Raw genomic sequence first — 114,133 nt, forward strand, 5'->3', positions numbered from 1 at the left:
CAATAACCTCGAATATTTTTCATTTTAGCTTCACTTTTAAAGCTTTGCCAGGGCTTTCCTTACGAAGCTATCGTTTTCAGACTTTTTGACAAAAAGTTAAAAGTTGGCCTCATCGTAACGAAACTTACTGTGAGTATTCTCACTCTAAACACCATTTGAAAATTAGATTAAAACCCCTGTATATATTAATAATACTATTTACATACAACTCTCTTGTTTTTGTTAAACATATTATGTTATAAACTTGAAAGACAAGTCTTTTGAACTCTTCAGGGCAAAAAATATATCTGATATAACTCTTGGTAGTAAAGTTGTGGTATTGTGTTACGTTCGTTAATGCCTTTTTTCTCTAAATTGCCGAGTGTTAACCCCGTTCAAGTCGAACATACAAAAACATTCAATTGCCACATGTGACGGGTGAAATTAAGACTAAAACGACTAAACGGGTAAAAGTAGCTCTACTAGTGGAACATTTAAGATCAAATTATCACCATTTGTCGGATTCTTGTTGATGTTTTCACAGTCAGGAACGTAACAAGTTGGAAGTCGTCGTGGGGATGAAAAAACAATTAATTCGAAATTAGTTTTAAATCCATTTAAGTCTGCATTTTTACTTTTAATTTGTAATTTTATGGCATTTTAATTAACTTTAATATTTACCGTTAGGATTTGTAAACTGAAAAGTTTTTTTTTCTACAGCAAATCTTCTCAAATATCGGTCTAAAATTTTGGCCCTTTAGAGTGTTAAAAACAATTATTATCCATAATGTATATATATATATATATATATATATATATATATATATATATATATATATATATAGTTTTATGAGTTTTTTGAAAAAAAATTACAAATATATTCGCTTAATATTTTATAGGAAATTTAACAAGACAATTTCAATTTAACAGAATTGTACACTACTTTACAGTTCAACAGGTATTCGTTGAAATTATTCAGAGAAGTCTTGATCTATGATCAGAAGATTCAACAAATGTATAAATCAATGGCAAGATCAATAGAGGGTACTAATGTTATATCAGAAGATTTTACAGAGTGGTGGCGGTAAAAAAGGCGGATTGTTAATGTTAACAAAACCACAAGCATGTAATTCTACTATAGTTAGATCAAAATCAAGTTACCAGTTTTCTATAAAAGTAAATTCTGGTTCATTCTACAACTTCCACTAAACTTTTGGGTTTGTATCTTGTTAGTAACTTGAGCTGGGAATATCAAATTAATCATGTTTACAAAAGAATAAATAGTAGTTATTACACAATATTGCAATTAAAAAGTTTTCTTAAAATGGAACAGTTATTGTGAATGTTTATTATGCAATTGTTTATTCTCACTTGGCCTTCAATATAAATCTCTGCTACAAGAGTATTTATCTCTCGGAAAAGAATAATTCGGTTAATTTTTAATTTACCATACAGGCATTCATACCAGGCAATATTTTAAAAAATACAACATTTTATCAGTATATAATTGTATATTCAGATCGAGAGTACTTCAGCCCGTATTTCAGTACGGCCATCGGAACTTATACCAAACCAAACCAAACCAGAACTGAGCCTGCTCGATAGGGTATTCTGTCGGCAATAATATATCGAGCAAATCATTCTCATTGTTTGCTCCAGACTCTTTAGCGACTGCCTGGTGACCTCAAGCAAAACCTGGACTAATCCGAGGACAAAACATTACTCCAATCTGTGTAATTTGAAATTTCGCCTTTCCTTGCAAAGCAAGTCGAGCACTGCGGAATTCCATGGATAGCTGTGGACATAGAGCTGGTCTTCTGGATAATAAATTCGCTTCATAAAGTCATTGACGACCACCTACTTAAAGGAATTAAAAATTGATCATCTCGTGCAGATGTTGCTCCCCTAAGGTTTGATCCTGACTTTCTAGTGTAGTTGCCGTTTTGATTGAACCGTTCAATGGCTCTTTAAACAGTACAACCACTTACACCTAACACCTGGGTGGTATATTATTAACTACGACCATCTTGCACTAAAGCCACGGCTCTTGCACCATCCTTTGGTGTTAATGTCATATTAATACAATTCTAAACTCAAAACGGTTTAATATCAAACTGGTCTGGTTGTTAAAATCAGTACGATAACAAATTAATTTCTTGCCGCTGATCGAACTTAAATTTTTGAGAAAAACATAAATTCCTATTGTTTATAATAAACTAATAAATTTGCCCGTCGCATACGACGGGGGGATCCAATCAATTGTCATCTACAGTCAGTCATTATATTTTTAAAATAATAAACTTTTTGTATATAATCCATGTAAATATAAAGTATGATTTGGTGCACTTCTGACCTGACATCACGTTTTTTACTATACTCTGTATATATATATATATATATATATATATATATATATATGTACATTATATGAACTATCCGTCTCACATCGTTTGAGTTGATGTGTCATATGCTAGGATTAGGATAATTTATTATTTTGTAATGAGTTAGAGGCCCTCTTCAGGTCATTAAAGCAAATTTACCTTATGCTTTATATATAAAGCAAAGATGTCTATTATCATCCATAGTGTCATGTAATATATCGTATGTCGCTATACGTTCATTAATAATGAAGACGATGTGTAGTGCCCTTTTGGTAGCATGTTAGGGTTCGATCAGTTGTTTATTTTGTATTCAGCCTGAGGACTTCTGTAAGTCAATAAATCAAAATTTGTCTTATGGTAAATCTATTTTTATCCATAGTGGCCTATGATATCTCGTATGTTAGTATACGTTCATTAATAGTCAGAAAAGATACTGTGTATCTTTACTTTATTTTAAAAGGTTTACTTAGTTAAAGGTTACTTATTTTAAAACGTTCAGACAGTTCCCCCTGAATTCGTACTCTACATTCAACTTTTTCAAGAGTTAGTTTTGTTAAATTTACCAGCTGATTTGGTATTCCTAGCTCTTTCATTGTTTTGAATATTTCTCTTCTATTCACAGCGTCGTAAGCTGCTTGTAGTCTTTAAATATGTGATAAGTATCAATGCCATATTCCAGTGTTTTTTCCAAAATTTGTTTCAGGGTTGCAATCTGATGAATTGTCGATTTACCACCTCTGAAACCAGCCTGGTATTTTCCTACTATCCGTTTTGCATATGGTATCATACGGTGACATAGTACTGTGGAAAATATTTTATACGCTGCATTTAGAAGCGTAATTCCTCTGTGGTTAGAGCATTCAAAGATATCTCATTTTTTGTGTATGATGCAAAATATTCCAATATTCCAATCATTGGGAGGGATTTCTGTGTCCATATTTCTTTTATAAGCTGCTGTAATGCCATTGTGGTATCATGGCCACCTTCTATATATAGTTCAGCTGAGAGATTATATATTTCGGGTGATTTATCTCTGGCTAGCTTTTTAACTGCATCTTTAACTTCAAGAATCGTTGGTGGTTCCTCTTCCCTCTCGTCTGTTCCCCTTACCTTTTCGTCTTTCAGGTTTTCTTCTTCTTCCTCTATATTAAGTGCCTGGTTAAAGTATTCTACCCATCTACATATTCAATACTTCTTTCCTTGTTGTTACTAGGTCGCCATTCTGACTTCTGCATTGTCTTGTGGTTGCCTTGGATTCTTTTTTGTTGATGTTAACTTTCTTATAAAATGCTCTGAAATCTTTCTCTTTGTTGAGGTTTTCTATATATTTAAATTCCTTATTTAGGTGGTTTCGTTTTTTCTTTTGTGTATCCTCTTTTCTTCTCTTCTCTTTGTCTGGTAATTCTCTACAGTTCTTCTAGTTCGTCGGGTAAGCATCTTTCTGCAGCCTTCATTTTTTTCTTTCTTTTGTTGCATTCTTGCATTCATCTTCAGAATGCATCTTAGCATCTTCCTATAGGATTTTACATGGTAAATGAAGCAGAAACGGTATAGCAGCGTTTTTACAGGTATAGTTTTTACTTAATTTTATTTAATTTTACTTAATTTTATTTAATTTTACTTAATTTTATTTAATTTTACTTAATTTTATTTATTAGTTAGTTAATTCTACATAATTCTGTTTAACTTGATTTAATTGTATTTAATTCTATTAACCTTTATTTAATTTTATTTAATCTTATTTAGTTTTAATTTTATTTTATTTTGGTAAAGCGTTGACGTTTCTTAAACGTCATTTTATTTTTATAGTAAGTGTATTTATATCTTACCCTTCTTGTTCTTTACGTGCCATCTGCGCGACGGAGGTTGGCAATCATCTTGGCTATTTTGATCTTAGATGCTGCCGCTCTGAATAGTTCGATTTATGTGCATCCGTCCTATGTACCTACCATTCCCTCAAGTTACGCAACCATGAGATTCTTCTCCTTGCTACACTTCTCTTGCCCTGGATTTTCCCTTGTGTAATTAATTGAAATATGTTGTATCTTTCATTACGCATAACATGCCCCAGGTATTGCAGCTTTCGTGTCTTGATGGATTCCAATATTTCCATTCTTTTGTTAACTCTTCTCATGACTTCGTTGTTTGTTACATGCTCGGTCCATGATATCTTTAGGATTCTTCTATACACCCACAGTTTAAATGCTTCCAACTTTTTAGTAGTCGATGCATTAAGTGTCTATGCTTCTATCCCGTAAAGCAGAGTCGAGAAAATATAACACCTTGCCAGCCTAACTCTCAAGTCTAATTTCAGTTCTCTTTCACAAACTAACTTTCTCATTTTATTGAAGTTTGTTTGTGCTTTATCTATTCGAAAATTCGAACTTTGATTTCTTTGGAGTAATCGGTTGTGTGATTAATTATTGTGCCAAAGTAATTGTAATTTTCAACTTGTTCTAAAGTTTTACCGTTAATTGCCAGGCTTTCATCATTATTTTGGGTTTTTGATATCCTCATAAATTTAGTTAGATATGATAATATGAAGATATCCTCCTGAGTTTAATTTATGAGATGATATCCTCATAAGTTTAGTTTATTGATAATCCATATTCTTCTCCATACTCAACTATCTCGTTCATTAGCTTTTGGAGGTCTTGGAGGTGATAGTATCGTCCGCATATCTAATGTTGTTAATTGGTGTTCCATTGACCTTTATTCCTGCTGTTTCTCCCTCAAGAGCTCTTTTCGCAATTTCTTCAGAGTATGGATTGAATAGTAGTGGTGACAATACACACCCCTGTCGTACTCCTCTTTTAATTTCGAACTCTTCTGATGTGTGTTCACGTGACGTGTGAGCACGTCCATTAGCCCTTCGTGGCGGACTTTATCGAAAGCCTTGTTGTAATCTATGAAACAGACGTACATATCTTATTTCACAAGTTCACATCCAAGCATCTCTGGATTAGTACGTTGAATGCAAAGAGCGCTTCACGGGTACCTACGCCTATACGGAATCCAAATTGGGTTTCTTCAATATCCATGTCAAGTATTTGGTAAATGCGTTTATGGATGATCTTTAAAAACATTTTAAGTGTGTGAGACATCAGGCTTATGGTGCGGTAGTCGGTGCAGTCTCTAGAATTTTTCTTTTTTGGGAGACAAATAAATGTTGAGGTTAACCATTCAATGGGTATGACTGATAAATTTCATTAAAGAACTTTAATATATATTATACGTCATTGATTTTACCTTACAATTACAGGAACCTATATTTTTAGCAATTTTCAAAAACATTAATTACTTTGAAGTAGTAAATAAAATTTCTGATTAACAATATTTTAATTATCAATTTGTAGAATGAATTATCAGTAAATCGTTTCAAGAATAAAATATGATTGAAATGTCATATGTTGGTAGTTTAGATTTCTTTCCTAGGTGGTGTCGGTCTTACTGGACAAACGGTGTGACCATATATATATATATATATATATATATATATATATATATATATATATATATATATATATATATATATATATATATATATATATATATATATATATATATATATATATATATATATGGTTAATATCCCGGTTAAGATTGCTATCAATAATGCTAAGACTGCCAGCAACTTGTTTTCTAAAATTAAAACACCTCTTTCCTTTTTGGAACAAGTGAATGTAGTCTATTACATACCCTGTTCTGAATGTGATGCATGTTATATTGGTCAGACTTAAAGATTGGTTCCCTTAAAGGACGCCTTACTTCACATCGTAGTTACATTAAACTTTCTAAACATACCTGTGCCCTTGCACAACATGCAATCAACACCAAACATACTGTGAATTTTGATGATGTTAGAATTCTCTGTAGAGAACGTAACCTTAATAAGACACAGTTTATGGAGATGTGTCATATTTTGAAACAACCTAATGCATTAAATAAGAGAACTGATATCAGCAACTTAAGCCAAATTTACCATGCACTAATACTACAAAATTTATTCTTCCGTATTCTAATTTTAATTATTGGTTTCTTCTTCAGTTTCTTTTATTATATCATAACCTTTATGTTGATATCTACAAAACTTTTCCTTCAATCTCACCAGCTGATTGTCAGTTCTGAGATTCGAGCTTTCAAATACTTCATTTTGCATGATATGGTCATAACAGTCAAGAACCCTAGCCGTGCCGTTGTTAATATAACATTTTAAAATTGACAATTACATTTTTTGATAGATTTTATAATGAATCAATGTTGTCAAAAGTTAAATTAAAAAAATTAATATAAAATTACGTAAATTGGGAATCTTCCGGTGTTCTGTGTTTCTGTATTTTTTTTGCTGATGTATTTATTAGATTAATTTTTGATGTTTGCCTTTTTGATGTTTCTTCACATAAATGCCATTTTAACGCTACAGATCTTTTAAAGGTAAGATCATTTACTTAACTGTTTCTCATATTAGATGTATAGCTAATAACACTCTTTTAGATGAACTGATGATGCTCATTAAACAGTGGGCGAAACGTTTTCATTAAATAGATAAAGTAGCACAACTCTTGTCTTTTTTATCTTCAAATTGACCGAAAACATCCCATTCACTTACGAGTGCACTTTTTTTATATTAAATTAAATGGTCATATTCCTTAAAGATATATATATATATATATATATATATATATATATATATATATATATATATGCCATATAACAAGTCCTAAGTTTTAAAACTGGCAATACATGGGAAATAAGTCATGGATCGATTTTTTTGCACCTGAGCTTAGAAACCACAAAATATTTAAAATCAACAGACAAGAAATACGTTGTTTAATCTTATAAACTAAATAAAAAACTCATAATATCGCAAATAATACACGTACATCTCAGTATGCATGTATAGCATGCATGCAACTGGTAAAGAATGTGTACGTCTTCTAATGTTAACCAGATGTTGAAAACCTCAAGATCTTAGAATTATTTTACAGCATTAATTGTCAGAACATATTTATATACACAACAAGAGGTCTAAAAAATTTAAAATAAATAACATGACCTTGTTCTACTTTGAAGGTGGTTTTTATATAGAAAATTCAATTGAAAATAAATATTAATTTTGCAAAATTAAAAGTGCTATTCAAGAAATATTCTTTAGGCTATCAGTTATGATTTTTTTACTTTTCATATAAACTTTTTTGAAACTATTCACAATTTTCAATTGAATTCTCAAAATATTTTCATTTTGATTATTGAAATAATATAAATTAATATTGTAACAATAAAACACTGAAAACTTTGTTTTCAAAACTTCCACAAAATTTATTTTAAATTCTTATCACTACAGCTGTTTCGGCTGATTGCCTTTCTCAAGTGATCTGTTTTTGGCATGGGTTTACACTTTATAGTCTCTAATGAAATAGGTTGAGGAGGGGAAAACTGTTTGTCTCAAGCTAGTCATTCAGAATTATATCTGTGTTTTTTAATTTGTTGATTTCCATAGATTCTAACAAAGATAGCTTAAGGCCTTTATCTATGGAAATCAACAAATTAAAAAACACAGATATAATTCTGAATGACCAGCTTGAGACAAACAGTTCTCCCCTCCTCAACCTATTTCATTAGAGACTATAAAGTGTAAACCCATGCCAAAAACGGATCACTTGAGAAAGGCAATCAGCCGAAACAGCTGTAGTGATAAGAATTTAAAATAAATTTTGTGGAAGTTTTGAAAACAAAGTTTTCAGTGTTTTATTGTTACATAAAATGAATTTCCATCAAGTAACGGTCGAATCCATCAATTATTTAAATTAATATTACTTGTGAATAAATCCCTGCTACATTTAAAATAGTATAAAAAATAATTATTGGTTATTTGCGAATATTTCTTGAACAATATTGTAACTAGCACAAAGTTTGTCTACACATCAACACCACATTTGGTACGGTTATATTCTGAGACAGTTACTGGTTTACATTTTTTACCTATATCGTTTCATCTACTTTCATCTATATCGTTTTGGTCGTGTATACTAGAAACCAAGAGTGTGGTGTATATTGAGTGAAAAGAGATAATAATGTAAAATGTGACTTACGTTTCGTCGGCTGTATGTAAGAGTGGCACAACACCGGTAATTTTTCAAAACAGGGGTTTAATGTTTGTGTGCCAATAATTTTGTCTTATTTGTTTTACTACATGGATTGGGATTTTTGAAAAGAAATAAAGTTTGGTTTATTTGGGAGATCGTTAGGTAGTTTTTAATGAATTGTAACACAGACTTTTAATTTCAACCCTTAATATGAATTGTGCCACTATTGCACATCAACAGTTTGTCTTTCAAGTCTAATTAAAGCAAAGACAAGACTGGCATTTTTTTGTTATTCCTATCAACTGAAATAAAAGTCCAATAAAGAATACTACAAGTTACTTCAATGAGAAAATGTGTTTACTAACAACTATAAGAAGAACGAAATAAAGATATTAATAGTAATTAATAGAATATTAATAATAATAGGAAAAGTTATGACTAACACTGCTGTAAATGTCATTAGAAATCAGCTGAATTGGTGGAACACTCTTTTCTTCAGAAAGGCTAGTATGGTCTTTTTTCTTCTTTTCATTTCATGACAGGCTGTCAGTGTAAACCTTTTCTAGTTCTATAATATCCATGCTTTCTAAACCTTTTCTTGGTAGTATCAACTGATCTGTCCTTCTCTCGTGCAAATGAAGTTTTAAAATAGTAGTGAGTACCAGAGCTTTTTTTACATGAATTTCACAAATATCGTTGAAATGAAAAGTATTTCCTTGGAAATATTCATTGAAAATTATTGCTGTTTTAGTATTTAACTTTTAGGTCAAAAAAATCATTATGACATAATTCGTGTACTTCGAATAGTTGTTTGCAATGAGCAGTTCGGATTAGTATAGCGTAATGAGTTGGTAGATAAATAGGCCCTCCTTTTAAAGCTTTAGTGATATTTCTTTCTATTAAAGAGTGGTAGCTATCACCCTCATTTTGAGTATAGCCGACAACTAAATAGTGATGAGTTATAGAAGAAATTTTGAAATAGTTTTCAGCGTACTGATACATTGAAATTAGGTACTTGTTTTTTCCTTGGCCACCACAATCGTCTGAGTAAAATATGAATTTCAAATCGTCAAAATCGGTTTTTATAGATGTTTGTTCCAAATACATCAGCAGGCACAAACCAATTTTTATGGCACCTTTACTGCCTTCTCCTTCATGCCAAACATAGCTGTGCATATTTCCCAGACCCTTTTTCTAAAGTTCACATATAGGGGATTGATATGTTGATAGATCAGCTTGTAGGTCAAAACAAGAACTTTTTGTAAGTTAGTTACCTTCTATTTCTTAAGTGTTTTTAGCTCCCGGCCTAAGTTTTTCTCCTTATGATGGTTATTATAAGTATCTTCTAGGGCTATTTTTTCTCCACTGCTCGAAGTTTTGTATTTTTCACAATACTGACATTGACCTTTTTGGGAGAAAATAATGTATAGTTAAATATATAATTAAAAAGTTTGCGATATAAACCAATTTTTACAAATTTATCATTGTCTCTGTGGCAATTAGCTTTATAATCTTTGTACAGATCTGTCAATGTTTTGCCTCCTTCTATATATTTTTTTGAGGTACAACTTCGACAATAGTGGCTCTCCATTGTCGGAATTGAAAAAAAGTGTTTACGAACCATGTTCATAGTTTCGTTACACAATGTTTTATACACGCTATGTTTAGGCTTATAAAGCCACTTCCTGTCTTCCCAATAACAGTTCGAATACATCTATTAGTAACTCTAATGGTGGGTATTAAAAATCTTTTACACATTTTTTTTTCTTATCACGGTTTTCGAAATAAAATGCATGATTATAACCACAGCTTGATGTGTTACCTTTATCTGCATATCGATTTATTGGTTTAATTATAGACATGGATCTCAGAATATAACTTCGTTGTTAATTTATATTTTCCATTAACCAATATTTTTCAAAGATCAGTGTTTTTTCTTCTAATGTGAATTTTTCATCACATTTCAATCTACATGGATTGCAAGATAGACCTAAACTGCGAGCCTGTACAAGATTACCGTTAACATTGGTGTATTTTTGGTCTGAATTTCTAAGAAAGTTTCTGAAATTTATTTTCCATTGGTCCGGACAAGCCTTCCTTTTCCTACTTTTAGGTTTATTAATAGTCACGTCTTCTGGTACTTTAGTCTCCACATTTTCATCAGAGACCTCTGTAAATGTACGCGATACATCATCATCACCATTCACGTAGTGAGGGTCCGCATCAGAACTAAAATGAATTTATTTTTTGTTTAAACCGTAGATGTAATCAGTTCTAAAATCGTCTAAAGTTCTCTACAATATCGATTATTTGGAATTATACATTAAAATATTATTGATAATATTACTTACGTTACTCGTGCTCGAGATAGGAATTCCCTTCTTTTATGGAAACCCTTTGGATCTCCAAAATTCTCACTGATACAGTTTGAAAATATCTATAATTGTCTGCTATAGTGGCACAACTCAAAATGCCGGTATTGCATAGTAACTTGATATCGACAGGGATCGACTTCAACTGCACAACTAATAAGAGCCAGAACTGCAAAAAACAATTTATTTCAACCGATAAAATGTTATACCGACACTAGTGACGTCCAGTTTTGCATATCATAAATAAGGCTTTTTTAAGCACTCTGATGATGTTACTTCAATTTTGTCAATTTTTGAGTTAAGCCACTATTGCATACAGCCGGCGATTTGAGGAAAAGCTTTCCTCAGGTAAAAAAGCGTTTTAAAAAAATTGAAAAAAAAACCAGAAATACTTTTATTTCATAAAATTTTACAGTTAAGTCACATTATAAAACTTTATTCAATAATACTTACTATCATAGAGCCAAAACAAAAGAAAATATTTAATCACAGATTATCAAAAATACAGAAAATAATACTTAAAGATTGGTATTGTGGAATCATCTATATAGTTGCTTTAATGACGGTCCTTATCCCTGCGTTGTTTTATTAATTAAATTAATTACTACCGTCGGGGTCGTTGTTTTCTTTACCCCTGTAAATAAAATCATAACATACAACCTGTTGTTGAAAGTGCTGATGTTCTAGACGTGTGCTGCTACTAATGCATCATATGAAATATAAATAAACAGAAAAAATTACCGCTTTGTAAATAAACGTCGTGTAAAACAAATTTTTTATTGTAATTGCGAAGAGGAATATAGTAAGCAGGATCATTAGGGTTGCCCAGCAGCTGCTAAACGTTGACGGATATCTTTTCAACCCTTTTGAAAATTAATGTGAAGATTAGTACAAATAAAGTATACATACAAAGATCATTCACACCATGTTTGGATAATAGTTACTATAAATATACACGGGTCTATAAATATGTACTTGTCCGAAATGTTTTACTACTGGTTAATATCTATGGAATTAGCACATATTGAAAAAATATTATGGTATCACTTATTTGTGATTTTGTTGTTTAAATTATTATTCATCAGTTAAGTTTATATTTCAACTCGTTAGTACATCAATTTTAAAAATTTCTTCATGGCAATCTGTATTTTGCAAACTGCGGCTCTAAAAAGATTTGTGGTTGTTGTGTTAAATCACTTACGTAGATTTTTCAGCTAGGAAATTCTACTCCTTCCTGGTCTTCGTTTTCCTTCTACTTTTCCTTGAAGAATTAATTGCAGCAACCCATATCTTTCGCTGTTCCTCATGATGTGACCGAGGTATTAAATTGTGGCTGTTTTTATTGTGGTTAACAACTTTTCTTAAAGGTATCGTCTGTGAGAGTCCACGACTCAACTCCGTACAAGAGTATAGGAAAGATACAACATCGTAGCAACCTGATTTTTATGGGTACTGAAAAATCGTGGCATTTGAATAGCTTAGCCGTTTTTTGAAATGCAGATCTTTCTTTCTCTATCCTAGATTTTATTTTTAGGGAATGGTCCCAATTTTCATTGACGTTCGTATCAAGGTAGGTGTATGTTTTTACTCTTTCTATTGGTTGACAATTCACACTGATTCTTTCAATTTGCTGTTCCTTCTTAGAGGTCATCATACATTTTGTTTTTTCAATGTTCAGTGAAAGTCTATATTCGTTAGCTCCTGGACGGATTCACCATTTAAACAGCTAAATACTTCTTTGAATACCTTTATTGATATTATTATCCCTTTCGTTACTGTAGAACTACATGTCTCACGAAATTTAAAAAAATTCTATTGGTGCCTATTTGTCTCCTGAATTCGCTTTAATCGAATATAAACATATTACTAAATATTACGTTATGTTCATCGTCATCGTTATCATCATCCAGTCTTTATTTATCACGTCCATTGCTGGGCATAGGTCTCCCTTAAACTTCTCCATTCTTTACGATTTTGTGCTCTTTGTTGCCAATTTTTGGTGATACGCCTGATGTCATCAGCCCAATGTGTAGGTGGTCTTCTCTACTACGTTTGTCTCATCTTAGCCTCGAATTTGTAATGTTGTTCATCCATCGTAAGTCGTGTATTCTCGCTACGTGGCCTTTCCAGTTCCATTTCAGTTCCGGTATGCGTTTCACAACATCAGCAATACTCGTCCTTCTTCGCAGATGTTCGTTTCTTCTTCGATCCCGCAACGTCACTCCCAGCATAGACCGTTCCATTCGTCTCTGTGCCACTCGTAATTTCGAAGCAGTAGTCTTAGCAGTAGTTTAGAGTCATAGTTGTCGCCCCATAGGTCATGACCAGTAATACGCATTGGTCAAATACTTTTCTTTTGAGACTAATTGGTATGTTGGCCCTAAGTGTGTCTCGCAGTTTTCCAAAGGCTGCCCACGCTAAAGTAATTCGTCTTTGGATTTGGCATGTTTGGTTATCCCTGCTGATTTATTTTTCATGGCCCAAATATGTATATTTCTCCAATAGTTCTACCACTTTGCCTTGAATAGTTAAATGGTTATTGGGGACCATATTTGTCATAAACTTAGTGTTGGTCAAGTTCATTCTGAAACCCATTTTCTAACATGCAAAGTAAAATTCATTTAACATATCTGTGGCTTCTCCTAAATTAATCTGTGATAAGGACAATGCCATCTGAATATATGAATAATTTCGGTGACATGTATCTCCTTGCCTTATCCCACGTTTTATTTTTATTGGCCGGGTTTAAGCGTGTATTTTAACAGTCAAAGTGGCATTTTTGTAAATATTTTAAATAAGTTTACTAAAATCGTTTGATGTAGAAAGTAATTAAAATTTCTAGAAAAAAACAACGGCGGAAAATACATTTTAGGTGTGATTATCTACTGATTATATATATATATATATATATATATATATATATATATATATATATATATATATATATATGTATTTATTTTTATATATATATATATATATATATATATATCAGTATATATATATATATATATATATATATATATATATATATATATATATATATAAGGTTCTTGAACTCCTAAGAGGAGCATAGAGCTTCAGTGAAAATGCGCCATCGGGTTCTATTTTGCGCTAAGGCCTTCACCTCATTCCAAGACTTTCCTTGACCTCTTATCTCGTCCATGATGGATCTTCTCTGGCCGACTCCTTTTCTTCTTTCTTGGGGATTCCACTATAGGGCAATTTTTGCCATACTGGAACTATTTTTTCTGAGTGTGTGACGAATCCAACCCCACTTTCTGGACTTTATTTGATGTTGTAACCTTTTTTGTTCGTTCAGGTGTAGTAAATCTTCGTTTCTGATGATGTTAGACCAGAACATATGAACAATTCGTCATAGACATTTATTTATAAAGACCTGCAGTTTATCTGTAAGGGTTTTTGTCACTTTCCAGGTTTCACATCCGTAGAGTAGAACAGACATGACATTTGAGTGGAATATGAGGACCTTTGTCCTTGTAGTATACTCGCCAGATCTCCAAACAGGGTTGAGCATGCTGAATGCTTGTTTCATCTCAAAATTCAATCTTGTTTGTTAATCTTTTAAGTTTGATGGTCTTGAAGATTTTATTTATTGCGGTAAGCAAGGTTATTCCTCTCCAATTTTTGCACAGTGTGAGGTTGCCCTTTTTTGGAAGCTTAAAAATGTTACTCCTTTTTCAGCCCGCTGAATACCATCAGCAATGATATCGATTCCCAGAGACTTGTTATTTCTCAGAGATTTGATAGCTATTATTATCTCCGTTTTAGTACGGGTCTCGCAAGACTACATTCTGCGGATTTTCGACAATTTCATTTGCGTTTTCTCTAGGCGTGCCTAGCATCTCCTGAAAATGCTCTTTCCATCTCTCTACTTGGTTAGTAGTAAGTAATTCTGTTGTAGTAATACTGTTGTAGTAAGTAATTCGCCTGTCTTGGATCTTACAATGTTTGAACAGTTGGGCCCATTTTTTGTTAGCCGTCCAGAAATTTAATATAGCTCTCTAGTTCTGTTGTGTTGTACAGCTGTCCCAGCTTGTTTTGCCAGTTCTTTTGCCCCACCTTCTTTTTTCCCTTCTTAAATTTCTTTTAACTGCTTTATTTATTGTTACATATTCTCGTTGTCGGTTCGCTCTTTCTTCTACAGTTCTTGCTTGCAAAATATCTTTTTTTTTTCTTGGTTTTTTTCCTCGATAAGTTTCATCTGACATCCATTCTTTTCTATGTTTCTCTTTTTTACCCAGTTTATCTTCAGCTATTTCTGTCAAAACATCTGCCAAATCTTCCCAGCTATTTACTTCACGTTCTCTTGTTTTGAGTTGGAGTTCCTCCCTAAACATGTGTCGTCCTGGAGCTGTTTTTAATTGATCTAGATTGTATGTTGGTCTGCTGGTGTTTCGCGTGATTTTGTTTTTTGCCATCTTGATTTTAATGGTATCATTAATGATCCAAAGAACAACGTCCACAAATCTTCCGATTCCGAGCAAAGTGGCCAGGTTTATTATGTGTTCCTCATCACAGCTCATCGTTTTGTGTGTTACAAGCCACAGGGTTTTTCTTCTGGTAAAAGGTTTTACTCAAGAAATGTGATAAATTTTTTGATATTCTGGATCCCATTTTGCAATCAAGGTACTTAACGAATGTGCAATCCAAACATATCAATTTGCTTTCATTAAAAGGCAAGAGACAGGTTGGTGTAATTACTACTGGTGAAAGAAGTTCTTTAGTGACGATAGTGACTTGCATAAATGCTACTGGTGAGTTCGTGCCACCGATGTTGGTGTTCTCTAGAAAGACTATGAAACCAAAGCTACTTGATGGTGTGCCACATAGGTAAGAAGTTATAAGCTTAAGAGGGATACTTAATCCCTCTTAGGGATTAAGTAGGAGCTTAATCCCTCTTAGGGAGGGAAGGAGCTTAAGAGCACCTTTTTTATAGATAGGTAGTACTGTTGAGTATTTTAGTACTTCCGGAAATATTCCAGTTGATAGAATTAAATTTTTAAAATGAGCGAAAGGTGATAAGACAAATGGAAGTATTAAGAGACTTTATCATTTGAGAGATCTCTTTTTTAACAACGGAACAAAAAAGGACTTGCTCGGAGAATCATAATTTCTGCAACCGTAAAAGACATCGATATTATTAGTGGAAATGGATTTAATTATATTCTCTGCAATTGTAATAAAAAAATTGATTTATTATGTCTGGAAATAGATCAGATTATACCAAACTGGTGATCTTCTATTGTTTCTTTCGAAATTTACTATTTTCCAGCAGTCTCGAGGTTTACTATTGGAATTGGTAATAAAATCACAGTAAGCTGACTTTTTAGCATTTTGTAATTACCGATTATATTCAAATTTTTGGTGTTTATATACTTTGAACATATCAGGATCCTTAGTGGCATCTGCAATGTGTTTAATAAGAGAAAGATTAGATCTACAATAACTTAATTCGTTATTAAACCATTGCACGAGTGTTTTTTCAACAGTTTGTCGTGCTTTTTTTTAGTGGAAAATGCGTTAATATTAAGTTGTTATAAGTTTCGGTTAGAAAGAACGTCGAAAAATCATTATTAGTATCATAGAAAAAATCAATCTTTGTAGGTACTAGCTAGTGCACGTTTAAGCTTCTGTAAACCAGAAGAAGTAATAAACCGTTGAAATGTTTGATTAGTGTCAACAACTTTATGCTCAGAGTCAATATATATATAAATATATATATATATATATATATATATATATATATATATATAAAAATTGAGCTCGATGGTAAGAAAAACAAGGTTCAAATACGCCCACTCTGTAGATATTTTCAGAAAAATTGTCAGAATATTGTCGATGCAACTATTGGACTGAGATGTGATTCTAGTATATTCGTTTATAGTTACGTTTAGACCAAGAGACGTTAATAGATTTTGAATATCAAAAGAAGAGTAAACTGTGTAAAAACCGGAATCAAATGCACTTTATCAAAAATTTTGATAATTATAAGTTAAAGAAATTGCACACCCACAAAATTTTACATCTAATTTCATTTATTGTCATACTGTTCTCTTATTTTAAAAACATTCAATAAATTAACACACATTTTTAAAATATATCTCTTGAATAAATATAAATAACTTTTAATAATTTAAATAATATAAAACATCACTTTTATTTAACAGACAATCGCATATTATACCTTATTCCTATTTCATTTGTTAACATCTCTCCCCTCAAGAAACTTCCTCGCTAACTGTCAGACAGTTACAATATTAACCGAAGATCACCCATCATCAGTAATACAGAATAGTTTGAACTATGTTTCCCGAATCATTAACTAATAATTCTTGTACAGGCATGTAAGTAGTATTTTGTTTTTTACTAATTTATTACAATTCAATAGATTTTCTCTTACCAATTTGTGGGTTTTTACTTTGTCTGCTTAATCAATTTTATGCATATTAATAAACACAGACATGTAATATTGGCATAATTACTGTAATTTTTTTTTGATCTTTATCTTTATAAGACAACACCCTAATATAGGCTTTTTATAATTTCAGCATTTAATTTATTTTGTACCGTTTGACCTGCAGATGCTTTGCAAAGTGTAGAAAGCGAAACCGGTCTTTTTTGGTAGTAAAATTAAATTGATTGTGAGTAAGTCTTATTTTATTTCTTTTACCGATTTATGTTAAGTTTGGTTTTGCATTTCAGCATAAATAGACTTGACGCCTGAACAACGCTTCCAAATTGTACAAATTTATTTTGAAAATTGTAGTTCTGCTCGAAATACGTAGCGCGCACTGTGTCCAGTTTATGGTCAACATAATAGTCCATTAGAGCAAATAATTCGATTAACCATTGAACGTTTTTGAACCACGTTTACTCTAAAGCTGGATATATAATTTGACGGACTGTAAACGTAGACGCACTGGAAAAAGATCAACATAGAATTTTGTGTACTCTCATTTATAAATTAACATAAACACATGACGGAACGTAAGTGAGATGGACTGGAACGGAAGAGTTGGCCAACTTTCTTCTCTTACAGTGCGTTACTTGCGTCTGGCTAATCATAAGGAAGAATTTTGTGCTGTCAACCAAAATGGCCCGCCCTCCATTTTGTCAAGTTGTTTATCAACATATTCGAATTTTGTTAATTATTTGTTACAATGGACGGTAAGTAATTAATTTATAAAATATTAATAATAAATAATAAAAGGATATCATAGTATCATGGTCACCAACTCTAGCCACTGTTTCTACTCATGCGCAAAAATTCCACTCCGTCGATTTATAAACTGAGATAATATTTATAGATAGTTTTTTACGTCTCCAGTGCGTCTACGTCTACAGTCCGTCAAACTATAAATCCAGCTTAACTGATAATATGCATCGACAGACACGTCTTGACACGTACAGTGCGTTGTTTTTACTTCAATAGAGTGCACTGTATGAAATGGTTAACTTTTATTGATTACACATTACTTCACAATGTTAAATTTGAATACATAAAAATATAAACTGATTGTTCTTTTCACATTCGATGCTGAAATTGAAATGACTTCTTGTTCTTGTCTTTTTGTTGTCTTCACTGGTGTCTTGTGACGTCGACGTTGCCGTACTGCTTTAAATTCTTAAGATCTTAACATGCGTACAGAAGAAGTTGTTGCTGCTGTAGAACGTATCGTACAGGAAGACACGAATCAGTCTATCTGCCATCATACACAGTAGTTGGACACATGTTCATCCACTTTATGAAAGATTTTGCGGAAAGAACTTGCTTTTTGTGTTTATAAAATCCAACTCATGCAAGAATTGAAGCTACATCATTACCTAGCAAGGTACAGATTGGTAGATTCGGTGAGAATTTTTTTAACGATCAAGCTCACTTTTGGTTAAATGGCTACGTCAACAAACAAAACTGACCTATTTCTCTTTTCTTCTTAAAGTGTCTATCCGTTCCGGATTTTGGCGATCATCACGGCTATCTTTACTTTATTTATTGCAGCGCGGAACAGTTCAGTGGTAGTCGTGTTATACCACTTTCGTAAATTTTGGAGCCAGGAAATGCGTCTTCTTCCCGGTCCTCTCTTACCATTTACTTTCCCTTGGAGAATCAGCTGGAGAAGGCCGTAACGTTCTGGATTTCTCATTACATGTCCTAGATATTCCAACTTTTTAGTTTTTACGGTCATGAGAATTTCACATTCTTTTCCCATTCTACGCAGGACCTCCACATTAGTAACTCTGTCAACCCAGGATATACGTAAGATGCGCCTATAACACCACATTTCGAAACCTATTTCTAGTTAAGATAATCTTCAAATGTTCAAACGTCAAATGTATGTTGAGAAACCATTACATTCAGAAAAACTGACTGTTTGGTGTGCTTTAGGGTCTGGTGGAATCATTGGTCCATACTTCTTCAAAAACTATGCTGGCCAGAACATTATAGTCAATGGTGACCGCTATAAAGCCATAATTACTTACTGCCTTTTTCATTCCCCAATTGAACAACCAAGATGTGCAGGAGCTGTCGTTTCAATAAGACGGCGCAACATGTTACAAAGCTCGTCCCACAATTGATTTATTGAAGGAAACGTTTGTTAACCGCATAGTTTCACGTTTCGGACCGTGAATTGGCCTTCAAGATCGTGAGATTTAGCACTGCTATACTATTTTATGTGGGGATATGTGAAGGTGCTAGTCTACCTCGATAAGCATGAATTGATTGACCACTTAAAGGACAATACTTACTTAAAGGATATCATCATCATCATCAAGCCATCATTTATCACGTCCACTGCTGGACATAGGCCTCCCTTAAACTCCTCCATTCTTCGCGATTTTGTGCTCTTTGTTGCCAATTTTTCGTGATACGCCTGATGTCGTCAGCCCAACGTGTAGGTGGTCTTCCTTTACTACGTTTGTCTGCTCTTGGCCTCCAATGTGTAATTTTACTCGTCCATCGTGAGTTATGCATTCTCGCTACATGGCCTGCCCAATTCCATTTAAGTTCCGCTATGCGTTCCACAACATCAGCAATACTCGTCCTTCTTCTTCTTAAAGGATATACGGCGACAAATATTGGAAAAAGTGATCGAAAATTGGACCTCTAAATTAGACTACGTCAGAGCCAGCCATGACGGTTGTATACCAGAAATCATATTAAATTATAATGCCAAAAGATTATCTTTCGGATAAAGTGAGTTTCATGTCAGTAGATAAAAATCATCTTTGTTCTTTCAAAGTTCTATACCTCTAATCAATTAATTCCCGCCTTTTTAGCTTTTAAACGTTAAAGCTGTTAAAACTGCGACTTTACTATCAGTTGCCATCTTGTACTGTGTGGTTGAAGATTCAAGAACAAAGACTGAAATGGTTTGGTCACGAGTTTGGTCACGGCAAGGGTGGGACGAAGGATATAGCTGTTAGAAGTTGACAGAAAGAGAGGCAGAGGAAGAAAAATTACAACAAATTAGCAAAACTTCTTTAATTTGTGTAATAAATAAATTTGAAGGATGATTATATTAACAATTTTATAAAAAATTGAACACTACAACTGGTATAGATAAATTACACATAAAAAAACACATTTTTAAACTTTCATATATTTATTTTGTTAGATGTATGGGCATAAATATGATTTATACAAATTTCAATACCGTGACGTAAAAAACATAACGTAAATAACTATACATAACTTATCTATATAGTCTTATATGTAACTTAAAATTAACTCACTGCCTGAGGGTTACTTCACGCTTTATTTGGAAGTCTCTTCTGAAACAAAAATTAAAAGTTTAAGAAAATAAAATCAACACATTTTTTTATAATTTCTCTTAGGGATAAAGTAACACAATGAACCCGCATAATAATCGTACAGTAGTATCTAACAACTATGTCACTGAAAATGGTGTATCCCAAGGTTCTACATTGAGTTCTACTCTCTTTCTACTAGCCATCAATGATATCTGCTCTCATACAAAATCTCCCGTTAAATTTGCCCTATACGCAGACGACCTTATTGTATACTGCCAAGGAAAATTCACAGCTGCAACCTCATCTTTATTACAAAATTCTGTGGAGTCCCTTACTATATGGTCCGAGAAAACTGGCTTCAGGTTCTCTTCCAATAAATCCAAAATAATTAAATTCACCAGGAGATACAACAGCATAGAAATACCCAAAATAACACTAACTGTCGATAACAAGCTCACCTGGCATCGTCATATCGATGAAATAAAAGGCTACTATTTAAGCAGAATGAATTTATTAAACACATTGTCCCACCATCAATGGGGTGCCGATGAAAGTGTACCACTCAAAATATATCGAGCTATAATCCGATCCAAATTAGACTATGGTTGTATAGTTTACTTGTCCGCATCCAATAATTCATTACAATCGTTAAACTCTATTCACTCTAAACACTGCTCTCCTCTATTCACAACAATTTGCTTAGAAGCATTTCGATCCAGTCCCGCTAAAAGTCTCTACTATGAATCTCATGAACTCCCCTTTACCTTCGGAGGCAGCAACTACTCCTATTTTATGCTAGCAGAATTTCGTCGAATTCGACTAACCCTGTATTTAATCTTTCGACTTCGGCAAAAACCGGACTCGTAAACTCAGCCCAGATGTATACTTTTAATCTCACAAATCCTGCAACCCTTGTGCCAAGACACAAAATTATCTCAAACACTTGCATCCATAAAATCAGAATCCCCGCCATGGTCTAGAACAGCTCCTTTTATAAACATTTCTCTCTGTAAATTTAATAAGCAACAAACAAATAATATTATTATTCGACAAGCTTTCAAGGATATTGTATATACATCCCACTATGATAAGGTGCTTTATACCGATGCATCTCGAAACACAGATGAAGATCTCCAAGAAGATATAAAATCGAAATTCAAAAGGAATATCCAAGGCAAGTGGCAGGAAGTTTGGATGACCAAAGACACCAAGCTCAGAGACATACAACCTAATGTTAACAGCTATTTATCCCTAGAATCTCTAAACAGAAAAGAGAAGATAGCAATACGAAGATTGAGGATAGGACACACACGTTTGGCACACGGTCATCTTATGTCCTCTACAGACCAACAGGTTATGCTTCCACTGCAACGATATTCCTATTACCATCAAGCACATCCTCACAGAATGTCAACACTACCAGGCTTGCATTGCCAACAATATAACTCACAGTTTAAAAGAACTTGTTCAAGCCGACTCAAGTGCCTAATAGACTTCTTAAAAACTACACAATTGTTCCAAACATGGAAGACGATAAGTTTCTTCTAAAACCAATGTTCCGATTACCCGAAAATGTAGAAAATTCACCGGTTTGTCACAATATAAATGAAGTAATTTTTACGGTATTGGTAGTAAAATTATTCTATATTTTTATTGTCATTTGTTATTAGGAATCTCAGGTATTTGTACTATCTTAAACATTTGCGACTGGAAATCCTAAACCAAAGCGTTTTTATATGACAAGGCATTATTCCCGATATGTGCTTTCAAGTTGTAGCGTTATGAATATTAAACTTTGGTCTCATTTTTGAATTTACCATTTTTTTCATAATTATCTTTTAATTTGTTCCACTTACACGTTATTGTAACATGTAGAATGGGGCGTGGCTTACAATGCTCTGGAGATTTTTCCAGTACCAAGTACCTCTGCAACTATACCATTCAGGCTCTAGGGTAATTTCATACTGATGAATGTAAATTACAGGATTTATATATTTACATGTAATCTAGTTTATAATTTTAAAATCCACACCTAAAATTCAGATCACTTCAATCAGAATAGAAACGTTCTTGTGGCCATTGATTGTCGCAGCTATTTATTCAGCTCCCAGATAAAATATCCTAGTTGAAGAATATGACAGCTTCTTCCAAACCCTTGGCTCACACTTCCTTATAGCAGGCGATTGGAATGCCAAAAATACTCTATGGGGATCACGACTAACTTCAACGAAAGGTAGAAATCTACATCGATCATTACAGAAAAACAATTGATTTTTTTTATTCACAGGACAACCAACATACTGCACAGCAGATAACCACAAACTTCCGGATCTTCTAGATTTTGCAATATTTAAAGGTTTACCTAACACGCATTTAAAAATAGAGCCTAGTTTTCTTCCAAAAGTTCGGACCACAGTGCATAATAATAATATTAAGCACAACTATAATATACAATAAACAGCCATTAAGATTATCTAACAAAAAACAAACTGAGAACAATTTGAAAACACTATTAACCAGAATATATGTAATGTTAGATCACCGAATAAAAGAATCTGATAAGCTGGAATTTGCAGTACAAAAGCTAATGACTCTAATACAAAACGCTCGATAAGATACTGCTAAATAGACTAACACACCAGCTAACGTCAGCGCTAAATAAAGCTCGTAATGACACCTTTAATTTTTATACCAACAATCTCTCTCCAGATGGCCACTCTATATGGAGAACAACTAAAAAATTCAAGAAACTGACACTACGAATTCCTCCAATAAGAAAACCTGATAGAAGTTGGGCGTAGACTGACAATGAAAAAGCTAATGTATTTGCAGAATATTTAAAAAATATATTTACTCCAAATTTAGGTCAAAACATAAATGATGATGTAGTTAGCGAATATCTAGATGCACCCTGCCAATTATCACCACCAATAAAAGCATTTTCCCCATTCGAAGTTCGCAGAATAAGAATGAGTACCAACTCTCACATAGCCGCAGGATACGATTTAATCGATGGGAGAGTCCTAAAACATCTACCCAAAAAAGCAGTTGTGTTGCTTACTATTATCTACAATAGAATGCTGCAGTTAAGCCATTTTCCAATCCAGTGGAAATATGTTCATATTATAATGATTGAAATGCCAGGTAAATTGCCTACAGAACCGTTTTCCTTGATGTCCAAAATATTTGAAAGACTCCTGCTAACCACTCGAGAACATAATACCCGACCATCAGTTTGGTTTCCTTCAAAAATATTCAACAATCCAACAGTGTTTAAGAAGAGTAAATAAAATCAAGAAAAGTTTGAAAGAAAGGACTCTGTTTGCCTCAGTATTTCTCGATATTCGGCTTTTGATAAAGTCTGGCACAACGGTTTGCTATATAAATTAAAATCTTTACTGCCTAGCGATCTGTACCTTATCCTGAAGTCCTACATTAACGAACGTTCGTTTCAAATAAAAATCAATAATGATTTCTCAACCTATCACTCAATCCAATCCGAAGTTTCTTAGGACAGTGTCCTCAGTCCCTTCCTGTACCTAATCTTTACTGCTGACATACCTACTACAGATGACGTCACAGTAGCGACTTTTGCCGATGATACAGCCGTTTTAGTTTCAAACAAAGATCCAGACATAGCATCTGAAAAGCTGCAAAATTACTTGCACACATTAGAGAATTGCTTGACAAAATGGAGAATTAAAGTCAATAACAAAAAATCAGCCCAAATCAAATTTGCAACAAGAAGGCTTACTTGTCCACAAGTTAGTCTAAACAATGCATTCCTGCTAGAGAATTTGTGAAATATCTTGGGTTGCATTTGGACCGAAAGCTGACCTGAAAGCAATACATTAACGCCAAAAAAACTCAGCTCAATATAAAATTAAAAAAAAATGAATTGGTTACTTGGCAGAAAGTCACAACTGTCAATAGAAAATAGAATACTGCTTTACAAAGTCATACTAAAACCAATATGGACTTACGGCGTGGAACTCTGGGGCTGTAGCAAGCCTTCAAACACAAAATTTTTGCAAACCTTCTAATCAAAAACACTACGTATGATAGCTAAAGCCCTTTGGTATGTGAGCAATTCAACCATCCACAATAACTAGGAGTACCGTAAACCGTAAAAGATGTCATATCACTTCAAGCCAACAAGGCCAAAATTCGTAATTCAACGCACCACAACCAAATTATCAATGAATTATATCAGCCACCAATGAAGGAACGAAGACTGAATAGGATTTGGTCAGAAGACCTGGTTACATAGGTAAAAATGGAGAACTGTCGCTGGACGGTACCCAAATCAAGTCAATATTGTCATCACATTTACTAATTACTCAATGTACTGTTTCTGAATAGATGGTAAATATACATTTAAAAATAAAAAAAAAATAATTTTAAAAATGAACAAATTATTTGTACTGAATACTTACTGGTGCTGATTTTTCTTTGGAATAGGATTCCCTGCATACATTTTTACCTCCGTAAGGCGATGAAGGTCTGCATTCGCAGTCCAAACCTTGCTCGAGGTTGATGGCTTCTTTAATGATGTTATGGGCAGCGGTATGAAGGAATTGTTTTTTACCATCTGGTTTTGCATCGAGGAAATTGTCTGTTACGAAGACATTTCCGCGGTTCTGAAATTAGATTAATGCATAAATATATTGTTTTTATATACTTTTTATATTAAGAATATACTATGTGACGTATAACGATAAAATTAGTTATATTGTAGCTTAAATTACTTACCTTAACTGTAAAGTCTACGCAGTAGTCGTCATATTGTAATTCTTTATATAATTCAGCGGTACCTTCGGGCTTCTTGGATTGTGAGAATGTAAAGACGTGTTCATCATTAAATCCAATCACGTCCTTAGTTTTCTTGGCATCTTTAACTTGTAGACCTTCGAATGGAGTTATCAGTTGAAGGGCAAATTGGTTATTTTTGTAGAAAAGAGTTCTCAATTTCTGCAACTAAAAATATGTTTGATTAACGACAAATTAAAAATGGCGAACGCGTTCTTTCGACTTAAATATATTCATAAATACATACAGTATTCAGGGGTGCAGATTATTCTGCATTTAAATAAACGAAAATAATTAGAAATATCAACTTACTGGATATAGCTTGCCTACTTCGCATGGTTTACTAGTAACAGCCAACATAATTTTAACGGCATGGGCGCGGTATGGATATTCGTATCCTTCTGTGTAGGTTTGAGCTTGAAGATCTTGACCAAAGGCCAGCTTGATATCTCTAAGAATACTACGGAAAGCCTCTACAGATTTTGATAATTCTCCAACAACTTTGGTTTCCTTGGGATTTTCGGAAAATTTAAGTTCGGGAGCTTTTCCTTTGAATACGAGCTTTCCACCAACGGTGACGTGGCTTGGCCATTGGTTTTCACCTCCGTAAGTAATAAGGTGGGTTTCAACATCTCTGTAAAATATAAATGTGATTAGAAATATAGTAGTAGTAGATACAGTTTTCAGGAAATGATAATCAAGAAATAAAAGAATATACTTTAAAAATATAAATTCAATAGTTTTTAAATATCCCTCTTCCCTTTTCCGTACCCACTATCTCTTTCCAGTTCTTCTTTATCCCATTTTTTTCCTTTCTCTCTTCTCCTCACTTTATCTGTCACTCTCACCACACTTTTACTATCTTGACTTTATTGTTTGTATAGCTTTTTTGTCTAACAAAATGCTACAGCTAGCGTGAGACTATCTGAACAAGAAACAAATAAATTTTGTATACAGCGAGAAGTACGGCAAGGAGACACCATCCCTCCAAATCAAGTCACGATGCTTTTCGAACATACTTGTAAGAAGGCAAATCTGAACGAGCATGGTATCAACATAAATGGAGAGAAGCTCAGTAATTTGAGATTTGCAGCCGATCGTATGGACGATGCAATAATAATCACGCTTCACGTTTGAAAAATCACGCTTCCTTGAAGGTCAAACTAAAGATTAATATGAACAAGATGCAAATAATGACTAATCTGGTGCTAAATCGAAATATTGCTGTTGATGGAAGGGATATTGTGCAGACTACATCGTATAAGTACTTAGGACATGAAATTAGGTTGGACAGAGATAACCAGACATGTGAGCTCTCACGTCGCATAGGATTAGCCTGGGCAGCGTTTGGTAAATTGAACTATGTATTTAAATTGGTTCTACCCATATACCTCAAAAGGAAAATCTTTGACCAAAGTGTGTTACCTGTACTCACTTATGGAGCGGAAACATTAACACTCACAAAAAAGGTAGTGAATAAGATTCGCATAACTCAGAGGGCTATGGAGCGCCAGATGTTGGGTGTCTCTCTGAGAGACCGAATCCCAAACGAAGAAATACGTCGTAGAACAAAAACAATAGACGCCATCGAAAAAATCGCGTCGCTAAAATGGAATTGGGCAGGACACGTCGTAAGATTATCAGTGGACAAAACATATTGTCGAGTGGAGACCAAGACAAGAAGCAATACTGAGCAGAGCAATACCCACCAACTAGATGGACTGACGACCCGAAGCGTGTTAGCAATAACTGGATACAAGCCGCACAAGACAGAGGCAGATGGAAAGAACCGAGGGAGACCTATGTCCAGCAGTGGACGCATACAGGTTGATGATGATGACAGCTTTTTTATTTTTCACTGCTATATTGATTTCTTTCGTTTGAGTTAGAAGTCTGTTCCTCCTCATCTTTTGTTTTATTTTTTCTTCAAAAATGTTCTGTGTACGATTTTTCTAATCTTGTTCAAATTTTAAAAATTAAAAGTAAAGTTATACTTACGTTAATCCTTTGGCAGCTAATCCCTTGGTAAGCTCTTGAATAAGAGGTTTTACTAATTCATTGTAAACTGGCTCATTAGCTTTGACAGTGTCGACCATAACAACAATATCAGCTGCATTCTTTGGTACTTTTACGCTAAATTGGTCTCCAACATTGTGAGCTTCAGGTCCGTTGAGGCACTGAGCTGTGTAAAAGAAAATGTAAATTGTATTTTTCACTATTTATTTAGGACATATTTAAAAAAATATAAATGTATAAACAGACATTATATTAAATGAAAACAATAATTTTAGTGAGGAAATAAGTCAAACTAATTGAATAAAACTGCTGAAAGGAAAAAAGGACTTATACTACAGTCGTCAGAGACGAAAATGCCACTAAACCTCTAAAAATCATACGAACATGCTGAATTTTGCCGAGCATATTAATTTTGGGACCACAAAAAAGATGCAAAAATGTTTACCGCTTTTACCAACAGGCTTCTCCCTAAAACCCCCCTCGTAGGGGGTAAAAACGCAAAAAAATCGATTTATCAAGAATCTGTACACTATAGAAAAAAATGTATAAAAAATGTAGCTGAGATAATTTTAAACAAAAATGTTTATAAGTATTTTTTGTGTAGAATGCGAATTCAATAAAATTTGTATCAGCACGACGGTAAAAATTCGATAACTTTTGATTTAAGTGACTTATCGACAAAAATCAAGATGCATTTTAAAGGTACAAAGTTCAGCTTTAGTATACAGTATTTGTATTTTGGCGCAACTAAACTCAGATTTTATACAGGTGTTAAATAAATAAATGTGGTGCGATTTTTGTCATTTTTTATGATTCTCACGAGATCAATACAATTTATCCCTTTCATTGACTGAGCACTATAAAGTTTCGATGACTACAGCCTAACCTTTAAGACCTATAGCATAAAATTTTAATTTTGGCAACAAATGTAAGGCATTTGAAATATGCTTAAAAAACTCTGGATTTAAACTTTCACACAACAAACAATCTAAAACATTTAAAACTATTTTTTTAATTACACTAGTACGTTTTTTAAAAGAACAAAACTTCTGCAATTAACTACACCCAAAATCGTCTCCTTAAATGCATTTCCCGTGACGTGTGATCGTTTGTAACGTTAAACATTAAATTCATGTCATAGGTTTTAAAGATTGATCTCTTGATCTCTTGATTTTTGTCGATAGGACATTTGAATCAAAAGATATCGAATTTTTACCGTCGAGCTGATTTTGCGCGCGTAACTGACATGCAAAATCGACGGTGGCTTCAATCGTTCCTTCTAAGAGTTCTTAACATTCATTCTACACAAAAAATGCTTATAAACATTTTTGTTTAAAATTATCCAAGTTACATTTTTTTAATATATATTTTTCTACGGTGTACAGATTCTTGGCAAATCAATTTTTTTGCGTTTTTACCCCCTTGCGAGATATTAATCCAGCCTAATGAAAAATATTAAAAATATTCCAAAACAAAGGCAAGCAAAAAGTTATGACAACCTCTGGCTGGCTAAACAAGGATATTCTTAGAAATTCAGAAATCTTTTCCTTCAGATATCCTCTCTATACAATTGTAAAATTCTGCGGAAATGTAGTGGAAAACGCTCAACACACTATCTATTTTGAGCATGATATCTATTTTGAGCATTTAAAACAGATGTTTTTAAAACCTAATTAGGTAATAAACGTAGCTCCGATAGGCTTTTATAGAAACCTAGAATTACTTATGATTATAGATTTGAAGGCATACATAAAAGATCTTCAATTATTTTTCAATAGAGATAATAATGTTACTGTTAAGTATGATTATAAAATCATTATCCACAAAACTTGTTTACCCGATTTTTTCAATTCAGAAAAGATTACCCAAGTGTCTTAACAAACAGTAACTAAAACGATAACTGAATACTGTATTTTATGAACAATAAATTTTAACTAAGTTTAAATCGTGTTTTTATGCACATTTTCCGTTTTTATCACAGTTATTAGTCTCTTAAAAGATAAAAAGATAGATATAAAAAATTTAATAATCAATATAAAACAAAAAATAGCTTACTTAATCGAGATGGAACACTAACTGGAATGTTGTGTTCGAGGCAACGTCCTACATAAGCGGAGGCAGCAGACATTTCAGTATCTTTTACATTGTTTGCAAATCCAAAGTTGCAGGCTTTCTTGAAAATATCGGTGTCAACAAATGGATAGCACAGTCTGAGCGAAGATTCCCACCCGAAGAGCTTTTCACAAGCTGGATTAGATGGTGCAGAAGGAGGTACAACAGCTGGTTGGCAGTTACCGATTTTGTAGGAGTTGACGAACTCGACATCTGATGTAACAATTTTACCATTGGCAACAGTGAGATCATCGAAAGGTTCGTTGTTGCCTCTACCCAGAAGACCTTTAACTTGGCCGTGGTAGAAACCTGAAACGTAAACTCCACATCCTTGTAATGTTGGTGTGCAAATAATATGAACTCCGGCACTTGATTTTAGATGGACGTTTTCGTAGGTTCTGTAAGCTGCAAGTCCTCCTTTGCGAACAGGGAACTCAGCGTGACCTAAAATTATAAAAATGTATTAACCACTGTATAACTTACTTAGCAAGATATTAAATACCAATATATTGGTTTCATATTTACCAATACAATAGTTTTAACAAAGTTGATTAAACGTGTTTTGATTCTTATAAAATACTTTCTAGGGGTTTCTGTTCTCGTCATAAAGATCTCGATCGAAATAAATATAGATAGAATATATTTAACTTTGATTACATTAGGCTAGAATATGCGTTAAAATTACTAAAGGAAGAAAACCAGCCCGCAGAATGATAAAGATAAAATAAGATAGATTTCCAGCTGTTATTTTATGGATAAAGCTTACAAAAAGCCGGAAAATAACAGAAACAATTAAAATTTACTGAAATTACATAAATCTGAAATTTAAATAAATTGCAAATTGCATAATAAAACCTTACGAACTAATAATTTGAAGTTGCTGCATATGATACCCAATAATAGATAAAAATACTTTAGTTACTTGTACATAAAAGTACCTACTGTAATTTCTTACAGTAGGTAAAATAGTCTTTCAGATAGATAGACTTTTGTCATTTTGAGGAACTTGGAGAAAGATGTTGCAGATTTAAGTTGTAAAAGGAGATGGTTGTATAGTTTTTTTGTCGAATATAATATAGATTTCTTTACTAACCCAGTGGAATGAATTTCTGGTGGAGTAGTTATGATTAGATTTTGCTGTAAAAACATGTAGGTGTTTACAAATTAAGCAAACAGTTTCTAAACTGAAATTGAGATTTTTGAAGTAACTTCTGCAATGTGTTATTCTTCTGAGGCTGAACAGATATCGTAATGTTCTTTTTTGTAATTTAACAATATCATCAGATTGGGCAGCTGTACTAGAACTCCAAAAAGGAAGATCATATCGAAGGTGATACTCGAACAAAGAAAAATATGTTATTTTGGAAGATGCTTAGTTGATTTCTTTCAAACAGATATACATAGCAGGCTGAGGCTAGTTTCTTACTTAATAAATCGATATGAAGGGACCATTTAAGATTGCTGTCTATAAAAATACCAAGAAATTTTACAGAATCAACGATACTGATCTGGCTGTTATTAAGAAGCAAGAGTTGAAGAGCTCCTTTATAGGATAATGCTACTGTCTTATCCACGTTAAAAGAGAGTAAATTAGAGATGGACCAGATTTTTATTTTGAATATATCAGAAGTTATAGTTGCATGAAGAGTTGCAATATTAGAGTTTTTAGAGCCAAAATATCAAGAACTACAAAGCAAAATTAAAGTAGAGATAAGAAAGGCAAAGAAAAAGTGGTTAGCAGATCAATGCATAGAAATAGAAGAGTATGACAGAAAGTACGACAGCTTTAATATGCATAAAAAAGTAAAAGAACTAACAAATACCAAAAAGCGAGCACACTATGGGACTTCAAACCAGTGCTCTGTAACCGCAACTATCAGGGGAAATCATAATTTCTCGAGACAAAAAAATAATTTTCCGTTTTATATCTTGTAATAAAATATTAAAATATTAATTAACATGAAACAAGACCAGAGAAAATAATTATACAATAAAAGCCAACCGTTGGTCTATTACCGATTTTTATTTCCAAAAGGCAAAAAGTATCAATCTATATATATTTCTGAAGTTACTGACAGATGAAACAAAATTTCTAATTAAATTGAAAACTTTACTTACCTCCGTTAAGGATAACTTGTCCGTGTTCATTAACAGTAATAATATCTTCTTTGTCGCCCAAAGAAATGGTGCTAAGACGTCCGTTTGCGGTGTTTCCAATGACAGTAAAGTTACCGTTGACAGCGTCTCTTGCCAAAAGATATTTGCAGGTTCCTTGGAAGTTAAGGTATTTTCCATCGAATGTATAGACGTGCTGAGCCTGGAGAATCATTCCGAGTACTACAAATAAAGAAATATTTATCAAATTAGGGACGAAAAATAGTATAGAGTTTGTTATTTTTAGTTTATTAAAGTAAATTAAACTTTTCGATTCATAATTGAAAGGGTCAGTGCAAACAGTAACTAAGTCCATATTTTTCTAGAATTAAGTTAAGTAGCGACATCTATATAAAATTATGTGTACTATAACCTGGCTGTCAGATTTCTAATAAAAAGTGTCTTACTGGGTAAAATCCCATATCATAAAATTTTAATCAATCAGAATTTCATTGCAAGAAGTTGCTAAGTGTCAAAAAGACTTGACTACTTGTTGCTACTGACACGGGGATTCCTAACCTACAAGTTTGTTGATGAAATAGATTCACGTGTAAGTAACTTTGATCTGAGAATTTTTTGGAATCAAAAGAAAGTAACGTAGAGAAAAATGTCTGATTTTAGTAAGAATATTTTCCATATTATTTATGATATTATATTAAAAATAAATAAGAAGTTTAAATGCATGAGAAATACGATATTGAACAATAAGCATAGCTTAGTAAAAATAATGATTTTAAGGTTATATGTTTAGTAAAGTACATTTTTTATTTTAGAATCAAGTAGTTACAGTGAAAATGTAACTACTCGGGAAGGGAGTATGATCCTCACGAAGGCACTTCTCGTAAAAGTATACCTGCGATGGTTAGTGATTCACGTAGCAGCAAGAATGAAGAAGACGTTGTAGAGTAGAACCAGAAAATGTAACCTATAACTTTGTTCCTGTTGGAGGGGATTCCAAAAATTTGGATTCTGTTTCAAAAGGAAAGAAACTGCTTAAAACCCAGAAAAATGGAAAAGAACTTTAAAACAGAAAAATCGTTTTACAGAAAAGAATAAACGTCGTGAAATCGGCGTTTGTAGGTGTAAGTGTGCAACTAAGCTAAGTGATTTACAGCAAGCAAGTATTTTTGAAAAGTAGTGTAGTCTATCTACCCATTCAGAACAAACAATTTATTTACAAGGTTGTGTTAAGAAAGTTATGAAAAACCGATCACGTGTACGTAATAAAGAGTAATCAGGAAGTCGTACAGTCTTCTCATATGAAGTTAATAATAATTCCGAGAATGGAAAAGTGTCTTTATGTCAAAAACCATTTTTAGCTATACACGGGGTTTTTTAATCTAGGTTACACAAAAAGGTTAGAACTGCAGCGCATCCAGCAGACAATAGAGGCCGTCATGCCACTAGGTCTAACAGAACGCCGCCAGAATCTCTTGAAAAGGTCAGAAAATTTATTGTTGTATTACCAGCTCTAGAATCGCACTATATAAGATCTGATAGCCGTAATAGAAAATACCTGGACCATAATCTATCAATCACTAAACTACATGAAAATTTCAACACATTCTGATAACAAAGTCTCAAATGGGATTTTTGCGAGGGTATTTAAGGAAGAATTTAACATTTTATTTGGATATCCAAGAAAAGATATATGCAACACCTGTACAAAATTCCTAGTTAGTATAAGGCAAGCTGAACTGGAATCTAATTATAGGAAACCTTAAAAACACTTCAAAGAGATAAGGAGATTCATCTTAGAAAAGCAGATGTATTTAAAACATAACTAGCTGAAGCTCAAAAATCAACTGATTCTTCTGAAATGATTATATGTTTTGATTATGAAAAGAACCTGCCTTTGCGTGTAACTAACGCACAAGATGAATATTATATTAGTCAGTTATGGCTATACGTTTTTGGAATTCACAATCTAAAAACACATAAAATAACAATGTATACTTACACGAAAAATTTTGCCCAGAAAGGGCCGAAAGAGGTTATGACCTGCTTGAATGAATATATTGAAAAACACAAAGATTCGCTGCACACAAAGTTAAAAAGTTTTTGTGACAACGCATTTATCCAAAACAAAAATCGAATTCTTTTTACTTACCTAGATCAGTTATGCAAAAGAAATATTTTTAAAAATATTGAAATATGGTATACAATTCCACAACATTCTATAGTGCCAGTGGATAGAGACTTTGGTGCCATTGAGAAGAAAAGACTGAAATTGGAAGTGATTGACAATCCTGAGACTTACGTTGAGCTGATTAAGAGATGTACAAAAAAATTCCTTTGATGTTGTATTCGTTCAACACAGTCTGAGATCAAGCGGAGATCTAGCTCCAAGTGACAGAGTACTTAAAGTAAGAGATTATAAACAATGGGTGATGCCATATGTCAAAACTTCCGTAAGGGGTATTTTCAAAACCAGCGAGTCTATGACAGGAATATGTAGCAACATGACTCTTTATAAACTAGGTATGAATAGAAAAATTTCCAGCAGTCCTTCATTGGAATATGGCAACATATACTTAAAAATAAAACCATAAAAGTATGAAGCTGTTACAAAACTTGTCAAACTAGTTATTTCAGGCAATATTGAATTCTATACGAGATACGAGGACTCTTTTTGATGTCGAAAATGCAACTACCCCTAGCCGTCATGACACTGGAAATAAAGAGGAACATATCGAAAGTGATGTTGATATATGAGTAAAATTTGATGTAAACTTAAGATTTTCAGAAATATATTTTTGTCATAATTCCAGTTTTTAATTTTAAGATGTTTTTTTGTTACAAAAACTAGTTAAGTCCACATTTAAAATAATATTTTTTTCATAAATAAATAAATTTATAATTATGTTGTCTTATTACATTAGTTTAAAGCATTGGTGTTACATTGATTTAAAGCAAATATAAGTTTTGATTGCTTCTGTTGGGTGTAAGAGCTTGTTTTTTTTGCTTCAGTCCGGTACCTAAGACGCGATGTTTTAATTTTGCACCAAGTTGTTGTCTTTCTTCCCGGAAACTGTGACATAATTCTTGCAGTTTTCGCATCTTTAAAAGGATTTTCTTCTAATCTCTCCAAAAGAGTACGATTTTCATGAGTGGTAGATATTTTTGGTCTTCCAGAACCTTGCTTTCTTTCGAAAGTTTCTTGTTCTCTCCAAATTTAATTAATATTAAAAACTCTTACTCTGCTTACGTTAAAATGGTTCGATACGGCAGATAGTGACCAACTATCTTCTAATTTCGTTACGATTCTTGCTTTTAGTTCTTTGCTAGCATGTGGAGCCATTTTTTGAGGTTGAACAAAATAAGTTATCTGACAAATTTTAAGATTTGGCAGTGGCAGTGACAATATGTAAATGATAAGTATTTATCGTTCAAAATACACTGCTTAATTTTCTACAAAATGCGCCTTAAGAGTCGTATCAGTTTTTTTAGGAACCAGCTGTAGCTACTTTTTTTCATTGACTTGTCAATAAAAATGTTTGCTATCAGCATTTCTGCATCACTAGCTATTAACATCTTTTGTGCGTTATCTTGTTGTATTTTTGTGTAATATGTATGTTAACGCTTTGTTACTGAGTAAAGTCATTCTTCTTATCTTTACAAATTGCCATTAATTATATCGTAATAACTATGACATTTCGAATCAGTACTGATCCAGCGAATAAGAAAATTTGATTTATATTTGATTTGAGTAAAAATTTTGTGCACAGCCAAACTCGAACATGCGTCTCATGGAACTTTACTTTAACTATTGCAACATGTAACACATTACTTGATAAAAATTACTTATACTATATTTTAAGTGTTTAGTATTATCTACGATTTGTAGTACTTACGTTTGAATGGAGCGAACCATTCTTTTGGTTTCGTGAATAATGACAAGCCTAGATCCATGAGCTCCTTCGAAGGATCTTCAAGTAGGATGTAATTGATTGGTGACAATTTAACAGCAACCAATTTCGGCAGTTTCTTGAAGAAATCGAGAGAAATTGACACTTGGGGTTGTTGAATATCAGCAGTTGAAGATGTTATCAAGGTCAAGATCTTTTGAACAAGATTGGCGCTAACTGTGAAAAGTTTGTTTAAAACTGCAATATCGTCTACGGGTTGTTGTTTGATTTTCTACAAAAAAAATAATCATTCAAATATATTCTTATAAGATTTTTTCCCACATGTAAATAAAAATATGTGGGTATGTACAACAGCATATTTTCTGAATAAAAACTGGTGGAAAAGCCCACCATACAAACGGAAATATTTTTTATATACTTGATAAATTTATTTCAAAATTGCATATCTGTATAATCCAAGTGTAACATTAAATAAAAAATAAACTATAATTAAAAATATAAACTGTTCAAACATTCTACACATATGACTCAATATTATCTACAGGATTCTCATTTCCATCAACTTATTACAAACATATCTTTTGAGGTTAAATCTTTCCAAATATACAAACGTTTGCAATAAAATAACAACATCCATCTAATAACTACAAACTGGTTTACTAAATTTGTTTGGTCTGGAAGATAAGTTTTAACACCAGTGCACATATATCACACAAAAAATCTGAGAAAAGTCAAAAATATTTGAGAACAAAATAATTGCCTACTGGAATTTTACAATCCTCTTATTATAAAAATAATCTTTGAAGAAAACGCTACCTCAAAAAACAATAACAAAATTTCCACCAATACTTATAAGACTTACACATATATTATTGCCATACATTAATGGATTTTCTGAACAAATACCATGTCAAGATGTAGTGTAAGGTATAAATAATAAAGAGTTCATTGAAAGTGGCAATTCGCCGAAACATTTGAACAACATTAAAGGGTAATTGAAAATTTATAGCAAATTAGGTGAACCACAAATCCAAGCTTGCTGGAACCTATTGGACTATGTTAGGAATGTAAAGTGTAATACTTCCCTGAACCCTTTTTGTGATGTTCTGTGTCATTGAGTAAATCAGAATGACAGATGATTAGAAGTACAGGTTAAGAAGAATAGGTTATGGTGCCGAAGCACATGGTAGAAATGTACAATGTCTAAGTAGTATGTATTAATATTGAGTATAAAATATATCTAAGGAACAAAGAGTTTGATATTGAACCGCAAATCCAAGCTTACTGGAAGCTATTAGACGATGTTAGGAATAGCCTTTTATTCCGAAAATACATCTACAGTTTACCCTTGAAAAACACTATTCTTTGCACTCTTTACATAGAAAAAAAAGTGTTTATATATCATCAATATACTAACATGACAAATAATGATATATTGTAGGTACTGTTACATTAAAATATTGTTAGTATAATAACTTACACATTTCCTTACTCACCTTTTCCAAATAATCAGTAAGAATATCAACGAACTCAAAGACTTCTTTAGAAATAAAGAGATCAGCGGGAACCAAATCTTTAATGGTAGCAGCTACTTCCTTTAATCCACCTACGATTCCATCAGCGTTTGGTAATCCGTTCTTGACAAACTAAAATAAAAAGAATATTAAAATAGTTAAAGTATTATGCTGGGACATAAGGGCCTTTATGGGAACTTGTTTCGAAAAATAGTTGGAAAAAAGATCCGGGCGAGAATCTCGGCCAAAACCATTCGTCACGGACATATATAACGGACTTAATCAATATAAGGAAGACGTGCTAAATACTGGCTGAAGGACAAAAACTTATCCTGAAATACAAAACTGAAAATAAATATAGTTGCAATCAGACCAGCAGTTACATACGCCACAGAGACAAAGTACCTCACAGATCAAGATGAAAAAAAATTAAGAATATTCGAAAGAAAAATCCTCAGAGGAGTTATGGCGCCGATAAGAATGGAAAAGGGTGAAATGAGTAGAAAAATGAACCATGAACTTAGAAACATAATGAAGGGAGAAGATATAGTTAGATTTATTTAAGCGCACAGACTGAGTTGGCTCGGATACATAAAGAGAAGGAAAAACGACATACTGATTAAAAAGATCACCAGATGGAAGCCAGAAACTGAAAGACCAAGGGGAAGACCTAACGAGCTCTAAGTAAAAGAGACAAACTTTTTATCAGGAATAGAATATTTGGTCATAATTTTGAAAATGGTATTGATATGATTTCTATGAAGGCAGTAGACATCTGAAACCCTGTAGTTAAGTATCTCACGTCCTTATTAAAATACAAGAAATTCAGGAGAGTCACCGATTTCCCGCTACAGAAAGAAATAAAACAGGAAATCCGTCTATAACTTTTTGCCAAGACAATAAATAGATAATATCAATGAAACAGGAAACAGGTATTTTTATTTCACATTTTAGAAATACAAAATTTTTTAGCATACTTACGTCCTCCCATTGTGCGCGTATTTCCTCAAATACTGGAAGAGCTCTAAGTTCTTCAACAAGTCTTCTGTACAAGCTAATGAAAATTCGTCTAACTTGTTCGTAGGACTTCTGAATAAATCTAGCAACATCTTGTCCCAATTCACCGAATGTAGCAGTTAATTGTTTAATTTCTGGTTGGTATTTCTCGATGATTTCGCTGACTGTGGCCAAATAACTTGAAGTAATTTCCACCAAGGTATTAAGGATATCACCGGCAATACCGGAGAGTTTCTCGACGAGATCCTTGAGAGCTGGTACGATATGCTTCTCGAATGATTCAACGAAGGCTACTACAACACTTTGGACAGCATGAGTTACAGCTTCTAGTACTTCAAATACTCTAACAAAGATTGTTTCTGTAATAAATAATAGTATTAAAAGATACTTCTAGTTAAAATTAAAAAGACAGTCAAGATTTCATTTCACGTACAAATCGTCTATGTATCTGTTGATAATAAAGCTCATCAGAACAGTTATTCATAGGCGTTCTCAACGTGAAAATTAATCTTTTCTGTCTTTGGGAAGCAACGATAAAATGGCTTCGAAACGGACGCAATAGCGACATCTGATATTAAATCCGTAAAATAGTTTCGAACCACAGAGGGCTCCAGATTAAGGCAGTTATCTAAATTGTGTTTCGAAACTATTTTACGGATACTTCTAGTTGTTTATAGATTATATTTGTTGAACTTACCGACAAGTTCACTAACAGTGAAGAATGTTGTTTTTAAGAGTTCTCCAAATTCTTGTAAAGATTTATCCTTCAAAATTTCGTTCTTAATTTTTTGCAGTTCGGTGGAATAGTATTGTTTTACTGCTTGAAGATTAGGAGCTGATTTCTTTGCCAATTCCGAGAGTTGACTAGCTTCTTTGCGGATGTCCTTCTCGATTTCGTCTTCGATTCTCTCGAGACCGTTAACGAAACGAGAAATTCCTTCTTTGCCTTGGTTAAAAACTTTTTCAATTCCCTTTGCATTTACGCTGTAGTCTGGTTTAAGGAAGTTGGCTTCGTCGAGTTTTAGGGTGGCGTGGAATAGATTCAAAGTTCCTCCACCTGTAAGGTAGTCAGCACGAAGATCAGCGATTTGACCAGGAATAAAACCGCTGTTGATTTGGAGTTTTTGTTTTGGTGTATCTAAAAAAATATTATTTTAAATTAAATGTTTGTTTTACTTCAGTTCGAATAGAATAAATAGAAAAAACAATAGTAATAATAATAAAAGAGAACCTGTGGAAGTTTTTTGAATTGTGCGAGTTGTTTGTCCTGTTGCGAGTTGTATTCTTAGAACCGATTAGACTCATTGTCACACCCATGACAATGGAGTCTAATCGCTTATGTTTGGGGTCGCTTCCTGGGGATCGCCATGGCATATCTGGAGCCGTTTATCAGGCGGATCTCTGTCATAAAATAAGCTACAGCCCAACAACAACAACCGCAAGCGAGCCAAACAAGTGCTGCGCTGGAACATCAGCCGACGCTCACTCACGAACTTGACTATGTTCATGAGAAAAAATATTTTGCACTTTTAGTATAAGGTGACAAACAGCTGTACGCCGAATTTTGCAGGAAGTACCCAGAAATCCAAGTATCTGAACGAGTAGCAGACTAGTACCGGGTAATTATAAGAAACAATCTTATTTCAGAGACTAGACGCAATAGCATCAGAAGCGAAGTCGAACGGGAGATTCATAACCAAGAGCTAATTCTAGATCAAGTCCCTAATGAAATCCCTAATGAGCAGGTGCCTGAGTTTCTCATACAAGAAACACAACCTGTTAATACGCAGCAGAACAACAGCGAGTTGTACGATAGCCTGGTGAGTGAAATGGTATGTGCAGTACAAAAGTTTAATGGAAAAAAACCACTTAGCAGACCACCGCTACCAAAAATAAACTCTTTTAAAAAAATAGGTGCGCTGTTACAAATTGTGAACAACAAAGTTCTACCCAATTATAGCGTGGCAGCCCATACATTGAAATATTTGCATATGCTGATTTATTGTGCAGCAATAGCAATTACTAATGTTACGGGCATTAAGATCAGAACATGACGGGGTATGAGTCCTGGACAAGACGGAGTGCAAAACTTCTGGATAAAGAAGTTTTGGAGTGGTCATGATTTGTTAATGTTGATTAATCAAGAGATCAGTCACGAATATGTCGAGAACTATTGGTTGACATCAAGAAAGATGTTTTCTGAGACAGAGGGTTTCTTACCTGCCATTCAGTAACTAAAAATTAATTGAAATATATGATCAAAGACCCTCAGGTACAAAACGACAAATGCCGACATGGATATCAAGTCTAAGAAACCATCCAACATCTTACCGGGGGCTGCAAATAGTTTGCCGGTAGTTATTATAAAGAACGTCATGATTCAGTAGAAAATATTATTATTCACCAGGAACTCTCTAACAAACTCTAACTAGCAAAACGGCTGTCCTGTTTACAATACACGACCAGTTTAATATTTGGAAACCATTTTTGGAAATAAATTAATTTCTTTTCATTGTACGATCAAGTGAACTCCCAGATCACCAGACTTATCTTCAAATAATTTTTTTTCTTTTGGGGGTATTTGAAAGCAATGGTTTATCGACATGGTTTTAAAAGCGCCCGAAATTTACTGGAATTGAGGGAGAAAATAATTCATCTATTATAATTAATTACTGGCAGCATTAGACCAGAACTGCTCAGGGTTATGAGAGTATCTCCGTAAAACAGATTCGATTTTTGCTCTGAAGAAAGAGGTAAAACATTTGAATCTCTATTAAGTTAAGTTTCTGTTTTTGAATATTATTATTATTTTTTTTTGGTAATTCCTTTTACTTTTATTTTTAAAAAACTACTTTTTTTAAGCCATTTTGACAATAACACATTACAATTTTTTTAGTTAAACAATATTTTTAATTCCATATCTACGTAAAATGTACGTTTTTGGCGAATTGACATGCACTATACCTGTGTTCCGTTTTTACACTGGCGGCATCGTGGCATGCCATGCGACACGATGATCATTTGCGAAGATGCGGTAGAATATCGACTGGAGCTCCAGTCGAATAAATAAATTAATTATAAAGCATCGCGACGTTGTATTGAAATTTACACTGGTTAATTGCAAAGCAGGAATACTAATTAACAAAAATATTGATATATACTTACTTTTGTGACCAACGGTAAACAAGACAGTTTTGAATTTCTTAACTTCCAAGTGACTAACCAGAGGTTTGTTATCGTAAGAGGTCAGTTCAGAGTCAACGATTATATCATCGTTAGAAAGTTGATATTTGTTTTCAATTTTTAGTAAGTCAATATTTAATAATTTAAGGATAACTTCCGATCGTTGTTTGTCGCCTTTAATGGATATCAGATTGTCGTAGTTTGAGTTTCCAACCACGTATTTTAGTCTTGAGTAGTAGTCTCCAGAAATTGTTTTTCTGTTTAGTCTTACTTCTTCAGTAGCTTCGATATTGATACCTAGACCGACGCTCTTTAGCAATAATTCATTGTAAACCACAGCGTTGGAATTGTCGTTGGCGACTTGTGGCGTGAATCTGTAATCGATTACTATCTTCTGACTTGGTTGGTCGAAAACATCAATGACGGTGGAGGTAGTAAGTTCGGGAAGAGGAGATTGATCTCCGCGCACAGATTTAAATGTAACAGATAATGGCTGCAATAAAAAAAGTATATTAATTTTGTTACAATAGGCCAATAAGCCGTATTTATCGCTTAGAATTTACCTTTCAAGATTTATGTTGCAAAGACTTTAAACCGCTGGAAAAACTAAGTAATGTAAGATAATTGGAAGAATACCTGTAGTAATTAGTGATAATTGTAATAGAAGTGGAATTGGGGGATACCTGAAGGATTATTCTGAATCACTTTTCGATCACAAGTTGTTAACTGTTATACTGGGTATTCAAAAAGTTATAACCAATATTGCAAGTATATGAACAATGATCTATTGCAATCATAGTTTTTTAATAATAGTCAAAAATTATAAAAAACATTAATTTTCATAATAATCATTAAATCGAATACAGGGTAACTCAAAACAAAGTACATTATTTTTTTGAATTTTAAATGAATCACCCTGTATTTCATATAGTACTATATAAAAGTACTATTACCATACTTCAATTTTTATAAAACATTCTCTATGCGTAAAGTTATAATAGTCCATTGAAATGTAACATTTTTTTAGGCAAAAAGGCTTCCTGAACGGAGGAAGCCAAACTGCCAAACGCGAGAGCTTTTGAAAAATCAATGGATCGTTTTGTTTGCACTCGGTCAGTTGTATGTGAGAAAAATGAGAGAACCAAAACTGTTCAAAAATGAAAGAACCAAAAAGGAAACGAAACATGTAAAATACAACAAAAAATCAATCACTGAAGAATAATTTGCAAGAAACCTCGTATAAAACCAGAAAAATTTAACAAAAGTATGTTGTTTATTAAAAAAAATGTACTTACTCTTTGAAGTCCAGGATGTGACAATGAAGCTTCCGCGTTAACTACGGCGCCTTTGCCTTTGGCGTCAACGTTTATCCAACCACTTAGACTAGCCTTCTGATTGGGTTGATTTTTTTTGTCTAGGTAGAACGCTACTTCAGCAGTAATTTTACCTCCAGCTAGTTTAACATTTCTGGGTCCTTTGATTTGACTTTCTAAAGATACTATTCTGTTTGGAGTGGTCAAAGAGACTCCAGCTTCGTCAGGGTGGAGGTAAACGCTGTATTGATACTTGCTGTTTTGTGGGCTTTGGAAATGAATATCGACTGTGTGGTCAAGAACGTAACCTTTCCTTGTGGTGACTGCTTTAAGACCAAATTCATTTGGAAGGCCAAGTTTTTTGAGGTCAACGGTTATTTCCAAGACGTGGTTAAATCTATCGACATCTAAAATAGTATATATTGGTTTAATAGTGAAAAAGTTTAATCCAACCAAGAAATTTTAAAATATAATAAAATTTTATATAAACAATTATTAGAAATAAAAAAGTTAATTACCATTTTCGTTGACTTTAGAATCGAGCTCAAAGTGTGCACATTCCTTGTTTTTCTCACAGTAAGAGTCAAGAATTCTGAATTGCTTGTTTGTGATTTTTAATTCGGAATCAAAATTTTTGATGCCCACTCCAGCAACAAATGAAATTTGGAATCCTTGTTCTCCATTCTTCTCCTGTGTCAATTCTTGAGAAATAAATTTGAAGTTGGCAGCCTTATTTTCTTCTTTAATTTTTAGTGATCCTGAGCCTTCGATAATGTATTTTCCGTGTTCTTCTCTGGCCTGATAGGTTGTACTTCCACTAACGAGGTTTTTGTCTGCAGATTTTATGTGAATTTGAATTTTTTTGGCTGCTTTACTACCTTTGTTGGTTGCCTCGAAAGTGATTTTATTTAATTCCAGTTTTGGAGAATTGATACTACCTACAACGCAAAATTATATGTTAGAATTAAAAAAAAGAACATATTTGAATTAACGTGTATATATTTATACATATATATATATATATATATATATATATATATATATATATATATATATATATATATATATATCTATATATATATATATATATATATATATATATATCTATATATATATATATATATATATATATATATATATATATATATATATATATATATATATATATATATTTTAAATGGGACCTTATGGCAATTGATACCTTGTTTGAAAGGTATTGAAAATACCTATTCAGTCATAATAATTTTGTTTGAGTTTAAGCTCATTTTGATGAATAAATTAAATAAATCCTAAAATTGTTGCTTCTCATTTAATTAATAAATATTTAACAACCAGTTCTTATAGATAGTGTGCAAAATATGCTCCATCTAGTTCCTGACAGTAATGCATCCTATTTCTAAACTCTTGCCGTACTCGTTCAAATGTGTCGGGGGAAATTTCCCTACATTCTTCAACAATTCGTTGTTTCAAAATGTCAATATTGTCGGATGCTGTAGCGTAAACTTTAGAAATTCGGGTCTCCCCACAGAAAAAAAAATCTAATGGTGTGAGGTCCGGTGACCTAGCTGGCCATTCTATCGTACCTCGTCGTCCAATCCGTGTACCACGATATTCTTCATCTAGATAACGTCTTACTGCACCATATTCTTGTGCAGGAGCACCATCTTGTTAAAACGTTATTTCCAAGTTGCCGAATTCATCTAGATTATCCTCCAGAATTTCAAGTATTAACATTTTGTTACACAATTGCATTTTGAAACATCTCCAGATACACTTCACCAATTAAGTTAATATTGAGAGAAACATGCCCAACTATGTGGTTTCCCAAAATACCTGCCCAAACATTTATTTTTTTTTGGAAATTGAGTATGTGTTTCACGAAAGACGTGAGGATTTGTGTCACTCGAACACCTTACATATTGTGACTCCAACACCTCACATTACCATTGAGAGAAAAAGTACTTCCATCACTAAAACAAATTGTTTTTATGTAATCGGGCTGTTGGCTAATTTTATTGGATATATTTTCACAGAATTCTAGACTTCGGTCGGGGTTATCATCTGAAAGTTTGTGCACAATTTTTAATTTTTATGGATGAAATTTGTTTTTAGCCAACAGTCGGTGTACTATCTTTTGACTGATTCCATAGATAGATGCAACTTGGGCTGTAGAAGAAGTAGGGTTCACTGCCATTTCTGAAATTATGTCAATTGTTTTGTCATCACTAATTATTGTTGGTCGACCAGATCGTTTGACATCTTGAACACTACCTGTTTGTTTAAATTTCCGATGAAGCTTCCTCAAATAAGCTCTCGATGTAGGAAGACCTCTCATTAAAAAGACGTTCAGCTGCATGGAAATTATTTCCACATTGTAAAAATTTAAACGTCTCGTTAAACAATAATTTAACTAAATATTAACTAACAAGTAACTAAAAACAACTTGACTAAACTTGAATTGACGGAAACTACTACTAAGCAGAAACAGAAACTAAATATTCAGGTATAAACGCGTTTGCAAACTAAAAATAACTAGAGAATTGACTAAATAAGCAGAAACAGAAACTAAATATTGAGCTATGAATGCTTTTGCAAACTAAAAACAACTAGAGAATTGACAAACGTCAACTTTTTTGACAAATACCCAAAGGCAGACGTTAGAATTATTATTAATTAAATTCCAAACTAGAATTTTAGTATTTATTTAATTTATTCGTCAAAATCATCTTAAATCCAAACAAAATTAGTAGGATTGAATAGGTATATTCAAATATATGTAGTTTCGCATTTAATTAATAAATATTCTAACGTTCGCTTCTGGTTAATTGTCAAAGAAGTTGACGTTGACGTAAAAACAATTAGAGAATAGAAAAACGTCAACTTTTTGACAAGTAAGCAAAGGCGGAGGTTTTAATATTTATTAATTAAATGCGAAACTACAATTTAAGTATTTATTTAATTTATTCATCAAAATGAGCTTAAACTTATATAAACTTTGTATGGTTGAATAGGTATTTTTAATACCTTTCAAACGAGGTATAACTTGTCCTATTTAAAATTATGTGTCATAGTGGTGCTGTAACGTCATCTGTCACTATTACGTCACTTGTTGTGACTAGTTAAAAAGCCTACGTCTGTTTATTACCTCCCTCCAAGTTTCACTATTATAATAATAACCCTTCAAAAGATACGAGAGGGGGGGGAACGGACTTTTGACACTAGCACTGTATATATATGAAATCCACCGCAAATATAAAAACATGATTAAGTCTAATATTTAATGTACGTATAGAAAAACATCATAGTTACCTTTAACATAGAAGTTGTCAACATCTGCTACATTAGCATCCAATTTTCCTTCGAGTAAAAAGTCTTTCTTTTGACATAACAATTTGTATTCAACACCAAGTTCCTTATCGCTAACTTTATTTCCTTTTAACAATACTTCAGTAAGCTTTCCTTCGGGAGATCTTAACTTCAAATGAATCAACGGTGAGATTTCTGATGATTTTAAGTCACTATCGAGTTGCCATTTCTTGCCGTCGTTGGTCAATACTACTTTACATGTGACTTGCTGATAGTCATCAGAACCCCTAGTTTCGACTAGTAAATGATTCTTTTTTAGGCTTTCGAATGGAGTATCAAGCTCTGCATCCAATTTGTATTGATGTTTGGCGAGTTTTGAAAGAGTTCCACCTAATTTCAAGTTTTTGCCTCTACTGTACTGTAAAGCTACATTACCAGTTAATTGATGTTTTTCTTGTCCTTGATCTTTATAGCTATATCCAGCAACTACAGAAATGGGGTCAAGTTTGTTTGTTTTAAGATTTGCCTGAAAGATAAAAAAATATTTATAATATATGTTACAACCCAAACATATTTCTTTCTTAATACTACTCTGTATATATGATTCTTTATTACATACGCCTCTGTACTAAATTTTACCTTCCCATAAAAAATTTAGTATTCGTTAAATGTCTAAATGTAAATTTTATTACCCCATAAATCTCTCAAATTTTGCCATGAGAAGGATAGATTTAAGCTTAGCACGCACTGAGTCAGGACGGCAAGGTCGGATCGTACGAAAGAAAATTTTCAAAAAACATTAGCATTTATTTTCATTGTGGTGCGCTTACTTGGACGTCACGGTCGGGACAGAAAAATCCGCACTCTTCGCCGTCCAAGAAAAGTTAGAGAGAAAGATTTTCAGGACATCTCGACATGTTGTACCGATGACTTATCAGCTATTCTGACAGAGCGCGCACTGATCGGTACGGACATTTCGCCGTTTCAGTTGAGTTATTGGGCATCATCATCATTCTGGCTTTACAACACTGCGTGGGTCCTAGCCTCCTCAAAAATTTCTCTCCAGTCGTCCCTATCAATCGCCTTTTTCCGCCAAGCACTTATTCCCATATTTCTCATGTCTTCATCGATGTTATCAAGGAACCTTGTTCTAAGTCTTTCACTTCTTCTCCGATCAATGGATCTATCAATGAGCGTTTTTCTAGATGGGTCATTTTGTTCCATCCGCATTACATGCCCTATCCACCTCAGACGTCATATCTTAATATGTTTTACAATATAAGGTTCCTGGTTTATACTATAAGGTTCGAAGTTGTATCGTCTTATCCACACTCCACTGTCATTTATTGCTCCATAAATTCGCCTTAGTACTTTTCTTTCGAAATATCCTAACATGTTTTTATTATTTTTTGTTAGAGTCCAGGTCTCTGAACCATATGTTAGGACTGGGCGTATTATTGGTTTGTAGAGTTTTATTTTTGTATTTTTTGATATATTTGAGGATTTAAGGAGGAGATTGAGCCCAAAATAGCATCTGTTGGCCGTGCAAATTCTATGGTTTATCTCTCCGGTAGTATTATTTTTAGTGTTAAGGAGCGCTCCCAGGTATACAAATTCGTTCACTGCTTCGATGACGTCGTTTTCTATAACAAGTGGTCGTAGTATTTGTGGTTGCGTGCTTATTTTCATATACTTCATTTTATTGGTGTTTATTATTAAATCCATTTTTGTAGCTGATTCTTTTAATGCTACATACGCCTCTCGTACAGCGTTTTCCGTTCTCCCAACAATATTGATATCATCAGCATAGGCCAGGATTTGCACTGATTTATTATATATTGAACCATTGGTTGTGATTTGTGACATACGTATTATTTTTTCCAAAGCCAGATTGAACAGTATACAGAAGAGAGGGTCTCCCTGGCGCAGCCCGATATTTGTTTTAAAAGGTTCTGACAGTTCCCCTGAATTCGTACTCTACATTCAACTTTTTCAAGAGTTAGTTTTGTTAAATTCACTAACTGATTTGGTATTCCTAGCTCTTTCATTGCTTTGAACATTTCTCTTCTATTCAAGAGTCGTAGGCTGCTTTGTAGTTTATAAATATGTGATGAGTATCAATGTCATATTCCAGTGTTTTTTTCCAAAATTTGTTTCAGTGTTGCAATCTGATGAATTGTCGATTTACCACATCTGAAACCAGCCTGGTATTTTTCTACTATCCGTTCTGCATATGGTGTCATACGATGACATAGTACTGTGGAAAAAATTTTATACGTTGCATTTAGAAGCATAGGCTGTGGTTAGAGCATTCAAAGATATCTCCCTTTTTGTGTATGGTGCAAAGTATTCCAATATTCCAATCATTGGGGAGGGATTTATGTGTCCATATTTCTTTTATAAGCTGTTGTTAGTATTAAAAATTAATGTCTGTACAGTACAAAAGCCAAAAGAGGGCGGTTCCTACCGTCCGCCCTTTACTGACCGAATCAATACGCGCAGTCTTCTAGAAATGTGCGGAGCGTACGTATCTTCCGTAACTTACCGTCTCGACCACAGAACCAAATAAATGATCTATGGAGTGTTGGCTCTTATAGCAGATGTTCCGAAATTCCGGACTATTAAATATTTAATGGAAGATTTACGGCAAGTTAAATGATTGCAATACAATCGGTGTAAAGTAAAGGACTTCCAGACCAAAACAAACAAATTGTCATTAGTACTTACTTTAAGGTCTCCATCTTTATCACTTGCTCTTACTTGACCATCTGTGCTAAAATCGACTAATGGGGCTTGAGATACCTGTAAAAAATAACTCTTTTACATACATGAACTAAAAGTATAATAAGTATTATAAACAAGACTAAAAAGATAAAATAGTGAAGATAAATGACAAGCAGTAAATATAATAGATAAATGACAAGCTTTTGTTGTCGCCACTTTTGTTTAATCTGTATAGTGAAGCTATCTGTGAACAAGCACTCGAGGAAGAAGATCTTGGTCTGATAATAAATGGTGAGACGATCAACAATATAAGGTATGCTGACGATACGGTTCTCCTAACGGGAACGCTAGTAGAACTACAACATCTCGTTCAAAGTCTCAATATATACTGTAACAGTTACGGCTTGAAAATTAATTTGAAAAAAACTAAATTTATGGTAATCACGAAATCAAAGAACATCAGAGCTAATCTTCATATCTTAATCAAAGCTTATTCAGATAGCAAATCAGAGCTTAATCAAAGAACATCGTCATATCAACATAAAGTTACGAATACGAATGCTGCGGTGTTATGTCTTTTCTACCCTGTTGTATGGAGTAGAGGCTTGGACACTAAAACAGTTGACCACAAAAAAACATCGAAGCTTTCGAGATGTGGTGCTATAGGCGCATTCTCAGAATATCATGGATGGACCGCGTCACTAACACGCAAGTACTCCAAACTTTAGACAAAAGATGCGAAATTCTAAATGAGATAAAAACTAGAAAGATGGAATACTTGGGGCACATTGTGAGAGGTGAAAAGCACGAACTTTTAAGAAATATCATGCAGGGCAAAATTAAGGGCAAAAGAAGTGTGGGAAGAAGAAAAATATCGTGGCTTCGTAATCTACGTGAATGGTTCGGGTGTAGTTCGATAGAACTTTTTAGGCGCGCTGCTAACAAAGTCGCAGTGGCCATGATGATTTCCAATCTCCGCTAGGAGTGACACGAGAAGAAGAAGAAGTAAATATAACAATTCTTTTTGGGCATGCACGTATAGACAAGGCAAAAATGTCGGGTTTGTTCGAAAAAATATTCCCATGAGAATTTTTTTGTATAATCACTTTCATGAGATAACTCAAAATAAGGTACAAAAGGTCGCCCAAGCGAAAAGTTGTTCAAATTTTTTTAAACAAATTGTAACAATAAATTTTTTCGGCCTGGACATTTTTTTTTTATTTTTTAGATCGTAATAAACAAAATAGGTCTTTTGTAATTATTCCGTAAACTTGTAATTATCTGAACTTTCAAGATAGTTCAAGATTCAAAGCTCAAAAACACAAGTAGAAAATTCACCAATGTCACAAATTCAAGTTCAAACCTTGTTCTATCATTTCTCGATAAGTATTTTGGGCTTATTTCATTTTCATTATTATTATTATTATTATTTATTTGTTAGTGAAGCGCTCATGATAGCACGGGCGCTCATGATAGCACGGGCGCTCGGGCTACGGCATGTGGAAGAGAAACATTTTTTAGTATTTTTGTAGATTGTTCATAAAATAGCAGAAAAAGGCATAATATATGTAAACATTTTATCGTGTAGACAACAAACTAGCTATGCGGTAGTGTTGCAATATTAAACAATATGAGAAGAATATTTTATATTTGAAACTGCAAAATATTGTATTACTCACTTAAACAACAACAAACGAAAGCAACTACTGTAAAAATCTTGAAAAAGTTCGACAAACGGTTTATTACAAAAACAGTTTACCATTTTCATGATAAGGTAGTCGTGTATCGTTGAAGCTTTTGTAGAAGACTTGAAAAAACGTACGAGTGCACTGGATGTGTGAGCTCTCTCTACAGGTTTGTAAATTAAGATTTTAAATCAGGATTTAGGATTTAATGAAAAAAAGGAAAGATAATCGATGTTAATTAATTCAACAGAATGACATTCGCGCTAGACGTCTAAAGTATTTAGACAATATTAAATACTACAGAAGTGAAATTAAGCCAATTATATACATTGACAACATCTACGTACATGCAGGACACACTAAGCCAAACAGCTGGTCAGATGTTAGTGGTAAAGAGTAATGAAAATTTTAAAGATGTTTAAAATGTTTACATAGTAAATCTCTAAATTTTAGAAACAAAACTTAGTAAAATACACCATGGCCATTTAGCAACTTCAGTATCTCAATTTTATTAAAATTATAATAAGCTACTTACTCGGTTGTCAGCGTAGATACTAGCAGCTCCGCTTAATGTAATTTCACTAGCTTTTTCAGATGGTAGGAGGACAGATCCGGACAATTTAGATTTCAAAGTTTTCAAGTTTTGGCTGGGCAACAAAAGTTCGATATCAAGTTCCCCAGAAACGGGTTTACCTTCATCTCTAACATCGTATTTTCCGCCAAGTTTACCATTAACTTCAGGACCGTATGATGAAGTAATTTCAAATTCACCATTATCGACTGTGTACTTGAAAACTAATCCTGATTTGAGGGCTTGTTTTAATATAGATCCGTAGATTTTGGTCTGAAAAAAACAACTTATTAAACAACTTTTGTATTGAAGTGAAAACTTCTATTGTAGGTAATAGGTTTGTACCTATTATATAAGACCATGGGAAGGAATATATATTTAGAAATGGAGTAATTTAGGTGGTATGAACTATATATATATATATATATATATATATATATATATATATATATATATATATATATATATATATATATATATATATATATATATATATATATATGAAGTAAACAAGAAGTCGGAAGACCTCTCTTTGATAGTGAATTAGGTGAACCACAAATTCAAAGCCTCTTACTGGAGGCTGTTGAACGACACTAGAAATAACCTTTTATAAAAGATTGCATTTCATCTCAATTCGAATTCCACCATTGTTCTACAGGACCTTCGAGTTATTCTTGAACTCCTTATCAGGAACACTTGTAAAAGTTCAAACTGAAATGAAATGCAGTCTAGTATTTGGCCATTATAATTACAATAACAGCCTGGTACGATCTCCCGACTTCTTGTTACTTCGTATAGATGCCGCTGCTAGCTTTTTGACAGTGACATTGAGTCTTGTCATTATTAATTTTTATTACTGCCATAAGAGACGTCATTTTAATAATAGTTAAAAACTTCAAATGTTGTTTCTTTTTGCAGGTAATGCAAGTTTAATTTAATATTGTACAACTAATAATAAAGTTGTTCTTTTTGCAGAGAAACGCATTTGAGTTTTACTAATGTTTTACTAACTTTGTTGATTGAAAAAACAATCATAACATATATATATGTATATATATATATATATATATATATATATATATATATATATATATATATATATATATATCTATATACATAATGGTATTAACAAACATCACTTACTGAGGTATCTAGCACTCTCCTTTCACCTTCTTTATCAACTTTGACATTCAAATCGGCGTTGACATTTCTTCCGCTAGCATCATCAGCAGCCAAGTTGTAGCTAACGTCATAGACTCCTTCCTTGACGTTTACGTTATTATATTTACCAGACAAACTGAGTTTACGGCCGGGAGTGTTTTTGTTCTTCCTGTATTCTACACTAGCTTGACCTTGTCCTTTAAGAATATCATTCCTCTTGTTGTAGGCTACATTAACTTTTCCTTGCAAATATTGATCATTTGGAAGAATGACTTCGACTTCTCCGTTATATTTTTTGTTTTCATCGTCACCAGATTTTGCAGCGTTCAAATTGACCTCCAATACTTTTCCCAAAAGATTGACACTGTTTTTGGTATCTATACTTGTTGGAGACAATTTGCTGTTTGTGGACAAAATTATTTTTTGGTTGGGGTCTTTGTCAAAGCTTGGATATAATGTTACTACAACTTTGTACAAGGTTGGTGGCTGTATCTCAAAGTTGCTGTCAGCTTTTACTACTTTTTTAATCGATTGTGCGTCGATTTTGATGTGACCGTTACCAACACCTTTGACTGATTTAAGCTGTCCATTAACTACCAGAACATTTTTAATGTTTACTTTAACGCTACCGTTAGCATTACCATTTTTGTTAGCATTCAAAAAGGCATCTACAACCACTACATTGCCGCTGAGAATTTTGTTGTGAGCAGCAAAGTCAGTTGGATTGTATTGTAAGCCACTGTCTACTTTGAATGGAGTTGGGTGGGTGGGAAGCACAACAGTTAAATCAGCGCCGATATCTACACTGGATGGTTTGATATTGTGTGTAATAAGTCCTCTAACTTGTAGTTTCATTCCATTTATATCTAATTCGTTGTTAATTTTGCTCTTATCGGCTCCTTCAAGTTCTCTACTTGATTTAAAATCAACTTTGTTTTCCAGACCACGAATTCCAAATAAAACTTCAAAGTCTCCTTTTGTTTTTTTATCGACGTTAAAGTCCAACTGGGAACCAAATTTAATGTCGTTATATTGGAAGTCGAAATCATAATCAATACTCTTTGGTTTTTCGTCTGCTTGGATATTGACAACCAATCCGACCAATGGATAGGTGACCTTATTCTTAAATCCAAAATGGAAATCATTTGGTCCTTTGTACCTTCGTGTAACACCAGTTGCCACGCTAATAATATTTGTTTTAGAAGCTAGATCTTGACCGTGAATTAACTGCCAGTTGCTGTCAAGTTGAGACTGGTCACTTGATCTCTTCAGTCCTCCTTGAAGTTTAAAGTTAAAACCTGGGTTTATGCTATTCTTCACTTCGGCATTTACGTTCACTTGGGTTTTGTCAATATGTAAACGACCTAAAAAGAGATACAATACATTAAAGTTGATAATTAATATAAGAACCACAAAATTATCCAGCAAAAAAGTAACAATAACAAAAATTTCATGTAAAGAAAATAGAAAAATATAAATATTGTATAAAAATATTGGCAGTATACTTCGATCGGTTGGCCAAGTTGCAGTAAAGCTGCAGATAATGTTCTTGATTTTATAAATTTAATTAAAATTAAACATAATGTTAAAACTAAGAATATCAGACTAGATAATGAGGGTGAATTCTCATCACACAAAATTTAAAAATATTTGTAGACAAATGGGTATTGAGTTGCAGTATACTCAACCATACACACCACAGCAAAATGGTGCACCTGAGAGAATGAATCGTACATTGATAAAAAAAATAAAGTTGGAGTCAAACTAGCAGAAACTAACTTGCCTAAACATTTATGGGGTGAAGCAATGAGATGTTCAGCTTATGAATTGAACAGCAGTCCTACAATAGCTAATGGTGGTAAAACACCATCTCAGATATGGTATGGTGAAAATATTATTAATCATCTTAGACTTTTTGGTTCTAAAGCATGGAGTGTAATTCTTCCAAAGCCGAATAAATATGATATTAGAACAACAACAACAATAATGGAAGGTTATTCTAATTCAGGATATATATTGTGGGATTGTAAAAATAACAAAATAATTACATCTACAGATGTAATTTTTGATGAAAAACAAGTTAGATACAAAGATAGTGTAACTGATAATGTTAATGATAACAGTGAACATCAAACAGTTTGGATCAAAAATGAAGGAAATTCTGGAGGTACTGAAGATGGAAGCAACAAAAATGAAAGTTTAGCTGAAAACGACTATAATAATAGTAAGCAAGACAAGATGGTTGTAATATGTTGTTCTAAATAATAAAGAAATAATACATTATTAATATACTTATTTTGTCATTTATAAACTAAATATTGAAAATTTTTGGTCTGGGATTTCTTTCTGCATCAATATGTGCTGCTTTATACTTTATGTGAGGTGATTTTAAATTGTGCACTGGCGAATAAGTGCGTCTCAGATTCAGCAATTCTTATTAGTTGTAATGCCATCAATTCTTTTTAATATTGAGTTCTCTTAACCGTTGTATTTATAGTGTAAATAGTTCTATTTTACAATTAAACTAAATACGGTATAGATACAGCTGACCAAATGTGTGGCAACTATAGTATTTCCACAACTGTTCAATGAGATTTTTTTTTTCATATTTTAGGCACTTATGATATCAATGGCTTCGTCATTTACAATTACAATCAAACTTCATCACAACAAAATATAAAAAGAGTACTTGGAATGGGCTTGAGTATGGTTCAAGAGCAAATTGAAAAAAAAATCCACTCAACTATCATTACCTAAACCACTCAAAAGGATGCTAAATGTTCCAGATCCTAGTTCTGAAGGATTGTTATTAACAAAAAAGCAACGATGTACTGTTTATACTCGCTCTAAAGATATAAAATCAATAAGCCACTGCAATTTTTGCAACTTATGAAGTTTATTTGCATTTCTTGTATTTTTTAAGAGAATGGAAATCGAAATACACTGGCCACTACTCAGTAGTGCAGTGTGGAGCAGTGGCGCACCTAGGATTTTCCTGTGGGGGGGTTTGGTTGGGTACCGATTTTTTTTATGCTATCTCCATTTTGAGTCCTTAAAATTTTGTCCTTTAACCCCCAAAACCCCCGCTAGGTGGCCACTGGTGAGAAATAAACAGTATAGTGTCTGTAGACTGAAATTCCGGAAGCCCTGAAGAAATCAATAGAGAGGATGTCGAAAGCTTGGCACCGTGAAAATAGACGCAGTTCAACTCGAAGCCTGGTGAGTTTATTACTATTTTTTGTAATAATATTAATCTTCAATAATGCAATAAACAATTATGTAAAACTGTCAGACTTGGTGCCCATAAAGGAATTTCTAATGTTTTTTTTTAATTTAATTAATAAAAATTTAATATGTAATATGCAAATAAATCGTTTGAAGAGTGAAAAATCAAAACAATATACTTTTCAGACAGACTTTTTATGATATTAGAAAACTGTTATATGAATTAATCCATTTACATGAAATCGTTAGAACCTGTCTATAAAAAGAAATTAAAAAATCTTTCAATAACTTACACTATACAGAATATAAATAAAGTAGATTATTTGTGATGATAAATATTGAATATCTCACCTGCCAAAGAAGCTGATTGTTGTCCTTCAGAGACGGTTAAGTCGCTGAAGAGATCTTCACCTTCATTTCCGAGGTTTCCATTGATTCCTAAGACTTTTTGGTTGGGTAAGTGAACTCTTACGTTATCAAATATATATTTCTTGTTCTGTCCGTTTTGTTCAGCAATAATTCTTCCTTCGACTTGAACTGGTAATTGTTGGTTACCGTCTGGAGTTTTGTATTCAAGAATTGGACTATAAACTGCTTTGTCTTGGGAACCTGAAATGGCAACGCCAAACTTAAGATAAGTTTCAACGTTGTCTTGACCAGCTTTTAGCAGCAACGATTTCTCTTGGTTTGTATTTGTAATTCTTCCTTCAGCAAAGGCTGACTTAACGGGCGAAGAGAGTACAGCTTTAATGAATTTCTGAGGATAGATTTCACTTTGAACTTGAATGCTTAGTTTCTTTTGTCCATTTTTGCCGATGGTTTCAAGTAAAACTTCACCAGAAGTGTAGTCCTTATTTACAAGATTTTTAAAGTGGTATTCTTTTAAGTCTTCGTTTTCAATGCTGACTGAAACTTTAGCGTCTCCTGAAAATGGGAAAGGCAAGACTGGTACTTGTTTACCAGCTAAATTAGGACCGTTAACTTCAGCGCAGAATGCTAGTCCAATGAATTCGCTTAATTGATCTAAGCAGATCGAGAAATCTTTAGCTTGAGCAAATTTAAGAGGAGTGATAGAAACTTGTCCGGCATGTTCTCTACTTTCAAATATAATTTGGTGATTAGCTGCTAGAAGTTTCTGGATTTGTACTGGTAAACCAAATTTAACATCAACTCCCTTTCCGCCATTATAGAAGTTAATTCTAACATCTCCTCCGGTGGCAGTATATAAGTTAGATACTACTTTAAGACCATTTTCGACCACAAGGGCGTCTAAAGTAAGTCTTCCGCTGACTTCAATGTTGGCACTAGGAATTAGTTTAATATGTAGGTTGTTATCTTTGTTACTTAATAATGCTCTAACGTCGATACTTCCTTCAGCTTTAACTTGAGTGTTTGAAGTTCCTTCCACTGCTAGACGCAGAGGGAATCCAAGAGATGTTGGGTAGTCTAATTCAGCGTCCAGGAATTGAATGTTGGCACGAACAGTTTCCTAAAATTAAAAGGTAATATTTATTTATTTATAAATATACGGGATTCCCCTATTACAAAAAAATATATGTTAACATACAGTGTAAAAATCAATCCCTGTAATTGCTTATAAACTAATATATTTACATATGTTAATAAAACATCAAAAATATAGTAATAAAAAGAATGGATTACTTACATCAAAGTTCTTTAGTTTGTCCAAGCCTTCGTTGAAACGGCTTATAAGTTTATCAATGATAACTTCAGGTGAAAGACCATCTTGATAAGCATTTAAGTTCTGGTGGAAGATTTCTGAACCAAAAGTTTTAAGACTTAGATCAATGTCCAAATCTTTGTCTAATGGATTTTCTTTAAATTGAACAAGTTTACCAATATTGTCAATTTCTTTTCTGGATACATCACGTCTCGCTCTTAAGCTTGATTTTAGTTTTTGGTTAAATTCCTTCCATAATTTGTTACCTTGCTGGTTTTTATCTTTCCATAATTCACTGAGAGATGCTGTATTAATAACACCTTTTGGTCCAAAGTAGTGTTCAACAAGACGGTCTAAATTTTGTTGTCTAAGGCTAAGCTCTAAAAAGTTGAAAGAGTGTCCGAACAGTTCAGCTGTTACGTTTAGATTGGTTGATCTCGGTAAGAAAGCATTTGGAGAGTAGATGACGTTAGCTTCGCTTGAGGCTGCTGCACCAATTGTGTCAACAGCGTAGGAAAGTTCACCGTTGTACGACCATTTCCTAGGATCAATGGGGAATTTCTTAGGAACGTTGAAGCCCAAGAATTGTTTGGCTACTTGTTTGTCTGGGTTAGCAGATGCCTTTAAGTTGCGAATGTGTGAAGCAATAAATCCTCCAACTAAAATGAAGTATAAAAAATTGAAATAATTTATAATTTAATACATTTTAGCAAATGTCAAAAATATAAAATACAAAGACCAAACATAAGAATCAGTATTACTAAGTACTAAGAAACGAGGAAATACTACAAATCCTTAAATAATTGCCGTCAAAAATTTAAATCACGATTAAGAATTATTTGTAAAGACACTAATGGTAAAATTCTACATGATAAAAACTCAGTTCTTAATAGATCTACACGTCAACTACACAGTGAAGACCCAACAAGAGAAGAAGTGTCAAATGCCATCCTAAAATTCAGACAATAAAGCCCCAGGAAGCGATGAAATTTATTCGGAAATGTACAAAAAAAAAGTGGTGATCAACTTTTTGCAGCAATCCATAAACTAATAATACTTTTATGGCAGAATGAATTGGTACCAGAAGAGTGGCTAAAGGGAATAATATATCAAGTGCATAAAAAGGGTGATCAACTGGAGTGTAAGAACTGTAGAGGCATTACTCTACACATCAAATTCAAGCACAAAAGTCACTAGAATATAACATAGATACACATCATATCTTCGCCGACTTTAAAGCAGCGTATGACAGTGTGAAAAAAACTGCATTATATAATGCAATGATAGACTTTAGGATCCCACCTAAGTTAGTTAAGTTGACCCAACTAACAATGCAAAACGTAAGCTCATGCGTTAGAATTGAAAGAGAACACTCTACGTTCTTTGACATTAATAATGGTCTAAGACAGGGGAACACGCTGGCGTGTCTCCTTTTAAATATTGCCTAGAAAAAGGCAATCAGACAATTAATGTTAGAATGAATGGAACTATTTTTAATATATCGACGCAAATTCTCGCATTCGCTAACGATACAGTTATAGTAGGCAGAAGTATGAGAGACACGGTGCAGTGTTTTACAAGGCTTGCGGATGCGGCAAGTGAATTAGGACTTGTGGTAAACGAGGAAAAAACCAAATATATGTTGGTTTCTAAAAATCCCCGAAATATCCAACAGAGAATTCAAATTCTTAGAAAGATTTTTGAGGCCGTAAATGAAAATGGGCTATGGCGTCGAAGATACAACTTTGAACTATATCAGTTATACACCGATACAGATATTGTGAAATTCGTTAAAGTGCAGAGACTTAGATGGGCTGGACACATTGCTAGGATGTCAGATCACGAATACAAGAAGAGATTAACATTTTCAAAATCAAAGGGCACAAGAAGTAGAGGACGACTACGAAGGAGGTGGATTGATGATGTGGAAGAAGACCTACAGATTCTAAGGGTCAGAAGATGGAGGGAAGTTGCCAGGAATCGACAGGAGTGGCGACTTCTTTGTGAGCATGCCAAGGTCCACAACGGATTGTCTTGCCACTTATGATGATTACTAAGTACTATATACGAAATAAACGACTCCAACAAATAACTGAAAATATTTTTCGACAAGGAAGATCTACAACTGATCAGCTATTTACAGTAAAATAATCAAATCGTAGGAATACGGCATTGACGTCCACAACATATTCATAGATTTTAAACAGACCTTATAACTCAATTAATAGACAAAAAGACAATACAACTTAATTAATAGACAAAAGTTATATCAAATATTGCATTGCTTTAATATCCCTTAACGTCTTACATGTAAGTCACAGGCATGATATACTTAACACTGAAGGGGATAACCTGCACGTAATGCCGTACAGAAATATTGGAAACGGAAATTTTTTTATTTTCGGAAAACTTTTTCCCATTTTCGGTAATTTGACACAGTACGGCATCATACACAAAGTTTCGAATCGGTATATTTTTTGCAACGCAGTACATTTTGGCTGGGACAGGGGTAAGAAATTTAAGGCGCCTCTAGAAATCTAAACCTTAATTTGAACCCCCGTGCTTTGTGTACCGATAAGAATAATAAGAATAAGAAAAAATATGACGCTGGTCTATAAAACAACTAGATTTTTAATAAGAAGAATTAAGTACCCAAACTAAGTACAGTCTTTGACATTGAAAACTGAATCTAAATCCCATAAAAGTGTGGTTCTGTTCTGAATGATATGACAAACGATTATATTAGAATTGATCAGTAATCATTTAAAACATAATAAAACATAAAAATTACCTTGATAGCTTTGTTCCTTTTCCAATAGAGCCTTTACTACGTTACCAACCTTAGCATTGGGACATTTTGCCAAAACAAGATATGCCTTAATTCTGAGTTCAGAATCATTTTGAATGTTTTGCAAAATTTGAATAGCGCTGTTTCTAATCTTATCCTTGCAAGGATCTGAAAGATAGGCTTCCAGTGCGAAAGCTCTTAATCTTTCAGCAGCTTGTCTGTTTTCGGCAACGGAAACAATTTTGGCTGCTACGTTGTCATTCAAATGTCCGAAATTTCCAAGAGTTTTCAACACAAGAATAATTTCATTTTCGGCTTTCTTGTCTTTTGGATTTCCGTTACCCAATTTTTGAATAAGCCTTTGAGTTATTTGATTGAGAGCATCAACTTTGTCACATGGATGTTGTTGGCAATATCGTCCTACTAAGTTTCCAATACCCAGGTATGCTTGATCGGGAAGATTTGGCACTGCAAGTAATTGCTAAAAAAGAAAGTTGATTACAAAATAGTTTTATCCACTCTATCAATTTTGTAACCAATATACTTATGTGATGTGTCGCTGTTTTTAAAATAGTGGCCAAAATTCTGGAAACTACAAAAGTTATCGTTTTTTAAACAACACTCGTCTTATGATCGTGATTTATATAGTTATCAGTACAATTACTTTTGTATTTTATTGTTTTATATTTCTGCTTAATATTTTATGTATTTCTCACTCTATGTATATTAACATAATTATTTAATAAAATATGGAACCAAATTCAGGTGAAGCGCCGAAATGGCAACATTGACAATACTGTATTGCGTCAGGGTTTTGCTAGTCCATCAACGACCCAATTGGAAGCGTTTAGTACAGTTTAGTGCGACTTCCAGTGTTTATTAGTGACTTCAGGTAGTTGTTACTAAGGTGATATAGTTTAATTGTCGGAGAGGAATACATCAGTGCCGATTCAACGAAAATGGCACCAAGAAACTCAAAATGTGTTGCGACTAGTCAACCAGGAAAGAGAGTCAAAGCAATTATCCTTCGAGAAGAAGTTTACACATGTCAAAAAATAGCAAACAAATTGGGTGGTGGCGCCACACAATCAGGTGTAATAAAAGTTTATGAACGTTATCATAACACTGAAACAACAAAATCAGCAAAAAGAACGAACAGAAAACCAAAAGTTAGTCAATACAATGAGTGTAGAATATCTCGACTTTCTTTAGAAGATCGTCACAGATACGCAAAAGAAATTATTGCTACTTTCAAATCAACTGGCTTACAAATATCGGACCGCACTATCAGAAGAAAGTTGTGTGAAACTGGATTGCTAGTACGAACTCCTAGAAAGAAGCCGTCTGAACAAAAAAAAGAGAGGCAAAAAGGCATTAATTGGGCTTTGGCACACAGAGGGTGGACAGAAGAACAGTGGAGTAAGATAATTTGGAGTGATGAAACCAGAATTTCGATCTTTGGGAGTGACGGAGTGAAGTGTGTTCGCCGACGACCGAGGGAAGACCTTTTGTTCCAGTGTACTACGGTTACTATAAAACATCCTGTGAGTGTCATGGTATGGGCTTGTATGATCACTAATGGAGTTGGACGTTTACTAGTAATAGAGGGTAATATTAATGCAAAAAAATATCAGGAAGAGATACTGCAAGCCAAACTGCTGCCGATTATCAGAGATTTGTTTGAAGAGGATGCCCAACAATGCATCTTCCAGCAGGATGGATCGCCTTGTAATATTGCTAAGACTTCCATAGGATGGTTGAAAAACCATGGCGTTACTATCGTGCCTTGGCCTGGAAATAGTCCCGATCTAAATCCAATATAAAATTTATGGTCAAGGCTGAAAGTGTTAATATCACGCCGAATCCCAAGTAACAAGAGAGTCTGTCCTAAAAAACAAAGATTATCCTACCAAATACTAATTTATTTGATAATAACCATTGTATCATTTTTTTTAAATATATCTACTAATAGCTAACGGCTGTTGTTTTTTTATTTTTAAATTTTTAGAGGGTTTTTTCTTTAAAAATAGATGTTAAATATTAAGTAGAAGCATAAAACGATGCAATAAAATTATAGATAATTTTATAAATAACATAAGTCTTGTGAAAGTTGTTAATGTTGATAACCAAACTAAAATTTCCAGGATTTGGCCACTAGTGTAGATCAGTTTTTGTCAGAAGTATAAAAGTGATTTTCACTAGACGTAAATTTTTAATAAGTAAAAAATAATAAACTTACACTAGCGGTTTTTATGGAGTTCTCAGTTGCGTGTTTCACCAAGGACAGCCCAATATAGACCAGTTGTTTTTCTTGATCGCTCAATTCGTTGCTTCTTAATAAAGTAATAGCTACTTCAATCGCATCACCAGTTCCTGCTTGCAAGAGAGCATCCAAGAAAATTTTTTTGGCAGCTACTTTGTCACCAATACCTACACCAGACCTGACTTGGTTGTAAACGGCCAATAGATCGTCTTTCTTAGCTGCTTTAACGGTTTTAATCAAATCAACGAATTTTTTAGCGGTTTTTTCTCCAACAACAATATCAATAGTTTTTACTACTTCCTTAACAGCGTTTAAGATTACGTTGACGCCACTATTAGGAGCAACAACTGGATGGGGATTGTCGAAAATAATGGATTTAGGCACGCTGGGAGCAGCTTTTGGATTATCTTTGGAAGTGCCTACTAAATGTAGTTTGCTGTTAATTTCAGCTTTGGCACCGCTTTTGCCTACGGAGAATGGAACATATAGATAGCTTTCAACGACATTTACTTGATTCAATACGCCGTTTTTGATCCTCAGTTTAGCACTGTAATCTCCGTTAAGGATAGGACTAGATTTGATTTCACTGTTAAGATTGAAAGTGGTTGCGAAAAAGTCTTGTCTGAGATGTTCTCTGTAGGCACATTTGTTTAAGTTACGGCCTTTTACTACAACCAAATCAGCTCCTTCTTTATGTTGTGCGACTTCAGTAGGACATAAACCGAAAATGTCAGTTTCGTATCCATTCCTTAAATTGACTTGGAAAAGAGATGCAATGGCCCGTTTGAGATTAAGTGAGTTCTGGGTATCAGTAGGTTCGGCACATATACTGTCTTCAATGTGTCCGTCATGGAAATTAAGCTGAATCGCCTTTTCCACGTCTGGAATATGGCCATGTTTCTACAAAAAAAGGATAATAATTAGAATAAACAAAAATCAAACAGAACAATTACCAAATAATATTTTATAACACCTTTAAAAAAACCTTCTCGATAAAGGTTAGATACTAGCTTATGGCATTTATGTATAGGAATCATAATATGGAAAATAATCAATATTTCTTAAGGACTTCCAAAGGAAAAAATATAAAGGGTGTTCTATTTGAAATAAGAAAGTTCAATAGATTTTCAGAAAAACAAAACATCTGACAACAATGGCATCAAAAGCACTGCACACCGAATCTATAAAAATCGAGCAAGGCGTTCCATTCATAAAACTCACTCTGTATTCTTTTTAATTTAAAATACAATACAACAGGAAACAATATACAACCATAACAGTAATTTTTATTTTCATACTTAGCTCTTTGGCACTACATTATCTACTGATATCAAGTATAGTTACCTTTGAATTTCCTGTCAAAACTTGAACGTTTTGAAGCCTGAGAAGTTGGTTACAGTCTCCTAATTGTGTTAATAATACTACAGCTTTTACATCAGTACTTGCTACTTGTCCTTCGGCAGACGATAAGCTAATGTCGATTTTACCTTCATAGTTGTACTTGTATGTTGTGCCGGGAACGTATTTGAATAATTGAGAATCTATAACAAATAAACAATTACCAGATGTATTAGAAAATTTTGGTAGAAAATATAAATGTTTTATTATAACGTAAATATAAAGCACATACTACTTTTCCTGCATCCCGTTCTGCAAACTTGATCTGAAATATAAAATACACGAATTAGTTAATAATAATATTACAATAGTAATAAATTAATAATAGTACTACAATATTTCTATGTTATTACAATATTTCTATATTACAATATTTATATGCTATTTTTATTTTTCTATTGTGCCGCAAAACACTGAAATTTTAAAAATGCACTAAATCAACTAACATTCTATTCAACAGGAACAAGTTTGGCAGTTCGATAAGAAAGAGCATTGCTACTAACAACAAATATACTTTTTGTTATGTTGGTGCACTCTTCATATAAACTTATGAAGTTTCATTTCAATCTGTTAATTTATTCTTTGTTTCCAAGTCATTTAATATCGATGTGTCACAGTGATTGAATTTTTATTTTTGAAAGGTTTAAGAGCAAAGGAAATTTATGAATAAATGTTGAAAGTGTATAAGAACGCCTACAAATAGTACAGTAGAAAGATGGGTTGGTAAATTTAAACGGGGTCGTACATGTACATGCCAGGAAGACGATCCACGTCAAAGACGTCCACAAAACAGCAACAACAGAAACCGTAGGGGAAATGAAGGATATCGTATTGGAAAATTGCCGAGTAACTTAGAAGAGATTTAGTACAAGTCCTAGGCAATAGGCACCGCATAAGGCAGTGTAAACAATATTTTGCTGAAGTATTGGGTTTCAGAAAGCTGAAACATTTCTTATGAACTATTGCAAGTAATCGTAGCAACTTCCATTCCATCCTAACAGCTGTGGAGGAGTATTTTGCCCTTCAAAATTCTCACTTTAAAGATGGAATTCATAGATTGGAATCTCATTGGAACAAGTCTATTGATGTTCAGTGAGACTATACTGAATATTAAAGTGTATTTTAAACTTTAAAATTGTGTTTTTCTTATTGAACTGCAAAACTTATTGAACAGCGTATTATATACAGTTTTATCCTGAAGTGTAATTACTTAGTTTTTAATTCATTCCGTATTCTCTGGAATATTCCATAACATTTCCATATTCCGTAACATTCCATATCGATCGAATGGATATGGAATGTTACGAAGGTGAAAGAAACAGATATAAAGTGGAAATTTGCTGACCATAACATCAGGCAGAAGGACGATAGATGAAACAAACAAGAGACCTTAGGAATCAAAACGACTCATAGGAAGACCACATATGAGTTAGACAGATGATTTAAAAATACATGCCGGACCAAGATGAATGAAAATAACATAATAGACACAGAAAGATGGATATAAAAAGAGCTTTATTTAAAGAGGTAGATAATAGTCTCTACTTTATCAAATTTTCCACCTGTCCATTGGACCCATTATTTTGTCAATTAATTATTTCCTATCCATTAGATAGATAGAGAGATAGATATAGTAGTAACTAACTAATCTAGTCTCCTTTATTTTTAGATACACACCAGTACGCCCCTTACACCCGAGATAAAGTCTTCATCTTGCTCTTTCGTTTTTTGATTCTATACAATACTAGTTACGGTGTTTTTTGGAGTTTTTATAAAACCATAAATTAATAATTAATTGACACAAACTGGGAGTTTATAAAAACCCCGCCGCAGAAGACCTCAGATGAAGTGCTGGGTAAGGTACCCAAAGGGCAGCGAAACAACTGGTTTGATGAGGAATGCAAGCAAGTAACCAAAGACGCGTTTTTGCAAATGATCGAAAGAAGGACTAGGAGCAATGTTGAAAAATTTAGAGTAAAGAAAAGAAAGAAAAACAAAAGCACAAACAAAAAAGGCAGAAATCAATAAAAAGTTCAAAGAAATAGAAAAATTAAATAGAGAACATGAACACAGAAAATTTTCCAAACAAGTTAATACAAAAAGAAAAGTTTTCAAGCCATAAGCGAACCAAGTCAAGGCTCATAATGGAATTCTTTTGATCAACAAAGTAGAAGTACTAAAAAGGTGGCAGGAACACTTTAGTATGCTACTTAATGGAGAAAGTAGAGCCGAAGGTAGAGATGATATAGAACTAGAACAGGAGGAAACAGAGCTACCAACTTTACCAACTTTGGAAGAAATGAATAAAGCAATTCAGTCTCTAGCCAGAAACAAATCACCCGGAGCACATAACCTACCCGCAGAAATATTTAAACGTGGTGGCCAAACATTTGTAATTTTATTTCACAAACTATTAATACAGGTATGGCAAGAACGCGCTTTACCATAAGATTGAAATACTGGAGTTATATTATATACACAAAAAAGGAAGCGCGCTTGACTGTTCAAACTTTAAATTTTCCTTCTTACATACACAGCATACAAAATGTTGTCCCTGATACTTAACGAACAATTGTCACAGTATACTGACAATATAATAGTATTCTAACAAAGTAGCTTTTGAAAAACAGATCTACCATTGATTACATATCATCCATCAGACGAATATTAGAAAAAACTACGAAGTACGGCATATATTGTCATTACATCTTCGTAGATTTTAAGGCAGCATACTATTGACAGACACCAATTATATTCACCTATGATCGAATTTGGAATACCAAAAGGATTGGTAGAATTAATTAAAATGGAAGGATGGAAGAATGTTTTGAGGCAGGCCAGGGCTTACGGAGGGATGTAGCGCCAACTGGTGATAATGACAGATTAATAATTAATTTTTATTCATTTCTAAACATGATATTTTAGCTAAAATCGTTGTGTTTTAACTTTTAAAAATTGAATTCTAATATGATTTAATGTAAAATCTGGTTAAAACATAGTTTTTAAATACTTGTTTGCATTTAATTACCCTAGTAAGGAATATTATGACTAGACACTCCGTAATTTCTTGACAACGTTTTTTTGTTCTTTAGCATACCAGAATAAACTCGAAGATCCATATGGGATATACCTATGTGTTTATTAAATTAGTTCTTGTTGGGATATTGTCATTACGTCAATTAGATCAAGTGAATAATAGCCGGTGAGCATTATACAAGCGGTTGTTTGTTACAGAAGACAATAGTGGTATTAAAAATACAAATAAAGTGTAGTCGAGATAAAGCTTTGTATGGAATACGGGGAATTCAATTATCAACGTTCTTTTACGTTTGTAAATGCTTAGTAAATTAGATGTCAATTGGTTGTCGGAGGTTGTTTGCAGGGATTTTATGCGATTTTAATTAAAATTTGAATTAAACGAGAATATAACACATTTTTTCTTCACAACTGTATTTTATGACAATGGAAAACTTTATGTGTGGTGAACAATAACGATTGCAGATTACTTAATAACAATCAGTTTAAAGGAAATGAGAAAAAATAGAAATAATTCATTTTAGATAGTAAAATATATCCAAAGACGGAGAATTTAAAAAAGGGAAATGAAGTCAGCATAATTTTCCAAAAATAAACAAATAAAAAGTAGACAGAAATAGAAACAGATATAAAATGACGCTCCTGTAACCTGGAGATTAACCCAAATTAAAAATGAAAATCCTAAAGAGGTTCTAATTGAAATTGCTAATGATATTTTATCGCATAATTTGACAAGTCAGAATGTGTCAAACTGTTACAACCAGGAAAGTAACTAAAAATGCTTGTAAAAATGTAATGCGATAAGTTGTACTAAAGATAAAATTAATGTTTCAAAGATATATGTAAATGGGCAACTAATTTTTTAAACAGAAGCTTATTCAATATGGTTTATAAACTAAAACATTATAGAGTCTATCTGAGAAAATCTGAGGGTTCGGAGCCAATTTATATCCATAATAAAGACATAATAAAGAAACTAATGTAGGTCAGTGACAATTATGGTAGAGTTGTTAAATTAAAAATGGCTAATCAATGTAAACTACAAATTCAATTTAGGTTAGATATATATATATATATATATATATATATATATATATATATATATATATATATATAAACATTAAAAAAATAATGATACTAACAATAATAAATAAGAAAACACAAACATAGAACATATAAAATAAAAATTATTAAAGTCGAAGGTTACAGCCTCGAAGCCAATCTCTTGCCTTGGGAGTAAGTTGGTGGATTTCTTGAAAACTTGCCAACGAACTTGGTGGCTAGGCACTAGAAGACGATGTGGTTAATTGTTCAACAGCGCTGCATTTGTCACATCCCGGACTGACATTTATACCCCACTGGTTCAGAGACTTGTTTCCAACTCCATGACCAACTCGTATTCTATCAAGGTTGCACCATTCACGACGAGGAAGAGAAAAGCCGTCTGGTTTAATTGTAGGGTTTTCTATGAGATTAGCATTTCTGATATCTGGATTTCATTCGCCCATCCAGTGCTCCTCAGTAGTGAAATCAGTCAATCTTGTAGCAGTTCTAGTAGGTGGATGTCTGGTTTTCAGTCTTAACTCTCTTTGGTCTAGCTCAGCGATGTCTGTATTTATCGGTAGTGCTGGGTTTTGTTGGCATTTTTGAACTAGGGTTTTGAGTGCGGCTAGTCGTCTTGTTGCTGGTGGAGCGATGTTGCTTAAAACTGGAAGCCGTTGGGTTGGTGTGGGCTTTATAGTTCTCGTTATGTGCCTCATTGTTTGGTTTAACTGGGTATCTATGACGTTTGTGTGATGCCTGTTTAGCCAGACAGGAGCGCAATATTCTGCAGTAGGATATACTAAGGACAGCGCGCTCGTTCTAATGACCTCTGCATTGGACTTCCATGATGTATTTGCTAATTTCTGAAATAATGTTATTGCGGGTCTTTATTTTTGCTGAAGTGTTCTCCAAAAATGCTGTTTAAATGTTAGGGTACGATCCAGAGTTACACCGAGGTATTTTGAGTTCGAGCTGTGCTTTAGAATGGTTAAATCGCATTCTATGTTTAGTCTGTAATTTGTCTTGTGGTTGTTAAGATGTTATAGGTTAGATAAGGTTCAATGTAGTAGTAGTACTAAGTGTAGTATCCTTTACAAGCCTGCAAATTCTGTGGTTTATCTATGCGGTAGTATTATTTCCAGTGTTAAGGAGTGCTCCCAGATATACAAATTCGTTCACTGCTTAGATGACGTCGTTTTCTATAACAAGTGGACATAGCGTTTTCGTATAGCGTTTTCCGTTCTCCCAACAATATTGATATCATCATCATAGGCCAGGATTTGCAGTTTTATTATATATTGAACCAGTGGTTGTTGTTTGTGACATACGTATTACTTTTTCTAGAGCCAGACTGAACCAGTTCAAGATATCCCTATGGTTACTGAAAATAACTCAATCTGTAGCCTTAGTATCTCTATTCTAGGGAATGTGTATAAATTTTCTTAGAAGATCAAGTTCACAATTTGGACGAGAATATTAACCTGGCTTTAATTGAATATAGAGATGGATAAGTATTTGAGAATATTAAGATAATACCTATACTAAAAGTAGTTTAAGGTAAGGATAGGTTCTGTATGAAAGACCAGCGTGTCAAACTTTATGAAACGATTTATCAAAAACTATCAGGATAATATTTTCACTACTATAACTATTTTTATAATTATACAATTATAATTTAATTATTTTAATTATCGATGTAGTGTAATACACATTGTAAATCAAGTGGGGAAATAAAAAAGTTATTTCCCCTAAGATAGCAATGTTTATATTACACTGAAAAACTGTTAATAAAAATGCAATTAAAATTTATTATCTTAATTTAGTTTTTAAAAAGTTCCTCGTTATTTAATATTTTTAGATAACTTATGATAAATTTATTTATTATAAAACTAAAAAAAGTATCACTGCGAAAACATTTTGCATGCGAAAAGGAGATGATATTGCTTATTTTAGGAACTATTAATCGAACGCGATTAAGAGGTCAAATATTTTTATTCACTTCTGACATTGCCCCGAAGGGTTGTTGTCAACGAGAAATCTTCGAAAGTGATAACGAAATATGGCCTTGAAAAGTGAAGTTATCAGGAACAGATTGAAGAATCAAAGAAGCTATCAGAAAGTACAAAATATAACTAACTGATAACCCACGTAAGAAATATTCTTCAATATTCTTTAAAATGTGTATACCATAATGGTTAAAGAAATAAGGTGTATATGTAATTATAACTGTTTGAGACGCTGATATATGCCAACAAAGGTAAGTTTAACATAAACTTCAACTTCCATGATCACGATACAAGATCTAGAGATGCTATTAGGGCACAACGTTTTAGATTAACAAAGAGTATAAAAAATTCGACTGATGTTGGTTTGTATAACTTTTTTCCAAATGAAGTAAAAAGTCTTCACTTATTATCGATTAAGCTTAAAATGAAATCACACTTTTTAAACCATTGTTTCTATTCCATAACGGAGTACCTAAGTACAACTTTTACACAATAGTACTAGTTTGGTCAGGGCATTTGCACATTATGACAATATTTCATGTTTTTATATTTTTATTTAGTGTGTTTGTCGTTTCTGAAATTGTTAGTAATAAATATCTGTTTGTAATATTTAAATTCGCAAAAATTTTAATTAAATTTTATAATATATGTATGTAATAATTGTCACTATTCCTTTGACTTGTCAAAAGCAAAATTATTTTTGTATATTGACCAAATAAATTTTATTCCATTCACATAAGTTGATATATTATTGTAATAGATAATATTTATAGTATCTGTTTTTCACTTGCAAGATCAACAAGTACACTTAGTCAGAATAATTAGAAAAAAAAATGTAGTGAGATATTAGGTTCCAAAGAAAATATTTTCACAATAATATCTCACAGCACAAGCATCGGACATAAAAAAAGATTTTAATTAATTATATTCGCCACAGATATTAATTAACATTTTAATGTATACTATATCTAGAATTTTCTATTCCATATTTTTCGATTTATTATAAAAGTTCATTATCATTGTGTGCATAATAAATATTTAAGTTCAAAGTCATGGTTTATTCCGATAAAACCAAGTGCTGCTAACTATTTATATAAAATTATCTAGTTTTATGTGGGAAAAATATTGACAAACAAAAAAATTGTTTTTAGTTTAAAGTTTTATATCACATACAGCGACAGCTTTTGATGTCATTAATTCGGCAGCAGAAGTATAATCAGTGATTATTAATTGACCGTACCAAAATAAATATGAATTTAATTGTTAAAAAGGAAGTAAAATGGAAAAATTGTTTGTGGAAGACAATAATGAGCAGTACAGCAAACACAAAAGAGTAAAACGTCAGCTAATGAACGAAATTTGTAAGAATCAAGGAAAATAAACATAGTCGATGCAATAAAAAGGTAAATAAGAAAAATAGACAGGGACGGAAAATATTGACCTCACGAAAACAATTGCAAAAAAGAAATTGTAGGAAATTGTATTTGCAGTAATTTCAGTTCCTTTTTGTCGAAAAGTTGAAAATAGCGGTACAGCAAACACAAAAGAGTAAAACGTCAGCTAATGAACAAAATTTGTAAGAATCAAGGAAAACAAACATAGTCGATGTAATAAAAAGGTAAATAAGAAAACTAGACAGGGACGGAAAATATTGACCTCACGAAAACAATTGCAAAAAAGAAATTATAGGAAATTGTATTTGCAGTAATTTCAGTTCCTTTTTGTCGAAAAGTTGAAAATAGCGGACATACTGAGCAAAACGTTTCTTCTTTAAATTCAAGATTCCGGCTAACGCAACGGTCGGATTTAGTCGCGATTTTAAATTAACACTACTATTCACCACCCCTAAAGGTTAGAAAAATAAAATTTGGGGTAGCTCGCCATGCAAGGTCAAATGCTATCCCGATTAGACTAATGATGATGCAGTATTGTGCGAATTAATGGAATTATTGTGACATTTTTCAATATTCACAGTTGGCAACACTGTCCGCGCATTTACAACTGACCAAGCATCGAAAACATAACCTTATTTTTCTCTGCCTTTTATTTGAGGACATTTTCCACTAAGATTGTTTCGTTTAATTCCATTATGGGTATTACGCCTAGGAAGCGTGAAAAGATTATCTTGACACACTGCTATGTCACAAAGAGGAATCACAAGAACGTGTGGTGTGAGCCAGGGGTAGTAAGCAAGATTTTGAAGCGTAAACGAGAAAAGGGATCAAGGGATGTAAAAAGGTTACGAAAATGCAGAAGGAAGAGAAAAACAGCAGCAGCAGACGAAAGATTTTTACTTCTAAAGAGCAAATTGGACCCAAGAAAAACAAGCCAAGAGCTCCAACAAGATTTAGCAGCTAAGGTGTAGTGATTCATTACTCAACTGTTTGGAGAATGGTACAAGGGCAATGCGTCCACAGAAAAAGCAGCTTCTAACTGAACAAATGAAGAAACAAAGGGTATTGTGGGCCAAAAATATTCTAATTGCAGCAAGTCTGACAATGAAAACCTTACACCATCTCATATCGATCAAACCGTCAAACATCTAGTCAAAAAAATGTTTCGAGGATGTTTTTCATATATGAGGGTTGGATCGTTGGTACCAATCGAACAGCCAAAAATACAAATCCATGTTGAAATAGAGCATTTGGACATAGAACTCCGAAAATATCAGCCCCAAGGAGGAGCGATTCTTCAACAGGACTCTGCTCCCTGTCGCAAGTCAACTCAAATGTTTTCGTCAGATGAATGTTTTCGATTGGCCCGGGAATTCGCTAGACCTCAACCCCATTGAAAATTTATGGGCTATTTGCAAAGCTAGACTACGCAAAATCGACTGAACTACAAAAATAATAATGATAGAAGCAGTCATTTAGGTTTGGTTTCGAGATGAAAGGATATCTGGGAAATGTCAGAAACTCATAGAATCTATGTCAAAAAGGGTGTAAGTTTTCCTTTATAGTTTTGTCAAAATATATTTTTCTAAATAAACTGTTTTTTCATTAAAACATCCTACGATTCAATTAATTACAGAACTGTAGGTGCTTCCTCAAATCGCAGCTTCTGATGGCCTGACTGCATTTAAAGTTAAAAACCGTTTTTGATTGTCAATATCTTGTTACCTTGAAGCTCAACTATAACAATTCTTACATAGATATTACTAATCAACATCATTATATCAATGAGAATTTTGGCTTTTTGCCACGTTTTGGGTATTGCCACAAAATTAATTATTTTTGGTATTTTTCAACTTAATTCTCAATATCTCTGTGGTTTTCCGGGTTTGACTTCGCGTTGAATAATTTACTTCAAGCGTTGATTGAAATATTGGATATAAAGGCGGCTACAGACACACATGCAAGCTTGTCCAGCATGCTTGTTCAATCTTTTTGTACAAGCACGCTTGCGTGTCTGTAGGGAAATGTGGTGCAAGCTTTATGATTGTACAAGCGGCTTGAGGATTGAAAGGATCTTAATTATGCATTCTTGAATTAGCGCGCTTGTGCAAGCAAAACGGTATGTGTGTACCCAGGATTTTCAAGCTTGAACAAATTAACATCCGTTGTGTTGCTTTGTCAGGTAGCATTTGAGTAGTTTTCGTCATGACTAGTGATCTCAAAAAGATTAACCGTGAATTACTGGAAGAGTTTATTCAAGAATACCATAATCAGCCATATCTTTGGCACGTTAAATCCAAAGAATATTATAACAAAGCAAAGAGGAATGCAGCGTACAGAATATTATTTGAAAAATATAGGTTAATTGACGTTAATGCCGAAGGATGCAGTTGTTAAAAAAAAATTTCTTCCGGACTAATTATAGAAGAGAAAAGAAAAAAGTTGAAGATGCGGATCACTCTGGAATGGGTGTAGATGAAAGTTATGAGCTTACACTTTGGTATTACTACCTGTTTTTACATGAGACAAGAGACAAAAGGTTTAAATACGTCTGTTCATCCATTCTAAGATAATTGTGCCAGTTACGCGGATATATTTTCAGCTCACTTAGTAAGCTAATGTGAGAATAGGTTTTCAAAAAGCGGCCAAAGTGAGCGTATCGTCGTCCGAGCTCGATATATGTTATTAAACTACCTCTATTTTTATCAAGCATGCTTGTACGTGTGGTGCCAAAGGCAAATTGTGCATACTTATACAAAAAGATTGAACAAGCATGCTGGACAAGCTTGCAGTTTGTCTGTAGCTGCCTTTATATTTCAATTAAAGATGGGAGTATTCGAATACTGGAATCGAGTAGTATCCGATTCCTTACAGAATCAATTGTACTCGAGTACTCGAACTGGAAACCGATTGAGTACTGAGTACTGAATTACCTGAATACTTGCCGAATATAGAACCGTCGGAAATTACAGTAATGTTCGGGTCATTCGGAATTTATCTGTTCCTGGGACTTCGGTTCCATCTGAAAGAGTCTTCTCGAAGGAAGGACAATTTACGAATGATCGTCAAAACCGACTATTACCAAAAAACTTGGACACAATTATATTTTTAAACAGTTTTTATATTTAAGTTAGTTTTTTTTTTATTTTTTTGTGATATATTCTATAATGTTTTTTTATTTTATTTATACTTAATTTATATTTTTAATGTTCATTTAATATTTAAACTGTTTTTTTATTTTTTAGACAATAGTAGAATACTGAAAGTTTTGTTATTAGCTAATTAATTACTTTAATTATACCAAATAATATATTTAAACACTTTGTTATTAGAATAATTTTTGGTCTATTTTTTGTGATACCTATCTATAATGTTTTTATTTGTCTGCCAAAATTATATTTATTATAAAAAAAATATACGCAAAACACACACAAATAATTGAAAAATCATAGATAAAGATTGGAAAACCGACTATTAATTCAAAATCTGATAGCCACAGTACTCGGTACTCAGTACTCAATAAAGTATCCGATTCCTTACTGTACTCGATTCCACGGTAACCGATTCCCATAAGTAATCGATTCTGACCATCACTAATTTCAATCAACGCTTCAAGCTTACTTTAAGTACCAGCAAGAAGCGTTACTACCTGACTTGACAATGGCCAGTGGAACCTTGCCGAATCGTCGTCAAAATAAAAACCAAAATTATTCAACGCATAGCTCCCGCGGAAATTTTAAGTGTAACATATGTAACAAATATATATATATATATTACGTTATAATGTAGAAGTATATTATATTATTATGCAATGATACTTAAACAAACTAAACTTTCCATCCATCTTCTAGCAATATTAACACAAATAACTGATGGCTTCTGTCAAGATAAAAATTTATGGTAAGTATGTCTTTTAATGACAAAATAATCTATTTCGAATGAATAATGCTTTATAACAATCTGGCTGGCATAGAATGGGAAATTAGTACCTGACATATGTAATGTAATGCAAAAAATGAATAGAAATACCTAGGACACACTTTTAAAGTATATTACATATACTTTTACTCTGTCGTAAAAAGTACTGTTTTGATATATTTTATTAAAATTTAAGAAAAATTAAAAGAGGGAGGAAAAAAAATTAGGAGGAAAAATACTGGAATCAAACAAGTTTAACGAAGAAAAATAAGCTTAAATTTATCAAAAATTAATTAATAAATGTTACAAAGTATTTTTGCTCCTATTAAGAGAAGTTTTTACCTCATTAGATTTCGCATGGCAAAGGAAGATGTGTTTCCTGCCAGTATTCGCGTATTCCAACTTCTCGTTCTACTTTGTTGTCATTGGTGATTGTTGCTTCTAGATATTGGAGCAAAAGATATTGGGCAAGGATATAAACTACAGAACATGCGATGACCAACTGACACATACACAGTTTGGTTTTAGGTATGCTGTAAGTATACGGTAAGCACTTTTTTCTACACATGGTCTATTTCAGCGATGCAGAGATGCCAAATGTGACACATACATAAGTTTTTCGAACTATAAGAAAGCACTTGATGAAGTAAAACAAGATAAACTAATATCGATATTTAAAAGCACTGGCATCGGTGAAAAAGTTTTTAGAATAATTAGCAAACTGTAGTGGCAACCAAAAAATCAAGACAGACAAGCAACTGAGTGAAGACGTTGTGATAAAAAAAGAGGTGTCAGATAGGAGTGTGACCCGTCTCTTTTGTTCATGTTCAAAAAACGTTTAAATAAACATATATGCACGGTGATATTTCTTTTCAATTCGAGCTTCGCAATTCCTCTACACGTATTTCAAGGTTTCAATCATCAGCAGGAACTTGTGAAACTTGAACTGAGAAAAGCGAACCGTCCACCTGGCAAATAATATATCATAAGTACGTTGTTCTCATATCATATAATATAATCACAAACAATTTTGGTATTTTAAATAAAATACCCTGCATATTATTATATTTTTGAATTCTACGTAAAATTCTAGACAAAATTTGTATAAGTAGCATAGGTCATAACTTCAAATTTTTTGAGTTATTCATCTTTTTTCAAAAAATTTGGCAGATAGAGAGAAACTTTTGAAAGTTACTAGCTCCATTTACAAACATAATGTATATTTTTAATATTAAATTATAATTATTCTCAAAAATATAAACTTTGGTAAAATCTAAAAATTCAAAAATATATACGGTGTTCTATTTAAAATATCAAAGTTGTTGTCCATTTTCGGTATAACCGGAACTGGCATCTCTGTCAAAAGATTTTCTTTGATTTTGCCATAACCTTTAATCTCTATAAACCAATTTTCATTAATATTGTGTGTAAGTATTTATGTGCATCAGTAGTAAAAATAATACGCGTAAAATCTAATAGAAAGTAATTGCAAGCACAATGCTTTGGAAATAATAAATATTATTATAGCAGAATAGAGATACAAAAAGGACTAAGAAGGTAAGAGGGGAGGAAGTCTACAGCTTCTAAAGAACGATTGTTTGATCCTGGATCAATAAAGTTCCAATTTGCTTGGATTAGAGAGCTAACAAAAGTGGTCTAAGGCTGTTAAGAATGATAAAGATATTAGAATAAACAAAATTATATCAATAGAGAGTTTGATTTTTCTTCAAATGTTATTTGGTAAACATAATTTTGTTTACGAACAAATTGTGGTAAATAACAATGACTAACACGGCAAACTTCAGTTCCATTATTACCAGAAATACAATAATACTAGAAAATACACTATACAAGACAAAACAAGTTTATTTAGTTAATCTATCTACTAATGGCCCCCTTTGTGATTTATAGTAATTAGTAAAGCTAGTATTTAATTAAACACCTTTAATAACATGTGCACATGCTGATTTCCTATTTTTATGGAAATATTGTTTACATCATTCTTGTTTAATGACAGAAAGAAGGCAACTGCCTATAATGGAATGGAATTCTTTTAACATATGTCGGAAATTACGCAGTGAAGATTTGTTGTATTCTATTTTAAATGGTGTAAAAAGATTTTAAAAGTACAAAGAATAACTGTACAGTTAAGTTCTTATTGGAAATATTATTTAGTTCAAAAACAAAAGCTCCGAATGCATACCATATATGCCTTTATATGACAAGGGATCGAAAACCACATTTTTCGTTATATTTCGTCATTTCTTTTGACAACTATTAATCATGAAAAAAAATTTATATATATAAAAAAAGATCAAATTAAATTTTCTATAAACTTAAATTATCTTTTACGATAGGATTTTCCGTTTTTCGGGATCGAAACACAGGGAGAAGACGGAATATGTGCAGAACTTATAAAATGTGGTTATAGGCACTATACAGACATATTTATGAACTAATACAGAATATATGGAGCAAAGAAATATTGCCCGAAGAATGGAAGAATTTAAATTATAATGACAATCCCAAAACAAGAAGACCGTAGAATATGCAAAAACTACCTGGCAATTAATTTACTGAATGTAACATATAAAGTAAGCAAGAAAAAGAAGACACAAATGACAGAACTGACAATAGATGCACACAGATTCGAAGAGGTTGAAACATTCACATATTTGGTAGTACTAGTCAACAGAAGAAATGAAAGTGTAGATATAAAAAGCAGAACTCAAGCGGGAAATACAGCGTTTTTTAAAAATACAAAAAATTTTAAAAATAAGAAGATAAGCCGAATCACAAAAATGAAAATATATGAATCACTAAATACAAGAATGAATGGGTTAAGAGAATATAGTTAGAGCAATAAAAGCACAAATAATTAGATGGTACGGACACATAATGAAAAGAGATAAGAGCAATCCGTTAAGGGTTATAATGGAATGGATACCACCAGGTAAAAGAACCAGAGGCAGACCTAAACTGAGATGGAGACAAGGCAGACAACTGAGATGGAAGAAGACTTAAGGAGTATGGAAACCAGAAATATAGAAAGGACAATCAAAGAGAGAGAACAATGGAGAAAAGTAGTGGAAACGGCGAAGTCACATCAGAAACTGTAAAACCAAACCCAGAATGTGATGATCCCCCAATGTTTATCTAGTTTTAAGAACTACTCTAAGAGTAGATTTTTCATCCACAAGGGAGCACTGCTATAGAGCAAATGTCAATTTGCACAATTTTTTGCAACTTTTCATTATATTTTAGTTAGAGCTAGCTTTGAAAATTTGTCTGTCGGCTTTAGATCATCACCCATGCATTTATGAAAATTTATTGACAAAATAAAGCAACGAGTTTGTAAAGCTCTAACTGCTCTGCAAAATGATAAGATCGTGTAAAAATTTTGCAAATTTGATTATAACGGCGCCCCATACGGATTAAAAAATCGGCTCTAACTAATGTAAACTAGATAAAATTATATGCAAAATAAGTTTTAGTGGAGGTTCTAGCATATTTCCAAAAAAAGTTACAGGTAGTCAATTACTTAACATTAATAATTAGTTTAATAAACCCAGTATTAATGTTAAGATTTATAAACAATTATTTTTTTTTTCAAACTACCCTTTTTGAGTGTCATTTTATTATCACGAAGGGGAGAATTTTGCATAATGCCTATCCTGTAGGAAATATAATTTTAATAAATTTTTTCAGGAGTAAATTTTTTCTAATAATAATAGTTTTTGAGATACATGACAAAACGTTAAGAAAAATGTAGTTTTCGACCTTTTCTAACTATATAAAAAGGTTTTCCACAAAACAAATTCTTAGCAAGATTTCTCCCCCTTTACTGTCTTAGTTATAGATACCATTATTATTTTATTTGCTTTTATCATTATGCGGAGTTATCTTCGCCAATTACTTAGTTCATACCAAAATCGATCTAATTTACGGAAATGCTTCCTGAATAATTATCATCCCAGCTTTTCTTTGGACTATTTTTTTTAATCCCCCTCTCGTACTCTTTCGAGGAACTACACTTTACCGAAATGTGTCCTAACTAAGTGTCCCCCACAAGTCTTCTTTCCAAAAACTTGCAAATCAGCAAATCAATACTAGCTAAATTTTTTCAAATTGTAAATGTAACTCGTAACATTCCAGCTGATTGTCCTAATTTTTTTTAATTTGAATAGATCTTTTTTTTTTCATATTTTAACATCCATTTGATTTTTGTGCCCCACTTCCGATGTTTTGGTTTAGTTTTACATTTTACTTCGATGTCCAGTAAAAGCAACTTTTAGTTTATCTTGAAGGACCAATTTCGAGCTGTACAATTCCCTACGTATCATCAGGTCACGAACAAGGTTTACTTTAGGAATAACGATACAACCAAAAAGGTCATAACTTAGTATAAAATCTGCTGGATTCTATCAAGATAGTGTTTGTACGGAATTATCCTTCTGCACATCGATATAGGGGATATTTTTGACTAAAAGATATTTAGAATATGGATGAAAAATTATATGTTGTGTTGGATAAGAATATTGTGATTATTTGTTGTATATACTTGTATATATTTATTTATTTATTTACATTTTATTACAGAAAAGAAGATCTAACCAAGTAACTATTATAAAGCTAATCTTAAAAATAATTAAACAATACAGAATACCACAAAAATAGGGACAAAACGAAGCCACAGAATTACAGAGGAATTATTTTTTTAAACACAACACTACAGTTAACAACCAAAGTAATAACAATTAAACTGAATGAAATTATAACACTAGCAGAAGAACAACAAGGTCTAAGGTCGGGAAGATCATATTTTTAATGGGGCAAGTGCCAATTGAAACTGACAATGGGATAAGACAGGGGCATTCCCTGGATCCTCAATTGTTCAACCTAATCATGGAACTAAAAAAAGGATAACAAATGGAAGAAAAACAACTTAAAATAATCCGCTATGCAGACGACGCAATACTACTTATAAATTGTTTTTCCTTTCCTTATCAGCAGCCTTCCAGATAAGCTATCCTTATCATATACCAACTCCATTCTTTGTATTACTTTTCACTACATATCATAATTTGTATCCTTCATCTAGTCCTTTTTCCTGTTCCGAGGCATAATCATGTTTCTATGAGCTGTATGGTTTTAAAACAGCCAGAAAACTACAGAGATATAAACCTGTTAAATACTACGCTAAAACTTATTCGTTATAAAGCAAATTACTGAGAAATCACTAGAGTATAATAGACCATCATTTCTGTATCTGACTGACCTAAAGAAAGCGTTTGACACAGTAAGACTCAAAGATGTAATCCATCTTCTATTTAATAGAGAAGCTCCCTAAATATTATAAAAACTAAATATTATAATAGTCAGCAAAGAACCAACCAAATGTAAAATAGAAATTGATGGCATCAGTATTGAACGAACAAGTAATGGAAATAAAATACCTGGGAATTACACTGTCTAGCTATGAAGACCTGGACAAAGAAGTGAGAGATGAAGCACAAAAAGCAAATAGACTGGCAGGATGCCTTAATAACACTATATGGCGAACAGACACATTAACACTGAGATGAAGTCAAGAATTTATAAAGCCAGTATAAGACCAATACTGGCATATACCTCAGAAATAAGACCCGACACAGCCACAACGCAAAGCTACTGGAAACTGCAGAGATGAGAGTACTGAGAAGAATTACAGGAAATACGCTGAGAGATCGAAAGAAAAGTGAAGACATTAGAAGAAAATGTGACGTACAGTGTATAAATGAATGGACACAAAATAGAAAAAAAGAATGGAATAACCGCATAAGCAAAATGGAGGAGACCCGTGTCGTCAAAATAGCAAGAGGTAACTCACCAATGGACAGAAGTATCAATGACAGCGCAAAAGATGGAGTGACAACCTTCTATAGAGGTATTAATCCGTCAATGAACAAGCAGAATTGCTTATAATGAGGAAGAAGAAGAAGAAGAAGAAAAAGAATCTAGTTCTTTCGTCTTATGCTTTCCTCCGAGCCTCTTAAATACAAGGAATTTGAAGAGCCTTTTGGTGCATCAACCAACTTCATGCTCTTAGTTGTAAAACTGCCAAGATTCCAAAATTCTATCCTGATTTTCGAACATTGTAATTGTGTCCTCCGCCGGAAATCCGAGCGAGAATCCGTGGAAATCCAAATCTTAGTCGTAAAGAATATTAAGCAATAAAATCGACGGACATGACTTATGTTTTTATAAACCCCCAGTGCTCGAACTAAGTGGATATAAAAAATCTTTTATGATGTTAAATAAACATAATATTTATGTTAAATAATTATAGTATTTTATAATAATATAAAAATGTACTATGATAATAAATAGGAAGATAAACAATTTTTATATTATAATATATTAAGACATAAAACTAAACGGCATAATAGCGATTAGACGAGATACAAATTCTTTGGAAAATGAGGTACTTTAAAACTGAATAGATAAGAAAAACTTTGTTTAAATTATTAAATCTAAACAGTAACTAAAATTAAATGCTCTCCTACATTAACCAAAAAAAAAAGATTTACGTCGTGTTATAGACGTTGTTTGGTTTGAAACCTAAAGTGAACTATTTGTCATCTTATATAGTTGTTAGATACATAATTACTTATGATGTGCTAGTGGAAGAAATTGATACAGCTGAAGGAAATAACAGAGTTTCAAGAAGTGCAAAAAGTCTCTTGTGTCAGAATTAATGGATACAATAAAACTGTGTCTTACTGAGGCATTAAAAGAAATGCCAGACCCTTTCCCTCTTTATGGATATAAAGATGGTCGGTCTAAAAGGAGCTTTAAAGCTAGCATATACATCTAAAACCCGCTGTCCTGACAGGATATATGGATTTTAAGCGTTGGAAGAAGGCAGGAATATGCTAACAAACATTATGACTGAAGAACAAGATTATTAACTTTAAATATCGTGATAAATTAGTGCGAGTTAACAAAAAACTAAATCGCTTAAATTACAGTGCATCTTGCAAGTGCAAGAGAAATCATTAGAATACAACAAACCGGCATATCTATGTTTCATGGACCTTAAGAAATGTACGCAAGAGAGATACTTGCGTACTTACTGTACGCAAGAGAGATACTTCTAGGAATAATCAAAACGATCAAAAATATCTACCAAAACAACACAATAAAAGTAAAAATGGAAGAAAAACTAACCGACCCTATTGAAGCTGGCAATGGGATAAGACAGGGAGATTCCCTGAGTCCTCTATTGTTCAACCTAATTATAAATGACATAATAAAAAAGTAAGAATTAAAAAAGGATACCAAATGGGAGAAAAACAACTAAAAATAATCTGCTATGCAGACGACGCAATACTACTCTCTCAAAGCGAAGACGACTGCACCAATTTAATATAACCGCCAGAAAATTTAACATGTTAATTTTCCCAAAAAAGACAAAATGCATGGTTACAACAGCAACTTTACTAAGATGTAGATTGGAGCTGGAAGGTCAGATTATAGAACAAGTGATGGAGTATAAATATCTAGGCATCACATTATCTAGACATGAAAAGCTCGAAACTGAAGTGGAAGATCAAGTAAATAGAGCAAACAGAGCCGCAGGCTGTTTGAATGAAACAATATAGAAAAATAAAATATCAGAAAAGAAATGAAAGGCAGAATTTACACAAAAGTCATCAGACCGATAATGGCATACGCAACAGAAACACGACCTGACACAGAGGAGACAAAAAGGATGTTAGAAACAGCAGAGGTGAAAACACTTAGAAAAATTGATGGTAAGACACTATGGGACAGCTAGAAGTACAGATATACAACGTAGATGCAAGGTGGAGAACATCAAGAAAAGAAATAGAAGAGTGGAATGGAACGGTCATAAAAGCTGAATGACAACAAATAGAGTAGTAAAGACGGCAAAAGACGGTTCCCCAATACGAATACGATCAGTAGGAAGACCACGAAAACGATGGAATGACACTTACTGGAGGCACATTGAAAAACAGACAGAGTCATGTCTACATAAAAAGTAGAAGAAGAAGCTAGAAACTTAAGCTTACCACAAAAGTCCTAAGCAACAAAATCAATAAACCAACAACTTTATCAGATGAACAACAAGGATTCAGATCCGGAAGATCCTGCGTAGACGCCGTATTTGTACTAAGACAAATCATAGAAAAGGCCTTCGAGTACAATAAACCAGCATATCTATGTTTTATAGACCTGACAAAGGCTTTCGATCGCTTCCAAGTCGAAGACATCTTACACATGCTGTATAGAAGAAACATACCAATCAATATTATACAAACCATCGAAAACATCTACTTCCATAATCGAATATAGGCAAAAATAAATGGAAAACTAATACAGTGTATACCAGTACAAAGCGGAGTCAGATAGGGTGACTCGTTAAGCCCACTTCTCTTTAATATAATAATGGACGAAATAATACAAGCAGTATATAAAGGTCATGGTTACAGAATGGATAACAAAGAAATACAAATATTATGTTATGCAGACGACGCCGCATTAATCGCGCAGAAGAAGAGCTCTGAAGATTAACACACATCTTCAATACAACAGCCAAGAAATAATGATAATATCAGCAGAAAAAACCAAATGTATGACAACAAAGTTTAAAAGCAATTAAAGCGGCGGGATCTCTTAATGACACAATCTGGAAGAACAAACACCTAAAACAAGACACAAAAACCAGAATCTATAAAGCAGCAATTAGACCTATATATAGGCTATATACAAAATACTTTCCCGGTAGTATTGTAGAAAAGAAATAGGATATATGTATCATATAGAGAATATTATACGATAGGAAGACAGAAAATGGAACCAGGATTTTATACGACTCGATAGTGAAAGATTAGCCTGAATGCAAGACATATAAGACAAACAGACACCAGGCCACCAAAAAGACCGTTTAAAAAATGGCGGGAGAGCTGGCAGTCGTGTCTTGTTTCTGAGGCATATGGCATTATTGGTCTTACACTGGTTTTATAAATTTTTGACTTCATCTTAGTGTTAATGTGTCTCTTTCGCCATATAGTTTTATTAAGGCATCCTGCCAGTCTATTTGTTTTTTGTACTTGATCTCTCACTTCTTTGTCCAGGTCTCCATAGCTAGACAGTGTAATTCTCAGGTATTCCATTTCCATTACTTGTTCAATATTGATGCCATCAATTTATATTTTATATCTGGTTGGTTCTTTGCTGACTACTATTGTTATAATTTTCTAAGATGAGATTGTTATATTAAATTCTTTTGTTCTTATGTTAAATCTGTGGACCAGTATTTGCAAACTATCTTCATCTTGGCCTATCAAGATTGCGTCGTCTGCGTAACAGAGTATATTTATTTCTTTGTTTCCCATTCTGTACCCTTTTCCTTTGTTAACGCTTTTGATGATTTAATCCATGATCAAATTTAAAAATTGAAGAATAGAATAGTTAAGAATATAAATAGTAGCTCAGAAAAAATATAAAATAGAGAAAAGCGAAATAAAAAATGGGAATTAGCTAATAGCAAAAGGCAGCTAGAGAATTTGAAAACAACTGGAGAAAACACTGTCAAATATATTATTAAAACTAAGATTCCTTATTCCAACTCAACAATATTGGCAATATCATTTTAAATTCGTCTAATTTAAACAAACAAAAAGTAGCAAAAAGCAAAATTTGTTTAATTTATTAATGTTTGTATTTTGGGAACAATTTCAAAAATGGAAATCGAAACGTCAAGAATACGGTTATTTTAAACTTATATTGTGGCATATTCCCAACGAAAATAGTAATTGCAAATAATATTAAAATTTAATCAAATTAACAATGGAATTCATATACAAAGAACAATATTTTAAAGTAATAAAAATGATCAATAATAAAAATATAGCCTTAAGAACAATATTATATTTATAATGACATCACTTAACTTATCAAAATAGTTCTAAGAACTTTTCGAACATTTGTTTCAAAATAACTGTTTGTACAAGAATATAATTAATGTTATAATTATTAAAGTTAATTGTAAAAAATCCATTTTCAATCTCATTAAGTAGTTCAAAAATATTATTATTATTTTCAATGTGTTATAAAAGAATTTATAAGTTATCTGAATACACGTAAAGAAGAAATAAAAGTTACACAAATTAAGAGAAGAAAAGGCAGATTAAGCCCCAAAGGAGAAACGGAAAGTTAATTAATTAACAGAAATAAAATGTGTGACTAAATTTGATCGAATATACAACCAGGAATCAGGTAATAAATTTAAATGGAAACGGTAGATCAAAAAAAGCATAAAAAATTATCCAAAAAGGGGGTTTTTTTTAACGGAAGAAACACAGAATATTGATTTAATTTTATAGAAAAAACACTGCATTCAGAGGGACCTCGACTATTGTAAAGAAAAAATCAAGGAATAAATAAAAATATAATCCAGAAAATATTTTTTTGTAGAAACTTAGTTTTTATCAAATATTTTTTTTTTGTAAGAAAGAGATCTAAAGAGATTATTTAAATAGAAAGAAAAATAAGACAATAAATATAAAAAGTGACGGAGTGGTTGAATATTTTTGGTATAACTATAAATATATGTATTTCTCAAAAATAAAGTTAGAAATTAAATCTATTTTTTTTTTGTTTTTTTTTGCATTCTAAATAGAAACTATGTTATAACTACAGAAAAAATACCGGATATAAAAAATAAATCCACCGTGTTGAAAATACGATATTGAATCGAATCACAATAGAACTAAAAATTCCGAAACGACTAATTTAGGCAATTAGAAAATCCGGTTACAAAATGGTTCTAATTTATTATTAAATTGGTAGGAAACAAGTCGAATATTACTGTCACTTATTAATAATAAAAATTCACAAAAACATCCTTTTCTTACCGGCTAATGTCTGTTGAGCCACTAAAACAAATGCAAGGGCTAGGCCCAAACGCAACGGACCTCTTCGACCCATTGTCGCACACCAACTGAAGTTAATTATCTCAAGAATCTCCTTTATACTTGTCCTCTGACCTTTGACTCTGATAACACGGGGTATGCTAAATAATCGTTTTTAATTTCTTTGCATTTAAGTTGGTACCTCAAATATTTTCTTACTGGAGTCTATATCCAATATTTGAGTGCCTATTTCTATTGTATTTTGAATATACAGTGTACGTGTTTGGGTTGTTTGTAGTCTCATTGTATCTATGTTAGGTAAGATTTAAACAAAAGGCACCAAGATATATAAATTTTAAAATTTAATTTTTGTTTTTATTTTTTAAGAACTGTTGCTATGATGACGATCTAATGACGTCGTGAGGACTTACATTTTAAATAGAAACATATATGAAATTGAATTCACTTGGAAATTTTGAAAAGAACGCCTTTCTTATATCCTAAAATATTAGCCTTTTTGTTATTTTTTGGATTTTATTAGCACACTATTTTCTATTAGCATTTTTCAGTTTTTCTTAGTTAGAAAATTCTCATTAGTTCTGTTTTTCCATTCTTCTATATTTTTTAATTTATATATGTATATATATATATATACATATATATATAGATATATATATATATATATATATATATATATATATATATATATATATATTTACATATATATATATACATAATTATTATATATTATAAGAATTTATTAGATAAGGGCAAATTAGTATTAATTCTTTTTGACATGTATTTGCAACAATTTTTATTAACGAAACTAGTTTTATTTGGTGAGTTAACAAAAAAAATGTTTTTCTTTATAGTTCAACTTTGTAAGATATTTTGTCTTTTTTAGCAGCTCTTGATAAGAATTGTAAACACAATTGAAAGCTCGAGATATTAAATAGTTAACCAATAGCCCCTTTTATTGACTCCAACCCATCAAAAACATTTATATATATATATATATATATATATATATATATATATATATATATATATATTTATATATATTATATATATATATATATATATATATATTTATATATATATATATATATATATTTATATATATATATATATATATATATATATATATATATATATACTATATGCTATATTGTTGGAAGTGCATCTATGATTTTCTTAGTTCTTCATTCTCTTTGTCAATGTTTTTTTACTTATACATGTTCAACATGTTTTTTACTTATACATTGTAAAAAAAACCACATGTTCTTTTTGCTGTGCTTAGTTTGAACAAATTGTTAACTTTATTTAGTTCAATTTATTGTTTATACATCGTAATCGTATAATGTCCATTTACTTAAGTGTCTTTACAACTTTAATATCACTGACTGCTACATATCTCTTTAAGATGAACTGATGATGCTTTCTGATTAAGAAAGCGAAACGTCTTCAATAAATAGATGAAGTAGCCATCAACTTTGTCTTTTTTCTCCACCTTTTGACCGAAAAAAACCCACCACTCTTCCGAGTGATCCTTAATTATATATATATATATATATATATATATATATATATATATATATATATATATATATATATATATATATATATATATATATATATATATATATATCTACGGCATAAAGTAAACTCCGCCCATGTTAAAATTAAGGTTCAATTGAGCTCCGTGGTGAAGTGGACACCGATATACGGAGCTCACTTGACCATTCCATAATATTGGCTGTGTCGATTCCTTAACATGTATAGTTTCATAATTTTTAAAAATTTGGTAGAGTCCATAAGTACCCCTGTATCATAAATGTATATCGCTTAGTTCATGTGTATATATTATAGGGGTCGTTCAGATCTTTTTCACTGTATATTGGAACCATAAGTATATCGGTTTAAGTAAGCTCTGATAGTTTGGCAACTATGCGATTAAGTTGTATATTTTCAGCGTATATTCTAAACGGTTCATACGGACTCCTTAGTCCTTATTTTTGTCATCATTTATACGCATTACAGTATGTAATAGATATGTATACTACCAAATACCTGTTTTTGGTAGGTACGTGCTTTTCTAAAAATAGCTTTATAGATACAAAAGGATTTCGTTACCAAGTTGGATATTTTTTTCATATGCGGAAATTTCCTAATGCATTTTGTTAACGTTAGTATGTCTTTATACGTTTTATTTAAGAATCCGATTAATATGTACTTGTTTTATTTCATCCATCTATTATTTTACGATATTTTGTAGCTTCTTTATTATTTTATTTCTGGTTTTGTTTGTATACTACATATAATTCTGGATAGGTTATCTTAAAATAAATATTTAAGTGCTAAAATAGATATTTTTGTGTAAAAATGGATAGTAGTCCGCAAGAAAGGGAAGAATGCTTAATTTATCTAGCCAGAATATATCACTTTACCAATATTACATACTTCTAAATGCTAAGGTAATTTAGGGGTAATATGTAATCAATATAAGTGGAGTTAGTGTCAAATTTGCAATGATCTTTATAAGTAATAGCTTACTGACTGTACTTTACATGTTCAGTTTAAATATTTAAACTTTGTCCCTTCAGAAAAGAGCAATTTAAATGGCAAAGTCAACTAAGAAGGTGTGAAGAATCTTTTACCACCCCTCATTCACACAAGTTAACCGGTGTTTGCAGGCAAGAGTCCTCCCGAGGGTTCAGATGGCGAGGATTAGCTTATTTTTTTTTGGTATATCTTGCACATGTGTTGATCTGGCCAGTTTTTTCTCGATTTTAGTCATAAAATGGGCTTATATTCGTGAAGTACATGTTGCGAATCTAGATTTTGTTTCTTTTGTTCTTTAGCTACTTATCTTCGGATATTAGGTGTCTTGGTAGCTACGATATTGTAGAGCTTATGTATGGATGTGAGTCTTAATATCCGCTGAATTTGGATGACTAATTTACAGCTAAATCTACGTGTTAAGTATGTGTTGATGTCATTTATACTGGCAAGGTATATTCGGCAGCAGAAGCATAGAATGCAAGCGTTTACGCTTTAAGGGTGGAACGATGTGCTTCTCATTTTTAGCTGACAAGTTTGCGGAGAATATTACTTATGGTCCTCAGTGTGCCTTTTAGTTTTAAACAATGTTCTGTGAATGACTAAATGTAATACAAACTATCTTCGAGGTATTTATAGCAAGTCCAGAGTATAAGGATTTCATGACACTATTGGATGTTCAGATTTGTGAAAACGTCTGTGTTGGGGACATTAAAGTAGCACACCTGAGTTTTTCCGGGGTTTGGCTTAAAAATGATTTATAGTCTATTTTTATTGTGTTTCAGGCATGATTTAGATTTTTCTTCACTTCAGCAACAAAAGTTTTTGGTTGTGCAATAATAGATGTGTCGTATACATAATAAAAGTTTTAGTATTTACTGGTATGGGTTGATGGTTTGTGTACATGTTATACAGTGTACGTGCCATTACGCTACCCTAAAGGAGACCGTTCTTCTGCGTTCTCCATCTGCTATTCTTACCATTGAGAAATACCAAAAATCTTCTGTTGTGTATACGCTAGTAAAACAAGTAAGTTTATTACCTAAGGAGATATCATATAGATTTTGAAAAAAATGCCCTCTTATTTAAGGTGTCGTAAGCTGCAAATTATACACTCTAGAGTACACAGAAAACTGGAGATGGACATCAATAATACCCAGTTTGAATTCCGAAATGGACTTGGAACAAGAGAGGCGTTGTTTGCACTGAACGTTATGTCTCAAAGATGTCTTGACATAAATCAAGATGTATTCATGTGTTTCATAGATTACAACAAGGCCTTTGATAAAGTGCGGCATGATCACCTAATCAGACTCCTGACAGAAAAGAATTTAGATAAACGAGACATCCGACTAATAGCAAATATGTACTACAATCAGAAAGCAGTAGTGAGAGTAGAGAATAATACCACTGAAGAAATTGAAATAAAGCGAGGTGTGAGACAAGGGTGTATACTGTCACCAACCCTGTTTAATCTCTATTCCGAAGACGTAATGAATAGAACACTCTCTGAGCAATCCGTAGGTATTAAAATAAATGGTGTTAGATTAAACAATCTGAGATTTGCCGACGACACCGTTCTGATCGCAGAAACACTTGAAGAGCTACAGACATTGGTGAATAAGATAGCAGACTGCAGCGAAGAATATGGACTATCTTTGAACATAAAGAAATCTAAATTTATGGTAATATCGAAATCAACACAAAATGTCCAAAATTTATATTTACACAATGAAATTATCGATCGAGTCAGCAAATACAAATATTTAGGCACTTTTATAAATGAAGACAACGATAGCTCAGCAGAAATCAAAATAAGAATAGAAAAAGCCAGATCCATATTCACTAAAATGAAGAGAGTGTTCTGCGGAAGAGATTTGAGCCTTGAAATGAAACTTCGCCTGATGAGATGTTACGTACTTTCTGTGCTGTTCTACGGAATGGAGTCATGGACGTTGAAAAAGAGTGATACCAAAAAATTAGAGGCATTTGAACTGTGGATGTATCGCAGAATCCTGAGAATATCATGGACCGAGAGAGTCACAAATGTCGAGGTCTTGAGAAGAATGAATAAAGAAAAGGAGGTCATATTTACGATCAAAAAACTAAAACTGCAATACTTGGGACACATTACAAGGGAAAATAGCAGGAAAAAGGTCCATAGGAAGAAGACGAAACTCCTGGCTAAAGAATCTACGGGAATGGTATAGCTGTAGCAGCAACGAATTGTTTCGGTCAGCAGTTTCGAAAATACGTATAGCCCTGATGATCGCCAACCTTCGGAACGAAGATGGCACTTGAAGAAGACGAAGAAGCTGCAAATTGCTGCTTAGATTGACAAGTACCACTCCTCATACCTGATATCTTTCGTACCTATCTTTGCTGTGTTGGGCAAGATTTAGTATTTATGACGTACATGATCTTCCCTGTCTATAGCAACTTTTGTCTTTTAATTTGAGTTTTTCTTCTGTTTTACCTCTTGAGAAGTATTTTGTAAAGCTGACAAAATAAATATATTGACCGATAGCTTTTGTGGTCGTTGGAGTTTTTGCCAGGTTTAAGCAAGGCAACAACTTTGTCTTTGCTTTGTTTGTCTGAAGACTTTGGATATCAGTAACTGTTGTATTTTTGGTCCAAATTTTATAATAAGCTTTGTGCTCAGATCTTCAGTCAGTGCCGTACTATTCTTCATTATATACGTAGATAGCGGATCCAAGCTCAACATCGTTAAAAGGTTCCTTCAGCTGACTGGTTTTGTCCTCTCTCATTTTAAGTTTTTCTTTGCTTCTTTGCCGGCAGAGATAGCACTTTTACATTTATTATGTGATTTCAGCGATCAGCTTATTACCAAATACACTATTTTTTGCCCTCTATGTATTTTCTGCACTAGAAATACGTCACATTTGTGCTAAGCGCATATGTCTGATAAGGTTAAGTAAAGTAAAGTGTCTTTATCTCTAGATATGCCCTTAATATTTATAGACATTATTAGAATAATTGATCCTAAAAAGGACCGATTTGACAAAAATCATATTGACCGGGTGATTCTGATTAGCCGATTAATTAATTATTCATTACCCAGGGTACAACTGATTACGGTGGTCTTATTTGTACTCAAATTTTCGTAAAGGCTTTTCTTTTGAACCCCATAAGAAATGGCTAACTAACTTTTCATTAAAAATAATTTTACACACTGTTACTTTTCGACGATATTTCGAATCAGATTTGTATAGTAATAAGTATAGTTAATATGGAGTCTCTTTGTGAAAAGTAAATGAGTTAATATCGGTCACAACTCATATATGAATGATAAGGACATAAACGGTTAAAATAAGTGCACAGAATTTTAACTAAATATGTCGGAGCCATTGTTTAGGAGATGGATTTATCTCATAGATTAAAGGTTAAATGTATATTCCAGGTTCTATTTAGGTATTTTCATTACTAAAAAAGTATATTTAAAATAAAGGCCTTAAGATGTCTTTAGATTCTATGGAAATTAGAATCTACTGAAATTAGCAAATTAAAAAATACAGACATAATTATTCTGAATGAAAAAATTGAGACAAACAGTTGCCTCAAGTATTGTTTATATTGTAAAGGTTATCGTCATAGTATAGTCAGAACGCAACAAGGTTCTATTGGCTTTTCTGCTTTTTGTCTCCTCATTCCTATTGAAAACTTAGCCACGTAAATAACTTTTTAAAAATATATATCAATATTTCTGTAGTGCCTTTCCTAAGATAACTTTTTTTAAGCCTACTTCGTTTGACTACATGTAATGGATTTGGTAGTTCCCAACAGATAAGTATTGATTGTAGGTTGGATAGCAGTTAGTTGTACAGGCATGTGTTGATAAATATGATGGGTCGGTAGGTAGTCCCATTATTCCTAAATCTGACCATATGTTACCTCCCCTGTTGATTCGTGGACGTCCTAAGGGCATTTTTTCTCTCGGGGCATTCTCCCAGTTTAACTTGGCAATGCAGTTATTAGAAAGCCTTTGGATGTAGCCAGCGTAACTTTGGCGTTGAGATTTAGTCTCTTGTATGACGTTGCTATCTTTATATATCTGTTAGACCTTGGCATTAGTTTCGGTTCGGCATTGGTTAGTATTCGGACCTTTGTAAGTTGGAAAATAATTCTGATGGCTTTTCTAGTAATCCTGATCTAATTAATACCTAAGTTTTACTTACATTGTTTTGTCAGCGTTCTCGTCACATTTTCAGTCAATAGCACTGGTTTAATCACTGTTTTATATATCCTGATTTTAGGGATTTGTATTAGACTTCTGGATTTAAAAGTGTTATGTGGGTTATATTTACATCAGTTAGCTACCTGAATATTCCATTTTATTTCTTATGTGACAGCGTTATCTACGATACCTAAAACGCTGGTATCGGGGAGCAGAGATATCAGTACCAAGTTAGTGCATATAAGAATTGTTGCTTGAACTTTATTATTATTAAACAGCACTATATTTCAGTATTTTCAGTATTTTGCTTTAATCTGTGCCTTCTAAGAATTGCAAGGAAAAACAGACGTTGATAAAACTGTTATTAGAGACATGGGGAATCTAAAAATTGCATTCCACAACATATCTCCTCAACTAAGCAAAAATCCTTAACGAATTTGTTTCTAGTACTCGTACAGAGTATATCGGAATAAAAGGAAAAAGACAGTTAAGCAAGAAGAAAAGTGCTAGCATTTACGTTTTAAGGGTGAAAGGATGTGCGCCCCATTTTTAGCTGACAAGCTTGCGAAGCATACTATTTCTGGTCCTTAGTTTGCCTTTTAGTTTTAAACAAGATTCTGTGATTGACAACGTGCGATATAAACTATCTACAAGGTATTTATAGAAAATTCAGAGTTCAAGGATTTCATCACACTATTGGATGTTCAGTTTTGTGAAAGCGCCTGTGTTGGGAAAATTGAAGGAGCATTCCTAAGATTTTCGGGGTTTGGCTTAAAATTAAATCGTAGTTTATTTTTATTATATTTAAGGCATCTATTAGATTTTTTTCCACTCTAGCGACAAAAGTTTTTGGTTGTGCAATGTATCGTCTACATGAAAATCCTAGTATCTACTGGTATCTGTTGATCATTTGTGTAAATGTAACACAGTGTAGGTGCCATTACGCTACCCCAAGCGAGACTGTTTGTCTGCGTTCTCTATATTACTATTGAATGATACGAAAAATCTTCTGTTCTGTACATATACGCGGATAAAACGATGTTTACAGTTTGTCATACAGTTTTTGGAGAAATGTCCTCTAATTTAATGTGTCGTAGGCGGCATTTAGATTGACAAATACCACCCCTGATACCTGATATCTTTCGTACCCGTTGTTGCTTTTTGCAACAACGGGTACGTTATTACGTACGTTATAAGTATTACGATTAAAAATAAATAAGCAAGAAGAATATAAGTGAACCATATTTAAAATTAGTGACAGAAAAAAGAATATTATATATACATTTACTTCTAAATTAAAAATAAAATACTCGTATGCCTGATAACGAAAGATACAAAATTTACAAGCGACAAAGTATTTTTTAAAACAACCGAACATATTATATGTAATAATTGTAATAGATATGTTGGCTAGAATCAAATTACCATAAAGTCACCAAAATATTTTATCTGAGTAATGACTCACTACTGATTGCTACGTTACGTTATACGATACATTTATAGTTAAAAGCGAAATTAGGTGTTATGCCTCCTTATTATTTTAGTATCTGTTACAAGTTACATACTAAAGTATTATAGTAAGATATTGAATTCCCTACATTTAAAAATCGAAATATTGAAATTAGACAGTAAAAAATTATAATTTTAAGATTGATTTACAAATTATTATAATTTAAATTTTACTACTTTATGAAACAAATATTGTACATCATAAAACGTAGCAATCGAAACATCGGAACGTACATTTATATAATAAATTTTTCAGTGTCAATGCATTAAAAAAATACTAATACATAAAAATTGCCTTTTCCAAGCTTATAACAGACACTAACTTAAGTTTAAAAATAATTAAAGCAAGTAATATAAATTACCACCATAAAATATTTAACTACATTAACCAAGTATTTGTGAAATTTCGGGATAACTAAATTGATTGATATTTAAGTAAATTTCAAGTTCCAAAACGTACCTGCTGTAAAATTTAAAAATCTACGACTAATCAAATTATTGGCAACCTCGGAGGAGTTTAGTTGTGTACGGGAAAGAATACATACGGATCCCAAAAGTGTTTTACCCTATTACGGAGTTCATTTAATCCTACGTGTTGGTCGGAGTCTACATAAAGCGCTACCCAGATAATAATATACACGGTGTATATTCTCCTGGAGTTAGTATAATACCGTTTTAGTACGGGGCCCACATTAACCGCTAGATCTATATATATATATATATATATATATATATATATATATATATATATATATACATATATATAGCAGCGCTACAGGCCTTGTAGGCTTCTGGCTTCTAAAAACTTGGTTATTTCCCTCCATTTTTTTTCGGTCCCTTGCTTTCTCTCTTCAATTTCTCACGCCTATTTCTGACAAGTCTTGCCTTACTGCTTCCAACCATTTCTTCTTTGGACGTCCTCTTCTTTTTTCCCCATTTCTTTGTTCTTCATTATTGTTTTTCGATTCTCTGGCATTCGTATAATGTGACCAAGCCTTTATCCCAAATCCCTTATTACCCAAAGATCTAGCTCTTTGGGCTCGTATTTTTGCCGTGATTGCTGATTTTCCATACATCCTCATTATTTCTTTATTCGTTCTTCGTCTCCAAATATTGTCTGCCGTCTTTATTCCTCCGAATATTTTTTGGAAAATCTTTCTTTCCCAGATCTCTACTTTCTTTTCTGCCAGCTAGTTCATTATCCACGTTTCACTGGCATACATCACTGTGGGCCTGATTACTGTCTCGTAGACTCGCAGTTTACCTATTTTTTACACATTTTCTGCTTTTATTAATGAATTTAATATATATATATATATATATATATATATATATATATATATTCACGTATTTCGAGAAAATGTCGTCCATAACTAGAATGTGCTTTTGCTCTAGAGACCACACTTTTTGTCAAGTTTTGATTTTTAAAGTTTCGACTTTTCTATCTCTGACATATACCTACTTCATTTTTTAGCCATATTTTTGGCTACTCGATAATCTTGTTTACAGATATAATTTTCTCTAAAAACCAACTAGAATTTTCTGCTGCCAATATGTCCGTTAATGTTGTGTACATTTTACATCAGTATTTCTGCCAATGTCTCTGTAATCAAATACCTATAACTCCTTGCTTTCAATCCTTTTAAAACAGATCTTATTTTCTCGTTCTGCTCTTCTTTTCTCGTTATCTTCTAACCTTTCCTGATCTTGATGTATTTCATTCAAAGAAAATAAACCGTCCTCGCCATGCAGTATATTCATTTCATTCCTATGTGTAATTTTAGAGCGTTTGTCTTTCCAAAATCCTTATCTCGGGTGAGAGCATTTGCAATTATGTTGTCCTTCCTTTTATATACTTGAATTCAAATTCATATTCCTGAAGTAGTAGTATCCCTCTATGTACCCTATTATTTATTACTCGCCTTTTCATAACATGTATTAGAGCTGAGTGATCTGTTTGAATTGTGAACTTAGCTCCAAGAAAATAAAATCGTAATTTGTAACACAAAATAAAACACTCGCAAATTCCAATTCCATTTTTTTCATGCGTTTTCGTGACCCTCGATATAAAACAAATCAGAACTTTTTGGTCATTTTGTATTTGTGATAGTACCCCTGCAAATTTCTGAAATGATTTATCTGTACCATTGATTATAAACCACACCACATGTGTGGTTTATAATCAATGTCTGTACTAAGTATAAAAGGTACATGGTACATTTAATGATATACTTAAACTACCTTGGAAAATACTTCCTTCAAATTTACAAAAATCTCTTCCTGTTCCTCTTTCCAATTTCATTTAGTTCCTTTTTTCAACAATTTAATTAATGGTATTTCTTTTTGGCTAATGTCCGGAATCAATTTTTTTAAAGAGTTGATCATGCCGAGAAAACCTCGTAATGTTTTTAAATTTTCCGATCTAGGATAATCATTTATAACCTGAATCCTGTCTTCCGCAAAGCCGACTCCACTAGTATCGAGTTTAAATCCCAAATATACTACTTCCTTCTGGAAAAATTGCCATTTTGGAATATAATGTAGAGCACGAAAGAGAGCTGCACATGCACTCTGTAATCCAAAAAGGACCACCTTAAATCGATATATTATTCCATCGATCGAGACAGCTGTATAATTTCTGCAATTTTCTACCAAAGGTATTAACCAAAAACTATGTTTCAAGTGATTCTTTCAAATATAACCTCAATGTTTAAAGGTAATTTATACTGTGATACAGTATGTTGATTTATGTTTCTGGAATCTAAACATAAATTCAAATCTCCACTGCTTTTCTTAACTATCATAATTGGATTCACATATGACGAATCACAGCTCTCGATAATCTGATCTGTTAACATCTTCTCTAAGTTTGCATATTGCATAAGTTCTTGATCGAAAAGTTTTTCACCTTTGAAAGTGTGTTTATAATTTGTTGCAACTCTGTTTTCTTTATTTATTAGATTATTAGATTATAGTATATCACCCTCATTTCTTTTTCCATTCCTTCTCCGCATATTCTTTCCTGTTCTTCCGATTGCTCACACATGTTAACTTCACGATACAATTCCTCATGAAAATCCAAATTTCCCTCAATTACCAGTGTTTCGGTTTCTATCTCTCTTTCTTTTATGTGAATTTTCTTTTCATTCATACCAATTTTTTTTAACTCTCAATTCTCCTCTATTTCTTTTGGAACTTCTTTTAACATACCTATTTTATTCTCATCCAAGTTCACATTTTCTGGTGAATCCCAAGCATCCATTTTACTTGGTTTGCCTTTCCTATTTTTCCTGTTTTTCGTTCTCTCTTTCTTTTGTTTTTCAGTATTTTTTTGTTGCTTATTTCGTTTTGGTCTTGTTTCATCGGCATAATAATTTCCTTTTCGTTTTTCTTGTCCAGCGCTGCATCGTTTTCTATATTAATTTTCTTCATCTATATTTACCTTTATTTCTTTAAAATCTATGGATACATGTTTCTCTGGTAATTTATCCACACCGACCACCATATCGTGACTTATCATCATCATATAACGGGGGTCCTACGGCGATTGCCGCTTCCCGCATTTCAGCCTCCATCTTTTCCTATCTCTCCAATCACCCTCTTCTAAGCCTCTAGATTGCATTGTTTTTGTAATTTCTCTTCTCCAGGAATTTGGTGGTCTTCCCCTTTTCCTTCTTTCTGGCGGAACATACATTAAGGCTTTCTTTGGCCACCGCTCCTCCTCCATTCTCATCACGTGACCATACCATTGTAATTGCCTTCCTTGTATTCTATCTGAAAGAGTATCTCTAATTCCTGTACGGTTTCGTATTTCCTCATTCCTGATTCTTTCCATTCTCGATACTCGACATGACCTTCTAAGATAATCCATTTCCACAACGTCAACTTTATCTCGTTCATTCTTTGTCATCGTCCAACATTCGGCACCATATGTGGTAATTGGTTCTACAATTGCTCTGTATACGCGAAGTTTAGTATGCATCTTTATTTTATTAGACCACAGTAATGAATTCAGTATTCGGATGCATTTTTTCCCTTGGGTTATTCGGTTTTGTACATCTATCTTAACTCTGCCATCTGCTGATATGATGCTTCCTAGATATTTATACTGGTTGCAGCCTTTTATGACTGCGTTTTCAAGCCTCAGATCTGTGGTATTTCCTATCTCCAATTGGAGATTGGATCTCCAATTTTTAAATATTCTGTTTTGCTTATGTTTACAGTAAGCTCCCATTTGGCATATTCCTCAAATAATTTTCAATTCATATAATTTATATCTTCCTCATCGGTTGCAACCACCACCTGATCATCTGCAAACAACAATGTATACAGAGTTTCTTGTCCCACTTCGATGTCCATAAATCTACATTTATTTCTCCAATTCCTCAATGCTTCTTGGACGTCTATTTTAAAGAGTGTCGGTGACAAACAGCATCCTTAGTTTAGGCCTTTAGTGACTTTAAATTCATTTGAGGTTCTGGTTCCAATTTTTACACAACTAACTGCATTTTCGTACAATTTATATATCGCTCGGATATACGTCGAATCCAATCCGGACCTTTCGAGGACCTCAAACATTTTCTTTAACGGGACACTATCATATGCTTTCTCAAGGTCTATAAATACCAAATGGGTCTCTCTACTTCTTTCGACTTATATTACGTGACTTATTCCTTTAGTTATTACGAATTGAAAAGAATAAAATTTCTTTCCACCCCTTAATTTAATTCGTATTCCTTCATTAATCGTTTCCGTGAATAATTATATGCTAAGTGCTGCGCGTTGTTATATATTTTTATGGCATATCTTTCCTAGGATATCCTTGATCTTTCATTGTACTCCCCATTTCGCGGTTCTTGACTGATGTCCATTTGCTTTGTTTTTTCCCAGAAATACCGGAGAAATTTTGTCTCAAACTCCATCCATGCAGTCAGCTCAATTCCTTTGCTTTCAAACCATAAAGCAGCTCCGTCTTTTAGATTGCTTCTTATAATTTCTTTGCAGTCTTCAAAGTTCTACATCTGTTGGCATTTGGTTTTTAGAATTTTGATGAAAGGAACTGCGTGTTGTTTTCTGATGTCCCCGTTAAACTGAATTCTGTTCTGATTAGGGCTATATACAATTACTTTCCGACGGTCTTCTCCTTTTTGAGATATTCCTGTATCCTTAAATTTTTCTTCCATCTTTTCCAGATCTAATTTTAACGCATTCTCGAATTTTTGTTCCACTTTTTCAATCTCTTTATGTATCTCATTTCACACATCTTTCTGTATCTCCTTCTTATGTGTTTCTAATTTCTTCTTCGTTTCCTCAGCAATCTAGTATACCTCTTCCTGCATTTTCTCTAAATAAACCTTCATATTATCGTCTTTTATATTTTTCCTTTATATATATTTTTCTTTAATATTATTCCATTTTCCATATTATCTCATTTTGTTGTTTATTCTCTTTTTTTACTGATGTATAAAATTTTCATTTTGTTGTTTTATTTCTTCTTTTAAATTTTGTAAAGCATTTTCTTGTCTTTGTGACAATAATCTATTCTCTTCTATTTGTTGTTTATGTCCTTCTTGCATTGCTTCTATTTGTTGTTTATTCCCTTCTTACATTGCTTGAATTTGACTTGCTTGTTTCTTCTTCTGTATAGCCTTTTCTTGTCTTTCTGTCAATAATCTATTCTGGTTGTGTTTTCATCATTTGAACTAATGGTTCAAACATGGCTGATACTTGTTTGCTTCTAGTTTCCATCCTTATTTCGTTCTCACTGTACAGATAGATGACAAATTATATGTTTTAAAATAAAAATCATAGTGTTCACTCTTAAATTTGTATTATCGCTCAATAATAAAATTTCAATGCTGGCACGTTTGGGCGCCAGTTGTTATTATAACCAAAATTTCCTTTGGCAAATGGCAATTGTAGTTTTGGAAACTGCTGCGCGAAAGATCTCTGCGGATGAGCGGTCGAACCATCTCCTCAGGTCTTTCAGCCACGAGTTCTGGCGTTTTCCTACTAATCTTTTGCCCTGTACTTTTCCTTCCAGTATAACTTGAAGTAATTCATATCTTTCGCCTCTCAACCCATGACCCAAGTATTGCATTTTCCTCTCTTTGATTATTCTTAGTAATTCTTTTTGTTTACACATGCGACGAAGTACCTCAACATTAGTAACTCTTTGTACCCATGGAATCCTCAACATTCGTCTGTATATATACATCTCAAAGGCATCTATTCTTTTTTCTATTTCAGAGTCCATTGTCCAACTTTCACAGCCATACAATAAGACAGAAAAAACGTAACATCTGATCATTCGGATTCTAAGCTGTAGACTAAGGTCTGATCTTGTAAAAAATGTTTTCATGCTCATGAATGTTTTCCTTGCTTGTTCGATTCTTGTTTGGTTATCCCAGAAAAATACAAAATAAATTAAATTTGATGAATTAATTTCCAGGGTTATTCGTGCTTCATATCTCACTTGTGTATTGCATTTAGATTCATAGAAAATAAAACCCTAATATTAAAAGAAAACACAATTTATTGACAGATTAACAAATATTACTTAGTAAATGTAAAAAAATAGATTCCTAAAAATTATCCGGCCAGATTTCTAATGCTACTTAATGACAATATTTTCTTATCCTTTAAATAATAATAATTATAATTGATTTTCAAAAGTCCACAATGAAATATGACTACTAGTTTTATTGTTAAACAAAACTATACTTTTATACGGAGAAACTGACTTTTATAACCGAGTTAAAAAAGTCAATACTTTTATATGAAAAGTCCTTTTCTACATAACAATAGAAAAAACCAACTTTCTGATGAAAAACATTCAATTTCTGGCCTCTGATAAGAAAACCAATTTTTCTTCTATGTTTCCAAGTATATTACAATAAACCCGCAATAGTTTGTCTTCTTCGGACAAAAATAAATCAAAATGAAAAACTTCTTGAACCAGTCAAATGACTAAAGTTATTGACACAGTTTATCTTTCCTTCTATGTTTTAGGACTTCTTCCGCCCATACACCAAACACTTTCACTCAACTCTTTTTTCTTTTCTTCTAAGATGCTTTTTTATATCTCTCGTTCTCCAATCAAACTTTTTTAATTGTCTTTTTGACATTTCTGATTGTCACTGTCAAAACCACCTTTCTACATATACTAAATATTTTGTTTTTTTTAATTAATATTTCTAGTGCATTAAAAATTTCACACTATTTTTGAATTTTTGAATTAGTGGTGTAAGATTTAATTTACTTCTCAACAAACTTCCATTTTTTGCCGTTTCGTGTCAAGATTGTTGCGTCTCTCCATGTCACTCCTCTTCTCTCCAATATCTTTCCGATTACTTCATACCATCATATCATGTCTGTTTTGATCTTGATATCACCTTTAACTCTTCTTAAAAACTTCACCCCTATAGCCTGTATCTTACTCTTTCGCCCATGTTCCGCTGCCAAAAGTCAGAACAAGTCTATAAACTGCGTTGAAAACTTTTATTTTTGTATTCCGTAATATTTATTTTCTACATATAAATTTTTTGTCCATTGGATAACACAGTTGTAGCATTGATTTCTGCTTCTATAGATCGTATTTCTTATATTATTACTCCTAAATATGTAAAAGTTTCAATTTCTACATATATGAAGTTCTTCTCTTGTTTCTCCTATCTGCATAACTTTTGTTTTGTTATTACTTATCTTCATTCCATTTTTAGTGAGTACTTCTTTCCATATTTCCAAATTATTCTTAAGTTATTTTTCAGTTTTTGCAATTAGCACCAAATCTTCAGCAAATACTTCTTCTGTGATTTCTACTCTTTGCAGCTTCTATACCCTACATTTGGCTTTTTACTGCTTGTTGTGGATTTCTTAATAATTTTGTCCATTACTATTAGAAATAGTGTTGGGCTAATTGCTCCTCCCTGACTTAAACCTCCATTTATTGTAAACGTCACTTAGTTTTACAGTAAATAATTTTTGGTTGTTTAAAGGATCTATAAATTTTATTGATATGTATTTCCAAATGCAATATTTGATTTTTTTAGCTCGCGAGACCTCATTAAAAAAAACATCAAAATTGGTTGAATAGAAGAGGAGATAATTAAAATTTTTAAGCGCGACGCGATTTTGAACGTGTAAAATCAATTTCGATTCAAAAAAATTTTTTTTTAATCCCTTATAAAAGGTATATAATTATGTAGCCCGATAGGGTGTTTTAATTATATACCTTTTATAAAGGATTTTTAAATATTTTTGTGATACATACAGCCAGCTATAGGAACTTAGTTTCCTTGTGGAATTTCAATTCAATTGCGACGGCCGCTCTCCCGTCAATTTTTTGACACACCAGCTACTTTTAACTGACATTTTAACCAACTTGTAGTGGTCTGTAACTAATGTAAATTTGCACCTAATTAGTGCTTTATATAGTTAAGATTTTTATTTAAAAAACAAATTCTAGAACCTTATACTTTTATTGTAAATCATAGTCAACTTTGACCGATCATAAATTCGGAAATAACGAACAGATCAGCTTACTTTTTCTTTTTTTAAAGCGTCTTTCGAATCAATTTTAATATCCGTTTTTAAAATTAAAATCGATCAACAATTGATGAAGCTATTCAAATTGTTTATAAGCTCAAATTTAAACAATTTTTTAAAAAAATTCTTTAGGCTTTTCTGATTGACAGATTTTCATTTTTCAAAATAGGTTTGAAATCTTAAATACTCTTTTATATGTAATAATATTTTCAAGTATCTAGAATTTTCAGTTTTTGACCTGCATAATTTTGAAAATTATTTATTTAAAAAAATTAGATTGCAAAATTATTTCGCAAAAAATATTAAATCGATTTTAATGAAATTGTGTGTGATGAATTGATGAGTAAACATATTAAAGAGCTTTTTCTCAAAATATAAAGGTCCTTAGATAAATTGTAGTCTGGAAAATAAACTCTTTTTTGTGATTTTTAGAATTTTTTTCAATAATAATAATATTTGTATATAGAGTTAACTTGCTTATTGATCAGAGTGAATGATCAGATAGCAATAATCATAAGATTCCTGTTGGAATTTTATTAAATAAAAAAAAATAATAATAATAATAATTCCTAAGATTTGAAACTAGCATTATCTAATGTAAGATTTAATTACAAAACTTTAATGTACTATACAAATTTATTTTAAAACTAATAGCTCCTGAGATATATGCGAAAAAAATGAGGAAATATATCGATTTTTTTTAATTTTTTCATATTTTATTTAATAAAAAGGTAGGCATACATGTTACAACTCTCGCATAGTGAAATTATCATTTGTAGTGATATTTTGGACCGATTTATGCAAAAAACTTTTAAACATTTAATTTATTAAAACTTACATATTTATTATATGCTTCACACTCAACTCAAAATAGATACCGCCTGGACGAAATGCCTTAGTCGGAATTACTGCTAAAAGTAATATGTAATTACATCATATCTACGAGTTTTACACAACTGTAAGTTGTTATGTACGTTAGTAATTTAAAATTTGTTTGGCAGGACAGCCAGTACTATAAATCCTAAAATTACCATAAATGGTACTTGTCCACCAGCAGTAAAGATTATACGGAGTTTAGGAATGACATTCGACAGTAAACTTACTTGTAAATGCCATTTAAAAGATCTCAAAACTAAGTGCAGACAAAGACTCCTTACTTCAGATTTATAGATGTCTTACTCGTTCTAAAATAGACTACTGGAGTTTCATTTATGTCAGCTTGCTCATCAGATTTAAACCTTCTTAATTCTGTACACAACACTGCACTTCGAATTTGCCTTGGAGCCTTCAGGTCGAGCCAGAGAGTTTATACAAAGAAGCTAATGAACTTCCTCTCTAGCTACCTTTAATAATCCAGCCTTTAAATTACTAAGTAATGACTGAAATGAAACTCTCCTTCTCCTATCAAACTTAAATATATGCCACAGTATCTCTCACCACATCTGAATAACATCGATCTTTCAGTCACAACTCGAATACTATTATCACATAAACCTCCCTGGAATAAATTGAAAGGAGATTTTAATCTCTCGTTAACTAATTATTATGAGCATCAGAAAAATCCACAATTTCTAAGGCAAACCTCTAAAGAATTAATTGCTAACAACAAATTTGACCAAATTGTATACAACGATGCTGCTAAGAGTCCTATAGCTGTTGGATGTGCTGTAACTTCAAACTTCAAACACAAATTTAATCATATCTTGTAATCTCCCGCTATTCCGCTGCATACATACTGATGACTTATTCTTTATTCTCCAAGTTACAAACTTACTATCATCAGAATATAAAAAAGTAGCACTATGTACATACTCTTTATCATCTACTCTCTCAAAAGTATGTATACGGTACATCGTTTGGTTAAAGCTATTTAAAACTCTTGCTTTAGTTTATTCTCGCTGATAGTATCCATAGCCATGATCTGGATTCCGTCTTATGTAGGAATCCCCAGTAACGAACTAGCCGACCTCTTTACAAAACAAGCCGCATCTTCTAATACGGAAACTGAAAACATACAATTACATACATATTTACAGTCGTATTTTAAAAATATCATCCAAATGTCTTATCAAGATCACTGGAATAAAATCCCTTCCAAGCTTCGTGATATCCATCCCACCGTTAAAACGCTTGAGTTTCCTTCCATGACACGAAAAAATAAAATCTTAATTCGCCGACTTAGAATCGGCCATACAAGACAAACTCATAAAGATTTAATGACTTCCCAAAATCCACCTACATCCATGTACACACTGGAGTAATATTTATCTGTTAAACATATTCTCGTAGACCGCCCCTATTTCAACAACAACAGAAAAAAGAATCTTTTGAGTCGAAACCTATAAAATATTATGAGCTCGCCAGATCAATTCCAAAACCTTATTCATTTCCTCTATGAAACCAGGCTTTACCACAAACTTGAGAAGAAAAAACGTAGTTAAGAATTTTATAATTAATAATTGTACCAATATTTAATGTATTTAATGTATTTCTTTATCGATTGCAAAGCTAAAAAAAATTGTTTGACATGAACGTTTATGTTTACGTTTTAACTGTCAAAAGATTTAAAGATGGTAATTGTTTTTGCTTTTTAGCAAAGGATGATTGTTACAAAATAAATAATATTTAGTTATTACTAAAAATTTAGAAAACAACCCTTGTATGTGTTCAGTAATATGTACATTTTATAATTAGATCTGACGGCAAAAAATGTGTACTAAAAATTGGATTGGATTTTGCTTGGGAATAACAGTAATAAACTGCAGTAATAGATACCAATAGTAGTAAAAATGACAAAGTATAAAATTGTTGTACTCTTTTTAATTTTTTATTATCTTTAAGAAGACTTTTATAGTTTATATTTAAAAGAAATATGTGTAGGCATAATAATATCCAACGATGTCGTCATAGCAAAGGTTGTTAAAAATAAAGGTTTACAAATTAAATTTTTATATCTAGCGTTTTTTGTTCAAAATGAGACTTACAACCCAAACATTTACATTTTGCATTCAAAATAAATAAATAGTGTATTGTTCTTGGAAAAAGCAACTTATTAAAAGTGGATACCATGGAATGCTTCTCAAAATAAAATAAACTTTTGTGTCAAAATTCCCTTTATTTTAATTTTTAATATTTTCTCAATTTCCGTAAATGAAACTTTAATATATTAAAAAAACAGAATCTATAGTATAGTCTAAGATCCGATATAAGAAAGACTTTTACCGATCTGTTTAATTAATAAAAATTATTTGATATGTAATTTAGTATGTGAAAAGTTATAAAAAACAAGATGTGACCGATATAATTTTTTCCAGCCTATAATTAATAATTAATTAAAAAATTACTTTAAAGATATTTTAATCTGTACAAAAATTTTATTTATCCTAAATCATCATCATCATCATCATCACTGGCTCGACAACCCTTTTTGGGTCTTGGCCTGTTCCAGGATTCTTCTCCATTCTGATCTGTTTCGTGCTTTTTTTCTCCAGTTTTTTATTTTTAAGGTTGTTATAAAATAAAAAACTGGAGAAAAAAAGCACGATTATTCTAAATCATAAATATAAATATTACATTTGTAAAACATTGATTCCAATTGGAACCGATTCTACTTCTGATTCATCGCAACTAAAATTTTCATTACTGCCTTCGTTATATTTGCCATCATCTTCCGTCATTTCGAGAGTGTCTTGTACTTTTAAAGGTGTTTGGTCCCCAATAAATCCTGTTGGTTTTAAATAATCATCTAAATGCCAACCACAGTTTTCAGTCTCGGAGTTTTTTGTACATTCCGGCTCATTAAGTTGCATTAAGCCACATGAAATTAACAAAAATAGTTCTTAACATGTTTTATTGTAAAGATTTTCAGCATGGTGGTATAGTGTTGAAGTCAAAATTTTTAATTTTTTTCAAAAATTGTTCGTTGTCTTCTTTTGCAGCAAAAGTTTTCATAAAAATGCGATTTCTTGCATCATTTACTCTGTTGCAGATATTCACAGTATAAATTTTCGCGGTAAACTTAAACACCATTCATTTTTTCATCAATAAATATGGCGGCTTCATCAGTTAACGTTGTAAAAACGGTTTGATACCTTTCATTCTGAAAAAATATTTTGAATGGTCTAATTTTTCCTTTATTATAAAATGCTGCTGTGTAATAATTGCAGCCTGTATAAACGTGGAAAGCAAGTAAACTTTGACATAATTTTGAACACAACTTCAGAGCCAAATCGATGCAGTTGATGCAATCAAGTGGATGATTATGTAACTTTTTAGTTGCTGAGGCTAGCCAACTTGTGGATTGTAAAATTTAGTGCATATTTCACAGCAAAATCACCAAAACATCAGTATCTGAAGCCCTGATTAAAATCCTTGACACAGGTGCAATTTTGTGACCGTGAAAAACAATCCGCGTATTCGCTTCTTCGTTGTAACATGTAAAATCAGCTGCTTCAGTTTTTTTAATGTAATTATTGTGAGCTTGATACGAGTACCACTGATGATCAACGGTTTTTTGTTTTGGATAATTGTAAGCAAATTTTTAATATCCCAATAATCAGCTAAAAAGCGTACTAGTGCTTTTTTTAAACAATAGTTTTTAAGGCTTTGCATAAAATCTTTTCTATAAATTTCTACAGCATTTGCAAAACAAATTTGTATTAGTATTGATTTTGCAATTTTTTTCAAATGGATTCCGTCCATTACGAAGCACGGCTGACAACTTAGTAATGTTACAAACAGAGATCACAACCGCCTTTCAAAATAAGCAAGATTTAATAGCAACATCATTTGACATCGAGAGCGCCTTCGACACTCTATTGGGTTCTACTGTATTGACCAAATTAAAAGAATACCATATTACGGGAAATACATTATCTTCTATCGAACAGTTTCTTTCTAATCGCCGCTTCAAAGTATTAGTTAAGTGAAAAGCTTCCTCAACTTACGTTCAGGAAAATAGAGTACCCCAAGGATTAGTTCTAAGTTCCACTTTATTAATAATAACTATTAATGATATTTGAAAGAATATTCACAACCCAGTGAAGTACAACTTACACGCTGACGATCTTATTTTATATTGCCGCGGTAAAGATACGTTCACAACTACAAATTTAATCCAAAAAGCAGTAAATGAACTAATTTCTTGATCTATAAGCTTTGGTATTAATTTCTCTGCTGAAAAATCAAAAGTACTCAAATTCAGTCGAAAAACACGTAGCATATTATTACCTCAAATTACATTAAATGGTACTCCGCTCACAGTAGCTAATAAACACAAGAAACTAGATTAAATTTTTGATAGTCGACTAACATAGAAACCACAAATTACTAACGTCAAAGGTAATTGCTTAGCTAGATTAAATCTATTGAAATCTCTGATAGCAAACCATCACTGGAGAGCTGATGAAGACATCCTAATTAAGGTATACAGATCTCTTCTTCGCTTTCGAATGGATTATGGATGCTTTGTATACATGTTAGCATCAAAGGCTTATTTAAGGACTCTTGACATTATTCAGAATACCGCATTACGAATATGTCTCGGATCTTTCAGATCCAGTCCCACCGAAAGTCTCCGCAGTCAAACAGGTGAACGAAACAGGCAACAACTTCTTCTAACATACTTTGCTAGAGTGTCTTCGAATTCAAAATAACCCTATATATAAGCTAATATACAAACCCTATAATTTTGAGCCCAATAATAAATACTAGACACTACCTCAAATTCTACTTCCCCTTTTCCGACCTGTTAATTTTTCAATAACAGATAGTCATATACTGTCATCAACTCCTCCATGGAATAATAACATGCCAAAAATGAACCTTTCGCTTAATCTTCTTCTTCTTCCTATGCCGTCCCCATTAACGGAGGTTGGCGACCACATTTTTAAAAGCTTCTCTGTCTTTTGCAACGTGGAATAATTCGTCTACAGTCATGTTTGTCCAGTCTCGAATATTTCGCAGCCATGACTTCCTCTTTCTACCTATTCCCTTTTTGCCATCGACTCTACCCTGCATGATGACCTGCAGAAGGCTATATTTATTATTTCTTAGTATGTGTCCAAGGTATGCAGTCTTGCGTACTTTTATCGTTCTCAACAATTTTTTGTCTCGACCCATTCTTCTCAGCACTTCCTCATTGGTGACCCTGGCAGTCCGTGGGATTCTCAACATTCTCCGGTATATCCAAAGTTCAAAGGCTTCAATATTTTTAACTATTTGCGCTTTTAGTGTCCATGTTTCTACTCCGTACAATAGTTGCGACCAGACGTAACATTCAACAAACCTCAGTCTCAGCGCAATATTCAGATTTTTGTCACAGAACAATTGTTTGAATTTTAAGAACGCTGCCCTTGCCATTTCTATTCGTACCCGGATCTCTTGGTCTGGATCTAATTCTGTGTTGATGTAAGCTCCCAGATATTTATATTTTGTCACTCTCTCTATTTGCTGTCCACCAAGAGTTAGTTGTTCATTATTTATTGGACTCCTTGATACTATCATAAATTTGGTCTTATCTGTGTTGATGTCAAGTCCCATTTGAATGCATTCACTATTTATTGCATCTAGTAAAGTTTGTAGATCTTCTATACTCTCAGCCATAATTACCGTGTCATCTGCAAATCTCATGGTGTTTATGATTTCTCCACCAATTCTTATTCCCTCTTTTCTTTCCCATACGGCTTTTCTGAATATGACCTGTGAGTACACGTTGAAAAGCGTCGGAGACAAGACGCATTCTTGCTTAACCCCTCTCGCAATCGGTATATTATTTGTTTCTATATCGTTCACCTTTACTACTGCTTTCTGGTTCCAGTATATAGTCTTAATAAACTCAATGTCTTTTTTGTCTAAATTGATGTTTTTTAATTCATCTATTAACTTCATATGCTGCACTCGGTCAAAGGCCTTCCTAAAGTCTATGAAGCATACATATGCACTCTTGTTATATTCCCGACATTTCTGCAAGAGTACCGTCAACGCAAATAATGCCTCTCTAGTACCCATGCCTCCTCTGAAGCCAAACTGAGTTTCATCTATCTGCTCCTCACATTTCTTATAAATTCGGTTTTGAACAATTTTCAAGAGAATCTTTAAAGGGTAGCACATTAGGCTTATCAATCTATAGTCATTACATGATTTGGGATTGTTGTTTTTTGGTAGAGGTAAAAATATCGATTTAAGCCATTCTTCCGGGATGTTGCCCTCTACATATATGTGGTTGAGAATTCGGGTGAGTCTCTTTATATTACCGTTATCTAAGGCTTTTAACAGTTCAACTGGAATTTGATCAGGACCCGGTGCTTTTCCTTGTTTTGCATTCTGTAGGGCATTCTTTACTTCTGAGGGTAAAATTTGTAGGTATTGTTTTTCTTCACCTATATCTTGTTCATTTTCTCTCTCGTCATGGAAAAGATGGATTATATATTGTTCCCATACTTCCTTTATTTTGCTCTCTTCAGTAAGTATTTCTCCATTATTATCTCTTGTTATTAGTGTTCTTCTTTGTCTGGTGTTGCCTGTAAGTTCTTTCATTTTTTTATGTAAGTTAGAGGTGTCATGTTTGTTGCTGAGTTCTTCCAATTCCTGGCATTTTTTGTTCATCCATTCCTCCTTAGCCTTTCTGATTTCATATTTGATTTTATTCTTGATGATTTTATATTTATTTTCAATCTTTATTTTTGTATTTTCTTTTTTCAGTTATTAGCTCAACTATTTCCGGTGTCATCCAGTCTTTTTTAGTTATTTTCTCTTCTTCGCCTAGGACCTCCTTTCCCGCTTTTAGTATGGCTTTTTTCATATCTGCCCATTCAACGCTTCCTTCAGTTAATTTATTTATCTCTGAGTTTAGTTGCTGTTGGAAGTTGTCGTCTTTTAGGTTTTTGATGTTAATTTTGGTGGTTTTAACTTTTTTCTCCGGTTTCCTGAGTTTAATGTTGACGTTTGCTAGTAATAGATTATGATCCGTATCTGCATCTGCGCTTGGATAGGTTTTTGCACTTTGTACTCCATTACGAAACCTTTTGTTAATCATTATAAAATCTTTCGCTTAATAATTATCATAAAATTGAAACCAACAGCCAAATTCTGAGGCAATCTTTTCTAGAGCTGGTTAACACAAACTCATGTGATGAGATTGTATACCCAGGTGCATCTAAAACTGAGACAGGTGTTGGATACTCTGTAATAACTTCAAATAGTATCATTCAGAAGTTCTGCTTTCCACAATCGACCTCTATCCATACAGGAGAGCTTTACGCCATCCTACAAGCATTAAAAGGCTTATGTAACCAAACTAAAGCCAAGAACACTGCAATATGTACAGATTCAATGTCCTCCATCGACTTGATTAAAAATATTTATTCCGAACATCCATTAGTTCATGCCATACATGAAGCAACAAACTGTCTCACTTCTTCTGGAACAAACATAACGTTAATCTGGATTTCTTCACACGTTGGCATTTTGGGTAATACCGATACTGCTGCAAAGGAAAGCAATTACAACCAAATCTGACATCTAATCTGTTCAACTAGCATCAGATTTTAAAACTCCTTTTCAGGTCCCAAATTAAAAAGTCCTGGCAAAACCAATGGAACACTAACACATGGACAGCTGATAGCTTTGAAGAAATCACCTGTTTGTGAAAAGTGTAGTGAATCATTAACTGTTTAACACAAAATATATTCTTACACAAAAAAATACTCTATACATAGTCTTACAAATGTTATCCTTAGCCAATTAGAACTTATTCAGAATGTACTTGATTTCCTTCGAGAAACAAACTTGTATTACAAAATTTGGTGTATTCTTTTTTATTACTTTCTCTTTCACATATTCTCTTTATTGTAAATTATACCTAATGTAATGTAAAATGTAACAAAATTGACCCAGTGTCAATAACCTTATAGAGAGTTACCAATGAGGTGAAGAAATAAAAGCCATCTATTATTTCTACGTTAGTAAATGTAAACTCAGCTATTTCGGTATTTGATTTCAAAGTTTTAGCAAATATTGCTTTAGGAGTTTTCAACATTTCACCAGTACCCACATGAAAAAAGTGCAGGCGGCTTGGGTGCGAGTGAAAATGTCAAGCAATGTTTAAGATTAATTTTCTTTTGTAAGCTAACTGCCAGAAGTCGTTCAAAGATATCTCATTGCATTTTCATCAACACCTTCTTATTTTTATCCTTAGTCATGAGAACTTTTGTGATGTTTTTAGAAGCAAAATTTATGATTTTGTTACGTTTTATAGGTTTCTCAAATCTTATAGGGGTTTAAAAGCAATTTGAAATAAACTCTAATTTTTGTCGACTGTCAGTTTCGTTGACGTTCGGCAGTAATCGGTAACTTCTTTAGATGTAGCTTTGCCAGTCGAAATAGTAAACAACTGTTGGTAATCATTGTATCATCAAATGAAATCATCGTTTCTTTTATTTACTTTATGATACTATCCAAGTTTCTTGTGTCCTTGTGAAAATTACCTTTATTAGTTAATCCAATATTTTTTTCACAGTTGGTATATGTTTGCAGCATAGCACAGTCGTGGTCAAAAGTTTGATAAATGTATCTCCATGTTGAATAAAATATTGTTTCCATTATCTACAACCTAATTAATATCGAAGTAAATTTAACCAAAAAAAAGAAGTCTTATGAAAATTTTAAACAATTAATTTATGAATTTATATCAGTATTGCTATTAATACACATTTTATCGTCTCTGCTAATTATATCTCTAACCTTTTGATGCCTATTAGGTATATAAGGTTAAACATTATATAACTGATACATTAAAATATGACCTAATGAAAAAATTTCAATTTTTGTTATAATCATTATGATTCTTATAGTGAATCAACAAAGCTTCGTCATGGATTTGTTAGTTGTTGCTCTGAAAACTCAGGGTCTTCTAATAGTATTGCCACAAATTGGTCACATTTCTCTGTAGTGATTCTTTTCCAAGTTATATTCTCCTATTTTAACTGAGTTATACCGCTACTGATCACGAACAAATAGTAATAAATACGTATATACTGTTGCCTTCCACCTTTTATACTATTAATTTTTTCAAATCCATCATAAATAACTGTAGAGGTCTGGAGGGAAACTCTACCTGCAGACATCAAAAAATCTCTTATACAAAGAATAATCATCCCGAATGAGAGGGATATACGGCCTTCCAAAAATCCATAGGCCCAATGTCCCCCTAAGACCCATCGTCAGTGCATACAACTGGTCCACTCAGAAATTAGCAAAACATCTCGCCTTATCCTTACAACCATTAGCCGAAAACGCCTCGTTCTTTCATTTCTATTTCACCCCAGATATACTAGTTAGTTTTGACATTGTTTCTTTATTCACCAATATTTCTATCGATGAAACCATTTCCTACTTGAACTCTAAACATCAAATACCCCAAGAGACATTATCTCTTATAAAGCACTGCATGTCTAATATATACTTTTTATTCCAAAATAATTTCTATCGTCGAATCAAAGTTGTCCCAATGGGATCCCCCTCTTTCCGGTAAAAACTGATATCTACATGGAATATTTCGAAACAACAGCCCTGTCCTCATCAAATCTCAAACCCACCTTTAACGCTGGTTACGGTATGTAGATGAAACTTTTGTCATTTGGCCCCATGGTAAAGGCACATTAGATATCTTAGATATCTAACTCAATTCAGTTATCAACACTATTGTTTTCCGTTCTATAGCGACAACAATCACAGATCATCCAAAATCAATTTAATTAGGGCAAACACTTTTACAAAACGGCTGCCACAAACCCAAATCAATAGGAGCATTCAAAAACATCTAAACCCCATTCCATCCAAAAAGAAACCTTGCCGTCTGATCAACCCAAAATCTTTTTACTTTTTATTAAGGTGTCACTGACAAGATCAGTAGAACGCTTAACCCTCTAAATATCAAAACCATCTTCACTACTACTCACTCCAAGTTGTCCAATCTCATCAGATCCGTAAAAGACGAAATCAATCCCCAATGAAGACCATGGTGTCTACGAGATACCTTGTTGCAGTTGCCCACGTACATACATAGGACAGACAAACCGACGAATCCATAACCGTATTTACGAAGATTTTATATCTGTAAAACATTCCGATACTACTTCAGCCCTAGCCAACATCTTCAGATAGGCACAAAATAGATTTCGAAAAAGCTCAGACCGCTCACACCATTTCCGCCCATACTGAGATGTGCTGAGAGTATAAAAGCAGCTACACAGGGTAAGACTGGTCGTCACTTGACTATCACTAAATGAAAAGGAAGAGCTGAAAAACTACGGCCACTTATCGATTCCCACGATGCCTTACAGAGGGAATCCGACCAGTCTATTCGAAATACCCTCTGCGTATATTCCATCTTCGGTGGATACTTAGCATTTCTCACATGGAAATAAATTAAAATAACGTTTAGGAGGTGGACAACGTCCAGCCACAGAGTCTAGTGTTCGGAGAACCGGGTGAGACACAGATATGGAAAAAGAATATTGTAATTTCAACTTACAAACGAATATTTACTATAGCTTCTTTATGAGAAGAGACAAGAATAAATAGCAACTTCATCAGAGTACATAATATTTTCTAAGAATTTATTGT

The 114,133-nt window shown here is 32.7% G+C and overlaps 1 protein-coding gene across 1 annotated transcript; it reads right to left on the reverse strand.

The window, feature by feature from the left end:
• Positions 1-20,425: 20,425 nt before the first annotated feature.
• apolpp (retinoid- and fatty-acid binding glycoprotein apolipophorin) lies at positions 20,426-85,838 on the reverse strand. Its single transcript, XM_072537903.1, has 25 exons — positions 85,702-85,838; positions 63,614-63,646; positions 63,328-63,524; positions 61,960-62,883; positions 59,724-60,201; positions 56,918-57,591; positions 55,603-56,740; positions 52,009-53,390; positions 50,830-51,138; positions 48,613-48,687; positions 45,889-46,411; positions 43,098-43,517; positions 42,562-42,986; positions 41,249-41,759; positions 38,781-39,221; positions 38,048-38,442; positions 37,049-37,198; positions 35,538-35,823; positions 31,648-31,866; positions 29,473-29,973; positions 27,400-27,583; positions 25,714-26,035; positions 25,345-25,569; positions 25,029-25,232; positions 20,426-20,613 (listed from the first exon to the last, which is right to left on the reverse strand). Exons 1-25 carry the CDS (start codon positions 85,772-85,774, stop codon positions 20,590-20,592), a joined length of 10,113 nt encoding a protein of 3,370 aa, XP_072394004.1. The 5' UTR covers positions 85,775-85,838; the 3' UTR covers positions 20,426-20,589.
• Between the last annotated feature and the right edge of the window lie 28,295 nt (positions 85,839-114,133).

This window comes from Diabrotica undecimpunctata, chromosome 7 (genome assembly GCF_040954645.1).
Source record: "Diabrotica undecimpunctata isolate CICGRU chromosome 7, icDiaUnde3, whole genome shotgun sequence".
Classification (NCBI taxonomy): domain Eukaryota; kingdom Metazoa; phylum Arthropoda; class Insecta; order Coleoptera; family Chrysomelidae; genus Diabrotica; species Diabrotica undecimpunctata.

What these genes read in the sequence shown, in the direction of transcription:
- apolpp (XM_072537903.1), bottom strand. Translation starts at nt 85,774, where the DNA reads ATGGGTCGAAGAGGTCCGTTGCGTTTGGGCCTAGCCCTTGCATTTGTT. An exon ending in CACTGTTAGTGAACTTGTCG is followed by an intron (nt 38,443 to 38,780) that starts GTAAGTTCAACA and finishes TATTTATTACAG; the next exon opens with AAACAATCTTTGTTAGAGTA. An exon ending in GCGTAGACTTTACAGTTAAG is followed by an intron (nt 25,233 to 25,344) that starts GTAAGTAATTTA and finishes ATCTAATTTCAG; the next exon opens with AACCGCGGAAATGTCTTCGT.